At 45.3% G+C, this 144,179-nt stretch overlaps 3 protein-coding genes and 1 pseudogene across 3 annotated transcripts; 3 read left to right on the top strand and 1 right to left on the bottom strand.

Moving 5' to 3' along the window:
• Nucleotides 1–12,708: 12,708 nt before the first annotated feature.
• On the bottom strand, nt 12,709–13,441 carry LOC108390137 (membrane-associated progesterone receptor component 2 pseudogene; annotated as a pseudogene).
• A 45,565-nt stretch (nt 13,442–59,006) lies between these two features.
• On the top strand, nt 59,007–63,553 carry SLC18A3 (solute carrier family 18 member A3). Its single transcript, XM_017648849.3, has one exon. The coding sequence runs from the start codon at nt 61,576–61,578 to the stop codon at nt 63,175–63,177; it is 1,602 nt and encodes a 533-aa protein (XP_017504338.3). The 5' UTR covers nt 59,007–61,575; the 3' UTR covers nt 63,178–63,553.
• Nucleotides 63,554–65,145: 1,592 nt separating this feature from the next.
• CHAT (choline O-acetyltransferase) lies at nt 65,146–116,637 on the top strand. The gene is made up of 15 exons (XM_017648855.3): nt 65,146–65,259; nt 67,405–67,507; nt 70,289–70,480; nt 71,194–71,312; nt 72,726–72,779; nt 74,353–74,533; nt 76,451–76,628; nt 95,603–95,772; nt 98,132–98,232; nt 100,001–100,129; nt 102,758–102,880; nt 105,827–105,968; nt 106,111–106,173; nt 111,824–111,961; nt 113,714–116,637. Exons 2-15 carry the CDS (start codon nt 67,442–67,444, stop codon nt 113,972–113,974), a joined length of 1,917 nt encoding a protein of 638 aa, XP_017504344.2. The 5' UTR covers nt 65,146–65,259; nt 67,405–67,441; the 3' UTR covers nt 113,975–116,637.
• A 6,089-nt stretch (nt 116,638–122,726) lies between these two features.
• On the top strand, nt 122,727–140,279 carry C7H10orf53 (chromosome 7 C10orf53 homolog). The gene is made up of 3 exons (XM_017648851.2): nt 122,727–122,823; nt 139,403–139,519; nt 140,215–140,279. The coding sequence occupies exons 1-3, from the start codon at nt 122,727–122,729 to the stop codon at nt 140,277–140,279; spliced, it is 279 nt and encodes a 92-aa protein (XP_017504340.1).
• Nucleotides 140,280–144,179: the final 3,900 nt, after the last annotated feature.

Here is a 144,179-nt window from a genome sequence, read left to right as displayed (position 1 = left end):
ATGGGTATAGAGGGCAAGTACCTCAACATAATAAAGGCCATATATGATAAACCCACAGCCAACATCATACTGAACAGTGAGAAGCTGAAAGCTTTTCCTCTGCGATCGGGAACAAGACAGGGATGCCCACTATCCCCACTGTTATTCAACATAGTACTGGAGGTCCTAGCCATGGCAATTAGACAAAACAAAGAAATACAAGGAATCCAGATTGGTAAAGAAGAAGTTAAACTGTCGCTATTTGCAGATGACATGATATTGTACATAAAAAACCCTAAAGACTCCACTCCAAAACTACTGGAGCTAATATCGGAATTCAGCAAAGTTGCAGAATAGAAAATTAACACACAGAAATCTGTGGCTTTCCTATACACTAACAATAAACTAATAGAAAGAGAAAGCAGGAAGACAATTCCATTCACAATAGCATCAAAAAGAATAAAATACCTAGGAATAAATCTAACCAAGGAAGTGAAATACCTGTACCCTGAAAACTATAAGACACTCTTAAGAGAAATTAAAGAGGTCACTAACAAATGGAAACTCATCCCATGCTCTTGGCTAGGAAGAATTAATATTATCAAAATGGCCATCCTGCCCAAAGCAATATACAGATTCGATGCAATCCCTATCAAATTACCAACAGCTTTCTTCAATGAACTGGAACAAATAGTTCAAAAATTCATATGGAAACACCAAAGACCCCGAATAGCTAAAGCAATCCTGAGAAGGAAAAATAAAGTGGGGGAGATCTCACTCCCCAACTTCAAGCTCTATTACAAAGCCACAGTAATCAAGACAATTTGGTACTGGCACAAGAACAGAGCCACAGACCAATGGAACAGAATAGAGACTCCAAACATTAACCCAAACATATATGGTCAACTAATATTAGATAAAGGGGCCATGGACATACAATGGGGAAATGACAGTCTTTTCAACAGATGGTGCTGGCAAAACTGGACAGCTACATGTAAGAGAATGAAACTGGAACCCTGTCTAACCCCATACACAAAAGTAAATTCAAAGTGGATCAAAGACTTGAATGTAAGTCATGAAACCATAAAACTCTTAGAAAAAAACATAGGCAAAAATCTCTTAGACATAAACATGAGTGACCTCTTCTTGAACATATCTCCCTGGGCAAGGGAAACAAAAGCAAAAATGAACAAATGGGACTGTATCAAGCTGAAAAGCTTCTGTACAGCAAAGGACACCATTAATAGCACAAAAAGATATCCTACAGTATGGGAGAATATATTCGAAAATGACAGATTCAATAAAGGGTTGACATCCAAAATATATAGAGAACTCACACACCTCAGCAAACAAAAAGCAAATAATCCAATTAAAAAATGGGCAGAGGAGCTGAATAGACAGTTCTCTGAAGAAGAAATTCAGATGGCCAACAGACACATGAAAAGATGCTCCACATCGCTTGTCATCAGAGAAATGCAAATTAAAACCACAATGAGATATCATCTCACACCAGTAAGGATGGCTACCATCCAAAAGACAAACAACAACAAATGTTGGCGAGGTTGTGGAGAAAGGGGAACCCTCCTACACTGCTGGTGGGAATGTAAATTACTTCAACCATTGTGGAAAGCAGTATTTAGGTTCCTCAAAATGCTCAAAATAGAAATACCATTTGACCCAGGAATTCCACTTCTAGGAATTTACCCTAAGAATGCAGCACTCCAGTTTGAAAAAGACAGATGCACCCCTATGTTTATCGCTGCACTATTTACAATAGCCAAGATATAGAAGCAACCTAAATGTCCATCAGTAGATGAATGGATAAAGAAGATGTGGTACATATACACAATGGAATATTACTCAGCCGTAAGAAAAAAACAAATCCTACCATTTGCAACAACATGGATGGAGCTAGAGGGTATTATGCTCAGTGAAATAAGCCAGGTGGAGAAAGACAAGTACCAAATGAGTCCACTCATATGTGGAGTATAAGAACAAAAGAAAACTGAAGGAAAAAAATAGTAGCAGAAGCACAGAACCCGAGAATGGACGAATAGTTACCAAAGGGAAAGGAACTGTGGAGGATGGGTGGAAAGGGAGGGATAAGGGTGGGAAGAAAAGAAAGAGGGCATTATGATTAGCATGTATAGTGTTGGGGGGCACGGGGAGGGCTGTGCAAGACGGAGAAGACAAGTAGTGATTTTACAGCATCTTACTATGTTGATGGACAGTGACTGTGAACGGGGATGTGGAGGCGACTTGGTGAAGGAGGGAGCCTAGTAAACATAATGTCCTTCATGTAATTGTAGATTAATGATACCAAAATAAAAATAAAAATAAAAATAAAGCAAATTTTATGTTATGTGAATAATTTCTTAATAAAAATATGTAAACAGTTCTAAGGCACTGGGGCTTGAACTATTTATTGTTTCTCTTGGAAATCTTGTGATAGGCACCCTGTAAATAAGCCAAGTAGACATCAGGTCAACTCAAGACATGAGTGAGGCCATCCTAGACCATCCAGCCCCAACTGAGAACTGAGCATTTAGCTCACCTCAGGGTCACCAGAGCCAACCAAGACCAGAGAAATCCCTTGCTGACTCATAGAATTGTGAGGACTAATAAATATCGGCTGTATTAAGCCCTGTGTGTTGAAATACTTTATTATGAAGCAAAGGCTCACAATGCTCAGTGCCAGAGATGTGGAAAAAAGCAAAATGGCTCCCTACTGAGGACTCACAGTACCAGGGAGGACCTGTCATTTACACAAGGGCACAGGCAGCCAGCAGTTCACTGCACTGTCACCTATGGAGCAAACAGATCCACGGGGACTCCAAAGGCCACACGGATCACCAGCAGTCAAAGGGGATGCAAGAATAAGAAAGCAAAAAGAAAGTGCTCCTCTTCCACCAAGGAAAGGTGATCCGTAAGTGGGGCCCTTCCTCACACTGCCCACACGGACCCAGACACCTGCAGCAGGGAGGGCAGACAGAGAGGGAGGGCCACATGCTTTCCTCTACCAGCAGCTAACTGCTTCTGACGACCTAGGCAGAGGATTTAACACTCAGATAAGCTAAATATTTACCTGAAAGGAGACGAAGGTTTTAACCCCATATTAGAATACTGGCCAAACTTAACCGATGTGACCTGGGTAGGGTTTATATGGTAAGATACCAAGTTATCTTTCCTCTCCACTTTCAGAAACAGAAAAAGAACCTGAAAAAGCAAAGTTTGATGGTAGTGGTTATTAGAGAGAGAAAACAATTCAGCCTGTTAAATTCTCTCATTCATTTCTCCCTAATATTTGGTGTAACCATGTGCCTGGCCCTTGGCAAGTGAAGGAGTCTTGGCTCATTTCCTTCTTCTCTTTGGGTTGTCAGTGTGATGATATTTTGCAAGTCCTCCATGAGTTAGCTCAAATCCCATTCCTTTCATAAAACTTTCCTAGCACTCCTCTCAAACTGCTGAAGTCCCCTTTGTTCCTTGTTCTTAACTCCAGCCCAGCACTCACCACACTGTTGTGTAATTGGCTGCATCAGTATACACTTCCCCCATGGATTGGGTAACAAGATCTCTGCTGCTTCCACAACCTTGACACTGTTTCCTGACAAGGACACAGGATGCCACTCCCATACCTGTCCCCTCTCTTAGAGCCACAAGGAGTGTCAGCCACTGCTGATTAAGAGAGATGGCCATACCTCTCAATGCATTAGCCTACTGGGGACCAAAGATCTCTGAGCCAATGGCTGGCAATTCCCAGGTTGTAGGGATGTGGTGAAGCTTCAAAAACTTGCTTCCTCCATCCTGGTGGGGCCCCTACCCACAGCCTACTGCATTTCTGTGAGGTCTGTATTTAGAGACCCACAGATTCCTCAAGGTGCTTTTTAAGACTTCCTGCTCTTCGCTGGCAAATTGTTAATCAGTCTGTGGTAGCATAAATAAAATTAGAGGGTTTAATTAAAACTAATGAATGAGCAAATGGAGACCAGCGTAGCCGCTTTGCTCTCTGAGCCTCTGAGCAGTAAATAATGAAAGTGTCACACAGCAAGTGATATGTTGTAGCAGAAGTGTAGGGCCAGCAGAAATGAAGCTAGAGAGCTCCTCCACCTGGGTGCAATTTGCAAGTTGGTGGAATCCCCAGTTTAGTGTGTCTAATTAACTAATTCCACAAGAATAGTTTCAGTTTTCTGGCCTTTCCAAAAATAGAGGGAAAAAAAAGGGTTAGCATGCAGAATGTCCATTCTGTGGTGTTCTTGACATGTCCTGGTCCTCATGGAGAGAAGCAATGGATACAATGATAGGGCCTCACTACAGACATTTAGTGGGCATGGATCCAGAAATCTGACATTATTGATGTATAGGATACAAAGGGAGAATTTTCGTACATCCCACTTGACTTTCAAGTGCTTTCCTCAACGTTCATATAGGTTAAAAAAAAACCTGCTTACAATTAGTTGTGCTTAGACTTAAACTCCACATAAACATAAAGTTCCTTTTGCATAGTTTTACTAAGGAATTTTCCAGACAAGCAACTACTGTGTGAGTGAGGTAAGCTGGATTTGGCGGCATTTTAAAAGTCACATCCCCAATGGCAACACCCTGCCTTGTATTCACATCTCTGGTGTGAATACACCTGCATCTTCTACACTGTAGCTTGTTACTTTCAAGGTAATTCCACATACAAGAATGAGCATTTTCCTATTTATTTTGTGTCCAAGTGTAGGCCTGCCCAAGCATTTATATATTGAAACAAAGATTATATTATTATGAATTATTTCCCTTTTATTTCATTCAGCTAGGGCATTATACTGATTTCAACAAACTGAGTGAGCAAGTGTGTGTAGGGAGTGTGAAGAACTAGGTACATTGTATCAGATGAGTTTGAGAACCACTGCTTATGTCCACATGTGACAATAAACACTGTTGGGAGAATTTTAGAGAATGTGCCTTCCCTCCTGCTCCTTCTGTTCCTTGTCCCCACCATCTTGTCAGTTCTGATTAAAGTTCCATAGGACTTCCAGAAGCCATTTCTGGGGCCCAGAACAGCTCATCAGCCTGGGCAAGTTGTGCCAGGTCTAAATCCTCCATCCAGCTGGCTGCCATGCTCAGCGCTTTTCTCTATCTCTGCCCACACACACCCATGCCCTCTCCAGCTCCTGTAACTCTTAAGGAAGCCCAAAGGTGTTCTTCCCTTGGTTTTCCTTACTTTTCCATTCATTATTATGTCCAGGGGTTGGGGACCAGGCAGGTAGGGGTCCCAGGTCTGGGCTGGCTACTGGGGCACTGTGGTAGACAGGATGCCAAAATGACCCCCATGACTTCCTCCCCACTGCTGGACAGCATTAGTCCCAGGGCTGAACAATGGATTTTACTCCTGTGGCCAGGTTGTGTTATATGACATAATTGACATTAATATAGGGAAATTTTCTACCTGGGCCTGACATAACCACCCAAACAAAAGCAGAGCTTTCTTTGGCTGGTGGCAGGAGGGGAAGTCAGAGACCTGTAGGTACCAGTGTGTCACTGCTGTATTGAAAATGGAGGGGGCCATGTGGAACTGCATGCAGGCAGCCTCTAGAACTGAGAGCCAACCTCCAGTAAGGAAGAAGCTTCCAGCTTAGCTCCAGCAAGGAAATAGGGACTATAGCTCTGTAACTGCAAGGCACTGAATCCTGCCAACAACAAGAACATGCTTAGAAGCAGATGTTTGCCCCAGAGCCTTCAGATGAGAACTCAGTCCTGCTGACACCTGCACGGCCTGTTTTTAGCCTGTGATGCTCTGCACAGAGTCACACTCACTTCCATGCTCTGCCAGACTTCTAACTGACAGAACTGGGAGCTCAGAAGTAAGTGTTGTTTTAAGCTGCTGAGTGTGTGGTGATTGGCTGGGCAGCAATAGAAAACTGAAGCAGATAGGCACTATTTTCCTGAGGACAGCAGGGTGAGGTATTTGGGGGGTGAACTGACTGAGAAGGGACAGTGCAGCACAGAGGTGCAGATGGAGACAAGAGGCTGAGTGCCATGGAAGGTCCAGGTCAGGGGCAGGAGTCAACCGGAACCCTCCCCACTCACAAAGTGCAAGTAGCAGTGTTTAGTTCTCCTTAACATGTTTAAAATATATATATATATATATGAAGATAACACAACCTTATTATAGAAAATTCACCACCAAAATCAGTAAGAAAAACCCAGAAATCCCAGTACTGATGGACAACTATTGTCAACCTTGGTTTACATCCTTCAGATGCCTATGAAATGTCAATAGTTAGACGTAATACTTACAACTAATTTTAACTGGGAGCTTGCCATGGGTCAGAACTGTGTAAATTTCTTTACACATAATGACTTATTTAATCCTCACCACACTTGGGGGTAGGTACTTACGCATTCACATGTATTTATGAAAGAAGGACTTATATTCGATAAGATAAGATGAGATCATATCCCCACTTTACAGTGGACTCACTGAGGCCCTGAGAAACTGAACAGCCTTCCTGTGGTCATCCTGCTGTAAGCCCCAGAGTTAGATTATTGGAATCCGATAGCTGGACTCCAGAAGCTGGGCTCTTAACTGTTAATTCTCTGCTGCCTCATGTAAACAAGATGTGATTTTACAAACTGCTTTTCTCAGTAGTATGTCATAGGCAGTATCTTAGATTGTGTCTCATAGGAAACAGGTGCTAATTCAGGCATTTGTGTGCAGACAATTTATGAGGCATGAGGGAAGGAAGATTGGGCAGAGGGGAAAATTGGATTGCAATGCAATGGAGTTCCAACACAGGTCTTGGCTCATCCCATGGGGAGCTGTGGAGCCAGGATAGCTCTCCAGATTGAGGCACAAGGGCACTAATGTTTGCCATTCTACCCAGGATGTAATACTGGTTTTGATTTACAGTCTTGCCCAGGGTTAAGAGGGAGCAGTTTCAGAAACTCCTACTTGATCTCCCCAATTGACATAGCTCTTACCCCCAAGGCCAAGGGACCCCTGATGGAATCAGTCAACTATCAAGTATGTGCCTTCCAATTATACATTTGGAGACTGGCGAATAACTACTGGGCATGTCTGTGGGTCCTTCCAACAAAAATTGTCTTCAGCTAACAGGAACTAGCTTGTCTAAAGTTATCTGCCCTCTAATAATTTATCAATGTAGGAGTACAAAGAGCAATTCAAAACATATGTGAAGGGCTCATCTGGCTCTATCACTCAGAAGCTGTTAGTTCTGCCTTTCTTGCGACTGCATTCCAGTTGAACTTCCTCCCTCTGCCCCATCCTGCTTCCCTCCTGTTCATACTGTGCTGTTAACCACAAGCATTTCACAAAAAGCTCCTGGCCTGAGAGTCCATTTCCCAGAGATTATGACCTAAAAAGGTTGGGGTCATGAGTGGCCCAAAGAAGCAGACTCCAAAATGGGATTTTAGGGCTATATCACCTACTGGTTGATAGTGAGGACCCCACAACTGGATTAGGTGGAGTAGCGAGTCCCTCACATTGACAGCAGTGAACTTTAAAAAAACACGGCAATCATGCAGTGGAATGGGATGGCAGTAAAAGGATATTCTAGCTGCAATGTCTCAGGCTTCCGAGGAGTTCAAGAGGGATAATGATCATACAGACAATGAAATTGGTTGGCTCCTACTGAGTTACTGAGTGCCACTGATGTTCAATGAAAGAAAGGCAATGAAAGGCATACCAACTAAAGGCACTGTATGAAAGCCAGAGAGTCTTCTTGGCAACATATAGATTCTCATGTCTTGCAGAAAGAGCTGGGATCAGGCCCAGGATTCACTATAAAGGTGGTGGAACTCCAAAGAAGGTTGAATTTTCGACACTAGCCAATCTACTATGCCTAAGTCAGAGCCAGGGATGAGGAATAGGACCATGAAATTCAGCATGGGGATGGCTGTGTTGATGAATTTGGGAATTTTGAAACCATGTCCCCCTGAGTTCTCTGGGTCTTTAGAAGCAGCCCTTCCTCCCCATTAAAAGCCAGAACCACCTCTCCACCCACTTTTGCTTAAATACAGGGAGAGGTCTTTGCTTTGAAAAACAATGCACCTCTCTTTTTACCCCTACCCCCTCTACTAATCACCAGACCAATAACTAGTATCAAGTCACATTGTCATCAGGCCAGAAGAGTGCTGAGCCAACTAAGGGAAGAAAGGAGCTTTAACACCCAGCCAACATTGACCAACAAGAGCTGGGGAACAGTGGGAGTACTCAGGCAACATTTTGTTTGTAGCTGGCTGTTCTAGCCCAAGTCAATAGTGAAATAATACAGGTGGGGGTCAAAAAGCAATGGTACAGAAATCAGTAAAGATCCCAGGACAAATCACAACTTAACAAAACAATATTCAAGGAAAGAATGTAAAACCCTGTCAAACACTTAATGTCTTGGGATCACAGCTTTAATTAAAATTTTTAAATCTTTATTGAGAATGAGGGCTGGGAATCGTAGCCAGATGCTGTATGCTGTCTTCTGACTGATAAAGGAATTGAGGCCTTTGGTCTAGGGGAGAAAATGCCAGGCTCAGCAAGATTCCAAAGTGGAGGCAATTTGGAAATGGTTTGGAAGAGATCAATTCCCTACCCAAAAGGTCTGAACAAACCCAACCAGAGCTTTTTACACAAATGATTAGAAATGAAAGCAAAAATTTCATCAAAGCAATGGTGTGTGTGAAACATTTTGGCCCCTTGGTGTCATTTGAAGGAAATTAATGTGGAGGGCCAAAGAGATGGAGTCTGCAATATGCATTTCTCCAGAGGCCTGCCTGAGATTTTGTTCCTAGTATAGCAGAAATAAGTGCTCCCGGCAAACCTTCAGAGAGAAATAAGACATGTGCATAAGTAAGATTAATCAGTAAAGCTGGCATCGACCTAATGAGTCATCTCTGACATCATAAAACTTGAAAAATACAAGGTGGTAGGCCGACAGCTCTATGCACACTCAGAAGCAGGGCAGGGGCTGCCCAAGGGCACAGCTGTGGGCAGCTCTTGAGCACATTAGTCCCTGCAGAGAGGAAGTGATAGAAAAAAATGGCTGCATCTGGGGTTTATTGACCTACCATGGATCTGCTTCTGTGAAGACTTGAAATGGCGCACTGGGGTGGAAAAGAATGAAGGTGTGGAGGCTCATGCACTTTCTCCCTCAGGAACCCCCTTCCTTCTACTGAAGTGAAGCTCCCAGGGATGCTGTGTTTCCATCCAAACAAATCATGCACCAGATTTCCTGGGAGGCAGTGCCAGCCTCTGGGGAAACTGGGAAAAGGAGGGGTATGGGACACACCCAGGACTGAATACAGAACCTCCATAGGGCAGGCCTTCACACATTTCCAGACCTTACCGAAGAATATTTGGGGTAGTCAGGTGCCCACCCATGTGGCCAGTTCTCCAGCCCCATTAGCACCAGATCCTCCAGGCCAGCCCTCACCTAGAATTACCCCTCCTTTCTGATACACATCTGCACCTGCTCACACACAGCCTTTACTTCCCATGAGCCTGAAAACTCTCTTGATGTACTTCCCTTCCAGCCCCAATATCCCCAAACTCAATCAAGAATAGGCTGAGGGCACATGCTGTCCTCATAAATCACATACCCTTTTAGAAGGCAGTCTATTTTATTCAGTGCCTCAGATGTCCCACCCTGGCCAGCCATAGCCATCAAAATGCCAAACGTTTTCCTTGGGGTATCATGGTTACATGGTAAGCCAGACCATGGGCCTCTTGACCATATACCCACTCAGGTACTTCTGGTTTTGAAAGCTTTCTTTGAACACCTGAAAAACTGAAACCCACATTCCATCTGTCATCTGATTCCATCTAGATGGTGGACAGCATGCCCTAAGAGCCCTAGAGAGTTCCTCTGTGGTTAGAGACTCCTGAGAGAATAGCCAGCCCCCTCTGCTGTGCACAGCCTGGTTCTGTGGAAGCCCTGTCCTCCCTGGATCATAGGAACAGTAAATGTTCCTCCCTGGCACAGGGGAGCCTCAGGAGAGCAGTAGGTCACTCTGTTATAAACTGCTAGTTGTTTTTATAAGATGAGGAACAATCAGAGCACTAGTTTCTCATAAAGTCCAATGGAAATTACAGTCATCATTGGATAACAAGAAACTTTCAATGGAATGGATCCAGAGGGATCAAATGAAAGAGAAGAATGCAGAGAGGAATGAAGAGTTTATAAACATCATGCCTGAGTGCCAGAATTTTTACCAAGAATAAAGAAAAAAGTTTTGTCAAAGAGAGAATAGAGGATTGTTCTAACCCTCATTAAGACAGTGGGACCAAACATCATCTAGTTAACCCTGGCTACACATTGGTTGATAAGATGGGTTATCTATAAAGTAGTTGGGTCAGCAGAGTTAGTAATTTGGGGTCCTTTTATAAAATAATATGAAACCATTATTTCAAAAGGTAAAACAGCCCAGTCATCTCCAAATATTTCTCTTGTTTCTCCATGTCTTGAACAAACCACAATAACCATGAGCTTTAGGTGCTTGACTCTGTGTGTGTGTGTGTGTGTGTGTGTGTGTGTGTGTGTATGAGTCAGAGAGAGAGAGAGAGAATGTACTAAAGAAAGTCAGAGATAACCAACTGGGGGATGAATTAACTTTTGAAAATCAGATTTCTATGAGAAACACTACTGTTTCTCCCTAAGTGTCTTTCTTCCCCACACCCCCTCTCCTTCTCTCTAAAAGTATTATTGGCTTTTAAATTTTAACATTACAGATACAACCATACCTGTCTAAAAAAAGGTCCTGCATTGTATTTATAGTAAGTGAAAAAGAAAACTCAAATAAATTGTGCACATTATTTTGGATTCCATAGATACCGCAGATAGGAAGTAGTGGCTGGTTGCTCCTTCTTGCTGATGCTAACCTATCTGCCATCCTGGAGGAAGCACAGAGGTGCTCTGGAGCAGACCCTGAAACTTCAAAAGCAGCTGCTACATCAGAGCTTCACGTGAACCTTGCCCTGCTTCTTCATTGAATACCATGGAACTGCCTGGCTGTCCTCGTGCCCATGCCAGCTCTCTAACTCTGTCATGACACTGGACTCTAGTGACTGTCCAGTGTCCTCTAGCCTCTCCTCAGTCCTTGGTTTTCAGCTTGTCATCCTGCACTGGTGACAGCCTTTAGCCATCCAGACATTCACTAACCTGTGCACCACACAATCTATCCACCCACCTGCCCATCCAGTGAGCATTTATTGATCACCTGCTCTGTTCCAGGTCCTGTGCTTGATGCTGAGAAGTCAGAAATGAGAGATGTGGAATAATATAGAACCATATTTTGTTTTTACCCTCCCATATGAAACTGTATTTACCTTCTCACTTGAAACCACCAAAAATCCAGTCAAAATATAGGACACAATGGATTCAATACACTGGACACTAGAAAATGAAACACTGGGATTCCTGAGAGATGGAAAAAAAATTGAGGTGGGCCCTACAATTGCCTCAGTTTACCACCCTGAGAGCATTGCCAGCCTACATTACACAGAGGAAGAACCCAAACAGAACCACAAGACTCTGACTTGAGAATATGGAACTGAGAGTCTGGAACAACCAAGACAGCTAGAGTTCAGAGGAAAGAGTATCAGATGGGAGAGCGAACCACAGAAATTTGTTTTTTTGGTTTATTGTACATGATTTATTAAAATGGTACTGGTATTTACAGTATCTGCAAGTCCCTTCCAAGGCATTCTCACACACAGACACACCCATACTACACCCATACTACAGCCCCATTCACCCATACCCATAAGATGTCAGATTCCTAAACAGGCAGTTGTTGGGGGACAAAGTTGTTGAATGTTTTTCAATTTTTTTTGAAAAGACAAAAGCATGGGGGAATGCATTTGGCCATTACAATGCTAATTAAGTTTGTGTATATTAACATACATGGCAGTAACACTGAATATTCTCTTTACATTCTATATACAAAGAATGACATCAAGGTTTTGCGCCAACAGAATATTCCAACTTCAGTCTTAACGCTGCTTGTAGTGACTTCGGAATTCACACAGGGGCTTTCCCTAAAAATAATTCAAGTCTATGTAAGTGAAATAAGGCACAATTAATACTGATTTGATGTAGGGGCAGGGAAGGGATAAAACTAGTTTTAAATGATCTTACTGTTGGGGAATAGCTTTGACTTAAATTTGCTTGAAACCCCTTCGAATTTTCAAAGATTTCTTAGAATTAAAGGTTTTTCCTTTTCCCTAACAAAACCCAAGAAGAAAGTCTGGGAATTCACACTGTCACGTTTTAGCAGCCTAAACCACTCCAACGGATGTGTGCTCCCACCTCTCCTGCCCAGGCCTCCTCTCGCCCTCAATGCTAAAACAGAAACACAGCACATGAAACAGCAATCCCTTGCTGTTTTTTGAGGAGATTTGTACACTTAAGTAGCAAACATATATCTGGTTGTCTCTGATTTAAAAAAAAAGAAAAGGAAGAGTAACCTCGTGACTTTCTTGCTCTTTAAAAAATCCCTGTCTTCTCCTTTTTAGGATAATGAAGCCCCACCAGACATTACAAACAACTGCAACAAGTGACTATGGCAGCAGAAATAAGGTCTAATATTCAAATCTTCACTGCAAGACTCATTTAGCTTGTACACAATCTGTTGAATGTTTTTTGCAGCAGGTGAACCAACCCAAGGACACTGGACATTCTGTGAAAGAGTAAGAGTTGCAGTTCTGAAGGCCCCTGATATGGTTGTTTACAAAGTTCAATCCTGTTTATTGTGATCCTTGGTGTCTTCTTGATCTGTATATTCTGACGGTTCTTCCACTGGTTTTAGGAGTCTGCTTACATAATCATTTTTTCTTTAAATTGCATTTCCCATTCTCGCACACATTTGCACAGCATTCAAATCTGAGAGATCATCATGTTTCTCTTTAAGTGCATCTTTATCTGGGTAAAGTGTTGCTACTCCTTTGGAGGCATCCCTTCCAGCAAATATTTCATATGGACCAGCCGGGCCATAGAACTTGCTGCCTTTGGTCACGTCGAACACTTTCCCATTGACCACGAGCAGGATGCACGGGGTGCGGGACCCATCGTATTGGTGCAGCTGCTCCAAGCTGAAGTTCCGCTTCTTCATGAGAGGCAGAGAGGCGGCGGGGCTCTCCTCGCCCGCCCCAGCCCCGGCCCCCAAACCCCGCCGCCCACATCACAATCCATAGTCAGTAGGCCCCCAGAAGCACCAGCGCCATCAGCGTCACGTTCAGCAGCATCTCTCGGCCCCCCGTCAGAAACATCAACGCCGCTGTCGCCCAGTGACCCCCTTCTTCTCCTGCGCCGTCCGGGCTCTTGCTGCCGCCTTCGCTGCTGCTCTCGCTGCCACTCCCCAGGGTGCCTGGCTTCCCGTCCACATCACCCGCTGCAATTATTGCCCTCCAGCCAAACCACAGAGATTTATAGGGCATCACCCTTGAGTATTTAGCAATGTTGACCCCCATGTTTGTATAAGGAAAGTACCCAGGTCTGGGAAATGAGTTATCCAAATGGATTAAGAGAGAACAATGCCCAGTGCTCACACAGTGGCTGGAATAGTGCCTGTTCCTACCAGACAAACTGTAAAACTTCATAATTCACAATAGAGGTACTCGGGAAAGTCTTGCCTTGATAAAGCAAAATAATTAGGAATTGCTCCAGACATACCAAACAATCATAAATCAAAATTTAAAGGATCAAACTGTCACCAAGTAAATTAACTGCATCCCAGAAAAAAAGCTCAAGAAGATTTATAATAATAAAAAATATTCAGCTCCCAACAACAGAAACTCACAATCTCTGACATTCAATCAAAGATTACCAGGCATGCTAGGAGGCAGGAAAACATCCAAAATGAACATAGAGGTTACAGGGAGAGATTAAAGATGGCAGTGTGAGAGGTGAGACAGAGGCTTCCTCCTAAAACCACATATAATACAAAAATATAATTAATACCACTAATCTGAAAGAGCAACAGGAAAGAGGACTGTGCCAGACTGCCTACACCTGGAGAAAAGAGCAGACCTCACAGAACAGGGTAACGTACAAAAGCTGTGGCCTGGTGGGACCCAGGCCCTGCCCCCACCCCAGTTCACCAGCTGAAGGAAGAGAAATGGAGTGGGGAAGGAATGGAGGCCTGGGACTGCTGAATACCTAACTCTGGAGATCTGCTCTGGGAGCACAAATCTACATTTCATGGTGCTTTCATGATACTCTCGTGATTAGGGGTTTGGAAAGCTAAGACAGGAAGAATTCCTGGAGAGACTGAGACTCCAGCTGCTTGTGGAAATCAGGGATCCATATCCGGCTGCTCTGGGATAAAAGAAAGGCAGGCAGTCTGGGAGACTTCCTAACAAAGAGGGCTTAGCAAGAGGGCTGCTAAAGGGGCAAGGATTGAACAGAGCTTATTGCTCAAGAGGAAAGACAAGTAGACAAAATTGTCCAGGTGCACTCTGCCCAGCAGGTTGGGAGCTTTCACCATTTCCAGGTGCTCCAGCTCCCTGGCTGGCTACACAGCTCCAAGGACTCCCTCCATGATACACAGCCTACTGCGCCTTTCTGCTGGCCAGCCCCACCTGGCTCACAAACCGGGAAACCCTACACTGACTTTAGGGCAACCAGAGAGAAGATCTGTCTACAGCAACTACAAATGCAAAGCATAGAGGCTTATACCTGTGTGCTCAGCCAACTGGTTCAGGCAGTGGAGACAGGCAGAGTAGCCGGGAAGCTGGAAACAGCTCTTTCTTCCCCCCAAGCACCAATACCACTCCCCTGTGACCCCTGACACTGCTTCAGGGGCTGAGCAGCTCCAGAGAGTAGAGCTTCTGGACACTAGAAGGTGCCATATACAAATATGAAATGCCAAAGGAACCTGGTTCAGAGTAAACTTAATATAACTCCTGAGAAAGATGACATGGAACTCATGACTCTTCCTGAAAGGTAGTTCAAAATAAAAATCATTAATATGCTCATGGAGGTACGGAAAGATATTCAAGAACTCAGGAATGCATTCCGGTGGGACATCCAGTAAATGAAGAGCACAGTGGAGGGTATTAAAAGCAGATTAGATACAGTGGAGGAGATGATAAATAAAATAGAAACTAGAGAATAGGAATACAAAGAAGCTGAGGCACAGAGAGAAAAAAGGATCTCTATGAATGAAAGAATATTGAGAGAACTGTATGACCAATCCAAACAGAACAATATTCGCATTATAGGGGTACCAGAAGTAGAAGAGAGAGAAAAAGGGATAGAAAGTGTCCTGAGGGGGAAATTGCTGAAAACGTCCCCAATCTGGGGAAGGAATAGTCTCTCAGGCCATGGAGATCCACAGATCTCCCAATACAAGGGACCCAAGGGAGACAATACCAAGACATATAGTAATTAAAATATCAAAGAAAAGGAGAGACTGCTAAAAGCAGCCAGAGACAGAAATACGATCACATACAAAGGAAAGCCCATTAGGCTATCATTAGACTTCTCAGCAGGAACCTCACAGGCCAGAAGGGAGTGGCATGATGTATTTAAGGCAATGAAGCAGAAGGGCCTAGAACCAAGATTACTTTACTCAGCAAGATTATCATTTAAATTTGAAGGAGGGATTACACAATTTTCAAATGAGAAAAAGCTGAGAGAATTTACCTACCACAAACAATCTCTACAGTGTATTTTGGAGGGACTGCTATAGATGGAAGTGTTCCTAAGGTTGAATAGCTGTCAGCAGAGGTAATAAACCCACAGTAAAGAAAGTAGAACAGCTAATTACTAAGCAAATGCAAAATTAAATTAACTTTCCCCAAAGTCAATCAAGGGATAGACAAATATGTCTAGGTACAGAATATGATACCTAATATATAAAGAATGGAGGTGGAAGAAAAAGGAGGAGAAAAGGAAAAGAACCTTTAGATTGTGTTTGTAATAGCATATTAAGTGAGTTAAGTGAGTTAAGAGTCTTCTTAGATGGTAAGGGAGTTATCCTTGAATCTTTGGTAACCATGAATCTAAAGTCTGCAATGGCCATAAGTACATACCTATCAATACTCACCCTAAATGTAAATGGACTGAATGCAACAATCAAAATACATAGAGTCAATGTATGGATAAAAAAAACAAGACCCACCTATATGGACCCAACAAGAGACTCACTTTAAACCCAAAGACGTACACAGACTAAAAGTGAAGGGATGGAAAAAGATATTTCATGCAACTAATAGAGATAAAAAAGCAGTAGTTGCAGTACTTGTATTAGACACAATAGACTTCAAAACAAAGAAAGTAACAAGAGACAAAGAAGGACATTGCATAATGATAATGGGATCAATCCAACAAGAAGATATAACCATTATAAATATCTATGCTCACCACACAGGAGCCCCTACACACGTGAAACAAATACTAACAGAATTAAAAGGGGAAATAGAATGCAATGCATTCATTTTAGGAGACTTCAACACTCCACTCACTCCAAAGAAAGATCAACCAGACAGAAAATAAGTAAGGACACAGAGGCACTGAATAACACAATAGAACAGATGGACCTAACAGACATCCACAGAACTCTACACCCAAAAGCAGAAGAATACACATTCTTCTCAAGGGCACATGGAACATTTTCAAGAATAGATCATATACTAGGCCACAAAAAGAGCTTCAGTAAATTCAAAAAGATTGAAATTCTACCAACCAGTTTCTCAGACCACAAAGGTATAAAACTAGGAATAAATTGTACAAAGAAAACAAAAATGCTCACAAACACATGGAGGCTTAACAATATGCTCCTAAATAATCAATGGATCAATGACTAAATTAAAATAGAGATCAAGAAATACATGGAGACAAATGACAACAATAGCACAAAGCCCCAACTTCTGTGGGACGCAGCAAAGGCAGTTCTAAGAGGAAAGTATATAGCAATCCTGGCATATTTAAAGAAGGAAGAACAATCCCAAATGAATACTCTAATGTCACAATTATTGAAATTGGAAAAAGAAGAACAAATGAGGTCCAAAGTCAGCAGAAGGAGGGACATAATAAAGATCATAGAAAAAATAAATAATATTGAGAAGAATAAAACAATAGAAAAAAATCAATGAAACCAAGAGCTGGGTCTTTGAGAAATAAACAAAATAGATAAGCCCCTAGGCAGACTTATTAAGAGAAAAAGAGAATCTACACACATCAATAGAATCAGAAATGAGAAAGGAAGAATCATAATGGACCCCACAGAAATACAAAGAATCATTAGAGAATACTATGAAAATCTATATACTAACAAACTGGATAACCTAGAAGAAATGGAAAATGTTCTAGAAAATTACAACTTTCCAAGAGTGACCAAGGAAGAAACAAAAAATCTAAACAGACAAATTAGTAGCAATGAAATTGTACTGGTAATCAGAAAACTACCCAAGAACAAAACCCCTTGGGTCACCACTAAATTTTATCAGATGTATAGAAAAGACATAATACTCATTATCCTTAAAAGTTTTCCAAAAAGTAAAAGAGGGAGGAATACTTCTAAACTCATTCTGTGAGGCCAGCATCATTCTAATGCTAATACAAGGCAAAGACACCACAAAAATAGAAAATTACAGACTAATACCCTGATGAACATAGATGGAAAAATATTCAACAAAATATTAGCAAACTGAATTCAAAAATACACCAAGAGTATCATACACCATGATAAGTGATTCATCCCAGGGATGCAAGGATGGTACAACATTTGAAAATCCATCAACATCATCTAGCACATCAACAAAAAGAAGGACAAAATCACACGATCATCTCCATAAATACAGAAAAAGCATTTGACAAAATTCAACATCCATTCATGATAAAAACTCTCAACAAAATGGGTATAGAGAGCAATAACCTCAACATAATAAAGGCCATATATGACAAAACCACAGCCGACATCATACTTAACAGCGAGAAACTGAAAGCTTATCACCTAAGATAGGGAAGAAGACTAATGATGAACTAACAGAAAGAGAAATCAGGAAAACAATTACATTCACAGTTGCATCAAAAAGAATAAAATACCTATGAATAAACCTAACCAAGGAAGTGAAAGCCATATACCCTCAAAACTACAGGACACTCATGAGGGAAATTAAAGATGACACTAACAAATGGAAATTCATTCCATACTCTTGGCTAGGAAGAATTAATATTGTTAAAATGGCCATCCTGCCTAAAGCAATCTACAGATTCAATGCAATACCCATCAAACGACCAACAGCATTCTTCAATGAACTGGAATATTTCTTAAATTCATATGGAACCACAAAGACCCTGAATAGCCAAAGCAATCCTGAGAAGAAAGAATAAAGCAGGGGAGATATCACTTCCCAACTTCAAGCTCTATGACAAAGTCACAGTTAGCAAGACAATTTGGTACTGGCACAAGAACAGACCCACAGATCAGTGGAACAGAATAGAGAGTCCAGATATTATCCCAAACATATATGGTCAATTAATATATGTTAAAGAAGCCATGGATATACAATGGGGAAATGACAGCCCCTTCAACAGCTGGTGTTGGCAAAACTGGAAACCTACATGTAAGAGAATGAAACTGCATCATTGTCTAAACCCATACACAAAAGTAAATTTGAAATGGATCAAAGACCTGAATGTAAGTCATAACACCATAAAACTCTTCAAATAATACATAGGCAAGAATCTCTTGGACATATACATGAGCAACTTCTTCATGAACATATGTTCCCGGGCAAGGGAAACAAAAGTAAAAATGAACAAGTGGGCCTATATGAAGATGACAAGCTTCTGTACAGCAAAGGATACCATCAATAGAACAAAAAGACATCCTACAGCATGGGAGAATATATTCATAAATGACATATCCAATAAAGGGTTGACATTCAAAATATATAGAGAGCACATGCACCTCAACAAACAAAAAGCAAATAATCCAATTAAAAAATGGACGTACAGAGGTGGAGCCAAGATGGCAGCATGAGTAGAGCAGCGGAAATCTCCTCCCAAAACCACATATATTTTTGAAAATACAACTCTCCCTAAAAGAGAAACCAGAAGACACAGAACAACAGCCAGACTACATCCACACCTGTGAGAACCCAGAGCCTCGCAAAGGGGGTAAGAAAGCCATGGCCCAGCAGGACCCAAGCGCTGCTCACCCCAGCTCCCAGTGGGAGGAGAGGAGTCGGAGCGGGGAGGGAGAGGGAGCCCAGGACTGCTGAATACCCAGCCCTAGCCACCCGCACCAGAGCTCAAACACAGTGCATGCGTGGGGTGCTGGAAACTAGGGAAACAGGACAGTAAGACCTGTGAGGGGGTCCCCGCAGGCGGCACCCTGGGGACAAAGAAAACTGAGTGCTTTTTGAAAGTCTTAAAGGGACAGGGACTGCACTGCTGGATGGAAGCATCCCGGGACATTTAGCCCAGCAACTGGGAATCCCGGGGAACTCTGGATACCTAACCCCCTCTGCAGCAGGGCGGTTTGGAGGCCCTTTATGGAGATAAACAGCCTTCCGGCCATTTCCCCTCCTACGGGCTCCACCATATTGGAGCAGCAGCCCAAGGCAGGCCACACCCACATCAACTGTGGAGCTAAACTCCATAGTGGCCAGGCAAAAATCAGAGGCCCCATCTGCACACAGCTGCCCAGCACAAGCCACTAGAGGTCGCTGTTCTCCCAGGAGAGAAAGGCCACAAACCAACAAGAAGGGACGTTCTTCCAGCCATCACTCACCCCAGCTCTGCAAACTCTCTCTATCACCACGAAAATGCAGAATCTGAGACAGACAAAAATCACAGAGTCAACACATGAGAAGGCGATAGACCGAACCAGTCTTCCTGAAAAATAATTCAAAATCAAAATCATAAACATGCTGACGGAGATGCAGAGAAATATACAAGAGCTAAGGGATGACTTCTGGAGGGAGATTACAAAAGTGAAACAATCTCTGGAAGGATTTATAAGCAGAATGGATAAGATGCAAGAGGCCATTGATGGAATAGAAACCAGAGAACAGGAATGCATAGAAGCTGACGTAGAGAGAGATAAAAGGATCTCCAGGAATGAAACAATATTAAGAGAACAGTGTGACCAATCCAAAAGGAACAATATCTGCATTATAGGGGTACCAGGGGAAGAAGAAAGAGAAAAAGGAATAGAAAGTGTCTTTGAAGAAATAATTACTGAGAACTTCCCCAAACTGGGGGAGGAAATAGTTGCTCAGACTACGGAAGTACACCGAACTCCCAACAGAAAAGACCCAAAGAGGACAACACCAAGACACATAATAATTAAAATGGCAAAGATTAAGGACAAGAACAGAGTATTAAAGGCAATGAGAGAGAGAGAGAGAAAAGGTCACGTACAAAGGAAAACCCATCAGGCTATCATCTGACTTCTCAACAGAAACCTGACAGGCCAGAAGAGAATGGCATGATATACTTAATGCAATGAAACAGAGGGGCCTCGAACCAAGACTACTGTATCCAGCACGAATATCATTTAAATATGAAGGAGGGATTAAACAATTCCCAGAGAAGCAAAAGTTTAGGGAATTTGCCTCCCACAAACCACCTCTACAGGGTATATTAGAGGGACTGCTATAGATGGGAGCACTCCTAAAAAGAGCACAGAACAAAACACCCAACATATGAAGAATGGAGGAGGAGGAATAAAAAGGGAGAGAAATAATCATCAGGCTGAATTTATAATAGCTCAATAAGTGAGTTAAGTTAGACAGTAAGGTAAAGAAGCTAACCTTGAACCTTTGGTAACCACGAATCTAAAGCCTGTAATGGCAATAAGTACATATCTTTCAATAATCACCCTAAATGTAAATGGACTGAATTCACCAATCAAAAGACACAGAGTAATAGGATGGATAAAAAAGCAAGATGCATGTATATGCTCCTTACAGGAGACTCACCTCAAACCCAAAGACATGCACAGAATAAAAGTCAAGAGATGGAAAAAGATATTTCATGCAAACAATAGGGAGAAAAAAGCAGGCATTGCAATACTAGTATCAGACAAAATAGACTTCAAAACAAAGAAAGTAACAAGAGATAAAAAGGATACTACATAATGATAAAGGGCTCAGTCCAACAAGAGGATATAATCATTATAAACATATATGCACCCAATACAGGAGCACCAATATATGTGTAACAAATACTAACAGAATTAAAGGAGGAAATAGAATGCAATGCGTTGATTTTGGGAGATTTTAACACTCCAAAGGACAGATCCACCAGACAGAAAATAAGTAAGGACACAGAGGCACTGAACAACAGACTAGAACAGATGGACCTAATAGACATCTATAGAACTCTACATCCAAAAGCAACAGGATACACATTCTTCCCAAGTGCACATGGAACATTCTCCAGAATAGACCACATACTAGGCCACAAAAAGAGTCTCAGTACATTCAAAAAGATTGAAATCCTACCAACCAACTTTTCAGACCACAAAGGTATAAAACTAGAAATAAATTGTACAAAGAAAGCAAAAAGGCCCACAAACACTTGGAGGCTTAACAACACGCTCCTAAATAATCAATGGATCAACAACCAAATTAAAATGGAGATCCAACAATATAGGGAAACAAATGACAACAACAACACAAAGCCCCAACCTCTGTGGGACACAGCAAAAGCAGTCTTAAGAGGAAAGTAGATAGCAATCCTGGTATATTTAAAGAAGGAAGAACAATCCCAAATGAATAGTCTAATGTCTCAACTATCAAAATTGGAAAAAGAAGAACAAATGAGGCCTAAGGTCAGCAGAAGGAGGACACAATAAAGATCAGAGAAGAAATAAATAAAATTGAAAAGAATAAAACAATAGAAAAAATCATGAAACCAAGAGCTGTTTCTTCAAGAAAATAAACAAAATAGATAAGCCTCTAGCCAGACATTAAGAGAAAAAGAGAGTCAACACACATCAACAGAATCAGAAATGAGAAAGGAAAAATCACAATGGACCCAACAGAAATACAAAGAATTATTAAAGAGTACTATGAAAGCCTATATGCTAACAAGTTGGAAAACCTAGAAAAAATGGACAACTTCCTAGAAAACTTCCTAGAAAAATACAACCTTCCAAGACTGACAAAGGAAGGAACAGAAAATCTAAATAGACCAATTACCAGCAACAAAATTAAATAAGTGATCAGAAAACTACCCAAGAGCAAAACCCCCAGGCCAGATAGATTTACTGTGGAATTTTATCAGATGTACAGAGAAGACATAATACAAATTCTCCTTAAAGTTTTCCAAAAAATAGAAGAGGAGGGACTACTTCCAGACTCATTCTATGAAGCCAGCATCACTCTAATACCAAAACCAGGCAAAGACCCCACCAAAAAAGAAACTTACAGACCAATATCCCTGATGAACATAGATGCAAAAATACTCAACAAAATATTAGCAAACCTAATTCAAAAATGCATCAAAAGAATCATATACCATGACCAGGTGGGATTCATCTCAGGGATGCAAGGATGGTACAACATTAGAAAATCCATCAACATCATCCACCACATCAACAAAAAGAAGTACAAAAACCACGTGGTCATCTCCATAGAAGCTGAAAAAGCATCTGACAAAATTCAACATCATTCATGATAAAAACTCTCAACAAAATGTGTATGGAGGGCAAGTACCTCAACATAATAAAGGCCATATATGACAAACCCAGAGCCAACATCATACTTAACAGCGAGAAGCTGAAAGTTTTTCCTTTAAGATCAGGAACAAGACAAGGATGCCCACTCTCCCCACTTCTATTGAACATAGTACTGGAAGTCCTAGCCACAGCAATCAGACAACACAACAAAATAAAAGGCATCCAGACTGGCAAGGGAGAAGTTAGACTGTCCCTGTTTGTAGATGACATGATATTGTACATAAAAAAACCTAAAGAATCCACTCCAAAACTTCTGGATGTAATATCTGAATTCAGGAAATTTGCAGGATACAAAATTAATACACAGGAATCTGTGGCATTCCTATACACTAACAATGAACTAGCAGAGAGAGAAATCAGGAAAACAATTCCCTCAAAAATAATAAAATACCTAGGAATAAACCTAAACAAGGAAGTGAAAGACCTATACTCTGAAAACTACAAGACACTCATGAGAGAAATAAAAGAAGATACCAATAAATGGAAACACATCCCGTGCTCATGGATAGGAAGAATTAATATTGTCAAAATGGCCATCCTGCCTAAAGCGATCTATAGATTCAATACAATTCCTATCAAAATACCAACAGCATTCTTCAACAAACTAGAGAAAATCATTCTAAAATTCATATGGAACCACAAAAGACCTTGAATAGCCAAAGCAATTCTGAGAAGGAAGAATAAACCTGGGGGGATTATTCTCTCTAACTTAAAGCTCTACTACAAAGCCACAGTAATTCAGACAATTTGGTACTAAGAATAGACCCATAGACCAATGGAACAGACTAGAGATCCCAGATATAAACCCAACCATATATGGTCAATTAATATATGATAAAGGAACAACCAACATACAATGGGGAAATGACAGTCTCTTCAACAGCTGGTTTAGGCAAAACTGGACAGCTACATGCAAGAGAATGAAACTGGATCATTGTTTAACCCCATGCACAGAAGTAAACTCGAAATGGATCAAAGACTTGAATGTAAGTCATGAAACCATAAAACTCTTAGAAGACAAGATAGACAAACTTCTCCTGAATATAAGCATGAGCAACTTCTTCCTGAATGCATCTCCTCAAGCAAGGGAAACAAAAGCAAAAATGAACTCATGGGACTACATCAAACTGAAAAGTTTCTGTACAGCAAAGGACACCATCAACAGAACAAAAGGCATCCTACAGTATGGGAGAATATATTTGTAAATTACATATCTGAAAAGGGGTTAACATCCAAAATATATAAAGAACTTACATGACTCAACACCCAAAAACAAATAACCCAATTAACGAATGGGCAGAGGATATGAAGAGACAGTTCTCCAAAGAAGAAATTCAGATGGCCAACAGACACATGAAAAGATACTCCACATCGCTAATCATCGGGGAAATGCAAATTAAAACCACAATGAGATATCACCTCACACCAGCAAGGATGGCCAGCATAAAAAAGACTAAGAATAACAAATGCTGGCAAGGATACGGAGAAAGGGGAACCCTCCTACACTGCTGGTGGGAATGTAAGCTAGTTCAACCATCATGCAAAGCAATATGGAGGTTCCTCAGAAAACTAAAAATAGAAGTACCATTTGACCCGGGAATTCCACTCCTTGGAATTTACCCAAAGATACAACTTCTCAGATTCAAAAAGACATATGCACCCCTATGTTTATCACAGCATTTTTTATAATCACCAAGATATGGAAGCAACCTAAGTGTCCATCAGTAGAAGAATGGATAAAGAAGATGTGTTACATATACACAATGGAATACTATTCAGCCATAAGAAAGAAAGAAATCCTACCATTTGCAACAACATGGATGGAGCTGGAAGACATTATGCTCAGTGAAATACACCAGGTGGAAAAGACAAGTGCCAAATGATTTCCCTCATTTGTGGAGTATAACAATGAAGCAAAACTGAAGGAACAAAATAGCAGCATACTCAGAGACACCAAGAAGGAACTAGTGGTTACCAAAGGGGAGGGATGTGGGAGGGCGGGTGGGGAGGGAGGGAGAAGGGGATTGAGGTGTATTATGTTTAGTACAGATGATGTGGGGGATCACGGGGAGAACAGTGTAGTAGCACAGAGAAGGCACATCGTGGATCTGTGGCATCTTGCTGCACTGATGGACAGTGACTGCATTGGGGTATGGGGGGCACTTGACAATATGGATAAATGTAGTAACCACATTGTTTTTTCATGTGAAACCTTCATAAGAGTGTTTATCAATCATACCTTAATAAAAAATGTTTTAAAAAAGGAATATAAAGGTTATAAAAAAAGGCCCAAGTTAAATTCCTGAGATGAAAACTACAATGAATAAAATGAAAAATATACTCTATAGGATTGATGGCAGAACAGACATGCAGAAGAAAAGGTTAATGAATTTGTAAACATTATAATACAAACTATCCAAAATGAAAGAGAAAAATTAAGTTTAAAAATGAAAAGAGCATCAGTGAGTTGCAGGACAACTTTAAGCAGCCTACTATGTGTATGACTGGAGTCTCTGAAAGGTGGAGCAGAAAATATTTCAAAAATAATGGATGAAGATTTTCCAAACCTAGTGAATACAATGAACCCACGTATCTATGAAGCTTAACAAACCCCAAGCACAAGAAAAAAGAAAATAACACCAAGGTATATCATAATCATATTGCACAAAACCAAGAGAAAATGTTAAAAGCAGTTAGAGGGCAATACAAGAAATTTTAAAGGAACTCATTCAAACAAGTAACACAATATTAAATAGAAATCTGGAAAGAAAGAATGCCAGAAAAGGTAACCACATGGTAAGCATGTAAGACTTTTATAAAGTACTTAAGTTGATTTAAAAGATAACATAGTTCAATAAAAATAACAATGTATGATAACATTTATAACATGTGAAAAAGTAATATGTATAACAACAATAGCATAAAGGGTAAAGGGACAGTAAGTATACTATTATTAAGTTCTTATAGTATATGTCGGGGTTTCTCAACCACACCACTATAAATATTTTGGACCATGTAATTTTTCATTGTGAGTGACTATCCTGTACATTGTCGGATTTTTAGCAGCATCTCTGTCCTCTACCCACTAAGAGCCCCTAGTCTTTAGACATTGTCAACTGTCCTCTAGAGGACAAAATTGCCCCCAGTTGAATACTACTGCCCCATGTGAAATGGTTTAGTATCACTTGCAGCTAGACTGTGATAAGTTACAGATATACACTATAAACCCTAGAGCAACTACTAAAATAGCAAAACAAAGAATAGGCCAAAAGAGAACATAAAATTGAATATTAGAAAACATTCAAACCAAGAAGGCATGAAAAGAGTTAAAATGAAACAATGAACAGATGGGATACATACAGAACAAACAATAAGATAACAGACAACTTAAATCAAAAATCGTATTCAATGTACATGGTTGAAACATTCAGTTGAAATACAGAGTTTGTCAGACTGGATAAAAAAGCATTACCAAAACTACATACTGCCTAAAAGAAATGCAATTTAAATTTATTGACAGAAATAGATTAAACATCAGGGAAAAGATGGGGGAAAAGAGCATACCATGGTAACCACCAGTCAAAAGGAAGCTGGAGTGGCTATATCCACGTCAGACAAAGATTTCAGAGCAAATAATCTCAAGGATGAAGTCATTTCATAAAGATAAAGGGGTCAACCTATCCATAAGCCAAAACAACCATAAACACTATGACCCTAAAAAGCTTAAGGTCTTTTCAGGTTTTTTTCTGAGCATGCATTCTGCCCTGGGCATGCGTGTAGTTTTCTTAATTCCCCAGTATATATGGACACTTTTGAAAGCTCTAACATCCTAAAAATTCTCTCCCCTGCTTTTGCTCCCAAGTTGAACTGCAAGCTTTTGCCCCAGACAGCAGAAGGCTATTCTTTTGCTTTATGGAGTTACCAAGGAATGCCCACTGCTTATCCACGGTGAGTGAGTTCCAAGTTAGGCAAAACAAAGGCAAACACACTTTCAGACAGTCTTTTAGGTAGCCCTCAGACAGGTTAGAACAGAAAAATGGCAATTATTCTAGACTAAGGTCTACTCGACTTCCCTGGAGCTAGGGACCAGAGCCCCACACTAGGAATGCAGATTGCCATCTTAAAGATTGCTGCCAAGATAGGGAGGGGGTGTAACAAGGACAAATAAAAACATGGCAAATCTTCCCACCATTTTTAAGTTGCCTTTTTCTTGATTCAGCATTTGCTTAGTTGTAAACCTCTGACTATTTTTTCAGACTTTCAACAAACTTGATTCTGATCAGTTTTGCTTGGTTGGGCCCTTGGAACTGCCTACTTCGCCGTTTTCACTTACATCACAAAATCAGTTGTTTTAGTGAAGTAGATTCATAGAATGTTAACAGAAACCAACTTATACTTCTTCTCAACTACCTTTGAACCCGTTTTGTAAGTTATTTTTAAGCCTTAGGTAAAATACTAGATTGATCAAGTAACTTTTCCAGTTATGCTTAGACAATAAGCAAATATACTCCTGATATTATCTAATCCAGTATAAAAATAACATAATTCTATTTCATCACAATGTAAGAATCAAATTTCTAAATTCATCCAGTTTAAAACTCCTCTCAACCTCAGTCCCTACCTGTTCCAGAGTAGGAACTTCCAGGAAGCCTTGAAGATGGGACATGTGTGAAGAAGAACATAGCATCTTCTTCAATGCTTCCCAGCTCTGCAACCACTGCCACCAAGGGCTAGACTATGTTGAACCAAGAGGGAGAGATAATTAACAGAAGCCACAAAATGTAAGTGACCCCTGGATGCCAGCTGATAACTGCCAATGCTTTCTCTTATCATGCTTTTGTGCAGGTTAATTGGTGGTCACCTTCTGGAAAGAAGCATCCACGTAACAGTCCAACAGGGCTCTAGAGAATAAAGGCCTAAAAGGGAGCATAGCTTTGGAATCGGGATGGTCCTCTCTTTTCCTTTGCCATAGACTGTAACCCAGATGGGGCAGGGACCCAGCTTCAATCATCAGACTAGTACAATCATTCTCAAAGTGTGGACCCAGCACAGCAGCAGCACCTAGGAATTTATTAGGAATTAGATTTGGGGTATATACCTGACAGAACTAGAAACTCTGATAGTGGGGCCAGGCAACCTGCTTTTACTAAGCCCTTCAAGTTATTCCAAGGCTTGCTCAAGTTTGAGAGACTTTGATATTAGATAATCCCTTGAACAATGTTTCTTAAGCATGTTAGTGTCATGTTTGACACCAGTGTAAGCTTTAACAAAGACCGATACTTAGGTCCTATCTCCAGAGATTCAGATTTCATTGGTCTGGAATGAGATATTTTAAATTTCCACTAGTTATTTTAATATGAAGCCTAGGTTAGAACCACTTGCCTACAGGATGATGGAGAAAAAGATGAAAGGAAGTTAGATCTCTGAATGACCAGGTGGAGCAGAACCTTCTGCTGACTTGGAACATTTATGGGACCTTAGTGTGAGAGAGAAACTTCTCTGTTCTTACAGCCACATAATTGTCTGATGTGCTCTCAGAGCAACTTTAGCCTAACTAATACAGGACTCCCTAGGATGTGAGCTAGAATTGGGGGTTCACCCTGCTCTTCCCCAGTATTTCCTCTCTCAGTCTACTTAGACAGGTTGCCCCACCCCAGTTTATCTTGCAATCAAAACCTATCATGGGCCTATCTGGAACACCTCAGCCACCATGGGAGACACTTCAAATGAAGGGAGCCACTGATATACTGGAAGGAAAGAGAGGGAGGGGTACAGGTCTAAATGAGTGAGAAGTAGGTGAAACAAGAAGGCAGTAATTGGAGAAATTCAAGATCTCATCCAGAGATAGGGGGCAGGGGGTTAGGTTCTAGCAGTGGAATAGAACCAACTGGTATAAGCTCATGGCAATGGCCATGGTTTGAGCAGCTACTGGGTAGAATGAGTGAGAGCCCATGGCGTCTAGGAAATAGGGGCACTGTGAGGCGGGGAGGAGGATAACAATCTTCTATGATTATTCATGCCTCACCTCACCCAGCCCTTTCCCACTGGGTGTTCATAGCCCCACAGAGGGAGGGACTTTGAGTTTCCTGGCTTTGAGTTTCAAAAGCTAAGAAGGCTTGTAGATGACAAAAGACCATAGATCTGGCAGAAACACAAGGCAAATAAGAATAAGGTTGACACCTACCTGACTCCACCACCTGTCTCCCACTTAGACTACCAGGAGAGGGAGGTTGGGGGGAACAATGAGAGTGTAGATTTGAGTGGGTCTCAAAGAGAGTGTTCCTGCAGGCTCCCCCACACTGACTTCAGGAGTCCTCAAAATCCAGATAAGTCTATAGCATCTGTGAGCACAGGTGACTATGCCTGCCTCCTGCTAGAGACCTGGGAGAATCAGCAGGGGTAGTCCTAAGGAATGGCTCCACTGGACATATAAGTGGAAGAGATCATGCAGTTTCCAACAGAATGATTCCTGAGAGTCAAGAACAGGAGACAAGAAGGCAGCTGGACTCTAAGAGACCATGCAACAGGGATGAAGGATGTTCTTTACCCACCTCCATGACCTGCCTGGGTAAACAACACCAAGGACCAGAAGTCCTCCCTTCCCCTAATTTCAACCTCAGCCATAAACCCAAAGAATTTATGTCAGCTGAGGTTGGCATTCCCTCACTGGTGCAGAATGGGGACTGGAGTTAGAATAAAGAACATTCCTATTTCTTGCATGCCTGAGTTGTGAACTGCAATTTCATCCATTGCAGTAGAGCACAGGATGGACAGGAGAGGCAGATGTCAGAGGGTAGAAGCAGGATAAGCATCTGAGGGAAAGACAGGGACAGGGCACATGACACCAGGTCTTCCTGCCTCTACAACCAGCTCCCCCTGCTCTTCCCAGGATTAAGCATTTCTCAAACCTTCCTGGAGCCTGTCAGTGTCAGGTAGGGCAGGCAACGAGGCAACCCAGACTCTGGCAGGCTGGTAGCTGGTCTCTGCTCTGAGCTGCACAAGGAGATTCACCCACTGCCAAGCTCTCCATTTTTGCTTCTTCCATCATTTCTTTGACTCTCCTGACCCAACAGCAAATCAATGGATCAACTCAGTGAAATAACGAGGAAGTGAACACCCCTGGGTTGTTCATTCATTCAGCTAACTGACTTGTGTACCAGGCAGCAGCATAGGGAGCCACTCATACGGCTTGCCACCATCTGGGGAACTTCACAGAGGAGAGAATCCTTGAGAGATGAGCCTTAGAAGTTGAGTATGATTTCTTGGACCAGAATGGGTATGTGAACATGTCATCACCAACACAGAGGAAAGGCTGTGGGTGTGGAACCTAGAGAGCAAGTGCTACAGCTGTTTTATTCTGCGTTTTTGTCACCCAGCAGAGAAACTGACCCCGAGGTGGACACATAGACAGACAGATGAGATAGATGAGTCGATGAATCAATGAAGGTATTGTGGCTCTTTCAAGATAATGAAGATTTGGGGAACTCAGAAGTACTAACAAAAAATAAGCAGCACATTCAAATCATTAATGCAGTCCAACTCATACTTATTGCATGCTGCTCCCTCTGCTGGGAACGCCCCCTCCAAGCCTCAGGAGATGAACTCCATTTCAGGGTGAGAGCCAGACAGGTGTGATAAATGCACCAGCACCCCTTCCACCCTCTGTCATGGCACCATCATATTCCATCCAGCCTTGTTCAACTCCATGTGGGTCTCTGAATAGCAGTTTCTCTCGCACCTGGGCTGTTTCTCCTTCTGGGAAGTCACTGCCCTCCTTTCTGGGTCTGGTTAACTCTAATTTGCCCTCAGGTCCCTTTGAGGACCTGAAAGGGGTCTCCCCTCTATTGTGTGGGTGTCCTCTCCCCACTGCTGCCAGGCTGTTAGGAGATGGTTTTCCCACCTTTGTACTCCAGAACGTATGTGGCCATTTTACAACTTTTGGGCTATTCCAAACACCTGTCACCACAGTGTCAGTGACAGCTGGACCTCAGCCAGAGCTGGAGAGTCGGCCAAATCTGGGCCTGCTGCTCTGTGGTCTTGTGTGGTACCATGGATTCCACAGGACTCTCAGAGAGGGCCCAGGGAACTCAGCATCTCGACCTAACCTGGCAATGGGACAGCAGAGCAAGTTTACCCATCCCCTCCAAAATGTCAGCCAGCCTCACATGGGACAAGGAACAGGAATGGGTCCCTGTGTACACAGGCCACTGTAAGACAGCCTAGTTACAGGGCAGAGCGCAAGTGGATGCTGTAATGGATTTCTGAAGAAAAATGGCAGCCTTCATGTATGTGTGCATGTGTGTAATTACATGTACACACACATGCACAAATATGTGTAGTCAAGTGATAACACAGGCCTCTGGGCCATGCCAGTTCTGGACATCGCTTAGAATTCATTTCTCAGGAAAATCTTCCCTGAGTCTCCCACACTGCAGTAGCTGCCCCATCCTGCATGCTCAAAGAGCAACCTGTGCTCCCCCCATTTAAGCTGCATCTCACAGCTTCTGAGAGTAACCTGTGCTCCCCCCATGTAAGTGCTGCATCCCAGAGCTTCTGACTGGCCTGGCCAGGACCAGGACCACAGCGGCTCATACATGAGACCAGGGCTCACAGCCAGTGACACCACTACCTGGCTCACCTCCAAGGATTGGTGCACCACTGTTAGCTCCCCTCACAGCCATTCTGTTTATAAACAACCTAGGTAGCAGCATTTCTTTCTCTAAGAAGCCTGCAGTAAAATACAATACAACAATAACAGCAAAACCTCCCAAATTAAAAAATGTCTAACTTTGGTTAATGTAGCACAGGACCCTGCTCCTCACCCCCAATCTGAAATACCTTCAGAAAATAATTCATTCACCCACTATCAGAAATCAAAGGACTTGGGGAATTAGAAATTAGAAAAACTAAAATCAAATTTCAATCACTAAGCACATGGGCAGTCATTGTCAGCATTTCTCCAAGCACAAATAAGATAATAATGCTTCTTGCTATGAGAGACCCCAGGAAAATGCCTTGAATGGAGCTGACCACAGCCCAAAAGTGATCTCCCTCTCCTGGAGACAGATGGGCAATAGACGGTCCCCCTGTCCTTTAGCAAGGCACACTGAGACCTCTATGTGTCCTCGGAAAGGAAAATGATCTATGAATCTGCTCTGAGGGAGGAGGGCATATATGTTTCATCTCAAGCAGATGTTTGAAAACCACTTTCTTCAAAAAGCCTTCTTGTTTTGTTTATGGCCAGTTTGAATGAATTATATATAATAAAGCCAAACAAAATTCCTTTTTAAATTTATGCTTGCTTACTCCTTAGGTATAGGTCTTAAATAAATTGTGGGGAAGATTTTTCTCTTTATGCCCCAATTAGGGTTAAGGAAATGTTTTATAGCAGTCACCATGGACCCACAGTTTTGATCTAGAGAAGACGATAGAAGTCAGAACACTCCCCACCTTTTGCTGAAATAGTTGCCCATCAGACCTTGGAGGAGCTTGGTTAAGACTACAAGAAAACCCACCAGGATCCTACCCCACTCCATTACCCAGAATGCACCATGAGGTCTACAGACCAGGGTCATGTGGATCATCTCTTAATCCCAGCTGTCCCTGCAGATAATGCCCAGATGCTGTGTGGTACTGAACACAACTGGGCATGAAGAAGAAGTAAAACCTCACACTGCACTCAGTCTCTGTGTGGCCTGCTATCCATTTCGGGGAAAACAAAGTATCAGAGTGCAGTCTAGCCTGGAGAAGGGATACAGTCCAGGTCTTTGCAGGTCATTATGCTCCCACTATGTGCCAGGGGCTTTACCGACTTTAACTCACTAAATCCTCAAGAAACCAAAAATCAGTAACTTGCCCAAGATCACACCAGCAAGTTGTGGATCCTGAATTCTAATCCATGTCTTCTGACTCTGATGATTCAGATTTCTTAGTTCTTCTTAGAAAGAGGTCAGTGCCTAACCCTGAAGTGACCCAGACATTGCAGGACATTTTGACTGGGCCATTTCAACTCCAGAGATATTTTGATCAAATTACCTGGGTTTGGGTGATGTAGGGGGGATGAATTTGTTAAAAATAGAGAAAACAAAATGAAATAAGCAAAACAACAGAGATAAAGACTGTATTGACTAAAGAAATTGATGAATTAATAGTACTAACAATGACCCCTAAAGAAACCTTAGAGAGGAAGAAGTTATATTGGTGAAATATGGATTTTTAAAGCCCAATGGATAAATCAAATCTTCACTGAGAAACTTACAAGGAAAAGAATTTATCCCAGTGAAGATATTTGCAGTGAAATAAAAATTAAAACACAGGGCAGAAGGATAGACTTGTAATTGACACATCAGAGGGAGAGCATGTTATTCTCAAGAGTAACCAGACAGTGGCAGCAAAGACCAGTGATGGAAATCATCCTGGCCAGAGGTCCTCAAAGCATGGTCTCTGAACCAGCAGCCTGTTGGAGTGGCAAGGGGCAGGTGTCGGGGGAGGATAAAATAATTTCAGGCAAGGGCAAATAAAGTCCTACGGGGAATTTGTTAAAAACACAACAGCCAACCCCACTGAATAAGAAACTGCTGGTCCCAGCACAGGCTCCAGGTGGGGCCCAGTACTCTGCATTTTAACAAGGCCTCCGGTGACTCTGATGCCCAATTAGGAAACCCTAGAGCCAAGCATCAGTCAGTTTTCTCCAAAAGGAGCAGTCAGCAGCTGGCTCCGTATCAGAAGTAGTGTCCTGTGTTTTGAACCTTGTCTCCACTCTGAAACAGAGATAGGCAAGTCAGAGCCCTGGGTCTGCCAGAACGGTTCCCAGGCTGGTCACGTTTACCCACGTGGTCCTTGTGGTCTGGGCACATGGCTGCCCCATCTCCAGCTTAGCCTCCTCTCCTGCCTTGATGCTTCTCACACTGATTACCTGGAGGTGGCATTTTTCCCATTTGTCTCATGTCTTGTCTTCGGGAGGAAGGCATGATTAACCCCAGGGAACAGGTCTTCATTTCTGAGTCCCAGCCCCACCCCAGCCTTGGCCCTGGAGGGCAGGCATCATACACCACAGAGCTCTCTCTCCATAGTTCCCCACCTGGGAAATTAGAGAAAAGTCCACACCTGGGTCTCATGTTCCACCAGCTCTAGCTGGTCTCTCCTGCGAAAGCCTGGACTGAGCCCTCAGTCACACCCCATAAGGATATCCTTCCAGCAGTGAGTGGAGGGAGGTGGTTAGATGAAGTGACGTGGTCCAGGGAGCTTAGAACAAGGTCTCAGCACAGCAGCTAAGTGAGCACAGGCTCCAGGAGACAGCTCTGTCTCAGAAACTCCACTTCTGCTGGGTTTGCACAACTTGCCAAGCCTTGCCAAGCCTCAATTGCTACATCTGTAAAATGGAGCTAAGCTGACATTTTTCACAGGTTCACAGAATTATCAAGCATGGCATTGTCCAGCACAGTGCATGGTACCTAGTAGGCTGTCAGCACGTGGGGAAAGTTGGCACATGCTTCCCTCAGGAAGCAGTGGCCTTCCTGCACCTGGCAGCATGTGAGCACATTGTCATCCACTTTGTCAGAGATATTGTGGAGCAGACACCACCAGCTTGCCTACAGGATGCAGGAAGTGAACAGAAATTAGTGTAGTAGCCAGATGTGCCTGTGAGAGGCTAGTGACTGTGTGCCCTATCTAAGGAGGAAGCTGCCAGTGGAAAAGAGGGCCCTGAGTTGTCAGACCTTACTGTTTTTCAAGTGAAATTGGCAATATAGATGTGTCTGTGAAGCACAGGCTATGACCTGCCTCTCAGTGACTACAGCAGAGGGGAAATGTGCCCCAGGTCACCCACAGCTATGACAGCTGGAACCATCACCCTTAGACACCTTCCAGGGAAGTCAGCCAGCAGGGAGAGAAGAGCCCAGTCCCCGCACAGCAGACCTGCCTTTGCATCTTGGCTCTGGCCCTCACTAACAGTGAGCCCTTGCACACCACCATGACCAGCCACGCCTCTTCTCCACCTATACAATGGAGCTGTTAATAACACTTACTCTTCCAGTCTCTCCTGGGGTTCAGTGAAATGGCATGTGTGAAAGGGCTGGACATTTGACTGTGATGTGTTCCTGTTAACTGGTGGTAACAAAGCTCATCTGATGAAGACCATGGGGAAGGGCACACCTTTATGCTGCGACAAGAGACACTGCACACCCAGAGAACCATGGTCATCCTTCCTGAGGAGCAATGGCCACTATAGGACTTGGGCAAGGGCAGAGCAGAGGAACACATTAGATGAAGCAGTGTTTGACACAGTCAAGACATAGCAAGGCTGTATGTAAAGGGTTCTGTTTTGAGAGGTGGACCTGGGTCCCATTTCCCTAGTGGGTATTATGCCTGAAGACCCCTTACCTGGAACTCTGCACCTGAGTTAGAGATGGGGACTGAGTCTCTGAGTTGCCTGAGCCCATGGTTTGGGTCCACGTGTTACTAAAATGTCCCATTTTTATTCATGATTCCAAAGAGCCATCTGTGATTTTAGAGAGCAGCTTTCTCAGCAGTACATCCTTGAGGTTATTACAAATGAGGTGTAATGACAACAATCGGTGCTCTCAGAGCTACACAGGGTAAGAGCCTGAGGGCTGGCCCTCAGCCCCTGTTCTGCCACTTCCTAGCTCTGCAACCTTTGCTTACCACTTACCTCTCAGAATGTCAGCCTGGGGATGAACACAGACCCACAATCCCTAGTCTGCAATTTCAAAACATAAAGAGCACCAAAAACAGTAAGATTTTTTGTAACTTGCATGACAGGCCAACCCTTCTCGACCTAAGTCATTTGGTTGCCAAAGCTGCCTGACTGACGTGAGTCTATTTGTAGTCTTGTTAGTCAGAGGAAGTATGGATATGCAGACATTCATACATTTCTCTGCAGGAAACAGTGGCATATTTGATTATAGGGTGCTCCCTAGATCCAGTTGGGAAGTTATAAAAGATACAGTATATGCACTATATTGTTTCCTAAAATATGAAAAATTTTCAATTCCAAAAGCCATAAGGCCCAAGGGTTTCAGAGAAGGATTTTCAGATCTTTGGTAACCAGTTCACAAGGTGGTTGAATGAAAACGTAATGTTGAGTGGAAGGAGGTTCACGCAGAGGTTCAGGCAAGTACCCAGCAAGGCTGCCATGAGGATGGGCCACACGCTGCCAGTGCCCTTCACCCACCCCCAGGCCCTCTTGCCCAGAACACCCTGCCTTCTTCAGGACCTGTGCCCTTCCCTAGCCCTTGAGACCTCCTCTGGGCATTGTCAGTCTGTGACTTTCCTCTCAGGGTGAGCCCCCTTTCTGGGACACACTTGTCACCAGGACTGGCCACCCCCTCCACCAGGAGAGCCTGACCCCGACCTTCATTCCACCTTCAGCTCTCAGCCTGGCCACCACACTCTGGAGCCAGGCAAACCTACTCTTTGTTTGTCAGTTTCCCCTATCCCACCCCAGCTCTCCATACCCCATTCCTGATGCTGAGGGACTCACAGAAGCAGGACCTCACACAGGATTCGAAGGGTCCCCCATCTCCCCATCAGGCAGCAGCAGGACCTGCTCGTCCATTCCGTGGAAACTGAGGCCTGATTTCTGGAACATTAGGAGACATGGAGGCTTCTCCTGGTTGTCTCCTGGGGTTTCTAAGCCTCCTGCAAACCCATCCCAAGGCCCTCAGTGCCTCCTTCACTCCCCGCCCCCCTCCCCCCTTGTGGCTGCTGAGTGACTGAAGCTGGGCCAAAGCCTCCCTTCAGAAAGCTTGGGGCTGGCTGTGTGGTGGTGATCTCTACCCACAAGATGTAGCCTCTGATTTTCACCCAGAGCTCACCCAGGCTTCACACGCTGGCAGCTTTCCATTCCACTGGGGCCAGACTCTGGCCAGCTCCCTTCTAAGGGCCTATGACCGTCTCTCTGCTGATACAGTCTTCTGTCCCGGTGGTCTGGGGCATGGTGGACAGCACTCAGTAATCAAAAGGGGAGAGCCACAGGCCCTGGGAAAGAAGGGTAAAAATCCTCCAGGCAGATGGCCCTGGGGGCAATCTCAATGACAGCTTTATTGAGCCCCTGGCCAAGCTGCTGCAAGGTAGGGAAGGCCAGAGACTACGGAGTCAGAGGTCAGTTTCCCTGGGCTGAGGTCACATCTTAGGTCCCTGAGTTATATCTTGGCACATTCACAGTCCCAGCAGTGGGTATGTGAATTAACCCTCCCCATTCCTATTTACCTTCTCAAAGTCACATGTCATCAGCTCAGCTTACCTCTTCCCCACCACCTAGTTCTATGGACAGTAATTATCCACTTCCCTCAAATACCCCCTCCACCTCCAGGATTTCCTGAATCCTGTTTTTCTCCAGGGACACCATCTCTCTCTCACCCTCCCTCTAGGTTAATTCAGCAGCTCCCAAAAGGCCTTGGAGTGCCAACCCCTAACACCTTTAGGTCCCCTTCCCCACAGCCCCTCAGGACTCCCATCAAGGGACCATGTATCCAGCCTTTGTTGCTTGTCATGGACTGTCACCCAAACTGCACAGTGGCAGAGAACGGCCCACAGATCTCCCTTGCATTGGCACCTGCTGGAGTTCAGTGGTAAGTGAGGTCCCCCCTTCCCAGCCCTCCACTGAAGACAGCAGAGTGGTCAGACACCAGGAAGCACCCGGCTCTTTCCTGTCCCCTGGGCAGCACCCTCAGCCCCTCTGTCCACTGCAGCTGAGCAGCCAGTGCCTGGCCCCTGGGAGGCTGGCTGCTTCCCTTGCTCTAGTTGGTATTCAACCCCACACCCAGACCTTGTTCCCCTTTCCATGTGCCCTGCTGGGGCAGCCATTCCAGGAAGGGGAGACAGAAAATAATCTGTACACTATACCTATGGTGTCTCACTCCCTGGAAAAAATTAAGCAACCAATGGGGATAAGAATTGTGGGGGTGCAATTTTAGGTAAGGTGATCTAGGAAGGCATCATCAACAAGTGCAAATGAAAGGGAGATGGGAAAATTAGATTGGCAGATGGATTACTCTCCAGGCAGAGGGGAGAACATGAGCAAAGAACCCAAGGTGGGTCAAGCAGGCATGCTGAAGACCTGCTGACCGGCAGTGAGTTTGAGGGTTAGGTCTAGACCAGAGGGCCTGGAGGCCACTCTCAGGACATGATGCTGATTGTTAATCATCACAAGGCAATAATTAAACAGAGGACATGGTTCCCCTAGTTCCCCTATTAGCTTATTGGTTTTTTAAGATAGAAACCCTAGGTGGAGAGAGGCACCTTCATAGTTAGTGGGAATGGAATCTGAAATCATGCTTTTAGAAACCCATTTGGCTTTATGCATGAGGAGATATAAAAGTGGTCCTGCCATTTGGACCAGTCATTCCACATTTAGAACTAGTATCCTGAAGGAAAACCCCCTACACAGAGATGCCTATATTGTTCCTTACAATTAGCAGTGGGAAGCTAGTTGGTTCCTGGGCCCTGGCACATTGCCCATCCTGTCCCAGGGCTTTGCCCCCCAGGGCTGCACCCCCACACTTGGCCCCCTGGTGAGCCTCCCACCTGGAGCACCTGCCTCAGGGTGTGACCTCCATCTTCTCCAGATGGCATTGGTCAGGGAGCACCTCTCTCCCCTGATCTCTGGCCTGGGACAGCCCTGCTGGGCTCCATCCTCTTCTCAGGAAAGAGTCCTCTTCTTCTAGCTTAAAAATATGCCCAGGACTGACTCAATGCCAGGTGCCTCTCTCCATCCTTCCTACTTGGGTTTGAAGTTGTGCCTATCGGACAGGGCAAGGAGGATAGCTTGGGCCTGTCTCTTGCTCCCACCACAGGTAGAGGGTCTTATCAGGTGATCCTTCACATGGGGTACAACCTGGGCCCTTCCTGACACCCCTAGGAGTGCTCGGTGGGTCCCACCCCTCACTAAGAATGACTGAGGAGGGCTACTTGGGACAAAGCCTGGCCCTGCTGTTCTCCCTCCTTCTGGCCACTAGGGGGACCACAGACGCTTTCTGAGCCCACAAACAATGCAAACTAACTCAGAGAGGCTGGAATTTGCCCATTATCTGGGGTCAGACGAGAAAATGTTCCAGCTAATGTAGTCTGCTACCAGATGGCATCTGAGAAGTTCAAATAAGGAAATGGCAACTGTCCACTGGTCACTTGTTCATTTACAAACTCTCGGACTGTCCACTCTGTGCCAGCCTGGCCAGGCATGGAGCCCACCGATGGTCAAGCACCCCACTGGGCAGGGACTAGGGGTATCATTTTCCTACAGTTTGCTGTTTGCTCCCAGTCCTGTCCACACATCTGCCAGCCCTCCCCAACACTTCTGCTATGTCTGTCCCAGCCTTGTCCCCTGATGTCCCCTCATCCCTGGAAGGGCAAAGCAGCACTCCAGGCAGAGTCACCCGAAGTATAGCTCCACCTGGAGGGAATGGCGAATGCTTCCAGCTATTCATTTCCTTCTGGCCACTTCCCAAGGGTGAGTAGGGGGCTGGGAGCCACCTCTGCAGCAGGCTCAGTATGGCCTTCTGTTCTACCAAGTCACCCAGACCCTCAAGTCCTGGTCTTTCATCAAAGTCACATTTGTAAGGGTTGGAAGCACAGGCTCTGGGGCCACCTGCCTGGGGCCAAAGCCTGGCTCTATTGCTTTCTGGATGTGTGATCTCTCTTATTTCTGTTTCATTAAATATAAAATGAGAAATAATAGTATCAACATGATAAGTTAGTTGTGAGGAATAGATGAGACAGTGTCAAGCTTTTCAAGGGGCAGGTCACCAACTATTTGTTGGTTATAAAACCAAGCTAGTGGGTTGTGACCAGCATTTAACATAAACAGAGTGAAAAGAAGAGTATGCCTCCCTTAGGAGGGATCAGGATACACACCTACATATGTGTGTGGCACAAACCATTCTGCCTGTGAGTCCCATTGTGGGCTTGGGAGATGTTATAAATACAGGCCAAGATGTGGAGAAGACATGCAGTCAAACCCAAGAATACCTCTTGGTGGTGCTCCTGTAGAGGTGTGTGCATGTGAGCCAGGATGCTCTCCATGGTGAGTAACCCACTCTGCTGGGAAAGAGAACATGGAAGACAATGGCACCCAGTGTGGAGGACCCAGGCAGCCGTGGTAGGTGGCCGTGAGTGTGTGGCAGAGAGTGCTAGAAGCAGCAGTGTGGGAGGAGCTGTGGCCAGGGCCTTGAAAGCTGGGGTTAGTTTGTGGACTTGACCAGAGGCAATGGGAATTTAAAGCAGGAGGATGACCCATTTAACAAATATCTATTAAATTCCTCCTCTGGGGAAGATTTATATTTTAAAAAGTGACTGTGAGATCAGCATAGGATGTTAGGAGCTGTGGCAACACCGGAAGCAGGGATCTACCAAGAGGCACTACTGCAATAGTCCTAGCAAGACATAGTAAGGACAGAGGTCAGAATATCTAAAGAAGGAAGAAATAGGTACAGCCTCTGTACCTGGGGCTGGCAGGTCCACAACACAAGGGGAGGATGGCAGCCATTATCCTGCACACAGGTCGGGAGGACAAAGCAAGGTTTGGAAGGCTTCAGAGGACTTCCATAGGCCCCCAAAGCACAGAAGCCACAAGGCCAAGTGGATAAACCCATGGGCATGAATCAGACAGCCAGGTGACCTTGTCACATTACTCAATCCCCTGCACTGCCAATTTATAAAATGGGGCCCAGAAGAGGACTTAGCTCATAGGTTTATAAGATTGAAAGCTAATAACAGTAAAAGCCTTTCACTGTCTGGCACAGGGCCAGGGCTCGCACTAGAACTGCTCACTGACCTCTCCCTTACAGCACAGACACATCTGGGGAAGGCACTGGCAGGCAGCCTGGGAAAGGACCAATTTCTAGCCACTCAGACACAAGCCAGGGAAACTGGGCTGACTTTGCATTGCCCCTGCCACCTCTAGACACTTGCTCATGGCTCAGACGCATCCATCCGCAATGGCTTGAAGCCTTGGGGTGGTAAGTACAGCAGGCCCTGCAAGGCCGGCCTTCTAACCAGGTGAGGTCTCCTTGCATCTCCACTGTCTGCACCTGGAGTCATTTTCAGAGGCTTCAGGACAGATGACCTTGAACCCATGGCCACATTACCCAAGCATAGACAGTTTCCTTGGTTCTCAGTGAAAATGGTCACTACATATTCATTCAGAAAAACTTGCTCCCAAACAAGGATCTCCCTTGGATTTTCCCTGGATCCTTCCTTTTTTAAAATTTTATTTTGGTATCACTAATATACAATTATATGAGCAACATTATGGTTACTAGATTCCCCCATTATCAAGTCCCCACCACATACCGCATTACAGTCACTGTCCGTCAGCGTAGTAAGATGCTATAGAATCACTACTTCTCTTCTCTGTGTTATACTGCCTTTCCTGTGTCGCGCGCCCCGTCCTCGCCGGCAAGAACAGCACGCAACAACAGCAGGATTCTTCTGCAGAAAGCTTTATTCTTCAGCTCTTTTGTGACACAGTGCGTCGGGCCGGACCCAGAGGGGAAGGAGAGGCTTGCTTATATAGTTCTCATGCTCTGACCTGGTTGGTGCGGCTCCATATGCCTTATTAGCATAACCATTTGGTGGGTCTCATTGGTCCTTATGCCAAGGCGCAATTAGCATGTAGTTTAGTGGTGTGGGATGATTTGTCATTAGGAAGTTCGGGGCCTTCCGGCTGCCCTGCATTGGGCGCTATTTTCTGAGCGCGGCTGCCAACATCTCCCCCTTTTTTGTCTAACAGAAGCTCAAGGCGGAACTTGCCAGCAGAGGCGGAGACAGAGGCCTGACCTCCATCATACTTCCTGATGCCCCCTTTTTGGAGAGGGGTTCTGGGCATCTACCCCTATGCAGTCAGGCATGCCTCTCAGAGGGGTCCAAGACCTCTTGCAGTGCTTTGCCTCGCATCCTCTGGCTGGCGTTGGGACCACTTGGTACAAAGGGTTTGGACCCTTTTTCTCAACCCTCTTGCACCATGAGCTTCTTAAACAAAGCTGTGATTAAGCATTGAGGTACTCGGGCCTGGTGCAGTGCCACATGGGCTCAGGGTGCAAGAGCTACCTCAAGCTAAAGCCGAGCTTCCTTCTTAAGCATGTTGAGCCACACTTGGGGAGAGGCGCCAACGTCTATCGCCATTAGGGCTTGAGCAAGGATCACCTTGTCCTGCTTATGTTGGTTGCGGAGTCTGCATAACAACCAGAGTAAGAGCATGAGACCTCCAAGCAGGAACACGCCCATCCCAGCCATGCCCGCCCACTCCTTGACGTGGGAGAGAGCTCTGAGGAACTAGGAAGAGAGTCCTTCTGCTACGGAGATATCTAGACGGGTGGAGTTGATGTGGATTATTTCTCGCCGCAGTTCTTCTAGTGCTCCATCAAAGTCCTGGGACCAGTTTCCTGAAAGATACTGGGACAGGCCTCGTGACAGATTAGTGAAAGCATTTAATACTTCTGTTAGTGATCCTGGCTTGTTTGTGGCTCTGTAATATGGCTGCGGCTAGGCCCGCGTTGGTGAGTGGCCCTCCTATTTCTCTACAGGCTTTCAACCAAGCGTGTATCCCTTTCTGTTTCCAGGGTGTTATCGCCTGTCTGCATTCCTTGGTACATTGTTCAAATACTAATTGCTCTACCAGGGGCATCGCTTGTTCCTGATCTCCAAATATTCTGCCTGCGGCCTCCATCATACGAGCGACAAAGTCAGAAAATGGCTCACTCGGCCCCTGAATAATTTTTGTCAAATTGCCTGATACTTCTCCTTTGTTGGTGAGGGCTTTCCATGCCTTGGCAGCACACGTGTTTATTTGTGTGTATACCTGTAAGGGGAAGGCGGTCTGGTTGGCTACCCACTGTCCTTGGCCCGTCAGCATATCATATGACCATGCAGGCTGTCCTTCGGCCGCATTTGCGCGTGCCTGGGTCATGCTGATATCATGCCACAATGCCTTCCATTCTATGTATTGCCCCATACTAGAAAGGCATGCCTTAGTTACATATTGCCAGTCTGCGGGTGTCATGGCTGTCTCTGTTAATCTCTCAACTTGTGCTATGGTATAGTTAGCACTGACTCCATAAGCCCGAACGGATTCTGCTAACTCCTTAACTTGTTTATGGCTCAGGGGCTGGTGAGAGCGTACGCCATTATCCTCAAATACAGGAAACATTTGTCTAATTGCCTGAAGAGTATCTGGGTGGCAAAAGGAGAGTGCACCACTCACGTAAGGTGGCGGGGCAACGGGCGTCGGGGGACACCCTGCTTTCATTTTTTCCTTGGTCCGCTTTTCAACTTTGCTGGTTCCCTTACTTCTGCACTCTGCGGTTTTATTCTCTTCCCCTTCCTCTGCGGACGTTAATTCCTCCTCAGATTCCCTATTGGAGAGTTGGAGGTCCCTCAACTCTTTCCAGGGGTATTTACTATTTTCTCCGAGGCGATCGTCACTCGCTTCTCGGGGCTCTTTCGCTTTTGCCCTAGGCGGGCTTTCTCCCTCACTCTGAGGTTTCTTTACCTTCGTTTTTGTGGCCTTTTTTCGGCCGCGCGCACTCTCTGTTTCCCGTTCCGTTTCTGACATGCTCTCTTGGATATCTGTCAATGCTCTCTGACCTTCTTTTATTACCTTTTCACATCTCTCATCTTGCAGACAAGCTCTAATCAGTTTCCAGAGGGGCCTGGTGCCTCCCCTCAGGCTACCCTCCTCCTCCTCTCTATCAAGATCTTTCCCCAGTTTGTCCCAGCTCGGGATTGAGAGGGACCCTGAACAAATGAACCAGGGGGCCACACGGTCTATCTCCTTCACAAAAGATCCTAAGACTTTGCTGGAGACCTTCAAGTTTCGCTCTTTGAGAGCTGTCTGCAGCGCCGTGACTAATGACGGTGCATTCCCCATGGTGCCTCCTTATTTACAGAGAACCATCAACCATCATCCTAAAAAGCAGGGGCCTCTCGGAACTTACCCCTCCGGGCTTTCTTCTGACCTGCAGTTCTGAATCCTCTCCAGATGTCTGAAGGGTCCTCCCTGTGCCGGTGATGTTCTGGTTCCCGGGTTTCGGCACCACTTGTCGCGCGCCCCGTCCTCGCCGGCAAGAACAGCACGCAACAACAGCAGGATTCTTCTGCAGAAAGCTTTATTCTTCAGCTCTTTTGTGACACAGTGCGTCGGGCCGGACCCAGAGGGGAAGGAGAGGCTTGCTTATATAGTTCTCATGCTCTGACCTGGTTGGTGCGGCTCCATATGCCTTATTAGCATAACCATTTGGTGGGTCTCATTGGTCCTTATGCCAAGGCGCAATTAGCATGTAGTTTAGTGGTGTGGGATGATTTGTCATTAGGAAGTTCGGGGCCTTCCGGCTGCCCTGCATTGGGCGCTATTTTCTGAGCGCGGCTGCCAACATCCCTGTGCTGCCCCACTACATTATGTGTGCTAATCATAATGCTCCTTTTTCCCCTTATGCCTCCCTTCCCACCCATACTCCCCAGTCCCTTTCCCTTTGGCAACTGTTAGTCCACTCTTGGGTTCTGTGATTCTGCTGCTGTTTTGTTCCTTCAGTTTTTCCTTTGTTCTTATACTCCACTGATGAGTGAAATCATTTGGTACTTGTATTTTTCCACCTGGCTCATTTCACTGAACATAATACCCTCTAGCTCCATCCATGTTGTGCAATTGGTAGGATTTGTTTTCTTCTTATGGCTGAATAATATTCCATTGTGTATATGTACCACATCTTCTTTATCCATTCATCTACTGATGAACACTTCGGTTGCTTCCATTTCCTGGCTACTGTAAATAGTGCTGTGATAAACATAGGGGTGCATATGTCTTTTTCAAACTGGGCTGCTGCATTCTTAGGGTAAATTCTTAGGAGTGGAATTCCCGGGTCAAATGGTATTTCTATTTTTAGTTTTTTGAGGAACCTCTATACTGCTTTCCACAGTGGCTGAACTAAGTTACATTCCCATCAGCAGTGTAGGAGGGTACCCCTTTCTCCACATCCTCACCAACATTTGTTGTTGTTTGTCTTTTGGATGGTGATCATCCCTACTGGTGTGAGGTGATATCTCATTGTGGCTTTAATTTACATTTCTCTGATGATTAGCAATGTGGAGCATCTTTTCATGTGCCTGTTGGTCATCTGAATTTCTTCTTTGGAGAAATGTTTGTTCAGATCCTCTGCCCATTTTTTAATTGGATTATTTGCCTTTTGTTTGTTAAGGTGCATGAGCTCTTTATATAATTTGGATGTCAGCCCCTTATCGGATATGTCATTTATGGATATATTCTCCCATACTGTAAGATGTCTTTTTATTCTACTGATGGTGTCCTTTGCTGTGCAGAAGCTTTTCAGCTTGATATAGTCCCACTTGTTCATTTTTTATTTTGTTTCCCTTTCCTGGAGAGATATGTTCATGAAGAAGTTGCTCATATTTATATTCAACAGAGTTTTGCCTATGTTTTCTTCTAAGAGTTTTATGGTTTCATGACTTACATTCAGGTCTTTGATCCATTTTGAGTTTACTTTTGTGTATGGGGTTAGACAGTAATCCAGTTTTATTCTCTTACATGTAGCTGTCCAGTTTTGCCAACACCAGCTGTTAAAGAGGCTGTCATTTCCCCAGTGTATGTCCATGGCTCCTTTATTGTATATTAATTGACCATATATACTTGGGTTAATATCTAGATTCTCTATTCTGTTCCACTGGTCTATGGGTCTGTTCTTGTGCCAGTACCAAATTGTCTAATTACTGTGGCTTTGTAGTAGAGCTTGAGGTTGGGAAGCAAGATCCCCCCTGCTTTATTCTTCCTTCTCAGGATTGCTTTGGCTATTCGGGGTCTTTTGTGGTTCCATATGAATTTTAGAACTATTTGTTCCAGTTTCTTGAAGAATGCTGTCAGTATTTTGATAGGGATTGCATTGAATCTGTAGATTGCTTTAGGCAGGATGGCCATTTTGACAATATTAATGCTTCCTAGCCAAGAGCATGGGATGAATTTCCATTTATTAGTGTCCTCTTTAATTTCTCTTAAGGGTGTCTTGCAGTTTTCAGGGGATAGGTCTTTCACTTCATTGGTTAGGTTTATTCCTATGTATTTTATTCTTTTTGATGCAATTGTGAATGGAATTGTTTTCCTGATTTCTCTTTCTGCTAGTTCATCATTAGTGTCCTGAGACCTTCTATGTGCAGAGTGTGCTGGGTGCCATGGATATACTGATGTGGGCGAGCATGCTGTGGCCCAGGGGCAGCACACATCTGCAGAGACATCCTCCCAGTATAGTCCTCTCCCCTCCCTCCATGCCCACCTCTGATATTTCCCTGCCCAAAACACACTTTTTAAATTCCAAACACAGAAGAGACTCTGACTGATTAGTGCTCACTTTTCTAGTTAAGACAAGACTCCAAAGCCAGGAGGGATGGCTGGCAGCCTTCACCTATCTTCTTGATTTTCCCAGCAGAGCCAACGTTGACTGTAAAATGCAGTTTCCCTTAAATATATTTTTGCCTATGTGGCTGGTCAATTGGGAGCTTCTCAGTGAGGCTGCAGTGTCCATGAACCTTAGAGAAAATCTGCTTCCTGCTTTTCCCCCAAGTACATCTCAGGTACTTGCATTGCTCTAAGTGTCCCTCTGTCCATGCCAGGTTCAACAGAATTTTAGTACAATTGTTTAGTCCTGTTGTTTTTAAAAGTGACAAACAGGGTAATTCTTCCATTGCACAGTCTACTTGGAATGTTGTGTACCAGGCGCTGTGTGCAATCAGCTATCTCAGACCCCATCTGCAAGAACATGCCCTCTAGTAGAGGAAACAAGCATGTAAACACATCCTAGTAATATAGCTTGACAAATACAGTGATAGACACATGGTCTTATCACAAAAGAGAGAGAGACCAGTTTTATTTGGCGGGGGAAGGGACAGGACAAAAAGGCTTAATTTGATCACCAAAGATGAATAGGAGTCATCTAGGCAGACAGGAGGGGGCATAGTTAACAACAGCACCAACCTACTTCACCAGGAATCTCATTCCATCAATACCAACCCTGAGAGGTATTGTCAATGCACCCATTTTATAGACATGTAAGTAGAGTTTGTAGAGATTAAGTAACCTGCACAAGGTAAGAGAGTTAGAAACTGATGAAGGAGGGACAAGTCTGTATGGTTTTTAAAATGACAGAACCTGGATCCATAGAATTTAAGTAAACATGCTCAAGGCTAGAAAGAGAAAAGGTGATGGAGTCAGGAATTGTATCCAGGCCTCCCATCATATGCAGACTATGAGGTAGATGGATTATAGAGGCCCTTTTGTATTGAGCTAAAGAATTTGGACTCTCCAGTAATGAAGAGAATACGAAGGGTTTTAATTGGTGTGGCAACTTCACCTCCACTCTAATTTCTTCTACCCAAAATGTATAAACCACCAACTCTAGTAGTGAGGAGATAATAACAGTTTTTGGCCACAAAGGACATGTCCAGGACAAAGATATTTTATTTAATGAAGTTCTATTTCACGATGATATTCTATTTAATGAGAATTCCTGACTCAGGAAGAAATGGGCAAACAGCCCAGTAGAAAAAAGTTAAGAAAGTATTACAGGCAATTTACAAAAAAGAAAACACAAATGGCCAATAAACATCTGAAAAGGTTACTCAGGCAATTAGAACAATAAGAAATACCATTTTCTCCCATCAGATTGACAAAAGGGAAGAAGACAGAAAAGAGCAAATGTTGCAAGGGTGTTAGGAACTGTGCACTCTCATACACTGCTGGTAGGGGTACACATTTACACAGCTACTTTGGAAATTTATTTTAAAACTTAAAAAGTGTGCTTGCAAAACTGGACAGCTACATGTAAGAGAATGAAACTGGATTACTGTCTAACCCCACACACAAAAGTAAATTTGAAATGGATCAAAGACCTCAATGTAAGTTATGAAACCATAAAACTCTTAGAACAAAACATAGGCAAAAATCTCTTGGACATAAACATGAGCGACTTCTTCATGAACATATCTCCCCGGGCAAGGGAAACAAAATCAAAAATGAACAAGTGGGACTATATCAAGCTGAAAAGCTTCTGTACAGCAAAGGACAACATCAGTAGAACAAAAAGGCATCCTACAGTATTGAAGAATATATTCATAAATGACATACCTGATAAAAGGTTGACATCCAAAATATATAAAGAGCTCATGTACCCCAATAAACAAAAAGCAAATAACCCAATTAAAAAATGGGCAGAGGATCTGAACAGATACGTCTCCAAAGAAATTCAGATGCTCAACAGACACATGAAAAGATGCTCCACATAGCTAATCATCAGAAAATTGCAAATTAAAACCACAATGAGATATCACCTCAGACCAGTAAGGATGGCCAGCATCCAAAAGACTAAGAACAACAAATGCTGGTGAGGATGCAGAGAAAGGGGAACCCTCCTACACTGCTGGTGGGAATGTAAGCTAGTTCAACCATTGTGCAAAGCAATATGGAGGTTCCTCAAAAAACTAAAAATAGAAATACCATTTGACCTGGGAATTCCACTCCTAGGAATTTACCCTAAGAATGCAGCAGCCTAGTTTGAAAAAGACATATGCACCCCTATGTTTATCACAGCACTATTTACAATAGCCAGGAAATGGAAGCAACCGAAGTGTCCATCAGTAGATGAACGGATAAAGAAGATGTGGTACATATACACAATGGAATATTATTCAGCCATAAGAAGAAAACAAATCCTACCATTTGCAACAACATGGATGGAGCTAGAGGGTATTATGTTCAGTGAAATAAGCCAGGTGGAGAAAGACAAGTACCAAATGATTTCACTCATCTGTGGAGTATGAGAACTAAGAAAAAAACTGAAGGAGCAAAACAGCAGGAGACTCACAGAACCCAAGAGTGGACTAACAGTTACCAAAGGAAAAGGGACTGGGGAGAATGGGTGGGAAGGTAGGGATAAAGGAGGAAAAGGGGGGCATTACTATTAGCAGACACAATGTAGGGGGTGGCACAGGGAGGGCTGTACAACACAGAGAAGAGAAGTAGTGGTTCTATAGCATATTACTACGCTGATGGACAGTGACTGCAATGGAGTATGGGGGGGGACTTGATGATGGGGGTAGTTTAGTAAACATAATGTTGCTCATGTAATTGTATATTGATGATACAAAAAAACTTAAAATGTGCACAGACTGCTGGGATCGACCAAGTTGTTGGTGTATCTCCTGGGGAAGCACTCCACACAAGCACAAGGAGATTCACTGCAACATCATCACAGCTAAAATTTTGAAATTACCCAAATGGTCATCATTGGGAAATGGCTGAAAACATTGGGGCATGTTTATAATAAGAAGTACTATGCAGCAGCTAAGAAAATGGAGTTATTTCTGTATCAACTAAGGTGGATATTGTTGAGTGGAAAAGGAGAGAATGCAGAATGATACAAATAGAACAACATTTATGTTAAAACATACTTATGTAAACACAAAAGCTGTTTATGTTACATTGTATATGGGTTTATAGATATGTATGGAAAACAGTTTAGAACTGGCTTGGAAAATACACATAAAAACAGGAATGGTGGTAGTTTCTGAGAGGTGACAAAGGGGGCCAGGTTTGGGGTCACAAACAAACATTCATAATGTTCTAATTTCTATAAGCATCTCTATAAGAGCAATTTCTATATATGTATTACTTATATGAATAATTTTCATTTTAATAAATGTAGAGACAGATTTTAAAAATCCCTGATGCATCAGTTCCTGTGCAAATTGCTATGGCTGGTGCTCTGCAGAACACATGACAAGCAAAATCATGTCATTAGACACACACAGGCATATCTTGCCCTCAAGGAGCTCTCAGGCTGGTATTGGGAAACAGGTCCAACACCATGTGAGATAAATTCCCAAGGAGGAATAGAAACTGCAGTAGGTTCATGGTGGGGAGGAAAGGTTGTTTATAGTATTTCAGTTATCAGGGAAGCATTTATGACAACCAAGGAGAGGCAAAGTTGGGCAGGGGCCGAGAGAATGTCAGGTTCAAAGGTGCAGAGGTGGCATGAATGGATAAAGAAGGTGTGGTACATATACACAATGGAATATTATTCAGCCATAAGAAGAAAACAAATCTTACCATTTTCAACATGGATGGCTTATGAGATGGCTTCCTTAAAAGTGTATAGCTCAATGCCTGATGCTTAGTAGGCACTTAATTGGTAATTGTTTTTATGGACAGAGACAGCTGGGTGGTTTCTGGCTGGCAACCATTCTCATTTGCTCCATTGGCTATAGCTGTGTCCTCAGTCAGCTAGAACAAGTCCTTTCCACACTTGGACGAGTGCCTTAGTGGAGCTTGATGTGGCCTCGGGGATCCCTGGTGTATGGGATCTTGGGGAGGGCATGGAGGGATAGCCTTCCTGCATCTGAACCCTGGTGAGGTCTGGTTTGTGTATATGTGTTTGGGGTTGTCCAGGGAGATTTGGGAAGGGGAGTGCTGCTTTGGAGGATGCCATCAGCCCTTCCTGGCCTCTTCTCAAGAGGGTCACGGTCCAGGTCAATTCCAGGGCCTTGCCCTTAGTTGCTTCACTGAGACATCTGGTCCCAGAGATGTGAAATGACTGTTACTGTGGAGAAGCTGCTGAGGTTGGTGGTGGTAGTGTGTGGGTGGGGCATCTGCTCCTGATTTATTATTTCTTTGTCTCTGTGGAAGCACTTAAGTGCAGGCTTAGTGCCAATGAAGCTCAGGAGCCAGGATTCCAATAGTGGGGAAGGGGGCCCATCAACCCTGGCCTCATTTTCTCCCAACCAAGCACTTCCTCAGGAGGGCCTCAGGGCCTCAGCATCACTTAATTAATTTAGGATTCCCCAGTCACATACCCTCATTCAAAGGAGCAGAGCGGTCCCTGTCAGCCTTTCCCGAAAGCCTGTGAGTGTTATGGCTAGAAGCCAGAAGGAGTATGTGCCTGTCTGCCTGCCCTTGACAGGATTACATGGGAAGTTCTCTTTTGCCTGTATGTTATGCTCAGATAAAGGATTGCCAAAAGGAATTCACCAGGAGTTCTGTTGAAGAGGAAGCCACAGTTGCAGGAAGATCAAGGGGCGGGGCCTTGCAGGAAGGCTGGTTGGCAGGCGGCATGGCCAGTACCCTGGACAGCTCCCCGCAGCCCTGGCTGGAAAGGGGACTGTTCTCAAGAATTGCCAAGGCTCAGGTCCTAGCCTTTTGCTGAAGCAGGGACTCATCTCTTCCCTGCGATTCCTGCTCCCTAGTCTTTGGGGCTGCTGATGGGCTGGGGCAGGGTCTGCCTTCTGAGCTGGAATTTGGAAGATGAGGGAGTTTAGGGCCCCTGAGGCCTCTTTAGGTAGCAAGCCCAGGACCTTCTTCCTCCCTTAGGTCTTCATCTGCCCCTCTCCCTTGCACTGCCAGAGTGCAGCCACCTGGCAGATACAGCAGCAGAGGCATGACAAGGTACAGGCAACAGGCTGGCAGTGTGAGGACCACAGACAGGTCCCACAGCCAGCATTTAAATAACAGGCAGGACTACTGGCATCTCCCACAAGTGACCCAGCTTCTGTGTGCCCAGCTTCCTCAGAAGTAAGATGTGGAACAGCACCTACACTGCACCAGGACTGAGTGCTGGTGAAATAAAACTGCACACGTAACAACCCTGGTATAGGATGTCTAATAAATGAGTCTATTTCCTGACATTGGGGAATGGAAGACAGGAGAGTGAGGCATGAGCCTAGATAAGGTGGCTCCATGCTCAAAAACAGCTGTAAATTAGGCAGGCCAGAGGGCTGGAAAAAGGGGTCTGCACCTTGAAGGCCCTGGGAAAGTTTCCACTCTCCAAGATTCCACTAAGGTCTAAGTTCTTCAGACACTAGATAGAATAGTCTGCCTTAAACCCCTATGCCCCCTGCTTTTTTAATCACAGAGGATGTGATATAATGAGTCATAAGAAAGACATACTTGGTCATTCAGATAACCAAATATATATTTCCCAGATATATTTGGTCTTTACTCACATTTCCTGAAAACACTGCAGTCTTAAAGCTGAAATGGGTGTGTCGTCATGTTAATGAGGGACTTTTGGATCCCACACAAGGGCAAGGGCTGGAGGTTGAATCAACTGATGGCCAATGATTTATTCAATCATGACTACGCAATGAAGCCCTCACAAAAACCCATGGGAGGAGCATATCTATCTCTTGGACCCTGCTCCTCTGTCAGAGAGAGCTTCCACGCTTGGGGAACCGGAACACATTCATGTGCCACCAAGCAGGGCTTCAAGCTCCACAAGGATAGATTCTCTTTTATTTGGGACCTTCACCTATACATCTCTTTATCTGACTGTTAACTTGTAAACTTTAAAGTATCCATCATTAAACTGGTAAACATCAGTGATTTCCTGAGTTCTGTGAGCCACTCTAGCAAATTAATTAAATCTAAGGGAGAGGTTATTGGAACCTCCAATCTGTAGCCAGTAGGTCAGAAGCACATGTAACTGTCAGGGCTTTCAACCAACATCTGGAGTTGGGGGAGGAGGGCAATCTTGGAGAAGGGAGCCTTTAACCTGGGGAATCTGATGCTGTCTCTGGGAGGATATCATCAAAATAGAGCTGAGTTCTTGGACACCCTGCTGGTGTTCGAGAATTGCTTGGTATGTGTGTGGGAAGACACCCCTCACACACACACACACACAAGTGCACACACACACTGGAATTAGTTCCAGGAACCCAAAAGGAGCTGTACTATTACTGATGTGTATACTATTGTTGTGAAGGAGAAAAAAACACATTTGGTGTCAGGGTACTGGGATTTGCTAGAAGGGCCCAGGCTCATGGAAATGTGTGGTTTTTGAAGAGAAAGAATGAAGGGCAGATGATAAGGAAACTTTGATGCCTAGATGGCTACCCAGTCACCCTTGATATGAATGAGCAGCTGCACTGCAATCAGTTACTAAAGGTAAAAGCTACCAGTAGAATTAGGAACAGCAGAGGACCCAACTCCAAAGGAGTTGGCTTTTTGGGTATGTAAGGAAATGCAAACTAATAAGAAGCAGGCTAAATATACCATACCCTGGTCATTGCTACCTAGAAAGGGAAAAATTATGTCAGAGCAACAGAAAGCACTTCTAAGACCTTTAGTCACCAAAAAGATATTTAATGTAGAGGAAGGAGAAAACCAGGGAATAACTGAAACCAGGAGATACAGTGTGAGGGAACTGGCTCATTGTGTAGATTGGCATCACCAGCTTCCTGAAGAACCTTTAGTAAAGTTCATTATGAGCATCACCAGTTTGGGGCTGTGTCTGGTTTGACTGCTTCAGAGTGGAAGAGCAGGTTTGGGCTGCTGCAGGACCCTCCACTCCCTCTTGGACAATCCCAGAGGGCTGTACCTGATCCAGACACACAGGAGGTTATTCCCGAGGGAACAGCCTGCCTGGTGGACTGGATAAGAGCCCCTGTGAGATCTGTTTATCCTGAGAAGGGGCACTGCCCAACTACCCCTATAAATGCCAGATGGAACACCCCAGAAGAAACAGCAGATATGCTTTGTAGGCAAGCCATGTGGAATTGGCTTTAGTATGACCAAGCTGTTACCCCACTAAATATTCCTGTTACACAGGTTATGGTGATGCTGTGATTAAGGGGGCCCCTGTTACATCAGCACCCCCATAACTTTACTGCTACAAAAGTTGTTAGAGGAGCCTTATCCCATTTGTTATCTCAGCTTTCCTACTTACTGATAACAAGAGCATTGACATAATTAAGAAAATGGGGAAGGACAAAGGGGAAAGGCAAGAGACTTGACCCAACAGAATGGAAGTCTTCAGATGATAATTAAAAAATGAGATGAATAAAGAGGACATTGATGGGGTTGAAACAAAGGTGTTAATGCAGCACTGCCAGAGACTGGGTACGCCAGTGGGAACCCTTGTTGTTCCCCCAACATTTCAGAGGCCCAGAAAAGTATGCTTTATTTACCCCATTTTAGAGGAATTTAAAAAGCCTGAAGGCCAAGATAATAAGAAGAAACCAAATCTGGAATCCCCTGGGCAGTGGTCAGGCAGGTTAACCAAGTTAAAAGATTGACAAATGGGCCAGGGTCTTCTGGCCACACCTCTAACCGGGGACCTGAGGCCATTTGCATGTATGTGGATAAAAAGGCCTGGGAGAGGAGAAGAAACTTGCCTGGGACTATAGGAGCCCAGTGCACTGTGATTCCAAAACCTGTTGGTGAAGTCTTATCAGGGGCTAAGGTTAACTTGGGAGGATATGGAGATGCAATGGTTGACAGGATTGAGGTGAAAGTTTGGATGAAAATTGGGGTATTTGAGCAGATGTCGTGTGAGGTGGTTGCATCTCCTTTACCTGAATATATTAATTGGTGTGGATATTATGTCTGACTGGGGATTGCTTCCCCTACCCAGTACAGTAAAACAGAAGGCATGTAAGCCCGCCCTCTGGCCAGTTTTAATTAGGCATGCTAAATGGGAACTGCTAGAACTGTCTGAGCCACACAGGTGGTTAACTTGAAGCGGTGTAGAATACCTGGTGGACAAAAGAGATCACCACTTTAATGAGTGACATGCTGGAAGCTGGAGTGCTGGGGCCTGTGAATTCACTGTACAGTGCTCCTGGGTGGCCTATCAAAGGGGGATGGCTTGTGGAGACTAACAGTAGACTATTGAGGTTTAAATAAAGTTGTACGGCCCATAGCCTCTGCAGTTCCAGACATGGTCTCAACCATACAGAAAGTACAGCAAGCTGAAGGAGGCTTGTACTCAGTGATAGACCTTGCAAATACTTTCTTCTCCACCTGGATCTCTGAAAAGAGCCAACCAGAGTTTGCTGTCATGTGGGAAGGACCCCAGTTTACTTCTGCCATGCTGCCACAGGGTTATCTGAACTCACCAGCTATTGTCACCACTTGGTCAGGAGGGATTTGGACTTGGTGCAGGGCTTGAGTATAATAATACCCTATGTAATGACATTATGACAATGTCAGAAACAGAAGAGCAGGCTAGGACTGACTTGAACTCAATAGTGACACATCTGATCAACCAGCTGGTTAATAAATTCAGAAAAGGTTCAAGGTCCTGCTCAGACAGTGAAATTCTTAGGAATAATGTGGCCAGGAGCCACCCAAGATATTCCATAAGTGACTAAAGATAAACTGCTGTCACTACCGGCCCCTAGAATGAAACAAGAAGCCCAGTGTTTGGTTGGTTTATTTGGATTTTGGAGGACTCATATTACACACCTGGGACTATTGCTAGCTCCCATCTATGAGACTACAAAAAAGCTGTATTTGAGTGGGACCTGAACAAAAAGAGGCTGTGTCTGAGTTACAAAATGGAGTCGCATTCTCGACACCTTTGGGCCCTTATGACCCCCACTCAGACATGATTTTGGAAGCGTTTGCCCCCCATACCCCTGCACACTGGAGCTTGTGGCTAAAGCCCATTAGTGCCTCCCAGCAGTGACTATTAGGATTTGGGACCAGAAAATTTCCAGATGCTGCTGCCTGGTATACACCATCTGAGAGACAATTAATTACTAGCATGCTCTTGGGCCTTAACTGAGGCTGCCTCAAAAATTGAAGGACATAAAATAATCTTGAAACCTGAGATACCCATAATGTCATGGGTTATGTCAGATAAACACCCTAATAAGGAAGGCAGCACCCAGAAGAGTTCCGTAATAAAATAGAAACAGTTCATGCAGGAGCAGGCTGCCAGGGGGATGCAAGGAGGCCCACATGGTACCCAGGAGCAGGTAGCATTTCCTCTCAGATGGACACTGGATCCACTCGATGAGCTGCCAGAACCCACCGCTGCTTGGACTGCGCCCTAGGAATAGCTCTCAGCTTAACAACAAATAGCTGCTTGGTTTGCAGGTGGCAGTTCCAGGAGCAATGGACAATACCCTGTTTGGAATGCTGCTGCATTAAGACCAGCAGATGGCAAGAATCTGGTCAAAGAACCTAAGAGCAAATCAGTTCAGTGGACTAATCTGCATGCTGTTTTCCTGGTAGTGATGGAAGAATTGAACAATGATAAAAGTGTTTGGATATTTATGGACTCATGGGCTGTAGCCAATGGCCTGATGGTATGGTCAAATATATGAGTAATGGAGAACTGGACTATGAAAGGAATGCCCTTGTGGGGCACAGCCCTATGGAATCACTCTGGGAATTTAAGAGGCACATTAAAGTAGGACATGTTGATGCCCATCAGAAGACGCCCCTTCCAAGAACAGAAGGTGATTGGAGCCACCAAGTGGACCTGCTGGTACACTACTTTGAAGTGGCCGCCTGGGTCCATGAAATGAGTGGACATGGGGGAGCTGCAGCAGTGTAAAGATAGGCTGAATCTGAACATATTCCTTGCACCCTGTGAGGCACAGAATGTCAACACGAACTGTTCCATCTGTCAACAAGAGAGACAAAGACTGTAGTTGGCTATGGGGAGAATTCCCCAGGGGAAGGCCCTGCACCTAGCTGGCAAGTGGATTACATTGGGCCAATGTCAGTAGCCCCTGGAGGCTATAACTGCGTCCTGACTCGAATAGACATTTATTCTGGATGGTTTTTGCATACCCAGTGGTAGATGTAAATGCTCTAAACACCATTAATGGATTGGAACAAAAGATACTGTACCAATTTTGGCCACCAAGTTACATCTCTTCAGATGAAGGGACACACTTTACAGCCCATGATGTTCTATGCTGGGCAAAGAGACATCCCATGAGCTAGACATTGCATATCATCCTCCGACTAATGGTTTAATAGGAAATTGGAATGGGCAGTTGAAACATTTGCTGTCTAAAACTGGGGTATAAAGGTATGAGGGGGGCTAAGGGAAGATCACCACTAGATAGATTCCACTGCTTTTCTGGGAGACCTGGGGAAGAGGGGTGGGGGAGGATGGTAGTGTGACTATTCACTTCTTCCCAACATCACTGCAACTTTTTTTCCTACCTGATGCAGGGGTCCCAAGACCAGGGCTGCATCTCTGGGTGCCAGAAGCAGGGAAGATTACTAAGCAAGAAACTATAACCTTACCCTTAAACCTTTGGGTCAGGATTCCTAAGGGCCTGATGGGGTGGACTTTGCCTTCACCCCATCTGGCCAAGTTGAGGATGACAGTGAGCATGACTGTGCTGCCTAGTGGCTGGGACAGTTGGCTGGATCTGCACCTGTGTAACCCTACCTTACCTGAGTGGGAGTGGACTGAGGGGAGGCACTTGCTGCTAGCAATCTGGACCAGCATAGTAGGCAAACCTAATGTCCCTTCCACAGGGGGAAAAGTCTGGGTAAATATAAATGGTAAATGGAAGGAAGGAGAAATTATAGCTGAGGGTGAAGGGATGAATAAGTGGTTACACAATGAGGGAAATCCAACATTTTGTTAATACTTCGAGGAGCTCAGAGCAAGATAATAATATCTCTTAGCAAAAGCATGCCAGACACCCAGAAGGGGTGAAGCTATATGTTTGCCAAGACCACCTCTATTTTTGGAACCTGACATGACTTAATGACAGCCTGCAAACTGGAGTTACATTGCTCTGGGAGAAACACTGGTCATTAAGATATGTTGATGAACTGGACCAATACAGAAACATTTGTGATGGCTTTATAGGAAAAATGAGTTGTCTTATTAAATCTGTCCCCACCCCATACTGGCTTCTCCAAATGTCAGGCCTATTTGCATGGTACTGTTATTTTATCTCATGTATAAATGCCATATTAGATGTAAGGGATGTGACAGGTATGATTGTTTTGCTGTTAAAGAATCTGTGTTTGAAGACCAGGGGGTGGACTGTGATAAAAGGAATCATAAGAAATACATATTTGGTGATTCAGATAACCAAATATACATTCCCCAGGTATATCTGGTCTTACAGTTCCTGAAAACACTGCAGTCCTAAAGCTAAAATGGGTGTCTTGTCATGTCAATGAGGGACTTTTGGATCCCACACAAGGGCAGGGCTGGAGGTTGAATCAGCCAATGGCCAATGATTTAGTAAATCATGACTACGCAGTGAAGCCCTCACAAGAACCCATGAGAGGAGCATATCTGTCTCTTGGACCCTGCTTCCCTGTCAGAGAGAGCTTCTACGCTTGGGGAACCAGAATGCATCCACGTGCCACTGAGCCAGGCCCCAACCTCCACAAGGATAGAAGTTCCTTTATTTTGGAACCTTGCCTTATGTATCTCTTTATCTGGCTATTAACTTGTATGCTTTACAGTATCCTTCATTAAACTGGTAAATGTCAGTGCTTTCCTGAGTTCTGTGAGCTACTCTAGCAGGTTAATTGAACCTAATGGGAAGGTCAGTGAAACCTCCAATCTGTAGTCGGTTGGTCAGAAGCACAGGTAACTGCCTGGAGCTTGTGATTGGCATCTGGAGTGGAGGGTGGAGGACAATCTTGTAGGACAGAGCCCTTAACCTGGGGAATCTGATAAGCAGAGGCCAGATAATGTCAGAACTGAATTGAATTCTCAGACACCCTGCTGGGGTTCAAGAATTGTTTGGTGTTGTGTTGGGGGAAGACCCAGCTCTCTCTCTCTCTCTCACACACACACACACACACTGGAATCTGGTCCAGGGACCCAAAAAGAGTTGCACTATTACTGCTATATACTATTACTGCTATGTATACTATTACTGTGAAGGCAAAAAAACACAAGGCAAATAATATATGCACAAGCAATTGCTCTGCTGGCTGGAAGACTGACCCTTTAAAGCCTCATAATAAGTTAGAAGAGGCTAGAGGTCTGTGTTGGGAAGCCAGAGCAGGGGTACTGAATTAAGAACATGCTAAATAAGGAGGCACAAGTCCCCCACAAAGGCCCTCAGCATCCCAGCTCCCACTCTGGGGTCATTTTGACTGAAGGCACATTTCACTACACCCACAAAAAAGAAGTAGAGTCACAGATTTATTACTTACAGCCGGGGATGGGGGAGTTGCACAGTGAGCCATGAGAAAGACAGACCCTGTCCCAGGTCATGAGTGAGCAGGAGATGGAGATCAGGGTAGCAAGCAACTATTACTTATAAGGTAGTTGGGGCAGAGGTCACTAACTCTTTGTTGGCTTAATTCTAGGTGGTTATTTTAAAAGATGCCTCAGAAGAAGCCAAGCAAGAACTTAGGGCAGGAATCCTAAACTAAGTCAAGATCCTGCTAAATGTCCAGACTCTGGGTGTGAGCAAGGTTATCATAATATAAAATGCATAGAAGCACTTCAGAAAAGCAAAAGTTGTTTTTCTCATCATGAGTTCTCAAACTCAAATGACTGAAGCAGCAGGTGACATAAAAATGCAAAGTGGGCTGAAGGGAGACTTCAAAGAGCTGGACAGTGTATGTATAGTGACTAAAGGCCTTCAAATAAAATGATTATCTCACCCAAAAAGGCCCTTCAACAGTACCCATTTCTGTCCAAGGGCTGCAGTGAGTGAGCTGGCCCCTCACACCTTACTTAACAGAGACTGAGCCTGTAGTCTAGAGACAGGCTGTGTCTTGCCCAAGGTCATCCAGAGCTGGGCCTGTCCCGGTACTGGGCTCTGTCCCTCCCTAGGCAGAGGAAGTCAGGCCACCACAGAGCAGGTGCTGGCAGCTCCTTAAGTGGAGGGGCTTCTCCTCTTTCCCTGGGTGCTTGGTGGGTGGGTACATGGGGCAGAGGGAGCAAGGCCCTGATGCCCTGGTCTCTAGTACCTTATCCCACAGCTATCTCAGGGACGGAAGCCTCTAATGCCTTCAGGCCTCCCACCAACCAGGGTTGAGCCCAGAATCAAAATGCCCCCCTGACCAGATGGACTAGCCAGGAAGTCAGGGTGCACCTGTACCATTCATCTGCTCTTCACATGACTTACTACTGGGAAATGAAGATAAAACAGCACATTTTAAGGTGATAATAACAAGAGCAACCACTTTCATGGCTCTTACTATGTGCTGGGTAGGTGAGACAGTGGGCATTATTACACTGTTTTAAGGATAAAGAAACCAAGGGGCCAGGAGGTGAAACAATTCCCTGGCCCTCTGACTAGTAATTGCAGAGCTGGGAGCCACCTCAGGGGTCTGCCTCTGGAGCCCTAGTTCTTTGCTCTGCATTTCAGTGGCTCCTTCAGGGTGGGGAGCACAGTAGGGGAAGGAGCTGGGTCTAAGACTAGTTTGCATTTGAGGTCATAAGGAAAATCCTCTCTGACTCTGGAAAAGAGAGACAAACTGCAATCTCAACAACACAGGTCTCCCTACCTCAGCTGCCTCAAAGACTCTCTCCTGCCCGCCCACAGGCAGAACACGGACCCAAGTGCCATCCAGGGCCATCCAGGCTCAATATTCTTTTGGGGACACATTAGGTAGGCCCAGCTCACAGCCTGCGACTCAGCCTGTCTGCTGCGAACCCAGAGGGGTCCAGCCCCTCAGCAGGTGAGCCTCACTTGAGCCTCTGATGGAGCAAAGCTGCTGGACCCTACCCGGGGAGCTGGGGAGCTGGGGAGCAGGAGCGGTGCCCACACGGGCTTTCTACAGCTTCAAGACAGGGCCCAGGACACATCCTGCCCCAGGACTTAGAGGCAGGCAGCTCAGGAGACTGGAGGCAATAGAGGGAGTTTTGGGGTGGGGGTGGGGTGGGGCCTCGAAGGAGCACGGGGAGGGCTTGGTCCTGCGCCAGGAGGGTCTGGGAGGAATTAGAGTGGGGAGGGGCCAGGAGGGAAGAAAGAGGAGGAGCTGGGGGACCGGGCGGTGTAAGGCGTAAGGGGGAGTACAGGCTGGGAAAGGGTGGTGAGGTGGTGAGGGAGTGTGGGAGAGGCAGAACTGGGTGGAAGTAGGACGACTTCTCCCCTCAATCCCCTGAGTCAAGAATCCTCTGCTGTGACGTTCGCCGGAAGGGCCGATGGGTGGGAACCCGGCCCAGCAGTCTCAGCGCCTCCTCCTTCTCTGGGGTGCAAGGGGCCGGGGGCGGGGTCAGAGAAAGGTTGGGGGATCCGTACCAGGCGCTGCTCCAGTGGCCGCCCACCTTCCAGCTGCGAGAACAGATGCACACAGTCGCGGCTCACCTCGGGGGATCCTTGCCCGCTGTAACCGGATCCAGGCTGAAGCGGAGATCTGGAGTCCCCGACGTCTCCCTTTCCCGTGGGGCTGGGGGTAAGCGGCGTTGCGCGCCCCTTCCAGGGGTGAGGGAGGGAAGAGCCGGCTTGGACCCCTAGAACCTAGGGTCCAACCTGTGGGGGAGACAGAGTCTGCTCCTCGTGAGGCGCACCCACCCGCAGGGGCTTGCCGGGACTCTTTCTGCATCAAGACCTCTTCCCAGGGCTTCCAACCCCGGCGCATCTGAGGAGGGGACCCTCGCGCGGCCGCGCTCCGCCTCCTGCCCCCGCCCCGCCGACGTCGCATTAGCATGAACGACGCAAGTGGCCCGGGCACCACTCGGGGGCCGAGACTCACCGCGTCACAGCCCGAGTGGAAAGGAAAAAAGAGGAGGCGGAGGAGGAGGAGGCAGGAGCCGACGCGAGGGGAGGGTAGAGCGGCGGTGGGGCTAGCGAGCCAGTGGGCGGTAGGTAGCAGCATGCTCCTCGGCCCCCGCGAAAAGCCTCTTGGCTCTGCGGGAACAGCTCTAGGCTCCTGAGGCGAAAAGCGCTCAGCCTCCGGTCCCGGTCTGTCTGCGCTCTCGCCTTCTCGGACCGCCCCTGAGCCCAGCGGCCGCGAGTCCCGTGAGCGTCTCCGAACAGCGGCGGCACCTAGCCAGTACAGGGTCCTTGCCGTTACCATGAGCCCTACAGCCACCTGAGGCACTGGGGGCGCTGCGCCACGCGGACCGCGCCCCCGACGTTCTGAGCCCTGGTCTCTGCACTGCAGGGCGCTCAAGCCCAGCTCCAGCGAAGTGTCACCGGAAAATCGTCAGGGTTGGGGCAATGGAACAGGAGGCGACAGCGGATCAGACCCGGGCGGCAGCCTCCAAGCTGTCAGAGGCGATGGGCGCGGCGCTGCAGGAGCCCCGGCGGCAGCGGCGCCTGGTGCTGGTCATCGTGTGCGTGGCGCTGTTCCTGGACAACATGCTGTACATGGTCATCGTACCCATCGTGCCCGACTACATCGCCCACATGCGTGGAGACAACGAGAAACCCACCCAGGCCCCCGTAGTATGGGTGTCCACGCTGTCGCCGCCTATCCCAACCAATGCCAGTGTCGGCACCCTCAACATTTCAGAATCTTCCACGACGGCCACGAAGCCAGCTAGGTCTGCCCTGCGGCCCCGCTATCCCACGGAAAGCGAGGACGTGAAGATCGGGGTGCTGTTTGCCTCCAAAGCCATCCTGCAGCTGCTGGTAAACCCCCTGAGCGGGCCTTTCATCGATCGCATGAGCTACGATGTGCCGCTGCTTATCGGCCTGGGCGTCATGTTCGCCTCCACTGTGCTGTTCGCCTTCGCCGAGGACTATGCCACCCTCTTTGCGGCGCGCAGCCTGCAGGGCCTGGGCTCGGCCTTCGCAGACACGTCGGGCATTGCCATGATAGCCGACAAGTACCCCGAGGAGCCGGAGCGCAGTCGCGCGTTGGGCGTGGCTCTGGCCTTCATCAGTTTCGGAAGTCTAGTGGCACCGCCCTTCGGGGGCTTCCTTTACCAGTTCGCAGGCAAGTGCGTGCCCTTTCTGGTGCTCGCCGCCATTTCGCTGCTGGACGCTCTGCTGCTGTTGGCGGTGGCCAAGCCCTTCTCGGCCGCGGCACGGGCAAGGGCCAACCTGCCGGTGGGCACGCCCATCCACCGCCTCATGCTGGACCCCTACATCGCCGTGGTGGCCGGCGCGCTCACCACCTGCAACATCCCACTCGCCTTCCTTGAGCCCACTATCGCCACGTGGATGAAGCGCACGATGGCAGCGTCTGAGTGGGAGATGGGCTTGGCCTGGCTGCCCGCCTTTGTGCCGCACGTGCTGGGCGTCTACCTCACCGTGCGCCTGGCAGCGCGCTACCCTCACCTGCAGTGGCTGTACGGGGCACTAGGACTGGCAGTGATCGGCGTCAGCTCATGTGTGGTGCCCGCCTGCCGCTCCTTCCCACCACTAGCGGTATCTCTCTGCGGCCTTTGTTTCGGCATTGCGCTGGTGGACACAGCGCTGCTGCCCACGCTCGCCTTTCTCGTGGATGTGCGCCACGTCTCGGTCTATGGCAGCGTCTACGCCATCGCTGACATCTCCTATTCCGTGGCTTATGCGCTCGGGCCCATAGTGGCAGGCCACATCGTGCACTCGCTCGGCTTTGCGCAGCTTAGCCTTGGCATGGGTCTGGCCAACCTGCTCTATGCGCCCATCCTCCTGCTGCTGCGCAATGTGGGCCTCTTGACGCGCTCCCGTTCTGAGCGCGACGTCCTGCTGGATGAGTCCCCTCAGGGTCTGTACGATGCCATGCGCCTGCGTGACCGCCCAGTGTCCAACCCGGATGGGGCACCTTGCAGCCCACCTGGCCCCTTTGAGGAGTGCGAGGACGACTACAATGACTACTACACCCGCAGCTAGCAGCCCGGCTCCTCCTCTAGGCAACCCACCCACTCTCCATCTTCCAGGTCAAGGTGGCTGCTGTGTGAGTGCACTGGCCAGCTCAGGCTCAAAGCCTGGCCTCTCCAGCGAGTACTCCAGGGCCTCCCCTGTCTTTTCTTCCCCTGCCCGAGTCCCCTCTTCATGACTCTCTCCCTTTCTCCAATGGGGCATGGAGCACCGAGGCATGCCAAGTGATGCGCTCCTGACACAGATGAAGAGGTGCGTGGGCCCCCACCTTGGGGCTCCCCTTTCTAGATAGCCATGCTATATCTGTCTGTCCTACTTTTTGTTCCTCCCAGTGCCAACTTGGCCCACTGCACCGCAGTGCCTCTAGCCCGAATCAATAAACCATATCTGTCTGACACCGAGTCTCTTTACTGATGGTGGGTGGGCAGCCCAGGACAAGGCCAGCACCTAGGGGAAGGTGATTGGTCTAGTCCCAATTTAGGGTTGAGTGCAGGGTGCTCACTGGGAGCCTGTGGCTCTTTGGCTACCTGGAAAAAGAGATGCTAAAGAAGCAAACCCAACAAAGGCTCTCAGCCACAGACACGCTGTGGTGCACACGCCCACCCACCCTCAAGCCTAGCCTTCCCAGGCCCAGCACAGCGCCCCAGGGCAGTGCCCCAGGGCACCGTCCCAGGGAGCCTGAGGACCCGCTCCCTCACAGTCTGTTAGGTTCAGACCCTTGAGGACACGCCCTGCATCAACTGGAGCTCAGAGACTGAGCTGCCCTACAAGCCTGGCATCCTGCCCTTCCAGACCACAAAGAAGAGGAGGAACTGAGGTGCCCCTGGCAGAGGTCCGATCTCTGAAAACGCTCTGTGTGACGTGTGTGCTCATCAGCAAGGTTCTATCCAGGACAACTGGGGAACAGCTGTCTGTGTGTCTGCTGTGTCTGGGCAATGTGCGACCGAGTTGGAACTGGGAGGGTGTGAGTGTGGGAGCTGGTGTCAATACCCCATCCCTACAATACCCCAACTCCATCCTGAATGGAAGCAGCCACTCAGGGCTGTCAGAGAAATCTCCCCACCTGAGTGTGGGTCCTAGAACCCCAAGCCGGCATTTGTGCACCACTGTAATTGTTGCAGTCTGTGGCCTGCTGAAGGCCCAGAATCCTCAGATTCTGGTGTGGAGAGGCCGCGGGGATGGGATTCCCTGTGTATTTATTACACAGTCCTTGTGAGGTCTGCACTCACGGTGTGTGCACCTCCGCCCTCTGCATGTGTGGCTGTGTGTGTGTGTGTCTGTCTGGGCAGGGCTGTCTTGGGGGTCTGCGTGTGTGTTCTTGCAAGTAAGGATCTATAACTTGGGGGCGGGGGCAGAGGAAGTGCTTTGTCTGGGAGGAGAGTCTCTCTGGCTGTGGGTCTCTAAGCATTCCCAGGTCTGTATCTCCCCCACTTCCTAAAGCCAGCAGGGATGGGGCTGGAACAGAAAAAGAGGGAGGGCTCACAGTGATCATCAAAGAGGTTTTATTATTAATAATAATAATTTTGAAAGCAGTTGTAGCAGGGTTTGAACCTCACCTAGACAGTGGGCAGGGCACAAATTTCCCCAGACCCAGCCCTCTCCAGGGATCTGCGGCTGCAGTGGCGGCTAGAATAATGGGGTTGGGGAGCGCGGGGACAGGGGGCATGGGCATGGGCGGGGCAATGTTTTGCACGCCCTTCTCAGGCCCGGATTACACTGCTCTTGTTCAGACTCGTCCGGGAAGCTGTCTGATCTGGGGCAGGGGGCTGGGAGGTGGTATCGCCTAAGGCGGCGGCACGGGAGGGGGTTGAGGGTGTGGGGACGGAGAACAGCCGGAGAGAGAAACAGAGACAGGGGTGGGGCTGAGGGAGGAGGAACAGGAGGCAGGAGAGGACAGGCGCGGCCGGCTTGCCTGCAGCCAGTCGGGCGGCTGCGGGGACTCGGAAACGTCGGAGACTCTACCACCGGCAGAGGCGGCAGCCCCGACTCCGGTACAACTGACGCGCCTCCGGATCCCCGGCGTCTCGCATTCCCGCCACAGTCCTGCTTGGTGCGGTGGAGCGGCGGCCCAGGCAGCAGGGTGGAGAAGAGCAGGTGAGAGGGGCGCGCGGAGCGCGGCCCGAGGAAGGGAGCGCAGGGAGCAGAGCGCGGCACCGGAGGCTCCATCCAGGGACATCGCTGGGGCGGAGAAGCCCCAGGGCCCACGGAGTCCTCCGAGTCCCGAACAGCAGCGGCCGTCGGGGGACCGCCAGGAGACTGCGGGATTCCCTGGCTCTGATGCCTTCCCACCTGGGGGCAGGGGCACTGGGAGCTGAACGATGAGAAGTTAGGGGAAAAGCCTTGGAGACGCTTGACTGTCAGGCTCCACAGCTCCGCGTGAGTGGTGGCCTCACTTCTCTTGGGCCCCTATATGCTAAGTACCAAGGTCTGCGCTTTCTGGGCCCAGCGGGGAATCAGCAGGTCTCACCGTACCCGACCGCTCTGAAGTGCGGGCACGCACCCTCCCCTCTCCGACTTCCGGAGGCGGCAGGTGGGAAAGGGCCACGTTTGGCAAGTATGGGCCTGGGTCCAGGGAGTTTCTACAGGGCATAGTCTGCCTGTGATGCTGTGGTGCCTGGGGCAAGCTGGGGTTGGGTCTCCGGGGCAGAGCAGAGACCCCTCCTGGCAACCTTCCGGAGCCCAGCCAGTGGCGGCATGGGTTGCAGGGCACTTAACAGACAGGGATACATACACACATCCATCCTCGTACCGCTGGCCCAAGGGCCAAGGAGGAAGAGCAGCTAGCCTGCCAGATCCAGGCCCTCCTCTTTGGCCCCCAAGAGACGAGACAAGACTCAGCTGCCTTTCCAAGACATGGCGGAGCTGCAGGTGGTCTCAGACACAATCTCTAGGGCTCTACTAACCTGATTTTGCCCTCCCAACCTGATTTTGCCCTCCCCTCCCTGTCAGCCCTCCACAGCAACTGGGGTGGACCCTAACCTGCAGTCCCTCGAGAGCAGCCTTTGCTCCACAGCACTGAAGGTTCTGGGCACCACCTATTCTGGAAAACCCAAGTGGGTGCTGGTGTTTTTCACCAGGGCTCTACATTCCCTGCCCAGCTCAGCCAGACAACCCCAAGTCCCTCCACCCCTGCACCCAGCACATCCAGGTTTTTGGAGGCTGTGTGCTTGGGTCCACCGTGCCTGTGCCCAGCCCCCGCTGGAGCTGTGCTTGCCTGGTGGTGCGGATGGGGTGGCATGGGCTGAGCATCTGTTCTGGGCTCTTGTAAGAGAGCAGGGGGTGGACAACTGGAATCATGATGTGTGGCTCTGAGGTTTTTGCTTAGGGGGATCTCTGAGGGTCGAAGTTGGCCCTACAGGCCTTATAAATGAGCCTTTGCCCCTCCTGACCTGGCTCATTTCTACTGCACCTTCAAATTAATCCACCTATCTCCAAGCTGAGTCAGGTGGCCCCCTGGGGCCTGGGCTTTCCAGCTTCTCTGTACCACCTCCCTCAGCATTCCTATGCCACCTACACTAGGAGCCTGCAGACCCTAGACTGCCCAAATTGCAGCCCACCTGGCAGGACCCAGGGTCCTCCTGCTTGGGCCATGGGGCCAGGCCCCCAGTCAGCCCAAAGTGCCTCATGGAGACCAGAGCCTCAGAGGGTCATGTATCCATGCATGCATTCATGCATACATTTCTTTTAGTTAGCTACTAAACACTGAACCTACTTCATGCCAGGCACCTGGCTAGGTCCCAGAGATGAAACACTGAACATACGTGACAGGTATGGTCTTGCCCTGGAGAAGCTCCCTGGAGAAGTCCAGCAGGAAAGAGAGATTTTAATCAGCAAAGCACATATCTATTGGATCATAGCAGGAATAAAACAAGTGCTCTGCAAATGACCCTTCATGGACTTGGGGTGGGCAAGCCCGCTGTGCTCCCTCCCACACTGCCTGGGAACTCAGGGGGACCTACGTGACAGCAGTCTTGTGGAGCAGGTACCAGCTGGAGGCTCACATCACGTGTCACTCTTTCCCATTTGGGGACTCAGAGAGGATGCTGTCATCAGGGAATCTGGTCTGGAGGTCAGGAGATTGGGGCCAAGCCTACAGTGAGGCCCCCGTGTACACTGGGCCCATGTCCAGCCTGGCCTCCTCACAGGGAAGGAATGGAGTGTGAGGATGTGGGAAGTGAAGGGTCCATGGCAGCTCTATGTGGCTATTGTGTTGATGACCCCCTGTTTCTTGGTCCCCAGGTCTGCGCTTCGGCTTCCCCAACCAGGAGTCACCAGGATGCCCATTCTGGAAAAAGCCCCCCATAAGATGGCAACAACAAGTCCCAGCAGTGAGGAGGAAACTGTGAGTGAATTTTGGAGCCCTCTCTTTCATCCCTGCTCTCTCCACTTATGTGCCACTACTTGTAACAAATCCAGAATCATCTGAGTGGGACTGTCCCCCAGCACTTGCCTGATCCCCAGTTCTGCACTCTCATGGGCAAAAGGCCCAGCCCTGCTCCAGGCCTGCGGAAGAGCCTGGGAAAGCCTAGAGCAGCTGAGAATGGCTTCAGGGGGTGCAGAGGGAATGCAGCCACCCTTCCTAACCCCCAAGGCCAGAAAGAGCTCTAGACCTGGGCCAGGTACTCTCTTCTCCCAGGGCTTTGCCCCATCCAAAGTTCCACCTCCAACGGCTTTGAGTCCAGTGGAGTTGCCTTAGGGGAAGGCTGAATGCTATACTCCAAGCCCTGTCACACTTCAGCCCCAGCTGCTGTCACTAGGTAGGCACTGGAGCCTCAGGCACTCACCATCTTCCCCATTGGCTTGAGACAGTGCCACCCCTCCCTGGGCAGCCATCCTCCCTTCCCACCCCAGCCAACCTGCCAGAGCGAAAGAGGAACACATCTGATCTTCACATGTTGAAACGATGGTCCCTCTGCCACATTTGTCTTCTGGCCACCTCCTTATACCCAGCCCCACATTCCAGGGCTTATTTAAAACCCTAATCAGAACTTCTGCGCTTGTCCCATGAAGTTGCTCACTACATGGTCCTGACCTCTGCAGCTGACAAGCACTGTTGTGGCATCTGGTCCATGGCATATCCCACTCATTGGCCTGTGGCTTCCTTGAGAATAGGCCCTGTCTCTCCATCCTCCTTGAGTCTGGCCCAGGGCCTGGCTCACATAACTGCCCAGAAAATGTATATTGACCTGCGATGCCAGGGTCCAGAGACCTTCTTTAATAAAAGTGAGTTAGTGGCCAGTGAGAGCCCAGGGAGGAGCCTCACAGGGCCCCATTCCTCTTTACCCATGGTGACCCAAGCTGTGGAGCAGGTATCAGCTGGAGGCATGCAAAGCCCCAAAGAAGGGTGGCCTTTTGCTAGCAGGACCTCCAGCCAGGCCTGCTGACACTCTGGGCAAAGCCACCAGATGAGCTGGGTTTTCTGCAGTTGCTTTCCCACTGACCAACCACACAGATCCCTGGACTGCAAGAGAAGGGAGAGGGGTCCAAAGCAGCTGGGTAGAGAGCCCGAACCTGACTCCCTGGAGTAGGCTGGGCAATCTGGAATGCTTCCCAGACTCACTCTCAAGTATTTCCCAGGGCAGCAACCCATAGTTGGCACTGGGACCCTTCACCCTCCCCACTAGGGCAGTGAACTCTAGAGCCAGGATCTGGCAGGTAGAGGACCCCCATTCATTCATCAATGCATTGACCCCGTTCCTGTCTGCCCCAGGCTGCTAGGGTAAGGGGGCTCCAGCCCCAGCAGCACAGAGGCACACTTTCCATGGGCCCTTTCACTCTGCAGCCCACCCCCCACAACCCAACAGGGGACAAAGCCCTGAAAGAAGGTAACCTACTACCATCATCTCTGTAAGTGTTCATTAATAATATGAAAAGTCCTGTTTTCCAACTGTGACCAGCTCAGTGAGGAATAAGTAAAAAGAATAGAAAAGGGAGCTCAGGAGAAAGGAGGGGAAGTCTAGGAGGAAGGAGCAGACAGATGTGGGACACAGACTGATTCCAGGTCTCAGCTCTGCCACCAAATTGCTGGGTGGCCTTGGATTAGCATCTCTACTCCCTGGGCCTCAGTTTCCTCACCTGTAAATGGACAAAATTTCCTGCCCAGGCTAAGCCATGAAATGGAGAAAGACGCATGAGATCCCTGGGTGAACACAGCAGAAGGCACAGGCCTGGATAGGGAGCACATTGTCTCTACCCAGGCTCTCTCCACACTTTGGGAACCCCCAGAGATTATGATTAGGAATAAGGAGAGTAAGGACATCACATCATTTTATGATGTATCTATTCGGAGCCAATTGTTTCTCTTGTTTAAGTCTCTCTGTGCTCCCCCACCCCCACCCCACTATAGGTAGGAATTGTTATTTAAGTCCTGTAGAGGAGGCAGCTGAGAATGGAGAGGCCAAGAGAAGAAGACAGCCCAGCACTGCACACTCTCCGCCAAACCCCTTTCCCAGGCCCCGTGGAGCAGAGCACCCCTCCAGGGTTTCACAACCGGGAGGGATTTACTAAAGAGCCAGGGCATGAGTCATCTTCCCAGTAAATATCTTACAGAATCCTGCCATTCAGACAGGCAGTGAACTCACCTCCTTCTCTCTCTCACCTGTCCAGATCTTCCCCATGAAAGTTACACCCTTTGGGTCCAGAGATCAGCTGGATTCTGGAACTCCAGCTGAAAACAATTCCTAAATTAAAAGTGACCAATATCAATAATGAGACTATTTCATCTTAGACCCATTCTTTATGGTTTATAAGCACTCACATCCATGATCTGTGTGATTCTCTGAGAAGGAGAGGTTATTATTTCTATTTTATAGGAGAGAAGACTGATCTGCTTAAGATGACACAGCTGGTCGAAGCAGGGCCAGAGCTTCAACACAGATCTGTCTGTTGCCTACATAAGGTCTTTTCCTCTGTACTCTCTCTCCTCCTGTGAGCAGGGCTGGGATAAAGCAGACAGAAGCTTCCAAAGTTCATAAACCTGCTGAGCTGAACCCTTAAACAGAAGAGACCCAGGAGAAGGAATAAGGATAGGGGTGGGTGGGGACAGACATAGCATTAACCTGGGACAGGCTTGGACCACGCTTAAGGAGGGGCACAGCAAGTACCTGAGGATCATCTCTTCCAGGGGCTGCCCAAACTCCCAGTGCCCCCACTGCAGCAGACCCTAGCCACCTACCTGCGGTGCATGCAGCACCTGGTGCCTGAAGAGCAGTTCAGGAAAAGCCAGGCCATCGTGCAGCAATTTGGGGCCCCTGGCGGCCTTGGGGAGGCCCTGCAGCAGAAGCTCCTGGAACGGCAGGAGAAGACAGCCAACTGGGTAAGAGTTGCTGGGAAGAGGAAGACTGGGGGGCAGACAATGGACCCACAGGACAGGGGGCAGGAAGAAGACAAGGAGACAGAGGGATTTGAACAAGGGGCAGGTAGGTGACAAAGATGTGGGGAGATGAGGACAACAAGGAGCAAGGATAGAGGGCAATGAGATGTAGTATGGGGGATAAGGGTGTGTACCGAGAGGGACAGACGGGGCCAAGATGGGGTAACAGAAAGACATGGCATAGAGATGGAAGACAGATGGGGTCCAGGGATGGGGGACAGTGAGGAACAGAAATAGGGACAGATGGGGACAAGGACAGGGACCAGAAATGGGGCAGCAGAAAATAGAGGTGAGGTCAGGGAACCAGAGAGGGTGAAAGGCAGGAACAGGACACGCATACGGATGGGCAGGGGACAGGGAGGAGGCACCAATCAACCAGGATGGGCAAATGGGATGGAAGAAAGGAGATGGCATGGGGTAAAGGTGGAGGAGAATCATGGTGGGCTGGGGCACACAAGTCCCAGCACATAAGTGGGGCCCAGTGTGTGTTCGTGTAATGAATGAATGAATGAATGAAACAAGTCCATGGCCCAGTGTAGTGTCCCAGTTGTCCCTTGGGGTTGCCAGTATGGAGCCAGTGCTCTCCATGGGCAAGGTGCTCTTGTTGGGGGGTGAGGGCACTGGAGCTAAGAGGCCCCTCCCTCTTTCCCTGGCAGGTGTCTGAGTACTGGCTGAATGACATGTATCTCAGTAACCGCCTGGCCCTGCCTGTCAACTCCAGCCCAGCTGTGGTCTTTGCCCAACAGCGCTTCCAAGACACCAATGACCAACTGAGGTGAGGCCACTGTGCTCCTGGGTTTGCAGCTGGAGTGTCTGTTCCCCAGGGGGAGGGGGCCTGGCCACAGCACCAAGATTGAATAGCCAAAGTTTATGCCTTGGCTGAGCTTTTTGAGGCCAAATGCCCCTTAAAATATGGCCTCCAGGTCAGGGGGCCAGAGAGGAGGTTAGGCAAGGCTGCATGTGAGTAACAAACACAAAGTCTTCTTCAGATGCATTTATTTGGGGTGGGGAGCATTAGTAGAGGTCATGGCCCCCATGTGTCTGCACGGCAGTCAACCTGGCCCAGGCCCTGGGAGGAGGCCTGTACCCTTCTACCCCATCAGGATGTGAGGCTGGGCCTTGGTACTGGGACACGCTGCCCAGGCTATCTGAGTGGGCCTCGGCTCCCCCTGGCCCCCAGCTCTAAATGGGCTCTGAGTGGGTAGAAATGGTTCCTTCCTGCCAGCTGCCGCCAGAGCCTGTGCCATCTGCTGCAATTTCAGAGCTCACTGAGCCGCTGGAATGGCCTGTGGGCCAGTGATGACAATAGAGGGGCCGCTTCCCCAGGGTAGGGTGGAGGAAGGATCTCCCTGCAGGAGCCTCTCAGAGCCACACTTGAGTCTCTGGTCTCAGCACTCACATGTGGCCCAATGTGGGGACTGTTCAGAAGGAAGACAGAAACGAGAGGCAGGGCTCAGCTATGCTAGGGAGACCCCCCACCCACTTCTTCCTCACTGAGATCAGCCCAGCCAACCTGCTAGCCTGCTGGCTGGGACAGCCATCCCCTTTCCCTTGCAGCCTGGGTCCCCCTGGGCAGAAGGAAGTGTGCAGATGGATGAATGGCTTCTGAAAACAGTTCCTAAAATTGCATCCGAGGGGGCATTTTCCTCCTGATGCAATTAAGCCAGGCTCATCATCCACAGACAGTTAAGATGACACGGTCCCATGGCACAATTCTCTGGTGCCTTTTTCCTCCCACACCTGTTTTCCTTTTCATTAGCACTCAAGGGGTCTAATAATTTACTGTTCCCTGGAGATGGGTTTTCAAAATGCTGTGGTCCTGGCCCAGTCCAGCTCCACCCAGCAAGGGCCTTGGCTAGGAAGACCCCCACCCCTGAGCATCCATCCCTCTCCTCTCCTATCTGCTCTGTGTCCTCTCCTGGCTTCCTCTCCCTCTTCTTCCTCCTCATTCACCTTCCAGTTTCCTCTCCCCCCGGCCCCCTCCAGGTTGTCTCCACAGAAACATTTCCAATCCAAGACCAGATGGGAGGCAGCAGCAGGCACCCCATCTGATGAGTCACCCCCAAGGCCTGGGTCTGTAGGGTGTCGGATAGCCTGGGAGAGACAGAGGGAGGAAGGGACAAGTGGCTTGGAGAGAGGGAGTGAGGCTGGGCCTAGACAGAAGCTAAGGCTTCATCTCTGTCCACAGGTTTGCAGCCAACCTCATCTCTGGTGTGCTCAGCTACAAGGCCCTGCTGGACAGGTAGGCTGGGCCCAGCCTGGGGAGGGGAGCCCTGCTCTGGTGGAGCCTGTTAATCCATCAGTCTCCCCACCATACTCAACAGGGGCTTCCAGAGGGCAGGGACCTTGTTTCTTCTCAGCTCTGTGTCCCTGGCTCCAGTCACGGAGCAGGGATACTCCCTCTGCCTCCTACCCTGTCAGTTTGTATGGCTGGGCCTTGATACTGGGACATGCTGGGACTGGGGATGCCTCACCCCCAGCGTCAAGATGATCTTTACCCCCACTGGCCCCACCATGAGTGGTTCCTTTCCCTGGGCTGAGCACTGTCCTGCATCTCTTCAAATGCCTGCCCGCTCCCTCCAAACCTTCTATGTGCACACGAGTGAGCGTCAGGAATCTAGAGAACACACAAGAAGGTGGGGAAGGAGGCAGGGTGGAGGTGAGCGATGTGGAACTCACCTTTGCTACTTGCTCTTGAGGGGAATGGCCTCCCCACTCCGAGCCTGCTTACTGGGCTTCAGCCCCACTGGCTTCCTTTCCTCCTTGGACCAGTATTCCTCAAGTGATTTGTGGTGAAACAGCAGTATAGTTTTTAATTTTATAAAATATTTGTAAAACATTACAAAAGTGACTTAGTAGAAAAATGGTACAAAGGTACAAAATATGAGACTGCCTGTTTTATCATTAGGTTCAACAGACATAAAATTCCTCTGTCAAGTGGCCACATAAGTTTCTGAAAGCTCCCTCTGGGCTCCCACGCTCATGGCTTGGTCCTGACAGCTCAGTCCCACTGTGGGGGCGCTTTGAGCAGCATAGATGTGATGCCTACTGTGCCCCAGCTCTTCCCACCGCTGCCTCTTACCCTCAGGGCTCAGCTCACATGTCTGGTCCTCAGTGACGCTGTCCCAGGTGCTCCTCCTTGTCACCTGTCCCACTGCCTCAAAGCCTCCCACTTGCCTGTGTGCTGTTTGTTGTCACCCTGGGACCTGCCCCCATTAGACTGGAAACTCTTGGCTTGTATCCCCTGATCCCAGAATGGTGTCTGGCACTGAGGAGAGCTCAGTGACATTTGTTGGCATAAGGAAGGAAGGGAAGAAGGGAGGAAGGGAGGGAGGGAGGGAGGGATGGGAAGGAGGGAAAGGGAAGACACAAAACAAACTGAGACCACAGGAGAAAGAGAACTTTTTGAACTCACAGGATTCTAGAAGAGGTGATGAATAAGTAGGCTCTTGAAAGGAGTGGAAGGAGTTTTCTAAACAACTGAGGGGAGAACAGGGGTGGGTGAAGGCATGCCAAGCAAAGAGCAGCATCAGCAAGGGCACAGAGAGCTAAAATGGCAAGGGCTGCACCTGTCCATTGGTGTTGGGCCTGCGGCAGGGGTGAGGGGGACCAGCAGAGAGGCCGGAGAAAACCCCAAGGGTTTTCATGGGACGTGGAAGTGGGGTGCTCCATGACTGTAAAAAGTGGGGAACAGAGCTCTTTGAGGGCCACTGAAATGCAGTTCTGGGTTTTGTTTCCTGTTTTGCCAGTCAAATTACAGAAGGATCAATTCTGATTCCCTGCCTCCTGCCCTTTTCCCCACTCTCCCCCTCCAGCCATGCCATCCCTACCGACTGTGCCAAGGGCCAGCTGTCAGGCCAGCCCCTCTGCATGAAGCAATACTATGGGCTCTTCTCCTCCTACCGGCTTCCTGGCCACACCCAGGACACGTTGGTGACTCAGAAGAGCAGCGTCATGCCTGAGCCAGAGCACGTCATCGTGGCCTGCTGCAACCAGGTAGGTGCCCCTTGCTTCTACAGTCTCTCAGGCTTTGGGAGACCTGTACACCTACTCAACCCTTCCTGCTTTTCCAAGCGTGCTCAGCCCCCTCTTCCTCCCAGGGCCACACAGTGAGCTGGGGCAGGGTGGCCCCAAAGTGGGGTCTCTTGACTCCTAGTCAGTCCTATTTTCTCCACTGGTTGGGTTTTAAGAACCAGGAGAGTCATCCATTGAGAATGCCTTCAGTGGGCTCCCATTTCAGCCCTGACCAACCAGGTCAGGTGGAGGGTCATTAATGAGACCCCGCATGGCCTCAGCCCCTCCACATGCAGTCCCTCAAACAGCAGTCTTCCTGGAGACCACCATAAACAGACAGCATTATGGCCTGTCAGGACCTCCACGTCCAGGCACGAGGCTTGGCACTTACACCCATTCATCCCATTTGATCTTACAATGGCCCCACACAGTGGGCCTTGGGATCTCCATTTGACAGGTGAGGAAATGAGAATTAAACAGGGTAAGTGCTCTTCCAAGGGTGAGAAGGAATCCTAGGTCCGGCCCATGCCACAAGCCCATACTCCATCCCTTGAAGCTCAGGTCTTCAGACTGGGTTCCAGGGAGCCGACAAGGGCCCATGGGAGCCCGGGGACAGGCTGAGTGTGAGGGCTCCTGACGCCTCACCAGTACCCACCAGACCATGTATTCTGTAGACTGAGGCTGCACACAAATATTTCATCTGACAAAAAGCTGTTTTATGTTCTTTTTAACTAAAACCCAAGTTTGACACCCACCCCAGGGACTCCCCTGGTGTTTGTTCTACAATATTTTCTTCTTGGGCTTCTCTGACATTTTCAGTCTAAGTTGGGACCTCTGTGAAAGTCCGCCATCTGAGGTTGGCTGTTCCCAGGTTTGAAGCCCACCTGACACCCTGGATAGCCATAAAACGAGAACCTTTCTCCATCTTCATTCAAAAGTCAAACCCAGCATTTCCCAGCCTCCACACCCTGCAGTAACCATCCCTTACAGAAATACTCTCAGGGCTGCTGCTTTGAACCAGGCTGCATGTGCACTGCTCAGAGCATGGGACCAGCCACTCATGTCAACCAGCTGAAAGGGATCTTGACCTGCGCCTGGAATAAGATGCTTTAAAAAGCCTGAAGCTCTGGCTTCAAAGCTACTGAATAACAGCTCTCAGGCCTTACATACAAGGTATATGCAGGTACACATATTCTGTGTTCACCTACACACAGCGTATTTTGCGTGTTGGTTTTCCACCTTAATTTTTCTCTGCGTGTTATTTCCTGACTTGCTTTTTTTTCTCCACTCACCAGTGTGTTTGAGCTCTATCCCTGTAGCTGATTCTAGAGCTAGTTCATCCCTTTTAACTGCTGAGTAGACATGCACTGGATAAGTATGCTGCATCTTACCCAGCTGTTCCCCTACCAGAGACCGTTTGGCTCACTTTACCATCTGCTCTTGCAAACAAGGCTATATGCACATTCCTTATATGTCTTCTGGGGCACGAGAGTATATGTTTCTGTAAGCCATGGGCTAAAGTATATATTTATAAAAGCAATTGCTGAATCATAGCATATGCATATTTTTAGTTTTGCTAGACAACTGTCTTCTAACAGCAGTTGTACCAGTTTATACTCAATTCTGCACAAACATAATGGTTTAATGTGAACCAGGAACCACAGAAAGTTTTTTTTTAGCCAAGTTTAACCTGGCCTTCTTTGATTTGGGGCAGCCTAGGGTCCAGCACAGCTAACAGCACTGGGTTGGTCCCCCCACAGTGACTCTTCAGAACCATTACATCCCCCCAGAACTTTGAGCCCAAACATCCCCCACCCATGCTCAGGTGTGAAGCCTTGTAAATCCTGAGACCCTGGGCAGGCTGCCACAAGTGACGTGTTTGACCTGTTTCCCCCACAGTTCTTTGTCTTGGATGTTGTCATTAATTTCCGCCGTCTCAGTGAGGGGGATCTGTTCACTCAGTTGAGAAAAATAGTCAAAATGGCTTCCAACGAGGATGAACGCTTGCCTCCAATCGGCCTGCTGACGTCAGAAGGGAGGAGCGAGTGGGCTGAGGCCAGGACGGTCCTCGTGAAAGGTTAGCAGCAGTGCCCAGCACGTCTCCACGCTCATCTCACCCTCATGCCCATTGGCTTCCTCCCTCCAGGGTTGGACACCATGCCTCATCCTCATTTGCTACAGCGTGGGGAGCTCAGGCCTCCCTCCAACTCGGGGCCTATGGCAGGTCCTGCTGTCAGCCAAGGCGCCTTCAAACTAAAGACACCTTTTGTACCCTTGTATTTCATCTGACAATAGCCTAGCTTTCTGGGTGAGGCTGCCCAGCACTGCAATCCTGGAATGTCTGGGAATATTTGGGGATGGAAAATTTTGAGCTATAGGAAGGCTGGCTGCAATTAAGCAGTTGTGTTTTACTGGTAGGCAGGAGTGGTACCCATTTTCAGGGTCTGAGTCACTGGGAGAGCTATCAGGATGGGATCTGGGATGGAGCCCACCTCTGCAAGGGTGTTTGGCTGACTCTTTCATGTGGACTCTCAATCCCAGAATTTTTCGTCTTCAGGCTGACCTTTTTCTTCTGGCTGGCTGCTGCTCTGATGGACGTTTCCAAGCATTTCCATAATAAAGCTGGTAGTAGTCTTAAAATTTTTAAATCATCCTTCTGGAAACTTCTTTGCAAACCCAAAGCCTATTCCCAGGAGCTGCATAGAGTACCTTCCTTTCTTGACCACACTGGACATTCTGGGATGAGAGACAAGACTTCTGTGAGCCTCCATCTGCCCCTCGGACTTTCATTTGGCCAGTGTCCATTCAGGCTCCCTGAGTGTCTGTCAGCTGAAGGCCTGGGGAGCGTGAGAGGTAGAGAGGATGAAGCCCTTGCCCCTGAGCAACTCACTGGATAGAAGCAGGGGAAGAGAGGCATAGGGAAGCAGATTCAAATACACAGTAACACTAATGTCCACCCATGTAAGGCAATGGGGACAGGAGGTTACAAAGAAGTTCTCCAGGCTTTTCAGAAAGGGGAGGGAGCCTTTCCAATTGAGAGGCTTTTGAAACACTTTTGGAAGAAGTGGGAATTGTGCAAAGCCCTGTAACCTGAAAAAGGGGTAGAAGAGAAGGCTAGCACCCAGACAGGCCTACCCACCATGGCCAATGCCTATAACCCAGCAGGGACATGTGAACCTGTCCTGCTCCATACAGAGAGCCACCCAGCTCTCTGGGTACACTGGGAAAATGAGAAGGTGGTGAGGCCAGGCTCTCTGAAGACAGGCACTTGAATTTTCTGGTCCCTCTGCCTAGAAAGTTCTTCCCCCAGGGCTGGCTGACTGCACCATCCAGAGCTCAGCTCAGGTGTGATGGCCTCAAGCTCCCTTTGAGCAGCACCCCCACCCACCCCGCCCCCCAGCACATTCTGTCACCTTATCCTATTTTCTCTGTGATTGCATTTCTCACTCTCTGAAGCCAGGTTTTCATTTGCTTGATTGGTGCTGATGATCTGCCTCCCATCATCTACAAGGCCCAAGAGAACAGGGCCTTATCTGTTTGGTTTAACTTCTGAATCTGCTGTGTCAAACACAGTAGAGCCCCTATTATATTCCTTAAATGAAGCAATGAAGCATTACTAATGATACTGGGCCCCAGACTCATTTCCCACCTACCAATTAATTATTCTTTCATTCAGTTATTGGGTACCTGCGGAATGCTCAGTCCTAAATCAGGGTCAGCACAAACCACAGGGAGGTGTGGGAGCTTACCCTGTTCTCACAGACCTAACCACCAAGTTGGGAAATCAGTAACTTACTATTTGAAAGTGAGTTAATTCCCTCAGGAGACCATGGTGTAATCAAATCCCACTCTCGTCCCCTCCAGGGACAGAGACAGGCACCAAAATAATCGCCTCTGCTTCTAGTACGGTTTCCACTTTATTAGCAACCCAGGCCCAAACAGTCTCCCTACAGGACTGGCGGGGATTGCCTGGAGCTCATCGGAATTAATTTGTTAATGGCACTTGATCTGGCTTTCTGAATGGAAGTGCTGTTTCTGAGAGAAGTGTGACAGAAAAAAGGGGCACGCGCCTTCCTTTGGAAATCCAATTAATCGGGTTAGCACTGTCCTCTGCGCAGCAGGAAACCAGTCCTCCACAGAGCCCCCTCCCTGACTGGCCCCAGACCACGGAAGGGAGCAGGGAAGCCATTCAGGACATGATTTCAGAAAGAGTATGGCAACTGGGGCTAGAGTTGTAAAGATGTAAAGACATGGGTGGGGTCCAGATACCTTAGAGAAAGGAAAATAAAAGTGAGGACAATTCTTAGGCTTCGATTTTGATCAGTTGAAGAGGTGGTGGTACTATTCCCTGACATGGGAACCAGGTAGGGGAAGTGGCTACAGAATGGGGCAGTGTTAGGTTGGAGATGCCTTGAGTCATCTAAATGGAGATGTCACATTAGATCTATGTGTCTGCAACTGAAGAGAGAGGTTGGGTACAGAGACATAAATTTGAGAGCCATCAGCATATAAGTGATATTTAAAGTCATGGACCTGGGTGAGATCATCTGGAAACAAAAGAACAGGGCATTGGAGGTCAGGTAGAGAAAAATGCAAAGGGGATTGAGAAAGTCATGAAGTCGAAGGAAAACCAGGAGATGAGTCATAAAGATCCAAGAGGGAAGGAGGGAACTGCCAACCGTGTGGAATGCAGCTGGGAGCACAGGGAAGAGCAGGACAGTGAGGAGACTCTGGGCTTGGAAACCCTCAGTGCCTGGTGACCTTCACGAAGGTCAGACCAGAGTAGTAGGAAGAAGGAATGGAAGCCATCCCGCAGCATGAAGAAATGGCTGATGAGGCAGTCAATGAGTAGAATCGGTAAGTATGGTTGACTCTTTTTATACATTTTGGTCTGAACAGGAGCAGAAAAATAGGGGAGTTGCTAGAAAAGGATAGGGGTCAAGGGAAGTGGTTTAGGAGGAAAAGCAAATGCATGATTATATGTAGACAAGTACGTGGAAGTAATCCAGTAAGAGAAACTGTTAATGAGGAGAAAGGAGATAATTGCAGAGGTGGGGGGAAATTTTGCAAAGGCAAAAGGAGGTGGAACCCAGAGTATAAGTGGCCTTTGGTTGGGACAGGAAAAACAGAAAACAGAAACCTGGGCCTGAGGTCTATGGGACTTATGGCCATAGTGGTGGGGGTATGAGAAGGTTCCCAATGGGTGGCTGCTGGTCTCAGATCTGCAGAGCCATGGCCGTGAGCTTCAAGAGGCTGGGCTGGGACTGTGAAGACAAAGAGATCAGATGAAATAGCCTCTTAGAAAATGGAAAGAAAACTTATCCTGGAAACTTGCTGAGATATATGGGCTTGGCTGAGCTCATATTTGAAGGCTTGGGATCATACATTTTAGAAGAAACTAATTAGCATATTTTTGCCACCCTCACACACACACCATGTGCAGCTACTCAGGTTCAGGCAAGGAGAACATGGGTCACCAGGTCCAACCAAGGTTGGTGAGTAAAACTGAGGGAGAGAGGGGGGAGGTGTGGAAAGAGGATGGATATAATGTTGGAGTCTGAACTGAGTAGGTAAGTGTAGGAGTCTGCTGGGGCTGCCATAACAAAGCACCACAGACTGAGCGGCTTAAACAACCGACATTTGTTGTCTCCCAGTTCTGGAGGCTCAAGTCCAAGATCTAGGTGCCAGCAGGGCTGGTTTCTTCCGAGACACCCTTCTTGGCTTGTGGATGCCGTCTTCTCCCTTTGTGTGTGTCTGTGTCCTAATCTCCTCTTCTATAAAGACACCAGTCATGTTGGACTAGGGCCAAACCTATGACCTCATTTTACCTTAATTACCTCAGTAAAGACCCCACCTCCAAACACAGTCTCATTCTGAGGTACTGAAGGGCAGGGCTTCAGTTTGGTAATTTCGGGAGGACACAATTCACTGCACAACAGGAGGGAAGCGAAAGACAGAGGTGAGTGACAGACAGTGGAAATAGGCAGCGGCCGATGTGTTTGGAGGAGTCATGGGGTAACACATTTCACAGTGGGTAACAGAGCAGGAGTCAGAGAGTCAAGAGTGTGCTGGACACTTGAAACTGAGGTTTCAGAGGGGTCAGTTCCTGGGAGCAATGAGTTCCAGGCGTGATTGCGCGCATGGGAGCTGAGGTTGAATTGTCAGATGGGAGGCTGAGGGGCTGAGAGAGAAGGAAGTGGGCTGGGTCATCCACATGGCCCTTCAAGCTGTCAGCACAGTGACTGGAGTCAGGATGGGGAGGAAGAAGATGAGCCACATCTGCATGATAGGGAGCTGAGGGGGTCAGGGCAGCACAGCAAGAAGGAGGGCTCTGATGGGAGAGGTCAGTGTCTAACAGCTGTGGCTCCAAAGGGAAAAGGCAGAGGAGTCACTGAGGACTCGAAACAGGGAGAAGGAAGCCGCCTACCTGACCTGGCTCTGGGTGTGTGAGTGTGAAGGAAAACCACAGCCCCCTGGGGGTGGGTACAAGGAAGGGCACCCCTCAGGGTACAGAAGGTGAATGGAACACTTTCAGAAGAGGTTAATGAGACAGGGTGCCAGTGTCACTAGTCAGGAGACATGAAGGTTTCAGAAAGGCAGAAAGGAGAGGGGTGAGGGCTGAGTCCACACAGGGACACTGGAGCAGGGGGCGTGGGGGTGCCAGTGAGGGACCCAGGGACAATGGCCATCACTGTAAACAGGGCTTCCAAATCCTCCGCCTCTGGGAAGCCACTCTCTCCTGGTTGCAGGTGTGGCTGCCTGGCTGTGGTTGAGAGGCCGGGGGTCTTCTTGGCCCATTGCAGCATCACAGCACTATGGAGCAGGTAAGTTTTTCAGAGCATCTCAGTTGAAGTCCCAGGGTATCCACTTTCATTCCTGGGACCAGGGCAAAGAACAATGCCGTGGGCTCTGGGGCCAGGCAGGTGCTGTCTGGCAGGCTGAGCGAGCCCCTCTTGTCCTGGTGGAGGTCTGGACTGAGGCACCTGAGCTAAAACACCTGCCTCCCTAATTTTCATAGGGTCAACTGAGGCCCAGCAGGGCAACTGATTTCAGGAGCCCTCTCTGCTTTGAGAGAGGGCTCCTGATCCTCCACTCTGCCCTCCAGCCAGGACGGCTCCCTCCGTGAGTTCCCAGACTCCTCAGCCCAACCCTCGGCCATGACATCGAGAGGACGGAGCTCAGGGAGGCCCATTAAGAGCCAGCATGGCACAGCCCACGAGTGGTGGAGCCAGCTGCCTACCCCAAAGACCGTCCCTCTGTGCCCTGTGTCCCCACATCCCATAGCCCTCACACTGTGCTTCTCACACAGAGCCCACTGAGAGGTGGTGCGGGACTCTGTCAGCCTGATCAGTCACAGCCAATGCAGAGCACCCTCCTGAGGTCCTGGTATTGTGAGGAGACTAGAACAAGCAGAAGACTTAGGATGAGAGTGGACAGGATAAAACCAGAGGAGTGTGTCAAAAGGAGTCCTGAGGGAATTTGGGGGCCTCACCCTCTGCCTGTCACAACCCAGGAGGGCTCCCTCTGCCAAGTAGGACTTGATGCCAAACCCAGGTGCGTTAAGATCAGTGTGACAGTCTGGCCGACGACCTCAGGGTCAACTCAAGAGCTCCTTTAAGAATACCAAAACTATTGCAGCCCAGGTTGGGCCTACTTATCCAGATATCAGTGGCTGCTGTGGATAAAGGTCCCCCTCAGTGCAGGGCCCTGTCTGGTGTGCTTTCTGCCCCTTGTGGCTTTAAGTCTTCATTAGAGCCTGAGAGGTGGGAAGGAGGCTGTGTTTCCCGCAGGTTGAGGAGGTTCCCACACTTAGAGGTGGTCAGTGGTAGAGCTGTGTCTTACCCCAGGGGAATCTGTCTCCTAAGCCTGAGATATGCAGGGGAGGGACTCAGGGCCGGCCTCAGGAGAGGTATGTGCATCCTCTCGGGACCTCCCTCCCTGCTGAGCCGCCAAGCTGTGGCCTTCCTGAACCCAGGAGGAGCCAACACCGTTAATCTGGTCCGGAATTTAATTAGATGTTCGGCCCTGAGTCTGGAAGACTACAGCACTTGTCAATTTGTAGGAAAAGGATAGCCGGCTCAGAGAGCCCGCCTCCCAAGTCCACTGGCTTTCCTGGGTGCCACGTGGAGATCCTGTGAACAGACTTCTGAAGCAGATGCCTCCGTTTACACAGTCCCGTAAATATTTATTCCCAGCAGCCAATTAGAGCTGAGCCACTGCTTTCAAGAGGGAACTGACAGAAGGCGGCTGCAGCTGCAGAAGGCCTCAGTCATGGTTTACAAGAACCCCTTGGGATGGGGCATTTTGCTATTTAAGTGTTGTCATCCAGAGAGAGGCAAGTCTGCTGATTTTAAAACCAATTACACATTAGCAATAATTATTAGCCTCTCTGATTTAATTGGCCCAGAAATACCTGCTGGACTCTCTGGGCTGAAAGCTGTTTTCTTTCTCAGGCTGAGGTGGGTGTTGGGAGACGGGGCAATTCCTCCCTCCCACAGTGGAAGCATGAAGGCTTTAGAGATGAGACAGGGAGAAGCGTGGTCCAGGGCAAGAGGCCTGGGCTTGACCTGGCCCTCCCTGCTGTCCCCAGAGCCTAGCTTCCAGCTAGGATATAGACATAGCAGCCCTGTGCCGTGGAGAGGACCGAGGGGACTCAGCAGGGCTGTAAAGTAGGCAATCTGGTGCCTGGGCACAGAGGATGCTCACTAAATAATAACTCATATTGTATTTGAGGAAACACTCTGGGGAAGCTTTGTCCAAGGCCCACAGCCTCTCTGGAAAAATTTGGTGAACTGAAAATGGGCATCTGTTGAATGGACACTGTCCATGCGGTCAGTGACAATGACCCTTGGCACCATACTGAATGGCCTGTACTCCTTGTGTGGAACCCTAACCCTGATTAACTTTGGGGTGCTCTCTCGTGTTTTTTGGGATCCCCACATACCACACACTCTGTGTGCACACACTCCAGACACATCTCTTCTTTCATGGCCCCCCAGTGCCATTGCTCTGGCCCACACTTTCCATTTCACGGACAGCATGATGATATTTGGGGTATAAGGCAGCTGGCAGCTGGGAAGGGTTCTTTGTAGCTCCTGTCATTCTCCATTTGCGACCCCTCCCCTAATTCTGGAAATATGGGAGCTCTTTAATTCTGCCTTTGTGGAAAGGGTGGTCAGACCCCAAAGGAAAGAGCAATTCTTGGCTCTTGAGTTCTATTTTTTTTAATTAAACTTACTTGGGGATGATTACAGACACTCATGCACTTGTAAGAAATAATCTTGCCTGTACTCTTTTTCCCCCCAAATGCTAACATCTTGCAAAACTATAATACAATGTCACATACAGAATATTGACATTGATACAGTCAAGACACAGGACAGTTCCATCCTTATGAGGATCCCTCATGCTGTTCTTTATAGCCACAACTACCTCCTTTCCACACCCATCCATGAAACCCTGCCAACTACAAATCTGTTCTCTACTTCTATAATGTTATTGTTTCAAGAACATGATATGAGTGGAATCATATGATATGTAGCCTTCTGAGATTGGCTTTTCTTCACTTGGCATAATTCTTTGGAGATTCTTGCAAGTTGTTGCAGGTTTCAATAGTTCATTCCTTTTGATGTATTCCATGGTATGAATGTATCACAATGGGGGATGTAACCATTCTTTGCCTAGCCCTAGATCCCAGATATTTTCTTCTATATTTTTTCTAGAAGTTTTGCAAAATTATATAGTGCATTTAAGTTGACAATCCATTTTGAATTAAAATTTCTTATAAGGTGTAAGATTTATGTCCAGGATTTTAATCTTTTTGGCAGTGTGTCCAATTGCTCCATCAACATTTGTTGAAAAAGTCATCCTTTCCCCATTGAATTACTCTTGCACCTTTGTTAAAATCAGCTGGGCATGTTTATGTGGGCCTGTGTTTGGTTTTTCTATTCTCTTCCATTGATCTTTGCATAATCTCACTGCCAATACCATACATTCTTAGTTATATAGCAGTATAATAAGTCTCGGAATTAGATGTACTGATTCCTCGAGCTTTTTTCTTTTTCAAAATTGTTTTAACTATTCCAGTTTCTTTGCCTTTTCATGTAGATTTTAGGATCATGTTGTCTACATCTACAAAAAGTCTTGCAAAAAGGAATTTTGATGGAAAGAGCTGTGCTAAACCTGTATATCAGTTTGGGGAGAACTGACATATTCACTATGTTGAGTTTTCTGATGCATGAATATGATATATCTCTCCATTTACTTACATCTCTGATTTTTTCCATTAGTGTTTTATAGTTTCAGCATACAAGCTATGTACATTTTTGTTAGATTTATACTGAAGTATATCATTTGTTTTGCATGACTATAAATGGTATTGTATTTTTAATTTTGGTATTCATATGTTTGTCATTGGTTGACTTTTGTATGTTTATCTTGTATCCTGCAAACTTGCTGAACTCATTTATAAGTTCTAGGAGGTTTGGAATTTTTCTTGTAGATTCTTTAGGATTTTCTATATAAATAACCATGTCATGTGGAAGTAGGGATTTCTTTTTCTTTCTGATCTGTATCCTTTTTATTACCTTTACTTGCCTTATTGCACTGGCTAGAACTTTGGTACTATGTTGAAGAGCAGTGGTAAGAGTGGGTATCTTTTCTTGTTCCTAATCTTAGGAGGATAGCATGCAGTGTTTCACATTTAGCTAGAGGCTGTTCTGTACATGCTCTGTATGAAGTTGGGGAAGTTCCCTTCTATTCCTACTTTCCTGAGATTTAAACATGAATAGATGTTGAACTTTGTCAAATACTTTCACAGCATCAACTGCACAATCATATGATTTTTCCATACTCTGTTAATATGGTGTGTTACATTACTTGATTTTCAAATAGTCAACCAGTCTTGCATCACTGAAATAAGCCCCACCTAGGCATGGTACATAATTTTTTTTATATGTTGCTTAATTCTATTTGCTTATATATTGTTCAGTATTTTTGTATCATTATTCATGAGGGTTATTGGTCTATAATTGGTTGGGTTTTTTTGTGGGCTTTATTTTTTGTATTGTCTTTGTTTTGGTGTCAGGATTTTATGAACAAATGATTTGGGAAGTGTTCCCTCCTCATATTAATAGGAAGAAATTGTGTAGACTGGTCTTAATTCTTCCTTAAATGTTTCATAGAATTCTCTAGTGAAAGCATCTAGGTCTGAAGATTTCTTTTTTGGGGGTTTTAAACTTAACAATTTAAATTTTCTTAGTAGTTATAGGGATATTTACATGATCTATTTCATATTGGGTCATTGTGATAGTTTATACTTTTCAAGGGATTGGTCCATCTCTTCTAAGTTGTCAAATGTTCATTTGTAGAGTTGTTCATAGTATTTTCTTATTATCCTTTTGATGTCTTCAGGATGTATAGATCTATTTCTATTTTATCCCTCATATTGTGTCTTTCTTTCATTTGGTTTTCTTTGTTTGTCTTGTCAGAGATTCGGTTGATCTTCCCAGACTTTTTTGTTGATTTTCTTTTTCTTTTTTTCTGCTTTCAATTTCATTGCTTACTGCTCTTTATTATTTTCTACCTCCTGATTGCTTTGGGTCTATTTTACTCTTCTTTTTCTAGATTCTTGAGTTAAGAGCTTATATTATTCACTCAAGACTTTTCTTCTTTTCTAATGTCAGTATTTGTGCTATGCATTTCCCTCTCAATAATGCTTTAGCTGTGTCTCACAAATTTTGATACACTATATTGTTATTTTCATTCATTTCAATGTTTGTTTTTAAGATTTCCCTTAAGATTTCCTCTTTGACCCATGGATTATTTGGGAAAGGGTAGTTTAGGTTCCAAATGTTTGGAACTTTTCCTGTTTTTTTCTGTTGTTTATTTTTTCTTTGAGTCTAGGAGTCAGGGAACACATTTTTTTGTTCTTTCAATTATTTTCAAATAGTTGAGGGTGTTTTGTGGCATAGAATATGATCTAACTTGGCATATATGGTCTGGGAACTTGAAAAGAATGTGCATGTTGCTGCTTTTGTCTGGAATGTTCTGTAAATATCAATTGGATTCTATTGATTGATAGTATTGTTGAGTTTTTCTATATGCTTGCTGACTTTCTGTGTAGTTGTTTTATCAGTTCTCAAGGGAGAGGTTGAAGTCTCCAAATACGATTGTGTATTTGTCTATTTCCCCCTTAAGTTCTGTCAGTTTTTGCTTCACATATTTTGTGGTATGTTTGGCAGACACATAATTGAGATTGTTATGTTTTCTTGGTAGAATGACCCTTTTGTTTTATGCACTGTTCCTCAGTGTCTCTGATAATTTTATTTGCTCTGAAGTTTACTAGAAACCACAAGAAAAAACTATACAAACAGATACACTAAAAACACTACAGACAAACCAAATTGGAATTCTAAAAAATGTTCAAGTAACCCATAGAAAGGCAGGAAAATGAAAGCAAGAATTGAAAAACAGGAAACAAAAAATAATATGGCAGAGTTAAAACCCAGCATAACAATAATTGACAGAGTAGATTAAAAAACATGAACCAGCTATATACTAGCTATAAAACACTCACCTCACAGATAGCAAAGTAGTTTGGTTGAAGCAAGCAAAAATATATATTGAGCAAACCTCAATCAAAAGAAAGCAATAGTGGCTACATTAATATCAGATTAGGTAAGCTTCAGAGCAAAGAAAATTACCAGAGACGTTGAGGAACAGGACATAAAACAAAAGGATCATTCTACCAAGAAAACACAGCAATCCCAAGTGTGTATGCATCAAACATACCACAAAATATGTGAAGCAAAACTGACAGAACTGAAGGGAGATATAGACAAATCCACAATTATATTTGGAGACTTAAACCTCTCCCTTGAGAATTGATAAAAACAACTACACAGAAAGTCCACAAAGATAAAGAACTCAACAACACCATCAGTCAACAGGATCTATACATAATTTCTCATAGTCTATTGGTGTTGAAATTTTGTTAGTTCTAGTGAAGTGTAGGACATTTACCATTCTTTACATCCCTTTACACTCCCTGATTTATAATTGTCTTAAATATTTCCTCTAATATAAATTTAGAACCACATCAGGCAATGTTACAATTTTTGCTTTAACAGTGAAACAGAATTTTAGAAACTCAAAAAGAGAATGAGATTTATTTACTAAGATGTTTACCCTTTCTGTTGTTCTTTCTTCCTCCTTGATGTCCCAATGTTGCTTTTTTAATGTAATTTCCTTTCTTTGTGGGGAAATTTCTTTGGCCATTCTTTTAGGGTAGCTCTGCTAGAGATGAATTCCTCAATTTTTCCTCATCTGAGAATGTTTTGATTCTCCCCTTCACTCCTGAAGGATATTTTTGCAGATACAGAATTCTGGGTTGACAGTTCTTTTCTCTCAGCACTTGAAAATGTTTGTGCCACTTCCTACCAGCCTTCATAGTTTCTGATGATAAATATGCTATAATTTGAGGGGGTTTCCCCCCTACAGGTCAAGTATCATTTTTCTCTGTTTTCAAGATTTTTTCTTTGCCGTTAGTTTTTAGAAGTTTAGTTATGATGTACCTTGGTATGAATTTCTTGAAATTTATAATATTTGGGGTAAACAGAATTTCTTGAATCTTTATATTTATGTCTTTTGCCTAATTTGGAAAGTTGTCAGCCATTATTTCTCTGAGTACTCTCCTTCGGTGCTCTTTTCCTCTCCTTCTGGAACTCCAAAGACATGATTGAGATATTTTGTCCCACAGATCCTTTCAGCATTTTTTTTTTAAGTCTATTTTCTCTTTGTTAAGATTGGGTAATTTCTATTGTTTTATCTTCAAGTTTACTGATTCTTTTCTCTGACCGCCTACATTCTGCTGTTAACACATTCATTGAGCTCTTTATATTAGTTATCATGTTTTACAGTTCTAAAATTTCCAATTGTTTTTCTTAATATCTTTTATTTCTTTGCTGGGATTTCTTTCTTTTTTCATTTGTTTCAAATGTGTTCATAATTGTCTGTTGAAGTATTTTTATGATGACAGATTTAAAGATATTTGTCACATAATTCTAACATTTCTGTCATATCAGTGTTGGCATCTGCTGATTGTCTTTTTTCAGTCAAGTTGAGATCCCCCTGGTCCTTGGTATGACAAGTGATTTTCTATTGAAACCTGGATGTAGTTATGTGACTGAATCCCATTTAAGCCTTCTGTTTTAGCTGGCTGCCTCTGACACTGCCCCAGCAAGGGAAGAAGATGGGTGCTTTCTCATTACAGTCAGGTAGGTGTAGAAGTACAGGTTCCTCATGTGACCTGTATTGACACCCCAGGAAACAATACTCCTTGTTACTGGGGCTTGGGGTTGAGAATTCAGGCTTTCCAATTGGTTCCTACTGATGCTGTGTATGGGACAACTGGGGTGGTGGTTACCACCCAGTGGAGATGGAAGTCCCAGCTTCCATCTGAGACCATGCCTTCTCTATCAGAGGTTGAGATGCCTCATTACAGACTAGTGATGGTAGAAGTCTAGGCTCCCCATTCAGCATTTGCTGGCATGGCAATTGGTGGGAGTAAGGGAAGGTTAATATCTAAAAGTTTTTGTCTTGCTTCTTATCTGGTCCTTTGGCTAAAGAAAGCAGACTTGGTTGGATATTTTTGGTCTACCTTTGTGTTTTTATATTGCTGGCTTCTGCAGCAACAAGTCTGGGATATTTTAGGTAAAACAGAAAACCCAGTGAATTCATTTGTGAGAGCTATCATAACAAAATACCACTGAGTGGCTTAAACAACAGAAATTTATTTCTCATAGTTTTGGAGGCTAGAAGTCCAAGATTGAGACATTGGCAGAGTTGGTTTCTCCTGAGGCCTTTCTCCCTGACATGCAGTGACCACCATCTCACTGCATTCTCGCATGGCCTTTTCTCTGAGCACATACATCACTGGTGAAGACAGCAGTCATATTGGTTTAGGACCCCACCCTTTTGACCTCATTTGACCTTAAATACATTTTTAGAGGCCCCATCTCTAAAGACAGTCACATTGGGGTTAGGGCTTCAATAGATGAATTTGAGAGAGGGGCAAGGGACACAATCCAATTCAGAACAACCAGAGAACCAGCATCATGTTGTTCCTTGAGTCCTGGGGCTCCCAGCTGTCCTGTCTTCCTCTCTCCAGCTTTCAGAGTTTTCTTACATTTGTTTTAAATGTAATGTCCAGGACCTTTAGTAGGTGAAATAGGAAAAATTCCACTTGATCTTCCCAGAAGCAGAAGTCCCTCTCTCTCTCTCAAGTTCTTTAAAGAGGCTTTTATAACTCAAGTCAAGGCAATTCTGACTTGAAAGAGCCAGGTGTCATTGGGCAAGAGGTACACTGGAGTCCTCATAGCCTCTAAGGACTGGATGCATAAAGACTACCTCTGGGATGTGTGATGGCAGATTTCCCTCTCAAAAGGAGATAGGATCCCTTCATTTTAGGAGGAAAGATGCTCAGATGGGATGGACAACAGTTTAGAGGCTCTAAGCCTCTAAAGGTTAGAAGCTCTGAGAGGGAACTCAGTGCGTCCAACTAGACATTGTGGGGCAGGACAGTAGAAATCTGACTCAAGCCAACCTCCCAGGGACTAGATCAGAGAAGTCAAATGTCCCAAGAGGGCTCTGACTGTATGTGTGCGTACACAGGTGGGTGTATTGGGGGAGCAGAGCAGCACCCAAGAGTTCAGCAGCACCCCAAATACAGAGGTGCTGGGTTTATTTTATCTTTGCTCACCTTAGTCACAGTCCATAAGCCTTCAGCCTCTAACAGAGCAACAGAACTCCAGGGCCCTTCAAAGCCTGGAGGCCTCTGGAATTTCTGTATCCCCAAAGCTGTCAACTCCCCAAGCGTGGGTGGCAGAGCAAACTCCTCCTATTACTCAATTCTGACTTCTCACTATTAAGCAGGGGCTCCTTGAGGAAGATTGATTTAGCACATTAAATGAGCCTCCGTGTGCTCTATGAGAATGTCACAAGACAAACAGCTCCTGCTGCGTGCTTCCAGCCCACCGCCCTGTGGTTCCATTACATCTGAGCCAGAGTCATGGTGGATGAGTTTGGGTGTAGTTATTTTCTGCCTTACACGATAAACTTGTCAGCACTTGACCGATCAGCTACTTGTATGCAGGGAGTTCATTTGCAAAGCCACCTGGCATCCTAGCTCTGCTGTCCTGTCTCCATTTCACTCTGTCTAATGAGCCAGGATCTGGTTCCTCTGGACTGGTGCTAAGCTCTGGGCCTGTACACAACCTGCATGAGGTTCCCAGACTCCTGGCTGGACAGGTCTGCTGTGGGCTTCCCGGGGAGCTACAGCCTGCCCATTCCATATTGGCTTGGGGCTGTTTCTAAGGAAAACTTGGTGTAGGCAGAAACCAAGCCTGGGTTCTCAGCACTCACTGACAGATGGCCAATAGGGCCAAGGGGTGCAGCACTGGGGCTGCCCGTGGTCCGTGCCCACCCCAAGCTGCTAGGCATCTTTGAGCACATCACCTCTGTCCAAGACCCTCCAGGGCCCCCCTGTGGTTGCCAGATGAGACCCATATCCCTGAGCCTGCCATTCACAATCCTTGGTGATCTGCTCCTTGCTTGGGCCTTGGGGTTGTATGCCTGTGACCGAGTCCAGCAACTTCCACTTACTGGGTGACTTAAGCAAGACATTTACTTCTCTGCTGTTCATCTGTGTATGGGGATGATAATAATGCTTATCTCATATTCATTAATAGGAGTGCTTAGATTGATGTTTGGCACAAACTAAGTGCTCAACAAAGGTTAACTAATTATATCACTTTACTGTTTTCTTCTAGCCTTGCCTAAATCCTGCATGCCTTTGCCCATAAGCTGGGGGGTCAAAATGCAGCCTGAAGTGTCTGCTCACTCACAGCCTGGGTATCTGCTCCCTAGCCCTCAGAGATTTTCCCAGTTCCAGGACCGCTATCTCCCTCCTGACATGCTTCTCCCTTCGCCCATGCCTACCTGAATCCAACCATACCTGGCCAAAACCTCCCCATCCTCTGAAGTTAACAACCAGCCTGGGATCCCAAAGGAACCCCCCAGAACAGTGCAGGTCTGGGCATGATGGCCATAGGCATGGATTCCTACTGGAGCAAGAGAGGGGTAGGCCTGGGAGCCTTGGAAAGAGCAAGGAACCTTTTCCCTACCTCCACCTCCTCCCCATCTCTTACCCCCCATCCTACGAAGTTCCATGCCCCAAAGGTAGTAGTTTTCTGACCCTTACAGGGCCTTTCCTGTTAGCTAGCTAGGGTCCTCCAGGCTCCCTGTCTGAACTGGGCACACAGATCTCAGCCTCTCCTGTCCATGCACATTCAAGTCTATTGCCAGCTATGGGTACTCTTGTGTGCCCACCTGGTCTTGGAGACCCAGGGTCCACCCTCTGCAAGCTCACAGACATGGCAGGAAGGAACCAGATCAGGGCTTCTGGGGCTAGACTGGCAGTGACTGCTTGAAGCATTGGGGTCTAGGGACAGCAGCAGGGTCATGTGCTATAAGATCATGTGCAATGTAGTAGTAAACCATGGGAGTATAGAAGGGGTCCATTTAGCCATTGGCTCAGGTGATGTATGAGGCCAGCCTGGTGGACAGAGCAGAAATTCCTTGTCTTCTCTGAACAGGTGGCCAAGCGGCATACTCCGGGTGAGGGGAATCCTGGAGGGCAGGAGTTTTGTGTGGGTTGCTTCCACCCACACCACGTGCAAGGCCCGCGCCATTAAAAGACGAGGGAGCTTGGGAGGGTTTATGAGCAGGGCTTTGAAAAGCTGAGTAGAATACCCATCCAGGGGATAGCCTGTGCAACATGAGGAGATGAATGTGCACAGGTGTCCAGGAAATGGCTGGAGGCTGGTGTGAAATCCGTACAGTGATGCAGGGGAGGCGACCCCAGAGGAGTAACAGAGATGAGTCAAGGAGCCCAGCAGGGCATGTTCATAAGTTTGGATTCTACCTCATGGGAAGTAGAAGCTGTTTCAAGTTAAAGTGGGTGACACAATGACTGGACCACACTTAAGCAGAAAGAAAGGAAATTTGCCCAGGGCTACACCTGGGTTTCATTTACCTTTAGGTCTACAGGGCATGGCCCAAAGGCTTGAAGCTGATCAAACTGAGTCAGAAAAGCCCAGAAAGCTGTGAGGAAGATAATAATTCATCCTGGTCCCATAACCTTTAGGTCTACAGGGCATGGCCCAAAGGCTTGAAGCTGATCAAACTGAGGCAGAAAAGCCCAGAAAGCTGTGAGGAAGATAATGAGTCATCCTGGTCCCATAAGGATTAAGAGTGGTCTGGAAAGTATAGTGCTCCCCAAACCCTCATTTCAGACAGGAGGGGGGAACAGATGACCCAAGGATGGGCTGGCTTGCTGGCCACTCTTCTCCCCAGAGTGGAAGGCATGCTATGAGAGACATCCCCATCCCCCAGGGTTTGCAAGAAGTGGGAAGGAGAAGATGGGTGGGACTGGAGACTGTTTACATGAAGACACATGTGGACACCTCTTATGAACTGGAGGAGCCACGTGGGCAGAGCAGGGAACAGTGTAACTGATCTTAGCCTCTGTGGGGCCAGCAGGTGTTGAGGAGACCCAGGAGAGGTCTTAGGGATTCCCACCCTAGGCTGACCATAGTGGGGGGAGAAGTCACCACATGCCAGAGTGAGGGTAGTGCCCAGAATGGCCAGGGTGAGAGGCGAAGAGCAGGGAAGGGCAGATAGGACCTCGTTAAGGGGCATAGCAGGTCCCTAGCTAGACAGAGGAAAGGACATGTGCATTCCTGATGTGGTCCCCTACTGGCAGCATCCAGCCAGGTCTACACTCAGCCTCCCACTGATGGAGAAGAGATGCTGCTGTGCCTGGCTCCCGCACATGGCTTGTGAGCAGAAGCTGTGGGGAGACCCTGAGCCTCAGGGTGTGGAAGCCACACCTGCTCCCACACATTTCCTGGACTGCAGGAAGGCAGATCCAGACAACTGTGAGAGAGGATGGGCATAACTCTTGGCTTGAGGCTCAAAAAAAGAAGCCTCCAGAGCCGGGGAGTCTGAGCGGAGGAGTTCTCACTCAACAGTCACTGGGACCCAGTGGGAAGGGGCAGGAGCTGGGAGGTACATATGGCGGCACATGCAGATGGCTGCATGCCTGGGCTCAAAATCCAGGGAGACAGAGCTGACTACAGGAGACGGAAGGGCCAGCATTCAGGGCCAGGGCCACCCACGTGCCTGCCTTGATGCTGGGATGAAAGGGAGCAGGGAGGGGCTCAGCTGTCATCTTGGAGGGATCTTTGGTCCTCAGAAGGTTCCTCTCTAACAAAGAGAATAGCCTTCTGAACAGGGACCTTGAATTTAAATACCTGCACAGACCACAGGGGTTAAATAAATGAGAGAGGACTGGCAAAGTAAGGGTGCAGCTTCTCAGCTCCAGCTAATTCCTGCAGAGTGAAAATGTGAATCCAGTAACACATTTATACTGGATACTGTAATAGTGTAAGTTAGGATTAAATTTAGCCACATGATGGAAAACCCAAAATAATAGTGGCTTTAAAAAAAAACAGGTTTCTCTCTGTGTGTTTCCCAGAGGTAATCCATTCAGAGCTGATACGTGGTGGCAAGGGTTCTTCCTTCTCACTCAAGATTCTGGCCCTCAACCTCATGGTCCAAAATAGAGGTGGAGCTCCAGCCATCACACATGTGTTCCAGGCAGCAGGATGAAAGAAGGGCAAAAAGCACATGCTAGTCATCTTTAGGGAGGTTTCTTGGAAACTGTCATACAGTGTTTATAGAGCCTGTTGGCAGAATTTGGACCCAGGGTTACCCACACTATAAGGGAGGCTGAGTAATATAGCTTTAGTGCTCCTTGTCCCTGTGCAAAGCTAAAAACCTAGCATTCTGTGACAGAAGGGAAAGTTGATATTACAATACACAGCTAGCAGTTTCTCTACAGAATGGTTCTTTGCCTCCAAATACCTTGTACCCCATCTTCCCATGCACAGAATACTCTGGGACTTGGTGGGGCAATAACCCTGTACCGTTACTGCCTCCAGCTGGGAAGTCTGCATCTCTGGGCAACGAACAGCCCTCACCATCAGGTCCTGACGCCCAAACCATGAGAGGGATGGTGGGGAAAGAGCACAGTCATCCCAGTAGAGACTGCTGGTTGAGAGGAGGATTGCACAGGCATATCAGCTGGCTGTGATTCAGCCCCACTGAGCAGGTTTTGTGAACCTCCCAGTGCTAGGTAGAGGAAGCTGCCCAGGGCAGCCCATCTGGCCAGCCCAGTTCTATTCCAGGAGGAATCCCATGCCCAGTGCCCCCTGTGGAAAAGGCAAGCTCCCTTGGCAACATGTGTCCTGCACAACTTAGTGGCTTTTAACCTATTTGTCCTGATGAGTTTTACGTTCCTAAAACGGCCCCAGTGAGCTTATCTGGATATAGGTTTGGGGCAGCCTGGCCCTTCCATATGACCTCTGCATCAAAATGACTGCTGGGTGGCAGGGGGTGGGGAATGCAACACCCTTACTCCTTTATTTCAGATTTTCATAGGATATTGACTAATTTAAAATTCAGTAACTAATGTTTGAAAATCCTAGTTCAGGACAAATAAACAGGCCTATGTGCCAACTGTGGTTCTTGGGTGCCAGAGTGGGGTTGCTGTTGGATGGGAGACCTGGAGCTCCTCCCTAGGTGCCAGCTGGCCTGGGGGTCTAACATCCATGGTGAAGGCCCCAAATAAGCCCCCTTACCCTGGCAAGCAGGCCCAGTGACCATACATCTGGAGGCACAACTGACTGCAGCTGGAGTGTGGGACACTTGAAGGGACGCGAGGGTGAGCTGGCCCCTAGGGTTGGCACAGAGGATCAGGACAGTCTGGCTGATTTCATGGCCCACCCACTGGAGTAGTGGGAGAGGTCAGGGCTGCCTCAAGATCTGAATGTCTGTGTGTGTGTCTTCATGTGGTGTATGGGGCTCTGGAGAGGGAACCCCACGCTCGGGGCAGGGCTTGTGTTAAGCCCTTGCTCTCCTGCCCTGCAGACTCCACCAACCGGGACTCACTGGACATGATCGAGCGCTGCATCTGCCTGGTGTGCCTGGACGTTCCCGGAGGTGTGGAACTCAGCGACACCAACAGGGCACTCCAGCTCCTTCATGGTGGAGGCTATGGCAGGAATGGGGCGAACCGCTGGTATGACAAGTCCCTGCAGGTAAACCTCCCGCACAGCATGGCCTGTGGCCTGAGGCTTACTCACTGGCCTCTGCTGCCAGGGATGCTGCATCCAGGGCCGAGGTTGTTGAAGGGCTGGAGATGTGGCACTGGTGTCAGCCACTGCACTGGCCAGAGCTCTTCTCAGGAGCAGGGGGCCAAACACATCTCAAATTCCCTGACCTCCTGTAGCCTGTGCCAGGCCTGTAGGGGCTCTGAGTCAGACCTGGGCTCACTTCCCACCTCCTGGCACACACTGAATGGTGGGGGCATGCCAGGGGCTCCACTGGGCAAATCCTCACACATAGAGCAAGAATCATTCTGCCACCCAGACACATCAGCTTTTCTGAATCTCCATCACCCAGGCGGGGTCATTTCAACACACCTCCCTCTATGCCTCAGAAGTAAGGCAGCCCAGCATCTCCACAGAAGAAAAGTCATTAAATGAAACAGAACAATTCATGTATTTTTCATTCACATGACATCAGCCCATTCACTTTGGCCTGGAGAAAAATACTCATGCAGGTGCAATGAAGCCAAGGTTGGGCCATCCATTCCTGTTCCCCATCCTTTTTCCCCCACTCTGCCCATCCTGAATCTAATCTTGTTTATTTTGAAAGCCACCACACTTTCACAATGACCATAATAAATAGCAACCTACTGTCTCTACAGTCTGGGTTAGCATCATTCACAGTGATAAATATTCCTAGGCAACATGTCATTTTTCTGTCCCCTATATTCTGCAGGTTATCCTTTTTATTGGTTCGCATCTTGATTCTGCTCTTTCTGATGAGCTCTCTTGCTGTGGTGCTGTTTGAGCTTCCACCAGTGGCGCTAATGGCTTGTAATCTTTCATGGAGTGGCTGCGGGAATGAAATTATATAATGGATGGCCAGGACCTGAAACAGTGAACTTTAGGAGCAGTTTTTAAAAGGCACTGTTTTCCTCCTTTTCCTTTAGGGATAGGACAGAAAAGCATTCATACATGAGTGGGTGCAGCCCTCCCTCCCCCATGCAGGGGTGACCATGCCCTGCTTGGGCTCTTTTTGAAGCCATGATCAGGTGAGCTGGAGAAGCTGAACAGGCTCCATGGATTTGAACTGAGAGGACTGAGAGCTAGTTTCGGGACAGAAAGGCTGGGGACACTGGATGAGAGAGGAGAGAGAATGAGTTTTGAAACTGCTAGAGGTTTGTTTATTTGAAGAATGGGAGTAAAGATTCAGGCAACTGCTGTAGTATGAGAGACTGGGGGGAAACGTGGAGAGAGTCAGCTGGATGTGTGTTATGTGTTACGGTGCCCTGGAAGAGTCTCAGCAAAGACTTCAACAGTTTGCTTATTTGCTTGTTTGCTTATTTATTTGTTTATGGATGGTGGACTGGTATCTCTCGAGTGTGATGTGCTGAGACAGGCTACCAGGCAGCCCCACTCTGTGTGGGTTACACTTGAAGATTCAAATCTTATTCTGCTCATAATTTTCTCCCAGTACTTTTATGGAGATTGAGTACATCTCTTTTCCAAGTCAGCTAAATACAACCTTGGAAAAGGCATAAAAAATCCCAAGTAATCTTTATAGTTTCTGTGGACCTTTCATATACCTTCCTTCTCACCCTCATATCCATCCTGTCAACCGGCCCTTATCGGATCCATCTTAGCTGAGAGTAAACTGAAGCCAGAGAGGTGAAGCATCTGGTCAAAGCTCTCCCAGCTGGCAGGTGGCCGAACTGGACTCCACGTCCTTGACTCAAAAGTCAGGAAGCAGTTCACAGGGAACCTCTCACTATACTTTTCCTTCACTCGCATTGAGGGGTATTTCATTTCTCCCTGAGAATCTCCACACCATCCAAACTGGATAGCTATCTTTCATTCTCTTGTTCAACAAAATTACTAGCACCTGCTGTGGGGTGGACACTGGTCTAAATCTTGGGAATAAAATCAATGGTGGTCAAAGACACAGGGTTATCAGACACTTAATCACATAAGGCAGTGCAGGTGGTGGCCCTGACACTCAATGCAGATAACAGAAGCCAAAGGAACTTGCTTGAGGGGAGTGTGAACAGCCTCAGCCACAGTGAGCTCTTAGCACTCACTGGGCTACTTCAGCCAGAGACCTTTAGGCACAGCCCAGAGCATTTCTGGGAAGGAGGTCACACAGCTTAGAGCTGCCCTGAGGCTTCCATATTCTCAGGCCATGGCAATGGGTGCAGCATTTTTTTCCAGAGATTGACGTGCTTTGATGTCCTTGGAGGAGAGGTCACCCTGAGAGGCTGGGGCTGGAGCAGGGGGACTGGCTTCCAGCCAAGGGGCTGGTTTAAAATGCTGGCTCTACCAGCAGTCCACTCACCTCTCTTTCTTAATACAGTTTGTGGTGGGCCGAGACGGCACCTGCGGTGTGGTGTGTGAACACTCTCCATTTGATGGCATTGTCCTGGTGCAGTGTGCGGAGCACCTGCTGAAGCACATGTGAGTCTGAGGGCAAAGCCCCTCCAGAGGGGCCCTGGGAGGCAATGCCAGACAGTTGAGCACCAACTGAAAACCCAAACTAACCTATTTTATATATGTGTGGTTTTTTTTGAAGAATGAAGTGTAAAGTATAGTTGATATATAATATTATATCAATTCAAGTATATGACACAGTGATTTCACAGTTATCTATGTTATTAATCCTCACCCAACTACTGTAGTTACTATCTGTCAACATAGAATATATTCCAGAACTATTGACTATATTCTCTGTGCTGTACTCGTCTCCATGACTAATTGATACTGATTGAGACTTAGTGCCTCTTTATCCCTTCACTTATTTCACCCACCCCTTCCAGTCCCTCCCCTCCAGTAACCACCAGTCACTTCTCAGTGTCTATGAGTCTACTGCTATCTGTTCATTTTGTTTTGTTTTGCTTTTATATTCCACATATAAGTGAAATCATATGGTACTTGTTTTCTTCCACCTGACTTTTTTCACTTAGCATCATACCCTCTAGGTCCATCCATGTTGTCACAAATGACAGGATTTCTTTCTTTCTATAGCTGAATAACATTCCATTGCATATATGTACTACATTTTATGCCTTCATCTATTGGCAGACACTTGAGTTGCTTCCATATATTGGCTATTGTAAATAATGTGGCAATAAACATAGGAATTCATGTATCTTTTCAAATCAGAGATTTTGTTTTCTTTGGGTAAATTCCTAGAAGTGGAGTTACTGGGTCATATCATATTTCTATTTTTAGTTTTTTGAGGAACCTCCGTATTGCTTTCCACAGTGACTGCACCAAGTTCCCTTTTCTCCACATCCTCTCTAACACTTGTTATTTCTTGTCTTTTGGACAGTGGCCCTTCTAACAGGTGTGAGGTGTGAGGTGATATCTCAGTGTGGTTTTGATTTGCATTCTCCTGATAATTAGCGATGTGGAGCATCTTTTCATGTGCCTGTTGGCCATTTGAATTTCTTCTCTGGAGAATTTTTTCTTTGGTGAAATATCTGTTCAGGTCCTCTGCCCATTTTTTAATTGTTTTATTATTATTATTATTATTATTTGGTGTTGAGTCATATGAATTCCTTATATAGTTTGGCTATTAACCCTTTATTGATAAATCATTTATGAATATATTCTCCCATGCTGTAGGATGCCTTTTTGTTCTGTTGATGGTGTTCTTTGCTGTACAGAAGCTTTTTAATTTGATGTAGTCCCATTTGTTTATTTTACTTTTGTTTCCCTTGCCGAAGGAGACATGTCCAGAAAAAATTGCTCATGCTTATATTCAAGAGATTTTGCCTATGTTTTCTTCTCAGAGTTTCATGGTTTTATGTCTTAACATTTAGGTCTTTAATCTATTTTGAATTTACTTTTGTGTATGGTGTTAGGGAATGATCCAGTTTCATTCTCTTGCATGTAGCTGTCCAGTTTTCCCAACACCATTTATTGAAGAAACTGTATTTTCCCCATTGTATTTTCATCTCTCCAAGTGTAACATAGTCAGGAAAAGAAATACTGGTCTTTGGAGTCAGACAGATCTGGATGGAAATCTGGCTCTGCTACTCACTAATTTGGGTGGCCTCCCTGGGCGTTAGTCTATTCATCTGTGCAATGGTTCAGGGATACAGGGCAGCTCATACCCACTGAAACTCCAACAGCTAAAATGACAGCAAAGAACAAAGAACCATGCCTCCCAGGCCCTCCAGCTCGCCAGGCTGCAGAGGCTGCCTCTTTGCATTGCCTGCAGGATGAAGAACAGCAAGAAGCTTGTCCGAGCTGACTCTGTCAGTGAGCTCCCAGCCCCCAGGAGGCTAAGGTGGAAATGCTCCCCAGAAATCCAAGGCCTCTTAGCTTCCTCAGCAGAAAAACTGCAACGGTAAGGAAAAGGCCAAGTTCCTTCAGGGTGCCCACCTGTACCCCCATCCTTTCCTCATCTGATGATGAGGCACCCTAGAAGTTTCCAAAGACCTCAGATCCTCTGCCTCCCCTCTCCCACCTCTGCTCCCCACCCCCTCATGGAAATACAGGCAAACTAAAGGGGAGTTCTAACTCTCCGGGAAATAACCTTGCTGAAGTAGCTATCATTTTCATAAAATGCAAACATGGAGTTATATTTTTTCACAGGTTCCACCTGACTGAGCAGAGTCAAGGTGGGGAAATCATCCTCTACTTTCGGGAGGGATAATAAACAACTGGTTTGAATAGATAATTTGAATCCCAACTCTATCAATTTGCTTGAATTTACACTGCAACTTGACAAAGGGGCCAGCCCTCTTCTTCCCCAGGGGGAGAGAGGCAGTTCAGGCCCTGAGGGGACCCTGGTAGGAGGACCAGGGCGGGTGTGGCTCCCTCTGGGTGGTTAGTGTTGGAGTAGGGTCAAGGCTGGTCTGGAGCCTTGGACTGGCAACTAGCTCTGGACCTTGGTTATTTATTCCCTCATGCAGTAAGTGAGCATGTATGCATTCATTCCTTCATTCGTTCATCAGTGTGAGAGAGCTCTAGTGTGTGCCAGGCCTGTGGTAAGGCTCTGATATGCCATAGGGCCTGCCCTCCACATTTTAGTGAAGGAAGTGGAACCCCAAACCAAAACGTGTGGCACACAGTACATGTCGAAACCAGAGAGAGGCATAGAGACCTCAACTCACAGAGGGCATGGGAGCTGAATTCTGCCAGGACATTGAGAGAAGGCTTTGTAAAGATGGGCCTTGAGGGATGGATAGGAGTTCATGGTGCAGGCAGCTGGGGAAGAGGCAGAAAGGTAGCTTATTCAAGCTTGTATAGGTTCATAAATGATCCAAGCTATTCAGAACAGGATGGTTTGGAGACCAGCAAGTGAGAGAATGATCAGAATTGGGGCACTGAAGGGAAATTAAGGCCACACTGTGAAGAGCTTCACTTATTTTCTGGGTCCTGGAGGCTGTCCTGCAGCAGTGAGGAGTCTCTGGAAGACTGTACACAGTGAGGCTCAGAGGCTCAAGCCCAAGGCTCCGGACGTCACCAGGCACTGCTCTAGCAAGCAGAGCCAGTGAGGAGAGTTTGGGAATAGCACAGATGAACAGGACAGAGTGTGACTGATCTTGGAGGCTGGGGAAGTCAGGTTCTGTTTGAGTTGCTGTGAGGCTGACTGGATCCAGCAGGACATAGGAGAGGCCTCCATGTTCATCTATAAAATGATGTGGCTATCTCAACCTTAGGGGCTGGTTCTTGGGATAAACAGGCCATGGGGAAAGTGAGTTGGTGGGCTGGTGAGCCCTGTATGGAGGAAGGTGCCCGTTCACTTTCAGAGAATTGGGCAGGTCCCATGTGACCCCAAGGCTCTCTCTCCAGAGGGGAGAGCCAGGGTGGGAAAGCAGGAGCTCAGGCAGCCTCCCAAACTGCAGGGGAAGGGAGTAGGGTCTGAGTAGGCAGCACTTGGGCAAGACGTTTCCAGATGGCTGTCGTGACCATGAGCTCAGTCCATCTGGGGACAGTGGATCTAGAGGCTGGACTGAGTAATGATTCCCCCCGGGACCCTAGAACCTGGCACAGCCCCACCAAGAGCTGAGCTCACATGAGGCAGGAGGAATAATTCAAGGGGGTCAGGCAAGGAATTTCTGAGTCCTGAGAGAATGTATGTGAGTGGCAGGTTGGGGTTGCCCCCCCAGGGCTCTGTGCTCACACACAGCTGGTGGACAGATGGTGTGGACCTTGCCAGGCACTGCTCCAGCAAGCAGTCAGCCTAGACCTCAAACTTGTTATAAAGAAGACTGGCCAGTATTGGTGGGGGGAGACCAGTGCTCAAGCGTCTCAGTGTAAACCCAGAATCAATCTTCCTGTTACTGTGACATGATTATGGGCATGTCCTGCGTGTGTCGTGGGACACTCAGCAGTAGTTTCTGGCTAACATGGGTTTCAGTCACTGAGGTGGAAATCCCAGTCAAGCAGCCCTTACTGTGTTGACCATGACCAGGGGCCAGGCCACAGGCTTTTCTTCTTAAAGCACAGAAGGGGTGAGTCTTGATGAACAGACAGGCTTGCAGCCATCTGAGAAGCAGGATTTTCCCTGGACCAAGGGGGTTTGCTATGTCTGGCAGGATGGCCAAGATTCCAAAAGTACCTAGAGGGATGCCAGGAACACTTTCCCCACAGGGTCAAATAATGGCCTCTTTCTGGCCTACTTCTGTGGACAGTGGGCTTCTGGAATTTTGTTTGTGGGCAGTGTTCTCCCTACCCATGCAAATGTCTCTTGTGCCCCTATGCCCCTCCCTGCAGCCAGGCCCACCTCCTCACCTCCAGAGCAGGGCCACCACCATGCCTGGCCAAGCCTCACTTTCAGCTCAGAGTGCCTGGTCATTTCCATATGTTAAGGTCTGTCTGTCACCCCACCACATTCCTGGCAGCCAGGAACTGTATTCTCAACTCCCTGAGCACTGGGACATAGACCAGCCTCAAGAAACCTGGTTAGACTCTGTGCATGTGTTCTATTTTATATGCAAAACTAGCACTGTTTCTTTTTCTTCTGCAGAATAGTAAAGAATCTTGACTTCACTGTTTATAAGTTTGACAACTATGGGAAAACATTCATTAAAAAGCAGAAATGCAGCCCCGATGCCTTCATTCAGGTGGCCCTCCAGCTGGCCTTCTACAGGTGAGCAAAGCTGGCCGGCAGAACAGCTCTTGACCATATGGACTGACTCACCAGCCACTCCAGACAAGTGGAGGGAGGGCTGACCTGTGGGCCTCAAGAACTGGGGAGGCCAAGGCAGTCTGCATGGAAGGAGCTTGGTTTCAAAGTGTGAAGCAACCTCAGAAAGGAGAAAAAAGGATGTCACAGCGAGGAAATTGTCCTGAGCAATGGCCCAGGAGCAGAGGCCCGCAGGGCAGGCAGGCACGTGGGTCCTCAGTTCCTCCTTCAACCTCATCCCACCCACATGGGCCTCCGTAGCTGTGACCTGTTTACCCCAGTTCTCTTGATTTAGATAAGGAAATGGAATCAGCATCCTTACAATGGGTTCAGCCAAAGACTCTGGGCCCATCCTTGATTTGTTTCTGCCGCTCATCCCCCACATCCCCATGTTGGCTCTCCAAATGTCTGTCAAACCCATCCCCCTCAGTCCCTCTCAAGCCCCTGTCATCTTGTGCTCAGCTGACTTGAACATGTCCCCCAGGGGTCTCTGCTTCCACTCTCGCCCACTGTAATGCTGTCTCATGAAGCATGAACTTTGAAAGTGGAAATCAGATTCTACCACTTGCCACTGTGAACCTTCCCAATGGCTTCCCACCACTTAGAATACTAAGTCCAAGCTTAGAAAGTCTTCCTGGGAACTGGCCTCTCCTGGGGTCCTCTCCAAGCTCTCTCTGTCTCCAGACCTCTGGTCTGGCCGGGCCTCTGTCCACCGGCCCATCACCACCACTCTTCACATAACAGCTTCCTCCCAAGTTCAGGTCTCAGTTAGCGTCAGCCTTTAGAGGTCTCTCCTGACCTCTTATCTACAGCAGCCTCCTCGGGCCCCCTTGCCACTCACTTCTCTATCATTCCACATCCTATCCTCTGTTCCTCTCATGACAGTTGTTATTCATGTGAACAACCTTGTTGGTTGGCTCATTGACTTTGTTTTCTAGATGGTCTCCCCCAAGCATGCCACCCTGGGCATCTTGCAGACCTGGCACAGAGTGGACCGCAGGGACTGAGTTGCAGACTTGAGAAGACACTACAGGAGTTTTAGTGGGGATGGCACAGTCAGGTCTATGGCTGAGAAAAATCTCTGTAGTTAGTGGTAGTTCTGTGTGGGAAGGGTGAAAAATAGGGAGGAAGTGCTGAAAGCAGGGTATGGAGCCCAGCTGGCCTTTTAAAGGAGGCAAAATCTGAAATGCAAAGTACATTTTCCTCACGACAGAGCTAACTCCTGTTGGCCCCAGCATTCCAGAAGCAAAAGTAAATAAACTGGCATGGCCAGTGAAGAGCTCTACCCCCACTGGGACCTGCTTTCAGTTTGCAACATCCAAGGGGAGCATAAAGTAACCTCTCAATAAAGGTGGCACTAGGTCTCATTAATGAGCAGGCAGCACCTATGTGGACACAGCATCCAAGATCCCAGTGTTCCCCGAGGGGCCGTAACTCATCAGGAAAGGAGTGAAGCTGCTCTGAGCATCCATCCTGTGAGGACTTCTGGGGGACAGCTGATGTCACCCCACGAGGTCTGTGCTTATTGCCAGGACAGAGACCTTGATGACATTGAGCTGTGGCAGGACCTGACAGTTGATACTGGTATGTGGCTGAAATGGGCCATGAGGTCAGGGTCCCTCTGGGGCCACGACTGGAGACATCACCCAGAGGGAAATTCAGAGCTTCAGATCCAAAGCTGAAAGGGGCTGCTGGACCTGCACAGAGCACGCCCATCCTCTGCTGCCCAGGGATCTCTGCCATCACTGCACAGGGTCAGGAATGGGCATGGCCTAAGACACCTGGGCTCACTGAATAGCCAAAATGTGATCTTCTTCCCAAAGAGAATGTTCTTCAGAGTCTAAGCCATAACCAAAAAGATCTTTATAATCTGCACCTAGATTCAACAGAAAACCTGAAACCTGCCTTAAGTGGGGTTGACCAGTGACCAGCTAGCAATGACATCTACTTTCATGCCTTGGCCTGGTGTTTGCCTCCAGGGGCCCTAGAGATGCAGCCCCCCTGCCAGAGTCTGTTCTCTTTGGGAGAAATGAGACAAAAGTGTACAGAAGATTTACTCACCTTCTCACCAAGCAGTACAATGCCAAGCACTGTGCAGAATCAGACTCGGCCTTTGCTCCCCGGAGCCCAGCCAGTGAGGGAGGGACAAGCCCAGAAAAGACCAAGGTGCAGGGCTCTGACTGGCTTTGACTTTAGGGGTTCACTGCCCCTCGGGGACTTCTGTAACTCCTCCCCACCTCCAACACCAAGGACTTTATTGACTAGTGAGAAAGGTGTGGCCAGCCAGGTGCGCAAGCCCAGGCCTGCTCACTTGGTGCCTAAGGAAAAAATTGCCTGGCTGGTGGCGGACGTGGCCACCGCTGCTCAGGTAACAGGCATCAGGGAGGAGAGGTGCAGCCATGGTCCTGTGGGCTTTGGAAGCCCAGCTGCCCCAGGCAAGGAGGCCTATGAAGCAATTTACACCCATAACCACTAAGCCCCTCCCAGCCTCCATCCATAGGTCATGCTTGAATTACTTTAAATAAAACAGGATTCCCTCAAGGGTGTGAATGATTAATTACACAGTTATTCCATTCTGTGCTATTAATCAAACACTGATCAGGTCTGGCAGAAAATGTTACATTTCCCACCAGATCAGGATATTTTTTTAAAGCAACCAATCCCTTCTTTATTTTATATTAATGCAATATCACCAGTGTATGAAAGTAAACATAACTTTTCATATTAGAGCCTCCCTGACGCTCATCCCTGGGAAATCTCCTCCAGAATTCTATTAACATTAAAATGAAATACAATGCCGAGTAAAGTCAGGGCTGTACAAATAACGCCTGCTGAGGCTATTCGTCTTTCGGTGTTTATGATTCCCTGAGAATGCCTCACCGTTTGCCATTCACCCTTGGTCTTCTGCAGGCTCCACAGGAGACTGGTGCCCACCTATGAAAGCGCATCCATCCGCCGATTCCAGGAGGGCCGGGTGGATAACATTCGTTCAGCAACCCCAGAAGCACTGAGCTTTGCGAAAGCCGTCACTGACCACAAGGCTGATGTACTGGTAAGTCCTTTATCTAAAGAGTCCCAGGGAGGCAGCAGTGGGCTGCCCATCCGCTTGGCTCTGTGACAACCAGCCCCTTTGGCTCATTCGTCATTATGCAGCCCCTTTAGGCCCTTGTGCTACATCTCTGGTCTGTTTACAGGATTCAGATAAGCTGCTGCTCCTGAAGGATGCCATCCGAGCCCAGACGGAGTACACAGTCATGGTGAGTGATGTAGCGCTGCCTTGTGTTTAAGTTCATGACTGTGAGCCATGCCAGAGCTTTGGCTGCAAGAGCGGGGGGGCCATGGCACAGGCCCTGGGGGACAGCTGGGCTACCAACTGCCTAGACACTAGGCAAGGCCACCCCACCTCTCAGACTCTCCTTATTTTTAGAATCTGGGTAGACACACCATCTTGCTTTTTACACAGATTTTACAAGAATACAACAAATGGTCTTTGAGAAAACACCAAATATGTATTAGCACTTTGCAGTTTATACAGCAAGAGAAGTCAAATGTGAGGGAATGGCACCAGGGCGGGCAAACTGTGATGGTTTGCGTACCTTGCACAATCATAGGTGAGGTGAGGCAGTATTTATTCCCACCTAAGGTTGGATTTGCTTTCTTATTCTTCATGTATTTATTTATACTGCCCATGAATAAGTCTTTGCTGAAAATTAATACTGAAATCAAATTGTAAGGGAAATGTTTCCCTAGTTTAGAGAAATAATTTATTTTCTAGCACTGCACAGCCATCATTTGCATTCAAACAACATAGAATAAGCTACTACTTGGGCTGGTGATCAATATACTAAATATAAATCATTCTGATAGAGTCTTTGAAGGATATATAACCTATGAGAAGGAGTTGATGGAATTTCACTCTCTATACTTGAAAGCAAGTACAAGACATATCTGGGTTTTAGAATTAGCCAATGTAGATTTTTCTCTAATTCAGTTGCTCTGAGGAGCTAAGTGTTCGTTCTGGTGGGGGAAAATAAAGCACACTATCACTTATTCAGTGGGTATTATTTATTTTCCTGTTTTATGCCAGACAAGGCACTGGTTGGTAACAAATAAAAAATGAAGTTCATAGTCCTGTCCTTAGGGAGTTTATAGTGCAGGTGGGAGGTGAGGCCCTCAACTGGTAAATCTCATCCCATGTAAAAAGAGCCCACAGGAGGTAGCAGAGAGAATGGAGGAGCAAGCTCATTTCTCTGGGAAAGCCAGGAAGATTTCCCAGAAGAAGTGGTGCTTGATACGAGACTTGAAGGATATAGAAGTACTTTTCATGTGGACATAGAATGGAAGAATGGCCGCAGCAGGGAAGAGCATGTGCAAAAGCAAATAGTCTTGAGAGAATAAGACACTGGAGGAAAAACAAGTAGTTCAAGTGTGTGCAGCTTGTGAAGGACAGAGTTGCAGAAAGACTGGCTGGAGTTGGGGTGGTCTGTTGAGAGGCAGAAACACTAGTTAGGAACCCTTATGATATTTAGGGAGAGCAGACATAAGGACTGAAGTAGAGCAGGGGTAGGGAGGGGTTGAAGAGGAAGACACAGACCTGTGATTAAACATGGTGGGTTGAACACAGGACTTACTATCACTCCCTCTAAAGCTCTCAAAAATATCAGCAAAGAGATTTTTTTTAAACCATAAACACACTAGGGCAAAGAGAACGGGAAAGGAGGTGACAGCAAAGTTTTAGAGCTAAAATGTAGAATAGATGACAACTGACTTAGCAGAGCAGAGAAAGCTAAAATCCAAGTACACAGTGAAGAAGCCCCATCAACTGCACTGAAGAACCTCAGAATGGCTCAGGCATTGGAGCCACCCACCAAAAGCAGGCATGTACATGGGGCTGAAAAGAAGGGGGTGGGTTGATGATCTATACAAGAAGCAGTTAGACCCTCAGTTCCTCTCCACTACCCCATGCAGTCAGGCTACTATCCTGCTCTTCTCCAGTGGTAGACAAGAAGCTTATCCTCTGGAGAGATTGAAGAAGAAGGACTCTAGGCCTAGGAATACCAGGTGTACCTGAGGGAGTAGATACTGTACTAAAAACAGACAGATTAATCAAAGTCTGCATACTCAACAGGAAATCCTCCAGCCAACATCTCCAGATACTGGGAACTATCTTTATTACCATCTCTCTCCAAGCTGGAGATTAGAGGATTTCTCTGCAGTGAGAATAACCTGGCCAAGAGAACAAACTTACAAATACTGACAACTGGGATCTCTAATAAAAGAGCCCAGCAGCTCACATACAGTGAAGTCCACCAGTTGACAAGCACATTCTCACACTCGTATCTTCTAATCATCTTTTTGGTGCTTTATTCTTAAATATAAATAGCCATAAATCATCAAACATTGAGAAGAGCTGCTAACATAAAACACTAAAACCAGTAAAAACACTCTTGTTTAATTTTTAGATTTTTAATCTTTAAAAATAGTTTAGAAGAAACTTTTTGGAAATGAAAACAGTGCAGGAAACAGGAGAACTTTTTTTGAACTATAATTGAAATCCTCTGAAAGATAAGGGAAGTAATTGTACGCATAAATAAGAACAGAAAATGTTTTAAAAAATTTTCAGGAAACAAAAATAACTCTTGGGGGAAACATGGTAGAAAAAATACAATGGAAAGATTGAGAGATAAAGCTAAGTAACTCCCCCCAAATACCAACAAAACAAAGAGATGAAATATAGGAAAGAAAAAATTCAGTACAGGAATACCCATATCCCAGTTAACAGGTGCTCAGAGAAAGTGGTGGGTGAGAGGGAAAAGGTCATTCAACAACAAAATAATTCAAGAAAATTTCCTAGAACTGAAAGGCATAAGGTTCATTTTGAGAGAGCCACCATATACCTTGCATAATAGATGAAAACCACTCATACCACAGAAATTTCACAATACTAAAATCAAAGAGAAGATCTTAAAATCTCTCTGGACAAAAAAAAAAGTACAAAGATAGGGATTAAAAATGTAATTGAACTTCTCAACATCACTGGAAGGTGGAAGATAGTAAAGCCATGCCTTCAAATTCTGAGGGGAAATTATTTTTGATTCATAACATACCCAGCTAAACTATCATAAAGTTCAAAGATAGAATAAAGACATTTTCAGACATATAGGGTCTCAAAGTTTTACTTATTAAGCTCTCTTTCTTATAAAGCTATTGGAGGATATAGGCCATTAACATAAGAGAATAAAAACATGAAAGAGGAAATCATAGGCTACAAAGATCAGAAGACTCAGCAAAAGAAAGAGGTAAAGAGAGAGTATGATAATAAAGGGAGATCCCAAGGTGACAGATGTTCAGCAGACTTAGGGAGCAATCAGTCTATACAAAAATAAGAAGTGAGCAGAGCAATGAAACTGATAAACTATCTGATGTATTTTAAGGGATTAACGGAAATGCTACACTCTGGATAAGGTTTTAGGAATCAATTAGTTATAGATACATAGAAAGCTAAGCAAGTGGAAAATCACAATTTAATCATTTAAAAATGGTCAATTCCAGGGAAAACAAAAAACTGAATAAAAAGGAGATCTAATCTTAATACTCTACAGGACTCAGCTGTGAATACCTGCATAATTTAAGTGAAGTAAACACTGCATGCTGGTCAAACCACAAAGAGTTAAATGTAACTCTTTTGTGAGGAAAGGTGAATGAAAGTGTATTTGGAGAGTGGGGGTATAAAAGACCAAAGTTTCATCTTCAGTAATAAGAAGATACAGGTAAAATGGAAATACACAGTAATGGCAATCTAAGCATGTTATTCAAAACTAAGAACATGAATAGCTAAAAGGACTCCAAATCGTTGCCTCTGTGGAGTGGAAACCAGTGCCAGCAAAGGAACATAAGCTTTTGGCTTATTTGGGTTTTTGAACTATGTAAATATATAACTTTGATAATAATTTAAATTTTTATGAAAATTTTAGAAAAATATCCTCCACAGCACTGGGTTCTGTTGTGTTAAATATTTTAAGTTGCTGAGAACAACTAAATAAAAGAGATAGAGGATGGGAAAGAAGAGCTATGAAGACACTTGTAGGTAAATCTGGTGCCTGGCTGGCCGTGGAGGGTAAGGGATGGGGGAAAGAAACAAGGCGACCTCCAGATAGCTGGCAAGTATACCCGGTACTGGTCACAGAGACAGGAAATTCTAGCAAAGGCGCAGATGTGGTTTAGACCCACCCATCACATACTCTCACGGTACCTGATGCCTTTCCTTCATAACACTTACCTTGGTTTATGATCATAAGTTTATTTGTACTGTTGGTTAATATCTGCCTCCCACCACATGTGAGTCTATGACTACTTCATTCTCTGTTATTGCTCCGGCACCTAGCAGTGCCAGCACATAGTAGGCACTCAAGATTCCCTGAATGAAAGAAAGAGTGATGAGTCATTTTACCCATTACTGTTCGTGGCTTTAATGCAAACAATCTGTTAAATCAACTGCAACTGCTAAAGTGAGTTCAGAGATGGTGAAAATGGGTGGGTTGGCTGCTGTACAGAGCAGCTGCTTCCATAGAGCTACACAAATCAGCAATTAAACAGAGGTAACCAGAGAAATTAACAGTGCGCTCTATTTCAGAGATGGGCTTATAGTTCTCTCTCTCCTAACTGGACACATCTAAAGTGAGCTGTGGTTTTCTACACGTTTTTTTCAGCCTATAAATAGGTGCATTTGGAGAGACTGGGCCCTCTGAGTCATCTTTACGCATTTGTTCTCAATGGAAAGAGAACTGCTGTCAAATCCCAAATCATGCCTTGTAAGCTTGAACAAAGTTCATTGTGATGGGAAGTTTCCTGCTATGAGGGGTTTTAACATCTAAGTGGCTATCTTATGTAATTGTGAGACAACCCCCCGACACACAAGAATTACTCCCAATTATCCTGATGTTGAACTGAAGGTTATTGCTACAGGCCAGAGGTGGCCCCCCATGTCTTCATCAACCCCCAAATTGCCCCAAATATACATGTAATCCAAACAAAACCAATGTGCAGACTGCACAGACTGCACATGCAGCCTCAAGCTGGAAAGACATAGAATGAGTGTCCTGCCCCCAGCCCCACTACCAGCCAAACCACCACCCCTGAGCTCCTCCTGCTTTGGAACTCTGGAGTCCCCACTGCTGTTACCATATCCCTGGATAAAAGTTCAAATATCTCGTGATAAAAAGAGAAAACCTGTCTTCACTCAACAAGCTTTCCCCTTGAAAACATCAGCTGAGCCTCTGCTAAGATGTCTAGTTCCCTTCTCAGAATGATTTCTTATTATAAGTCCAGTTTAGTTTAACTGATTCTAGGCTCATTAAATAGCAGCCAAGATTCAGGAACAGACCTTAATGCCCTCTGTCCCTCATTCCTTGGGCTCCCACTGTTGGTTGTGGTGAGAGTCTGTCCAGCGACAGCCCAGGGCACACTTCCCCTGCTAGGATGAGGCCCTGCAGTCCCTGGGCCCAGCACTTGTCCCTCTCTGCAGATTCATCCCCTTCCTGAGGAGGTGCTGGGGATGGCCCGGCCAACCCATTCCTTCCACATAAACACCATGCGGTTATACACAGTGCATGTCATCAGTGACCGTGCTTAGCGGGGCACTCAGACTCACCAACCTCTAACTCATGCTAGAACACAACCTGCTCTACATTCATCCTGTGCACACAGAAATGTGCAAAGGCCCAAAGAGCAGAGGCCGTGTAGTAAAGTGGTCAGTGGTGGGCAGCCACCTGCACACACCGTCTGCAGCAAGCACTAGGTAAGCGTGGGCTGCACTGGAACAGCCGTTAGCACCGTAGTCTGGAGAGTAGGGGGGAGGGGGGAGGAGCTCACATCTTGTTTCCTGTTCTTTGCCCCCCAACTACCCAGGCCATAAAAGGGATGGCCATTGACAACCACCTGCTGGGGCTGCGGGAGCTGGCCCGAGACACGTGCAAGGAGCTGCCCGAGATGTTCACGAACGAAACATACCTGATGAGCAACCAGTTTGTCCTCTCCACCAGCCAGGTACAGCCCTAGTGTGGCCATCACTTAGTGTAACCAGTGGGCTTTCTAAAGAGCTCAGTGACCACAGGCCATCAGTTGGAGTCACGCAGGTCCCAGGTCAGGGTCCTATGATCTATGTGACCTTCAGCAAAAGGATCCAAATGCTCAGAGCACTGGTTCCCAATCTTATAAGAGGGAGTAATCATGTATGCCACCTTAGCAGAGCTGGACTGGATGGGATGGGCAACCATTCTGGTGCCCTAAGCACTGTGCTTACCACCTTTCTATCTGTTCCCAAGAGGTGGTATTCCACCACAGTGATCAGAGACTCTGAAGCCTGACAGCTTGTAGTGAAGTCTTGGCTCAGCAAGATGAGATGAAGTAGGTAGAAAGCTAGCCCAGTGCCTGGTACAGACAGGACCCTCCAAACAGGTCACCGCCGCTGTGATAAAGAGCCACATGACCAACAGCAGGCAATCAGCTGCCAGCCCAGCATCCTAACCAGTGGTATAGGCTGGTCCTGTGGGAGAGCCACTGTTACAAAGACAGAATGAAACCCATTAGAGAAAGGCGGCAGTTTAGGAGAGAAAATACCCCCGCCCCCCACCGCCCAGCCAATTCACTCAAACTCTACCTCATCTGCTGAAGGTTGGACATGGGTAATAAAAGGGGCTGATAAAGCTGTGTTTGAGAATAAAAGCCCACTCAGTAATTTGATTTTGTCATCATGGCAGTGAGCTTGCAGACATGAATATATGAGAACAGAACACAGCAACATAAATTCCTCAGGAAACCATCTGTGGGCAAAAAGTGCTTTGAAATGGTTTTATGGCCTTTGGCTGTTGCACGGCAAATTTATCTGACAATGAGGTGACTCTATTAGCCAGACTAATGGTTTATTCTGCCCCATTAAAATGGCCAGTGTCATTTCTGAAGGCCTGAGTACACAGCACGAGAAACCTCCGGTTTAAAACAAACCCCACCCCACACCTGCCCAACAATGTATACTGTTTTCTCCCCTCAGACCAGCTAAGAAAATTAATTTGAAGTGTGGTGGTTTGGGTCTTTTTCAACTGGAAATGAACATTTATTTATGGGTTGAATGCCTTTAGAAACACATTTTCTTGGTTTGTGATTCAGATCAAAATCTTGGCTCTCTGAATTCAAAACATATTAGGTGCATAACTAAAACTCCAGTGACAGCAATCTTCGAAACGCCCAGTGCTGCTGGGTAATTGTGCATGGCCAGGCCGTGGGGAGACAATCAGAGCAGCCAGGCTACACTGACAGTAATTAAGGATGTGGGGAAAATCGACAGAAGACAGGACAGATTTCCTCCAGTTCCATAAATTACTCCCTCTGGGAAGCCATCTAACTGTTGAGTGCCCCCAGAGTGCCATTTAGTAAATTATCCTGATTGCCTCAGTGCCTCAAAGGGCCCCCAGGTGAAGGAGAGGCTTAGCCTGAGACCCAGCCCCAGGTCACTCTGGGAGCTTCTAACTCCACAAATGGAGCAGATTTCACACCAGGGAGGAGCTGATGGCCCCTCTTCTGTTGCTCTCTTGCAGTTAGATGGGTTTGTTTTTATGACTCTGGCCGTGGCCATTCATGCTGAAGCAGTTGGTTGATTTGGTTAGTTTAGTCAAACACCCAGGTGGAAAATAGAGAAGCAGGTATCTTGGGAAGACCCCCAGTTTGTTGGAATGCCCTGCGCTCTAGCAGGTTCACAGGTTGTGTCAGAATGAGCAGCTTCCAGCCTCTCGTCCCCTCCAGGTGCCCACAACCATGGAGATATTTTGCTGCTATGGTCCTGTGGTGCCCAACGGGTATGGTACCTGCTACAACCCCCAGCCAGAGTGCATCCTTTTCTGCATCTCCAGCTTTCGTAGCTGCAAAGAGACTTCTTCTGCCAAGTTTGCAAAAGCTGTGGAAGAAAGCCTCCTTGACCTGAGAGACCTCTACAGTCTGCCGCAGCTGGCCGTGGGCGAGCCCCTGGCGACAAAAGGAAAGGCAACAAGACCCAGCCGACCTTGACTCCTGCCACCAGCTTTCACCTCAGCAAATCCAGCATTCAGCAGTTGCCAGCCCCTGCTGAGCCCTGCTCCCAGTCCTCACCCCCACTTTCTGTAGCTCTCCTGTCTTCAGGGCCCAACACACAGACCACCCCTGAGGCATCACACAAAGCTAGAGAGTTAGGAGGAAAGTGTCCCTCATTATGCATGAGAATTGTCATTATTTACCAAGGTGCCCTGGGCACTGGAAAGTAAGACCATCCTGGCTCAGAGGCGGCCTGGGTGAGGTGAAGTCCACACTGACTTCGCTCCATGGCCTCAGAAGCTTAATGTGGGTGTTTGCTTCTCCAGCAGGACCCAGACTGTCCAGGGGATGTTTTTGCCCAATGAAAGAATGACTCATCTTACTACATGCAGTGTACCTAAATGAATCAAGAAGGAAGAGGCTAACTCCAGGTCATTACCTCTTCTCTTCTTGAGAGGAGTAGGGGACTTTGTTTTCAGATTTAAAAGGCAATCTGATCTTGGCATTTCGGGTAGCCTGTGCTGAGCCATATAGTTATGTAAGCACCCACTCCTCTACACACACACACACATTAATTTAAACTATAATGACTTGGGCCCACAAACACATTTCTTCTTTTGCCTCCCAGGGCAGCCTTCCACTGAGTTCAGAAAATCTGGACCAGCTATTCTGAAAGAGAAAAAAAATTGCCTCTCATTGCCCTGGAGTAGTTGGTGCTCCCTGCTTCCCCAAGGGCATCAGGGATGGACCTGGTTGAGAAATCAGCAGGGCCAGCAAGCAGGAGGGATGGAGGGAGGAGCAGTCCACGGCTCTGGCATCCTGCCACTTGCCTTTTTTCCCACAGCCCTTCACAGGAAACATGCCTGATAGGTGACCTGCCTTTTAGAGAAGATGGCTATCAGTTGTTCCTTGGTCTTGTTGTGTTCACTCTTAAGACAAACCACTGTGACATCAATTTCAGAAAATGATCTCAGTCACCCAAGCAGAGCACACTTGGACAGTGGGCTTCTGTCGTGGAGGATGTTATCCAAGGATTCTGACTAAAACCCATGTTGGGGAGTGGAGAGCAGGGCTCTGCACTGGCCTTGGGGCTGGGAGCCAGCTGCTCCCAGGGAATGGTCAGTTCCAGAGCCTGCCCTGATGCAGGCAGACAGTCACAGAGCCAGAGTCGAGATTGTCCTGAGAGGCTCGGATCATCCAGGAAATGTGAGAGGCACTTCCTTCCAATTGGCGAGAATTTTTACGGGAAATCTAAAAAGGCAAGGGAGCAGGTAAACCACCAGAAAAATCACAACTGTAAATAGCTGAGGCTGCTAACTGGCCACTAACCAGAGGAGGCACAGAGCTCAGCTCTCAGGGCTGCCAGGTCCCCTGTGATCCCTGACAAGGGTGGTAGGGAGTGTTCCTGAAAAAGCCCTCCATCCTCTATCTATCCTACTTGTGCTCAGCGTCATTCTAAGCAGTGCCCCTGTTTCTGGGACCCTGCACGTGTCCTTTCTTTGGGCTTCTGTGCCAGCCCTCTGCACTTTCACCTGTACTGAAGCAAACAAGGCTGAGATAAGCTCTTTGAAAATACAAAGAGCCTCAAGCAGTGAATTCCTTGAGCTCTGGTTTTAGATTGAGGGTTTCTATTGGATGTTCTGGAAGGTTCTGGCAGTGCCCTTCAAAGGCATTGGTCTGTAGTCCATTCTCCTTCCCTCAGATATCCACCTTCCTGCTCCCCTTAGGAAGCTGCAGCCCAAGAGCCCCGGCAATGTCTGGGGAGCTTCTGTCTGCCTGCTGTAAGTTGACCCAAAGACACTTGTCTGTTCTCACCAGTTAACCACAGTGCAGCTCTAAGTTCTCTTGTGGTTTCCACCCATGGGTTTCTGGAAGGCAGAGACATCTAGATTGGGGATCAGGCAGCTCTGCTGACCTTGGCCAAGAGACTTAAGCACCCCACCACTCAATTCCCTCTGTCATCCAATGGGGGTAAGAACAACATCCCGACCTGCAAGGATGTAAGGACTGTGGGTCATGCGTGTAAAGGGCATTGCACAAGTAGGTGGGTACCAGTGCCCAGAGACAAGGTGACATTACCCAGTGGGCACTGTTTAGATGACTTTTGTTTCAAACTGTTTATACTGATTTAACAGAGCAAATTCTCATTTGCCATTCTCTGATCATGGGGAAAGGAAACTGACTCTATTCAGATATCAACCATGCACTGTGAGGGTTTGAGAAGTGTGGATGGCAGGAGGGAACACCTCCTTTCTCTGAGAAAGGGACTGGAAGCTGGTCTTCCCCCTCCAAAACAGGTGGGTGTGCTGAGTCTTTATGCAAAGACAATGCTGAGCCATGGCCCTGGACATCTCCATGGGGACCCACTGGTACAGATTTTTCCAAGTGTCCCCAAGAGATGGAAAATGAAACCTGGAGACAGTCATTTTGGGGCAGTGATGCAAAATAAAAATGTATGTGGCCACCTTATACTACTGCTCAGTTGCCAAAATATATGAAGTCATTTGAGTTCTATTTTTCTAAAATAGTTCTAGATTTATGGCAATATGTACATGTGTATTTATAGCCTTTCCACTTTAAGTTATAGTTTTGTGCTTTAAAGAAATATATGTATGACTAAAGAACTGTATATTGAAAGAATTATATTCAAATTATTTGAAGACCCTAAATTCATAGTCAATAAAAGGTAATGCCAAGAAAGATGGTGTTGGCCATTGTTTTACCCAGAAATGCTATAAAAATTTTCTTGTGAATTCAACAATTCATTTGTCTGAGGTCTGCCAGCAGCAGTGGAGAATGTCTAACAGCTACAGGAGGTAGCCCAAGGAAGGGAGGAAGGAATGTAGTCTCCTAATGTGTGGCATGGTACCATGCAGTGGGGGTGAGGGGCAGAGTCAGGTTGGCAAAAACCTGGGTGTAGAGATGGGTGCCTCCACTTAAACCCGCACAACATGCATAGGCAGAATGCATCAGGCTCGGAAGTGGGATGCCTGCACTATAAACCCAGTTCTATCTCTAATTTGCTGTAGATTGGGGGGGTATAATTTCACCTCTCTAGCCCTCAGTTTTCTCATCTGTAAAATGGAGTTGATATCAGCACTGCCCACTTGCAGGGTTGTGACAAGATGACGTGCAATGATCATTGTTTGAAAACTTAGGAAGGGATGTAAAAATCTACCGTTCTTACTGCAGGCTCTCAGATACATGTGCACACAGTTTCCCTCACCCTACACAGTCTAAAGATATATTCAAAGCTGCAAGGCCTCCTCTGCAGCTACAGTAACCCACAGAACCAGGACTGAGATTCCTTCAAATAGAAGTCCAAATGGTCTCTAATCAGAGCTTAAGAGGAACCTAAAGTGTTTGAATTTGTGTAATTGGGACATCAAAAAGGCATTATGCAGAAAGATCATGGCTAAGAATATTCCAGGAGGAATGAAGGGAATAGGAATGAACAGAGTCAAAGTAATGTGGGCTTGCTCTTATTTATTACATCTATCACATGTGGCCTCAAAATAAGCAGACACAGACAACAGAAAGAGAGGAGTACAAACAGGTATGAAGCCAACCCCCAACATAAAATTATGCCATCCCCTCCTTGAAGGTTCTGTGGAGTTGATGTTGGTACATTAAAGTAAAAATCCAGGGAGGAGTCCTTCCCAGGTTCGCAAGAGTAGCCAGAAGTTTCCAAATTGCTCTTAGGGAGTTCTTAGGTGAGAGAGAAGAAGTGCCTTGGGTTCCCTTTATAAATTCAGCCGATCTCCCTATGTTTCTCTGAGTTTTCCTTCCAAAGAGGTCTCTTGAGTCTGCAAGGTAAGTGATATTCCACCCCAGGGAAAAGCTGGTTTGCCATCACATTAGAAGACCTTTCTAAAAACTCTGTTCTCCCTTGTTTTCTAAGGACCAGCTCTCTCCTTGTTTGTTTGTTCCCCTACTGCTTCTTCCATTTATGGGATCCATTTGTGGGATTTCATTTCCTATTTCTGTCCTTTATATGTCATTGGATCCCAGAATTCAGTCCTTGGCCTCTATTAAGGAGCAGCAAAATGGCAGGCTAAGCTGATGCAGAAGGGCCCCCTCCACCTATAAAAACTTACACATAAAGAGGAAATTCTTTCATATATATAGTCAAGTTTCAAAAAATGAAAAGAAATACTCACATTCCAAGAAAATTCCAAGAAGGATGTCCAAAACAGAACAATGAGTGGGAGCTAAAAGTATATCGGACCAGAGAGACTCTAGTACCTGACAGCAGGGTTTACCACTCATGCAAGTTGAGAAGACATAACCTCAGCCCCCTAAAGGTGGGAGATAGAGCTAAGCTCTCCACACAAAACCAGAGCATCAGAGGGGTGTTCCAACCCTCCAAAAAGGACTAGAAAAACTATCCATCAGCCCAGGAAAGCATTCAGGAACCATGCCATTCCCTCAGAGCTACAGACTAGAAAAAAAGACATCCAGGAACTATAAACTTGTACCATGGGTGGATGTGGAGTCTAAATCTATCAACTTATCTCTAAAGCAAGAACTCCACGCCAATAATTAAAAAAAAAAAAAAATTGGCTGGGTCAGTAAGATTCAAAAGGCCTCAGCAGAATCAAATATAAAAACACTTTCCACTACTCTGGACACACTAAATATCCAGGGGGGGAAGTGCTCCATTAAATATGAGCTCCAAGTAAAAGCATATATACAGCACAAGAAATGGCTCACAGGAGGAAAAGCAACAGATAAAATAAACAGGAATACTAACATCACAAAGGTTGGAATGAATAAATGACTCAGAGAAAAGTTATAAAATAGATATGTTTAACATTATAAAGAAATAAAAATTCAGGGAAGACATATGTAGGAGTTCAAGAAGGAGAGATTAGATAAAATGGGGGAAAGAACTATTCAATGAGAAAATGGCTATGAATATCCCATAATTAAAGGAATATATCAATCTAAAATTTACAAAGAATAATAATAGAGATTTTAAAATACTTAGACCAAAATGATAATAAAGGTATCTCATGTCACAACCTGCAGGATACAGCAAAAAAGATACTTTGAGGGAAATTCATAGCATAAAATACTTATATCAGAAAAGAAGAAAGAATGAAAATTGATAAACTAAGTGTAACTTTAAAAATAAGAAAAAGAACCAAATAGTAAACTCAAAGAAAGTAGAAGGAAGAGTAAACAAAAAAAGTAATAAAAATATAAACAGCTATAGATGAAGGAGAACATTTTTTAAAATAGAGAAGCTAAACAAAGCAAAAGTTGATTCTCTGACAAGACTAACAAAATAGACAAGTCTCTGGTAAAACCAATAATATAAAAAGAGAAATTCAGAAATAAATATTATTATAAATAAAAAGCTGACATAACTACAATAAAATAGACATTTAAAAAATAAAAAATACATCAACAATTTTGTACCGATGAATTTGAAAATGTAGATAAAAATGATAAAAATAGAACAATATAATTTACTAAAACTGATGAAAGAAAAAATAAAACCTGGGTAGTCTCATAGATCTTCAATAAATTGAAGCAGTAGTTTAAAATTTTCCCAATCAGGGCAAAAGTGGGGGAAAGGGAGGAACATAACATTTTATAGACATGTTCTATCAAACATCCAAAGAAATGATCATTTCAATTGTATACAAAGTAAATAAGGGGATATTTCTTCTTCTTCTATACTCCCTTGTTTATTTTCTGAAGCTAGTGTAACTTTAATATCCAAACCAGACTAGGACACACTATTAATAAAGAAAAACTACAGGCCCATTTAACTCCTGCAAATATATCCAGAAAGCCTAAGCAAAATATTACAAACACATTCTAAGAGTATATAAAAAAAAATAATATACCCATGACTGAGTCAGGTATATCCAAGAATGCAAGGTAATTTAATATCAGATATCTAAATGTTATTTACCCATCAACAGCTTAAAGAATAAAAATAATAGGATCAGAAATAAGTCAGATAGAGAAAGACAAGCATCAAATGATTTCCCTCATTTGTGGAGTATAACAACGAAGGAAAACTGAAGGAAAAAAGTAGCAGCAGGCTCACAGAAGGGACTAGTGGTTACCAAAGGGGTGGGGTGTGGGAGGGCAAGTGGAGAGGGAGGGAGAAGGGGATTGTAGGGTATCATGATTAGTGCACATGGTGTGTGTTGGGTCCCAGGAAAGACAATGTAGCACAGAGAAGACAAATAGGGACTCTGTGACATCTTACTACACTGATGGACATTGACTACAGTAAGGTATGGGAGGGACTCAACAAGAACGGTGAAGTTAGCGACCACATTGTTTTTCTTATGAAACCTTCATAAGAGCGTATACCAATGATACCTTAATAAAAATAAATAAATAAATAAATAATAGGATAATTCTAATAGATCATTAAAATGAATTCAATAAAATTCATCAATTATAATTGTTTTAAAAACTCACAGTAAAATGGAATTAGAAAAGAACCTAGCTTGACAAAGAACATCTGTAAAAAACTTTCAATGTACATCATCCAAAATATGTAAATGTTGGAAATGTTCCTTTCCTTTTAAAATCAGGATAAAGAGAGAGAATATGCATCATTACTACTTCTATTGATCATTGCACTAGAGGTTCTAACCTGTGCAATAAGATAAGAAGAAAAAAAGAAAGGTTTAATAAAGGAAATAAAACTGTCATTGTAGACAATATGATTATCTACATAGAAAACCCAAAAGTATCCACAAATAAATTAATAGAAATAATAACAAAAGAATAAGGTAGCTTATGTAAGGTCAATATATAAAAGTCAATTTCATTCTACACACCAGCAACAAGCAATAAAATCACAATACAAAATACACGATTTACAATAGACTCTAGCAATAAATAGATCTAACAAAAGACATGAACATCTATATGCAGGTAATTATAAACTGTATGGTAAGGCATTTGAAGAAGACCTAAATAAAGGAGAGGTATTTCAAGATCATGAATAAGAAGATCTCAGAAAGATATCAGTTTTCCCGAAATCGATCTTTAGATTCAGTACAACCTCAACAAAACTCTCAACAGGAAAATTTTTGCTTCTGATAACAGTACACTAGTTAATTCAGACTAAGATTTCAACAGAAAACATCTTTAAAACTGGCACATATTTTTTAAGATATTGACTATCATAAAAGAACTAACTGGATCAAGATCAGGGAGAGGATGAGAATAAGTAAGCATAGCACTGGAGATGCTTTTACTCTAAGGCTATGTAATGATCCTAAATAGGTAATGAAGAAGATGAGATGCAATTTTTGAAACTCTGCATAGTTAGACATACAAAAGTTAAAGTACAGCACCATCAAGGGAGAACTCTGATAAGCCATCACCCTCACTGGGCTTGGATCTTAAAGGACTACACCACAGGAATGAGGATAAAACATAAACCAACCTCCACATGAACTGCAGCCCAGTTTGAAGCTATCTGAATGACATAGAAAATCTCAAGCACTGAAAATGTATTTAAATGATCTTGAGTTGCTGGTGCTACCAAGACCTGGCAAGAGGTGTAAAAAAAAATTCTTCTACTGAGGAAGATAAAATCATTCTTGGCCTCAAATGGTTCCTGCAAAGAATTTTTCTAATACAATCTCGAATACACAATTAAAGTAAACCAAGCACTCTAGGAGACAAGATAAAATGAGCAGAAACCAGCAGAAATAACAATAGAAACAGACACATGGGGTCTCCAGATAATGGTGTTCTCAAATGCAGACTATAAAATAAAAATCTTTATTACCATCAAGAAGATAACACTAAACCTAAAAAATTTGGCAAGAAACCAAGAACTATAAAACATGGCAGGGCAGATTTGAAAAGGGACCAAACTAAAATTTCAGAATTGAAAAATAAGTAACTGAAAGAAACAACGAGATAGGTGGCTTTAATAACAGCTAAGACACAGCTGCGGAGAAAATTAGTGAACTGAGTTACAGATTAAAATGAGTGAATGAATGCACACATACATACAAACATACAATCCCAAAGAAGCATGGAAGGAAAAAAGAGAGAAAAACACAGAAAAGACATAATGAATACAGTGAGAAAGTCTAATGTAAATTTAACTGGAGTCCCCCTGAAGAATGAAAAAATGGGACAGAGGCAACAGGTAAGAGATAATGGCTCACATTTTTCCCCAAACAGATGAAGGACTTAAATTCATAGTCTCAAGAATCTCAACAAATCCCAGGCAAGATAAATAAAATAAACATACCCCTGACTTACCTGGGAAGGCTACTTGGCTCCTCTGAGCCTCAATTTTGTAAATACTAAATACAACCTATTTCATAGGGATGGTCAAATGATAAAATGAGATAATATGAAAAGTGCTTAGCATGTCACCTGACTCATACATTCTGCAACCAGCTGTAAATGTTGCCTATTGTTGTTATTTACCATTAACACCTGCCATACCAGGTTGAAACCCTGTTTGAGGGTCGTAACAGCAAGCGACCACCTCTGACCCCCAACACACTTTTCTGTATTAGCAGAGGGTGCACAGTAGGTGGTTCAGGCATCTGGGAAGGGAGATTCTTCATCCCCACCCCCTAGGCCAGATGCTCAGGAGGGTACTTGGGGTGAGAAAGATCCTTGAGCTTCATCCCATAAAGCCCGGGACCCACCCACTCGAGAGTGGCCACACCCACTCTGAGGGCGCTGAAAAGCAGTTGCCTAGGAGTGTGTGTTGCGCTGTAGTCCCAGCAGGCAGCTGGCCATGCCCAAGAACGCGTTGGTCGTCATGCGCTATGGTCCGTACAGCGCAATTGGCCTGTCGGTGGAGTACCGCACCTTCCGCATAGAGGGCATGCAAGGTGGGCAGCTGAACACTGGAGGGCCACACAGCAGTGTGTGCCCAGGTGAACCCCAAACTTTTAGCATCCATGCATGCTGCACTCTTTGTCTAGACCTCCTTCCTTCCTGAAACTCAGACCAATGTTACCTCCTCTGGAAAGTCTTCCTGAGTCCCCACAGTCCCAGGATGATTAAGTATCTTTCTTAGGCTTCCAGTGCTTTAATATGAGAATAGGAACAAACATATAGCACTGAGAGCCCATGGGATGCCAGGCAATGCCTGGATAGAAGGGACTACATACCCTGTTTTTCACACTGGAAAATAGGAATCAAGGATACCAAGAGACTTTTCTGTAGTCATAGCCTGGAAAATGGCAGATAGTCTATCCCTTGTTCATTCGTTCATGCAACAAACCTTTATTGAGCACCTAATACATGTTGAATATTCTTCCAGGACCTGGTGAAAGAAAACAGGTTCTTGACTATTCCTCCTCCTCCTTATTGACTACTGATTGGCAGTTGTGCCAAGCCTCCACAGAGGAATGTAGTCATAGTGGGACCTGCTACTGGCCATAATTTGGAGGAGAGAGGGGAGAGGTCTGGAAAGGTTTATTTGCTGAATCACATTTGAGTTGAGTTCTAAAGAGTAAGAAGAAACTCACCAGATAAAGAGAAGAAAGCATTCCAGGCAGAGGGACTCATATCTGTAAAGACTGGAAGTGTGAACAAATGATGTATTTGTTGAATTGATGGGAGGATGAGGCTGGAGGATAGACAGGGGCCAGATCAGGCAGAACCATATAAAAGTTTTAGGCAGGGGGAAGAAACCATTGCTGTGAGAACAGTTAGAGGGGGCTAGGAATGGAAGCAAGGAAACACATCTAGGGACTGTCAAGGTAGTAGTCCAGGGAGAGGTGATAGTAGTTTGCACCAAGACAGCCATAAAAGGGTGGTGGAGTAAAGTAAAAGCAATGGTGCTTCCTAAGAGGATGGAGATGCGAGGCGAGGATCAAGAAGATGTCCTCTGGATCCAGTCCATATATCATTTGAGTGATGGATGGAAGTACTCTATGCTAAACTTGAGAACACTAAAGATGGACCACAGTTTGGAGGAATATGCTCCATTTGGAACATATTTAACTTCCTGTGCTTTGCTTTGAGCTACATAGATGGAGATAGAGTTGACTATGCAATTCTGGAATTCAGAGAAAAATTCCAATCTGGAGATAGAAAAGTATGAGTCACTGACTTGGGGAGAGCATATAGAATGGGAAGAGAGCCCAGGACTGTCTTAACGAACTCCATTTTTTATGACCCAAACCCAGGATCGTTTAGGAAAACTGCAGTGGGAGTCCAGAAGACACAAAATCAGCAATCAGGGAAGGCCTCCTGGAGGAGGTAGCATTTGAGTTCCAGTTTGGAGAATGGATAGGATTTCAATTAGCAGAGAAAGTTGCTTTCTCTGAGAGAACAGTTGGTTTAGAAATTTCTGTTACAAATAACTCAGTGTTATTTGGTGATGCTTAAATTGTTTCACAATCTTGGCTAAGGACGCTGCCTGAATAACTGACTTTTTGCTTCTTTCCTCTTTGATGAGCCCCACCCAAAAATCCCTCACCTCATAACCCACTTTTAGTTTATGTTCACTAAATGAGACTAAACAGCTACAGCATTTCTTTAAAAATAAGGCAGATCTTAGCAAGAACCTACATTCAAGAGTCTCTGAGCCTATTTACTTCCTCTGTCTCTAGGCTTCTGATATTTGCAGACATGTTTTTTCTTTGCTGCAGCCCTCAAGGGTGCAAGCTCCTCCTCCCCAACCCACTCCCACATTTTCTTAGTTTAGGTATTTCTTTTTTATCTCTACTATTTTTTTATTGTGATAAAATATATATAACATAAACTGCATTTTAACCATTTTTAAATGTACAATTCAGTGACATTAATGGCATTCAAAATGTCCAAAACTTTTCAATACCCCAAACAGAAATTCTGTACCCACTAACAACTCCTTATTCCTATATAAATACATTAGCAAAAACTCCCTTTTTTCCCCTACCCCCAGGAACCTCTATGAATCTCTAACCTACTGTCTGTCTGTCACTATAAATTTGCCCATTCTAAACATTTTATGTAACTAAAATCATACAATATTTGTCCTTTTGTGTCTGAGTTATGTCACTTAGCATCTTTTCAGGGCTCATCCATGTTTTAGCATGTATTAGTACTTCATTCCTTTTTATGGCCAAATAATCCATTGTATGCATATACCACCTTTTGTTTATCCATTTATCTGCCTATGGACACTTCATTTGGTAATTGTGAAAAATGCTGCTATGAACATGTGTGTACAAGTATCTGAGTCCCTGCTTTCAGTTTTTTGGTGGGTATATGCCTAGGAGTGGAATTGCTGGGTCTTCTGGCAATTCTACATTTAACCTTTTGAGGAACTGCCAAATTATTTTTCACAGCAGCTGCACCACTTTACATTCCCACCAGCAGTGTAGGAGGGTTCCAGTTTCTTCATATCCTTGCCAACACTTGTTCTTTTCATTTTTTCTAACATTATAGACATCCTAGTAGGTGTGGAATGGAATCTCATTGTGGTTTTTATTTGCACTTCTCTAATGACCAACGATGGTGAGCATCTTTTCATGTGCTTCTTGACCATTTGTGTGTCACGTGTTGGGCCACTTTGCATTCCTGGTATAAATCCCTCTTGATCATTTTGGGTAAGCCTGCACTACTGAATGCAAGTTGCTAGTTTTTTCTTGAGGATTTTGTATCAATATTCATAAGGGATATTGGTCAGTAGTTTTCTTTTTGTATAATGTCTTTGTTTGGCTTTGGTATCTTGATAATGCAGACCTCATAGAATGAGTTTGGAGGAGAATTCCCTTCTCTTTAATTTTTGGAAGACTTTGAGAAGGATTTGATGTTAATTCTTCTTTAAATGTTTGATAGAATTCACCAGGAAAGACATCTGGTCCTGGATTTTTCTTTGTTGGAAAGTTTTTATGTACTGCTTCAATCTCCTTCCTAGTTATAGGCCTGTTCAGATTTTCTGTTTCTTCTTGAATCTGTTTTGGTAGTTTGTGTTTGTTCATTTCATCTGTATTATCCAATATGTTGGTGTATAGTTGTTAATAGTATTCTCTTATAATCCTTTTTATTTCTATAAGGTCAGTTGTAATGTTCCCTCTCCCATTTATTATTTTAGTTATTTGATTCTTCCCTTGTTTCCTTAGTCAATCTAGCTAAATAAAGATTTCTCCATTGTATCAATCTTTTCAAAGAACCAACTTTTTATTTCATTGATTTTTCTCTATTGTTTTTCTATTTCTAATTTGTTTATCTCTATTCTAGTCTTTATTTTTTTCCTTTTGCTAGCTTTGGATTTCTTTGTTCTTATATTCTTTTGTTCCTTAAGCTTTATAGTTATGCCATTGATTTGAGATATTTTTTAGTATAAGCATTTACAGCTATAAATATCCCTCTGAACACTGCTTTCACTGTATCCTGTAGGTTTTGATTTGTTGGGCTTTTCTTTTCATTTCTCTCAAGATACCTCTTAATTTCCCTTTTGATTTCTTCTTTGGACCACTGGTTGTTTTAAGGTGTATTGTTTAATTTCCAAATATGTGTGACTTTCTCCACATTTCCTTCTATTGTTAATTTCTAGTCTCATTCCACTGTGGGCCTAAAAGATACTTTGTAAAATTCCATTCCTTTAAAATTTATTCAGACTTGTTTTGTGTCCTAAAACATGGTCTACTCTGAAGAATGTTATGTGTGCACTTGAAAAGAATATATACTCTGCCTTTGGGTGAAGGGTTCTATTTATGTATGTTAGGTCTAGCTGTTTGATAGTGCTGCTTAAGTCCTCTATTTCCTTATTGATATTCTCTCTAGATGCTCTATCCATAATTGAAAGTGATGTATTAAAGCCCCCAGCTATTATTGTAAAATTACTTCCCCTTTCAATTCTGTCAATTTTTACTTAAATATTTTGGGGCTTGGTCATTAGATGTGTAAACTTCTTGATAGACTGAAACTTTTGGTAATATCTAATGTCCTTCTTTGCTCTTGTAAATTTTTTGACTTAATCTAGTTTATCTTATGATAATATAACCTGGCTCTCTTTTGGTTATTTTTGCATGGAATATCTTTTTCCATCCTTTCACTTTCAACCAGTTTTTGTTCTTTATCTAGAGTGAGTCTCATGCAGACAGCAAATAAATTGTGTTTTTTCAGCCATAATACTAATTTCTGCCTTTAGATTGGAAGATTTAATCCACTTACATTTAAAGTAATTACTCATAAGGAAAGACTTCTACCATTTAGCTAATATTGTCTGTATGTCTTACCTTATTCATGTTCCTCAATTCCTCCATTGCTGCCTTTTTAAAACCATAGTTGATTTTTTGTAATGTACCATTTTGATTCCCTTCTCCTTTCCTTTCAGTATACTTGTAAGTTATTTTCTTAGTGGTTATCCGAGGGATTACAATAAACATCTTAAACTTGTAACAGCCTAGCTTAAATACCAACTTAGTTTACACTAATATACAATCTACTCTTACACATCTCCATGTAGGAGCATTTCTCTGTATATTGTAATTGCCACAGATTACATATTTGTACATTATGTGCCCGTTAACATAGACTTATAACTATTGTATTATTCATTTGCCTTTTAAGTCATATAAGGAAAAAAGAGGGGTTACAGACCAAAAGTGCAGAAACAATTGCTTTTAGATTTACCTCTGTAGCTACTTTTATCAGTGCCCTTTAGTTCTTATGCAGCTTCATGTTACCATCTAGTTCCTTTCATTTTAGCTTGGAGGGTTTCCTTTAGTATTTCTTGTAGGTCAGGTCTTTTAGCAACAAACTCTGTCAGCTTTTATGAATCTGGAAATGTCTTAAGTTTTCCTTCATTCCTGCAGCATATTTTGATATACATAGAATTCTTGGTTGACCATTGTGATGGTTAGTTTTTTGTGTCAACTCTGGAATAAGCAATGGTGTCCAAATATTTCATCAAATATTCTTCTAGATGTTGCTCTGAAGGTATTTTTTAGATGTGATTAATATTTATAATCAGTAGACTTTAAGTAAAATAGATTGCCCTCCATGTTGTGGGTGGGCCTCTTCCAATCAGCTGAAGGACTTAAGAGAAAGACTGGATTTCCCAAAGAAGAAATTCTCTTGGCTCTTGAAATCCTGCCTGTGTCTCCTGTCTACCTGGCTTGGTGAATTTCGACTCAAGTCTACAACATCAACTCATACCTTAATTGCCAATCCTGCAGACTTCAGACAAAGGATCTACTGTTTCCTTTGAATATCTAATGTTTTACTGTTTCTTTGTATACTTTTTTGTTGTTGAAAACTGGGTTTTCAAATATTATAATGTTGCAACTCTAGAAATCAGATTTTTCCATTTTCCCAGAGTTTGCTGTTCTTAATTGCTGAAGGCTTAGCTTGTGGTCTGCCGTTGTTTCAACAGAGATTTCCTTGAATGCCAGAAGCTTTAAAACAAAAAGGCTTTCTCATTCTTTATGTATTTTCTCTATGTTGCACTCCTTTAACACTTATCCAGGCTATTTACAATTCTGCCTCAGCCCTGCCTGCTTTCACTGAGCCTGTAGATTAACCAGTGGTGAAAGTTGAGGATCTTCCTGAGTCTTTTCTGAGCCTGCATCCTGTTCTGAGCATACACTTGACTTTCTAAATTCCCCAGTATACATGAGTGTTTTAAATGCTTCAGTTTTTTTCCTCCCAGGCTTTATGAGGTTTATTGTATGTTTCAACAGTCTTTTGCCCAGGCAGCTACACATTTTTCATTTGCCTTGTGATATTTTTAAGCACTGTGCATGGCTTTTCCACCCTGCATGAATTCCAAGTTAAGTGAAACAAAGATAAGCATGTGATGTCAATCCTTTAGGTAGGCCCAGACAGGTTAGAACAGACAAACACAAGAACTTGCAAATAAGGTCTGCTCTGGTCCCTTTGGAAACAGGACCTGTACTGGGAACAAAGTCTGCTGTCTTCAAGACTGCCACCAAGCCAGCAGGAGGTGAGGCAAGGGCAAATAAAGATGCCACAACACTTTCTTACCATGTTAAAGTTGCCTTTTTCTTGATTCAGCAGTCACTTGTTTGTCACCTTTACTTTCCAGTTCTGAAAAACTTGGTTCTGACAGTTTCTGGTGGTTTTGCAATGTTTCTGGGAAGGAATTGGAGTTTGGAGCTACCTATTCCACCACCTTGCTGATTTCTGTAGACACATTTTGATTGTGTTTCTAACTGCTGCCACAATCAGCATCATTGTATATCATTCAGTTAGATCATTTACATACGAAAACATAAATTAAAGAAAAATGCATAAATGAGAATTTTGTGATAATATATAATTTACAAGTATGGAGGTGGGGGCAGAATCCTCATCTAGTTTGAACACAAATCCTGTCATCTCTACTGATCACCTCCCTCTGGTCACTGATGTCCCTTGCTTACATTCTTGACACTGTTGGCAAAGAGATGGCATGAGCAGAGATTAAGCACTGAAGTCCAACCAACTTAGTTTTGAATTGGTTTCTATCATTTAGTAGCTGTATGGCCAAAGATCAAGTTATTTTATCTTTCTGAGCCTGTTTATTTATTGGTAAAATGAGAGAGAATCCCTACCTCACTGATATGAGATTCCAATGAGAAAATACATGTAGAGTCATGAACACTATACTCACACAGGGTAAATGTTCAGGAAGCATTAGTTCTCATTATTCTGAGGGAGGGGTCTCTAGGAAGGGGTGGAGCTTGGGGCCTGTTGCGGAGCAGCAAGCAGCCCGGTCTGGCTGAAAGCTGGTATGTAACAAGAGAGTCAGACCTTTTTTACCCTTGGCAACAGGGAGCCAGTAAAGTTTCTTGAGCTAAAGAATGATGAAATTGAAAGGAAAGGAGCGACACACAGCAGCAATTCACCGGAGAATTCCGCTTTATTAGGGAAAGGTGCTGGGTTATATAGGAAGGGGCATGAGTTGATTGAGGTGTCACTTCTACGGGGCTAGTGGCTATTGGCTAGGTGCTGGGATTAGGGGGGGCGAGGGGTGAGTTCGCCATCTTATGGGTGGGGGCCCTTCAGAAATCAAGGATGAGTTTTAAGAGGCCAGTTCTGAAGGTGAAGATTTGGAGAGGGGGAGTGGGAAAAAAATGAATTGTTAAGAAATATTTAGAAGTTAGAAATTACATTCTGTAGTTCAAGAGAAAAACAAAGGTAGATTTGAGATAGAAGTCATTATGACTTTAAATGACATCTATATGCTGATGACTCCCAGATTTATACCTCCAAACAGGATTTTCTCATTGTCACCGAGTTAAGTAAACATTTCAGATTATTATGCCCCTAATTTCTAAACTGTCCCTTACTTTACTATAATTTTTTAATTAATCAATTAATTAATATTATTTTGGTATCGTTAATGTACAATTACTTGAACAACATTATGGTTACTACACTCCCCCTATTATCAACCCACCACATACCCTATTACAGTTACTGTCCATCAGCATAGTAAGATGCTATAGAATCATTACTTGTCTTCTCTGTGTTATACTGCCTTTCCCATGTCCCCCCAACCCCACGACATTATGTGTGCTAATTGTAATGCCCCTTTTTCCCCCCTTCTCCCTCCCTTTCCACCCATCTTCTCCAGTCCCTTTCCCTTTGGTAACTGTTAGTCTGTTCTTGGGTTCTGTGAGTCTGCTGCCGTTTTGTTCCTTCCATTTTTGCTTTGTTCCTATTCTCCACAGATGAGTGAAATCATGTGATACTTGTCTTTCTCCGCCTGGCTTATTTCACTTAGCATAATACCCTCTAGCTCCATCCATGTTGTTGTAAATAGTAGGATTTGTTTTCTTCTTATGGCTGAATAATATTTCATTGTGTATATGTACCATATCTTCTTTACCCATTCATCTACTAATGGACACTTTGGTTGTTTCCATTTCTCGGCTATTGTAAATAGTGCTGCGATAAACATTGGGGTGCATATGTCTTTTTCAAACTGGGCTCCTGCATTCTTAGGGTAAATTCCTAGGAGTGGAGTTCCTGGGTCAAATGGTATTTCTATTTTGAGCTTTTTGAAGAACCGCCATACTGCTTTCCACAATGGTTGAACCAATTTACATTCCCACCAGCATTGTAGGAGGGTTCCCCTTTCTCCACATCCTCACGAACATTTGCTGTTTGTCTTCTGGATGGTGGTCATCATAATTGGTGTGAGGTGATCTCTCATTGTGGTTTTAATTTGCATTTCTCTGATTATTAGTTATGTGGAGCATCTTCTCCTGTGCGTGTTGGCCATCTGAATTTCTTCTTTGGAGAAGTGTCTGTTCAGCACCTCTGCCCATTTTTTAATTGGCTTATTTGCTTTTTGTTTGTTGAGGTGCGTGAGCTCTTTATATATTTTGGATGTCAACCCCTTATCGGATATGTCACTTATGAATATATTCTCCCATATTGTAGGATGTCTTTTTATTCTACTGATGGTGTCTTTTGCTATACAAAAGCTTTTTAGTTTGAAATAGTCCCACTTGTTCATTTTTGCTTTTGTTTCCCTTGCCCAGGGAGATATGTTCATGTAGAAGTTGCTCATGTTTATGTCTGAGAGATTTTTGTCTATATTTTTTTCTAAGAGTTTTATGGTTTCATGACTTACATTCAGGTATTTGATCCATGTTGAGTTTACTTTTGTGTATGGGATTAGACAATGATGTAGTTTCATTCTCTTACATGTAGCTGTCCAGTTTCGCAAACACCAGCTGTTGAAGAGGCTGTCATTTCCCATTGTATATCCATGGCTCCTTTATCATATATTAATTGACCATTTATGCTTGGGTTTATATCTGGGCTCACTAGTCTGTTCCACTGGTCTGTGGGTCTATTCTTGTGCCAGTACCAAACTGTCTTGATTACTGTGGCTTTGTAGTAGAGCTTGAAATCAGGGTGTGTAATTCCTCCCACTTCATTCTTCCTTTTCAGGATTGCTTTGGTTATTCGGGGTCTTTTGTGGTTCCATATGAATTTTAGAACTATTTGCTCTAGTTTGTTGAAGAATGCTGTTGGTATTTTGATAGGGACTGCATTGAATCTGTAGATTGCTTTAGGCAGGATGGCCATTTTGACATTAATTCTTTCTATCCATGAGCACGGGATGTGTTTCCAAGTATAAGCCTTCCACTTCCTTGGTTAGGTTTATTCCTAGGTATTTTATTCTTTTTGATGCAGTTTTGAATGGAATTGTTCTCCTGGTTTCTCTTTCTGCTAGTTCATCATTAGTGTATAGGAATGCAACAGATTTCTGTGTATTAATTTTGTATCCAGCAACTTTGCTGAATTCAGGTATTAGATCTAGTAGTTTTGGAGTGGATTCTTTTGGGTTTTTTATGTACAATATCATGTCATCTGCAAACAAGGACAGTTTGACTTCTTCCTTGCCAATCTGGATGCCTTATATTTCTTTATGTTGTCTGATTACCATGGCTAGGACCTCCAGAACTATGTTGAATAAAAGTGGGGAGAGTGGGCACCCTTGTCTTGTTCCCAATCTTAAAGGAAAAGCTTTCAGCTTCTCGCTGTTAAGTATAATTTTGGCTGTGGGTTTGCCATACATGGCCTTTCTTATGTTGAGGTACTTGCCCTCTATACCCATTTTGTTGAGAGTTTTTATTATGAATGGATGTTGAATTTTGTCAAATGCTTTTTCAGCATCTATGGAGATGATCAGGTGGTTTTCATCCTTTTTGTTGATGTAGTGGATGATGTTGATGGATTTTCGAATGTTGTAGCATCCTTGCATCCCTGAGATGAATCCCACTTGATCATGAAGGATGATCTTTTTGATGTCTTTTTTAATTTGGTTTGCTAGTATTTTTGAGCATTTTTGCATCTATGTTCATCAGGGATATTGGTCTGTAATTTTCTTTTTTGTGGTGTCTTTGCCTGGTTTTGGTATTAGAGTGATGTTGGCCTTGTAGAATGAGTTTGGGAGTATTCCCTTTTATTCTACTTTTTGGAAAACCTTAAGGAGAATGGGTCTTAGGTCTTCACTAAATGTTTGATAAAATTCAGCAGTGAAACCATCTGGTCCAGCAGTTTTGTTCTAAGGTAGTTTTTTGATTACTAGTTCAATATCTTTGCTGATAATTGGTCTATTCAGATTTCCTGTTTCTTCCTGGTCAGCCTTGAAAGGTTGTATTTTTCTAGGAAGTTGTCCATTTCTTCTAGGTTATCCAGATTGTTACCATATAATTTTTCATAGTATTCTATCATAATTCTTTGTATTTCTGTTGTGTCTGTAGTGATTTTTCCTTTCTCATTTCTGATTCTTTTTATGTGTCTAGACTCTCTTTTTTCTTGATAAATCTGGCTAGGGGTTTTTCTATTTTGTTTATTTTCTCAAAGAACCAGCTCCTACTTTCATTGATTCTTTCTATTGTTTTATTCTTCTCGATTTTGTTTATTTCTGCTTTAATCTTTATTATGTCCCTCCTTCTACTGACTTTAGGCCTCATTTGTTCTTCCTTTTCTAGTTTCATTAATTGTGAGTTTAGACTGTTCGTTTGGGATTGTTCTTCTTCCTGAGGTAGGCTTGTATTGCAATATATTTCCCTCTTAGCATGGCCTTCGTTGCATACCACAGATTTTGTGGTGTTGAATTATTGTTGTCATTTGTCTCCATATATTGCTTGATCTCTGTTTTTATTTGGTCATTGATCCATTGATTATTTAGGAGCATGTTATTAAGCCTCCATGTGTTTGTGGGCCTTTTTGTTTTCTTTGTGTAATTTATTTCTAGTTTCACACCTTTGTGATCTAAGAAGCTGGTTTGTACAATTTCAATATTTTTGAATTTACTGAGGTTCTTTTTGTGGCCTAGGGTATGATCTCTTCTTGGAAATGTTCCATGTGCACTTGAGAAGAATGTTTATCCTGTTGTTTTTGGATGAAGTGTTCTGTGGATGTCCGTTAGGTCCATCTGATCTAATACATTGTTCAGTGCCTCTGTCTCTTTACTTATTTTCTGTCTGGTGGATCTGTCCTCTGGAGTGAGTGGTGTGTTGAAGTCTCCTAAAATGAATGCTTTGCATTCTATTTCCCCTTTTAATTCAGTTAGTATTTGTTTCACATATGTAGGTGATCCTGTGTAGGGTACATAGATAGTTATAATAGTTATATCCTCTTGTTGGACTGACCCCTTTATCATTATGTAATGTCCTTCTTTGTCTCTTGTTACTTTCTTTGTTTTGAAGTCTATTTTGTCTGATATAAGTACTGCAACTCCTGCTTTTTTCTCTCTATTAGTTGCATGAAATATCTTTTTCCATACCTTCCCTTTTAATCTGTGTATGTCTTTGGGTTTAAAGTGAGTCTCTTGTAGGCAGCTATAGACGGGTCTTGTTTTTTTATCCATTCAATGATTCTATGTCTTTTGATTGGTGCATTCAAACCATTTACATTTAGGGTGATTATTGATAGGTATGTACCTATTTCCATCACAGGCTTTAGATTTGTGGTTACCAAAGGTTCAAGAGTTACCAAGTTCAAGAGTTACCAAGGTTCCCTTACTATCTAACAGTCTAATTTAACTCACTTCATATACTATTACAAACCCAACCTAAAGGTTCTTTTTTTTTACCACGTTTTTTCCTCCTCCTCCATTCTTTGTATGTTATGAATCATATTCTGTACTCTGTGTCTATCCCTTGGTTGACATCTATTTAGCCTTAGGAATACTTCCATCTATAGGAATCCCTCCAAAATGCACTGTAGAGGTGGTTTGTGGGAAGCATATTCCCTCAGCTTCTGCTTATCTGAAAATTGCTTAATTCCTCCTTCAAATTTAAATGATAACCTTGCCAGGTAGAGTATTGTTGGTTTGAGGCCCTTCTGCTTCATTGCATTAAATATATCATGCCACTCCCTTCTGGCCTATAAGGTTTCTGTTGAGAAATTTGATGATAGCCTGATGGGTTTTCCTTTGTATGTGATCTTTTTTCTCTCTCTAGCTGCTTTTAAAAGTCTGCCTTTATCCTTGATATTTGCCATTTTAATTACTATATGTCTTGATGTTGTCTTCTTTGGGTCCCTTTGTTGGGAGATCTCTGCACCTCCATAGCTTGAGAGACAATCCCCTTCCCCAGATTGGGGAAGTTTTCAGCAATTACCTCCTCAATGACACTTTCTATCCTTTTTTCTCTCTTCTTCTTCTTCTGGTACCCCTATAATGTGAATATTTTTCCATTTGGGTTGGTCACACAGTTCTCTCAATATTTGTTCATTCTTAGAGACTCTTTTTTCTCTCTGTGCCTCAGCTTCTTTGTGTTCCTCTTCTCGAATTTTTATTCCATTTACCATCTCTTCTACTACATCTAATCTGCTTTTAAATCCCTCCATTACATGTTTCATTTAAGATATGGCATTTCTTCTTTTCTATAATTTTTAAGGTTTTTTTTTTAAATTATGGGCTGCAGTGTATTTATAACTTGATAAAATTTTAGAGTTAAAAAAGTTTTTTTTTCTACCAGCAAAATTATTTAAAGAAACAAGGAAGGAGATAGATCAGAGCACCAGTGTGCTAAGAGGGGTCAGGGAAGACTGGATGAGTCATTGAATATGCTGACAGTTCTTTACCTCTGAGTACTCAGGATCAGGAGATGGTGGGCTGAAGGCTCTAACTGCAGGAGGTAAAGCAGCGGGTACAGCCAAGGAGGCAGAGTACAGGCAGTTTTCCCCACAGTAGGGGAGGGGAAGGAGTGTTTTGAGAAGATCAATGGGAGAATTTTTGTGGTGGAAGGAGACTTGAGTATTACAAGGTATCAGCAGGTGGTTGATTTTTAAAGTTAACTTTGAATATCCCTGAATGATAATTCATATAACACTGGCAGCCAACATTTACTGAGGGCTGGTGACAAATGCCAGGGGGTTAACAGAAGCAAAGCAAGGAGGGAGCATCTGTCGCCACCCACATGGCCTGACCACTTTAGACCCAGTGCTAACTTCACCCCAGGCACAGAGTGGTGCGTTTTCAGACCCTCATGTAAAATCTGCATCTAAATTCTGTGTGTCTTAAAATCATAGCTCTTTAAATTTCCTGAAGCCCTGCTGGATTTGGAATTATGCCTGATCTTTCCTGAACTTACTATGCCTTAAGAAATCTGAACATTTTTGTTCTTTACTACCCATGAATTATAATAGTTCAGCACAAATGTCTCTCCTATGGCCTCAATAATAAAACTAACCATGCTTAACAAAAAGTTCTCAGTAATTTCCCTGGCCATGGTTGCTTCTTGCCTACTATTCTTAAGTCAGCCAAATGTTCTACTAAAAGGGATGAGAAAGAATTGAAATCGACCCATAAAAATAGAATCTGCACTTATTTACCTAAGATGCTACTTGTGTCACCCTCCCGTCCCTAGCTATGCATAGCTGTACACACTGATGAGCATCAATCAGCATTGCATCTATACCAGGCAGAGGATGGGAAGATGCCTGTCTTTCTGTTTGCCTTGACTTCCTAACCAGCAGCATTTAAATCATTCACAAATGGTGCACAATTCCACCAGCACTAAGAAGAGTGAAGCTTTTCCATATCCCTTTGGTTTCCCCAGAGCCCCCTTGAAGAATTAGGTGCCACTTCAAAGAAGCAGGCATTCTGTGGGTGGCCTTACAGCTTCTGGTTGATTTATGTTGGAGTTTAGCCACTGCCTTTGCAAAGACTTTGTTGCATGGAGTATATTTATCTGACCTTTCTTTGAATAGACAACCCATAGCCACTCATAGGAAAAAATGGGTCTTCCATGTAGAGAGGTGGCATTTGGATAAGCTGCAGGAATTCTGGTGTCTCTCTGAGTTTGATCCCTGTAAGCCTGCACTGGCCGCCCTACAGCTGGGCTCAACACTTCCTGGACTGATGAGAGGGGGACAGACATCCTGAGAGTGAATATACTCTGTAGACTCTGAGGTGGCTCATCGTTTTAAAAAGAATCGGACTTAAGTCACTCAGGGTCCAAAAGAGTCACTGGGGATGCCCCAACTCCATTATCAGTTTGTTTATTCCATGAGCTGTGACTACTGGGCACCTGGGATTTGGGAGGACTGTGGTCAGTGAGGGAGACATGTGCCCTTAAAGGCCCCCAGAGCCCATGCTTTGTGACCAAACAGAAGGTAAAGTGAAGAGTGATAAATTCTTTTAAAAGGATTTCTTCCAGTTGGGCTTCATTTGCTCAGGTGTGAGGCAGACCTCCATTATTCAGCACCCGCCCACCTCCATAGGGTGGGTTATTTAGCGGCTCAAATCTGTACCTTAGAAACACCTTGCCATGGAAGAGTGCCGCTGTTCTTGTAAACAAACCCCAAGCCCAGAAGCTACATAAGGCTCAATCAGTTGGGGCCCTGCAGGGAAAGGGCCATGGCAGGCCACAGGGTGCACAGCTTTCTGGGGTCTCCTCCTACAGAGCCCCTCCTCATTTATGCTGCAGTTGCATGACCAGCCTGAGCAGAGCCTGTGTCCTCCTCTCTAGAACCCCCAACCATCAGAGAGCCAGTATTCAGTGTTAAAAGGATAGAAGCAGCACCTTGCCCCAGAGATGGGCTATAAGGTGGCAGTAGAGAAGCTGTTTTATTTCTGATTTCTTCCTATCAAATTGAAGTACATTTCCCAGGAGTGTCTTCAGATAATATGAAACCAAGAGCCTGGAGGCTAAACTGCCTTCTAGCTATGCACATGCTTTTCTCCCTCAGGCTATACCTCCTCTCTCCTGAGGGGGTGCTGCTGGGAGACAGCGTGATCCCCAGAAATCTGTGCATATAGACCGCCTTTATGCGTCCTAGACCACCCACTGGCCATTCCAAACTGGGCTGCTTCATTTAAACCAGTCATTGGCCCAAGCCGATGCCTTTCCCCAAAAATGTTTAAGAACACAACACTTAAATAGGATGCCTTTCTCCAAAAATGTTTAAGAACACACACTTAAATAGGATACGATAACATAAATATGCCAAAGAAAAAGATACGGGTGTTTTGTAGAGAGAGGCGTTAGCTGACACAAGGTCAATTAGGGCCACCACTGGGTGCCCGCAGAGTGCTATCTCGTTAATGGAGATGCTCACTGCATTGCTTTCTGAACTTTCCAGAAGTGAAATTAAAATCACACAATTACAATGTTCACAGTTGGGGCTGGATGTTCTTGAACTGATTGAGGGATGAAGTGGACACACCACCATTTCAAAACAGCAATTGTCTCTGCAATTAAATGCAATTAGCAGACATTGCTAATTCTCTCCACATTGTCTACCTTTCTCCACATAGGACTGATTGAAATGCTAAGATTTTAAAAAACTTGCCCCCCATCTGATATCCCTTTCCTTCCTAACCAAAACTCTCATCAATGTATGAAGCCTGCCCAAGGTGGTAATTTAGCACCAATGTTACAGGGTGAACACATGAAGAAAATGTGGAGGAAACATGTTGGAGAAAATAAAGCTCCAGTTTGCTCAATGCACATTATTTCTGCTAAACACATATACTCTTGCATTTCCACAACAGAGAATAAATCTAACAATTTTCTGTAACAGATCTCTAGGGAAGGAGCCTCTTAATATAAGTGATAACTAAAATGCAGACTCTAAAGGTGAGAATAAAAGTTTAGTCCATTAGCTTTTTTAAAAAGCATTTTGTTCCTGATAATTATAGAAAATCTGGAAATTCCTGGAAGAAGAAAAAGTTTCACATAATGTCACTACAAAGTGATAACTATGATATTTTTTTCTTTTTTCCTATTACAAATACATGTTTTAATTAATATTGAAAATATATTTTAACATATATGTGTACCTTGACTTTTTTGCTTACATTACAAATATTTTTCTTGCTACTAAAAGAATCCATAGACATTTTTTGAAATGTCCAAATAAAACCTCATTATATGAATTTATGACCATTTACTTAACCATCCTCCTATGATTAGGCATATGTTTTTCACAGTATTTTGCTATTATAATACTACAGAAAGGGACATCTTGTTGCAGAGGTCTGCCTATATTTCCAATTTTTTCCTTAGGAAGCTGTCCCTTTACTTGCAATTTCCTGTGCCAGAGATTAGGATCCTTTTATTTCTCTTTTTTTTTTTTTTTTTTGAGGCTTTTGAAGCCATATTACCCTCCGTAAACATGACCGGTTTATATTTACATCAACAGAGAAAGAAGTTACCTAATTCCCTGTATCTGCTCCAACACTGGGTATCATCTCTATAAGAAAAGCTCAAAACCTCTTCCTAGAGAAAGCCCATACTTTCACAGACCATACAGGCCTAGGGGCAAATCTCAACCAAAATCTGAATTGCTCGGGTGTCTGGATGTGCTTCCCAGCATAGGCGAGGGCACACTGGGGCAGCACCAGCAAAGTGCCCTCCAGGACAGTTGCCTTACAGCCGTGCGCAACTGGACAGCAGACCAGCTGCTGTCACCCATGAGGACCTCAGCACATCAGGTTACTCTAGAGTCTGTCACCAAGTCATCCACATCCCACTCTGTCTTTTCCAGCTGTGTTGGCTGAGGATGGACACAAGGTCATCCTAGAGAAGATAGAAGACTGGAATGTGGTAGAACTTGTAGTGAATGGAGTTGTCTTCCAGTGCAACATCAAAGACTTGGAGTTTGGTAAGTCCCCTCAGCACTCTTTCCAACCAGCATTTTGCCTGCTCTGAGGCCTGTTCAGCCTCTAGTTGAAGTGGTCAGTGTCATGCCCAGATTCAAATTGGGTTTCTTTCTGAAGTTTTACCTTCTCACTCAAAGCCCTGTGGTCTGTAGCACATAAATGAGGATGTACTAAACCACAACACACATAGTGAAGTGTTTGATGGTCTGGGCTTCTTCCCAGAACCCTGGAAACAGAAGGCAGACAAAAAGAAAACAAAGTTTTAGCCTAAGACTTCAAATGATATGACAGGAATTTAGAGATAATAGATCATTTCAGGTTGTTGGGAGTTTTTTTATATTTTAATAATGTATGTTTTATCTTTGCCTTCAAAACAGTTTTCGTTCTATTTGATTATTCTATCTAGGCTTGCTAAGATAATTAGAGTCATTACACGAGCAGTGCCTGGCATTATCAGAACATTCTAAGGATTTCTTTGCCCTGGAGAGTTTCTGGCCTGGCAGGCTGGCATTGTGCATACCTCACTCTGCTCAGAAGGAAAAACTTTTGCAATCAACTAATACTCTACTAAAGGCTAACTAACAATTCACATGCCTGTGTACTATGAAATGCTCTCCTTGTGAAAGCCATGTATGTCTTATATGACATGAGATTGTGTATAAAGCTGGTCAAAAGAAAATTATATCTATTTTCCTAGGAGGTGATGGTAAATTAGACCCACTGTGCAAAGAGGCCAGGATAGCTGTGCTAAATGCCTACTGATCTTCTCGTCAGAACATCTCTAGTGAACAGCAGCTGCTTCAGGCTATTCTGTGATGCAAACAAAAGCAGCCATTCTGGGCCATGGATGCTAGGCTTTACCAGTCAGAACATGGCAATTCCAGCCCATCCTTCAGCCTGCACAGCAAAGGGTTTCTCCTGGCTGCCAGGAAGCAGGGCCCACAAAAATAATAAAACCACACAATGTGCAGCATCTGTCAATCTCAACCCATAGGGAAAGTGCTCCAATATCAGGTACACATTGAGCTGAAGGAAATAATAAAATGCAATCTAATAACAAAGCACCATCGCTTACTAATAACGTATTGTTGCCAGAAGCATCTGAGCTTCCATTCTATGGTAAGTGAGGAGCTAGGAGCAGCAAAAATTAAAGATGGGCAGGGGGCAGGGAAGGGAAAATAGTCACCTTTAAAAATCTGAACCAAATTTTAATGTTGGTATTTGGAAACCTGATCAGTCCTACAGATTTATATCTTGCCCCCCCCCAATGGAATAATATTTAAAATGCTAACATACATTACTGAAAGTCAAGTCTCTCATTAGTCTCCTTTAAAACAATAGTTATTTGCCTTCTTTTGCATTAGCCAGCCTGACAGGTTGTTGTGCAGATGGTCCAAGAGAGGCCAGGGCAGAAGGTTGAAGTGGCCTCAGGTCCCTCCAGAGGAAAACATAACCCCTCAGAGTAAAAGAAGGATTTAGTTGCAGTCAGTGTAAAAATCAACCATGTCAAAATTATGTTCTTTTCACTTTCAGGTCCTATGCACCAACCTGTAGCATTTTTCTTAGCTGTAGAGTAGAGGAGAGGGCAGAAATGTGGATATCTATCTAATGACGTTAAATGTGAGGTCATGGTAAGAAAGCATCACACCTTGTAGAAGAAAGATGGATTCCTTCACTGAAAACTCTGGGCACAGCATTGAAAGAAGGCTTTCAGAGCCTGCTGGCGGCTACAGGCTGGCTGTGAGCATGCACCTTCCAGAGGCAGCCACCTGTTCCCTGTGGCTTCACAGCACCCAGAGAGCCAGCCTTTTCATTGCTTCAGGCAGCCTCAGAGCCCCCTGCACCCCAGGACTTCAAAGGCATCTGGGACTCTATGAAACCACTTATAGAAGTTCCTTGTAAGTTCTTTCTCACACGTGATGAAATAGGGGATATAATTTTCATTTGCAGTCAAAATCACTTATCAGGTTTATTCAGAGATTACCACTTGGAACTCTTTGGAAATATTTAGTCATCCTTACTGAGAACCCAAGGCTAAAAAAAATTACTCTTCTTGATGTATGGTGCCAGTTTTCCCACGTCTTTGGTAACCCTAGATTTAGTGTCTTTTTCTCAAAGACCAGTTTAAGCTTTTATAAATGTAGCATTCTACCTTTGTATTTTGTTTTTAAATAGACATGTTACTACAAAAGAAATACATTTTCATTACAGTAAAACAGAAAAATACAGGTAAGGATAAAGTAAAAATTTGATAACATTTTAGTAGATTTTAATTTAGGCTTCTTCTATTTGTGTTTGCATATTCATAAAGAGATAAACATATAGAAATTGATTGGGATCCCAATTGGGGATTGCATTGTATGTACCCAATTATGTATCTTTTTTTTAATTTAACATTTTTTGTGGAGCCTCTTCCCATGTGAGTAAAACATTTGCTGACTACTCAAGCACTGTAACTGGAATTAGGAAATTTCTTCCTCTTGAATAGTGACCCTTACTTTTCCTGCCAAACTTTTTCTTCTAAGAAATAAAATTTCAAGCTTTCTCATTTGCATTCACAGCAGCAACTTCAGCTCCAAGGACTGGAGGGAGGGATCCCCCTCGGGCTCTGCAGCCTCAGTGTTGAACTGATATAAGCGCCCCCACACCCCCCACCACTACCACCCGGCAGCCACCTTGCCCTCCTACATACCCTTACCCCCAGCCTGTGTCTCAGCCCTCAGAACAGACCCCACCACCACCCGGACCTGCCCTCCATGACCAGAGGAAGAGCAGGGCAGGTGAGATTTCACACAATTCTGAGAAAAACCCCGGTGCATAAAGTTTCTGGGAGATGCCAGTGCTCAGGGTGCTGCATTCCAGTGTAGATCAAAGGTAAATGATGTATGAATCAGCATTACTGGCAGAAATCACAGGATTACCTCCTGGTAGAAGGTGTGGAGAAGTAGGTGGGGTGGTGGGTGGAAGAGCCCTCAGGACCACTGCTTCCGCCATACTGTAAATGCCTTCACTGGTGGAAGTTTTACTTTGCATGTGAGTGTGTGTGTCAGGGGTGGAGATACTTTTCAAATAAACATTTAAAATGAAATCAAGAATTTTAGGTAGAGGTCATCTGGCTGTTTCTCTGTCATTCATTAAGAACTTTCTCTTGGGAAATGTAGTCATTTTTTCAGCCTAAAGAAATGTGCCACCATCCTTCTTCTCTGCCCACTCCTGTCTGATGTCTTCCTGAACCTATGTCTCCCTGCAGAGAAACAGGAAGCATGGCTTGCTCCCCACTGAAGGCAAAAGGGCCCCATGCTTCAACAAGCATACATGGGTCTTTTAATGCTTTTTAAGTGCCACTTAATTAAATCACATTTAAGTTTTGTTGGATGCCAAATCAATTTCATTGGCATTGGAATGTAAAGAAACGTAGATGTTAGAATGAAATGTGAAGCATAGCTGTTTCTAATTCATTTTTAAATGAAATTTGGAGTCTCTAAGTTTTTTCTTCTAGTTTTAATTTTAAATCAAGTGGAGAGTTCTAGGGGCTCCCTGGGCTTGCTGCCTGAGGCCTCCCTAGCTGTTCTCGTGGTCTTTGTGGATTCCTCCTGAAAAACCTTAACAGACAATACCTATTACAAGACCATATTTAACAGAACTATGTTAAAGAGCAGTTCCGAAGGGGAGGTGCTGGGACATTTGAACAGTGGGTGTTTGGAGGGGGACCCCAAAGGAGTCTGCAGACTCTCAGTAGCAAAGGCTACTACTTTGGACACATATCTCAGACAAGGTAATACTGAGAGTTGATCCTCAATCCCCCTGTGCTTTGCTGGCACCACAGCGGAGAAAATCTGAGGTGACAACATATGTACCTTGTGGATGCCAAACTTCCAGGAGAATCATGTAGTTGGCCAAATCCAGGTGAAAGTTAAGAAAATGCTAGCCCAGGGGGCTGTCATAAAGCATAAAATATTTTCTTCCTAACCTGCTTAACCGTTTCATAGAAAAGAGTCTGTCTGTGGGATATTTGGAGAGCAGTGGGACCAGGTGCTCCAGTCCTTATCAGGACTGCTCTTCTGATGAAATTCCCCTCTAATGGGCCAGAGTTCACCACCTCCTCCCTGCCACAAACTCTGAGGCCCCAGAGTCAGGATGGGGCAGGCTGAGGGGCACTAAGCTGGTAAAAGGAAACAGGGCAAACAACATAATGACTCCTTGAGCACTGGCCTTGTGGGGGACACGGTGGAGAGAGGGCGTGGGGTGGCCTTGAGAGGCAGGTGCCCAGGCTTAAAGGTTAAAAGTTAAAACTGTTAAGTAACTGTTAAGTAACCTGTTAAGTAACTGTTAAGAAGAGGTCAAGAGCTGAGACCCAGAAGACTAAAGAAGAGTGGTAAATCCCTCTTCCCATGGGAGTAACATGTTGGGGGAAACTTGGTCCAGCCTGTATTACCAATGTCCCCACTATATAATGCTTAAGACCAAAAACATCTGACTCCTTCTAGGAAGCACTGCTGCTGCAGTCTCATGTCAGCCTGCTCTGGACCCCATTCCTATGCTCTGACTTAATGAGTCTGGGAGGGTACCCAGGAATCTGCATTTTAACCTGTGCTTCAGCTGACTCCAGTGCACGCACAGCATCTGCACTGGGAGAAAGGGGCACTGGGCATTAGTGCCAGA

The sequence above is a fragment of the Manis javanica genome, chromosome 7, assembly GCF_040802235.1.
Source record: "Manis javanica isolate MJ-LG chromosome 7, MJ_LKY, whole genome shotgun sequence".
Lineage (NCBI taxonomy): Eukaryota > Metazoa > Chordata > Mammalia > Pholidota > Manidae > Manis > Manis javanica.
Note: the sequence above shows the minus strand (reverse complement) of the source record. Positions and strands in the feature narration are given on the sequence as shown.

Bases quoted from the DNA above. Each gene is read 5' to 3' on its own strand.
- SLC18A3 (XM_017648849.3), top strand. From the start codon at position 61,576: ATGGAACAGGAGGCGACAGCGGATCAGACCCGGGCGGCAGCCTCCAAG.
- CHAT (XM_017648855.3), top strand. From the start codon at position 67,442: ATGCCCATTCTGGAAAAAGCCCCCCATAAGATGGCAACAACAAGTCCC. The intron at 67,508-70,288 runs GTGAGTGAATTT...CATCTCTTCCAG, and splicing joins CCAGCAGTGAGGAGGAAACT to GGGCTGCCCAAACTCCCAGT. The intron at 106,174-111,823 runs GTGAGTGATGTA...CCAACTACCCAG, and splicing joins AGACGGAGTACACAGTCATG to GCCATAAAAGGGATGGCCAT.
- C7H10orf53 (XM_017648851.2), top strand. From the start codon at position 122,727: ATGCCCAAGAACGCGTTGGTCGTCATGCGCTATGGTCCGTACAGCGCA. The intron at 122,824-139,402 runs GTGGGCAGCTGA...TGTCTTTTCCAG, and splicing joins CCGCATAGAGGGCATGCAAG to CTGTGTTGGCTGAGGATGGA. The intron at 139,520-140,214 runs GTAAGTCCCCTC...CTATTTTCCTAG, and splicing joins CATCAAAGACTTGGAGTTTG to GAGGTGATGGTAAATTAGAC.